The sequence below is a fragment of the Chiloscyllium punctatum genome, chromosome 10, assembly GCF_047496795.1.
Source record: "Chiloscyllium punctatum isolate Juve2018m chromosome 10, sChiPun1.3, whole genome shotgun sequence".
Taxonomy (NCBI): Eukaryota; Metazoa; Chordata; class Chondrichthyes; order Orectolobiformes; family Hemiscylliidae; genus Chiloscyllium; species Chiloscyllium punctatum.
The window spans coordinates 109,114,293-109,258,471 of NC_092748.1; the positions used below are offsets into that span (position 1 = coordinate 109,114,293).

General features: G+C 42.6%; 1 protein-coding gene across 1 annotated transcript; it reads left to right on the forward strand.

The window, feature by feature from the left end:
- The first annotated feature begins 18,255 nt into the window (after positions 1-18,255).
- Positions 18,256-87,160, forward strand: slc49a4 (solute carrier family 49 member 4). Its single transcript, XM_072579915.1, has 9 exons — positions 18,256-18,645; positions 37,831-37,924; positions 47,916-48,184; positions 54,251-54,380; positions 57,532-57,640; positions 58,578-58,645; positions 68,060-68,187; positions 69,955-70,137; positions 84,861-87,160. The coding sequence occupies exons 1-9, from the start codon at positions 18,378-18,380 to the stop codon at positions 84,974-84,976; spliced, it is 1,365 nt and encodes a 454-aa protein (XP_072436016.1). The 5' UTR covers positions 18,256-18,377; the 3' UTR covers positions 84,977-87,160.
- The last annotated feature ends 57,019 nt before the right edge of the window (positions 87,161-144,179 follow it).

Here is a 144,179-nt window from a genome sequence, read left to right on the forward strand (position 1 = left end):
CATGAAGAATTCAGTCCTGAAGAAGGATTGCACCAGAAAAGTTTACTTCTCCATCTCCTGATGCTGCCTGACTTGCTGTGTTCTTCCAGCCTCGTGCTTGCCCACCTTGGATTCCAGCATCTGCAGTTTTTCTTTTGTCTCTAACCATGATTAAATGGTGAAGCAGAGTGGATGGGCTGAATAAGCTAATTTCATCTTATGGTCTTTTGGAACTTCAAAACAGATAATGATAGTCGTGACCAAGACATCTGTCATTGGGAAAATATTAAGAGTCTAACAAAAAGGGTATGATTACAGAGCATACATAATACTCCTAACCAGAGCCAGCATGGCTTCACAAAGGGGAAATCATTCCTGACAAACGTAATAGAATTCAGGGTGTAGGTTTGCTCACTGAGCTGTAGGTTTGATATCCAGATGTTTCATTACCTGGCTAGGTAGCATCATCAGTGGTGACCTCCAAGTGAAGCGAAGCTGTTGTCTTCTGCTTTCTATTTATATCTTTCTCCTGGATGGGGTTCTTGGGGTTTGTGGTGATGTCATTTCCTGTTCATTTTCTGAGGGGTTGATAGATGGTATCTAGATCTATGTGTTTGTTTATGGCGTTGTGGTTGGAGTGCCAGGCCTCTAGGAATTCTCTGGCATGTCTTTGCTTAGCCTGTCCCAGGATAGATGTGTTGTCCCAGTCGAATTGATTTTTTTTTTCATCTGAGTGTAGGGCTATGAGGGAGAGAGGGTCTTGTCTTTTTGTGGCTAGCTGGTGTTCATGTATTCTGGTGGCTAACGTTCTTCCTGTTTTTCCTACATAGTGTTTGTGGCAGTCCTTGCATGGAATTTTGTAGATGACGTTAGTTTTGTCCATGGGTTGTACTGGGTCTTTTGATAAATACCATCTATCAACCTCTCAGAAAACGAACAGGGAATGACATCACCACAAACCCCAAGAACCCCATCCAGAACAAATATATAAATAGAAAGCAGGAGACAACAGCTTCCCTTCACTTGGAGGTCACCACTGATGATGTTACCTCGCCAGGTAATGAAACGTCTGGATATCAAACCTACAGCTCAGCGAGCAAACCTACACCCTAAACCTCAACCTGAGCTACAAACCTTCACAAACCTTGCAATAGAATTCATTGAGGAGATAACATGTAGGATGGATAAAATTAAAAATCACACAACACCAGATTATAGTCCAACAGGATAAAGGGGAACTAGTAAGTGCAATATATTAAGATTTCTAAAAGGCATTGATAAGGCATCACATGTAAAATTACTTGATAAAATAAGAGTCCATGATGTTGGAGTAGTATATTAGCATAGTTAAGGGGCTGGCTAACTAACAGACGCAGACAATTGGGAGAAGTGGTGCCTTTTCAAGATGCCTGTAACTAGTGCAATGCCACAGGAATTGGTGCTGGGCCCACAATTATTTATAACATATGTTAATGATTTGAATGAGGGAAGTCAATTAATTGCTAAGTTTGCAAATGACGGGAAGAGTAAGTGGGAAGGCAAGTGGTGAGGATGATACAAAGTGTCTCCAAAGGGATATCAACAGGTTCAGTAAGTGGGAAATAACATAGCAGATGGACCATAATTTGGGAAAATATGAAGTTATACACTTTGGCAGGAAGAGCAGAGAAATTGATTATTGTGTTGAAATGGAGAACCACAGCACCACAAGTTGCAAGAAATACACAAGTTGTATTTAGGAGTCTCAGTGCAAAAAAGCTAGCATCCAGTTTCAGGAACTAAAGGAGAATGACATCAGAATGCTGGTCTTTGTTTTGAAGGGAATGGAGTATAAAAAGAGGGAAGTTTTGCTAAAACAATATACAGGACCCGAGCTAGGCCACACCTAGAATATAGAGAGCAGCTTGGTCCCCTTATTTAAGGAAACAGTACCTCTAACAATGCAATGTTTGCTCAGTATGACACCGGGAAGTCAGCATAGGCTCAAATCTTAGCAGGAGAACTATCAACTTCTGACTCAGAGACATGAGTAACTATTACCCAAGTCACCGCTGATACTACACAGCAAAATTGTATTGACAAGATCCCACCAACTAAACCACGATCATCTTCAGTCACATGAGTTCATACTCAAACTATGTGGTCTCCTTAACACAGAGATTGTTAAGAGTAGGTTATGATGAGCTGTCCAAACCAAGGAATGTTTTTGAAACTGTCAATAGCACTTCAGTTGACAGTTGAGACAGTAACCAAGTACACAGACTTAAAGTGATGGATGCAAAAGAGGAGGTGAAATGAGGAATAATGTTTTTCATACACAGCAAGTTCCTGTGATCTGGAACTCACTGCCTGAAAGGGTGGTGGAAGAAGGTTCACTGTAATTGTAAGCATTCAAAGGAAATGAGTTAAATGCTTGGAAATGAAATAAAAGTATTGCTTGTGTAGAATTGGGGAGTAGTGCGGTGTTAGTGGAATTGGGTGAATAGCTCAATTACAGAGCCAGCAGAGGTACAATGGCTAGGCCAGTATTAATTACCCAGAGGGCAGTTAAGAGTCAATCAGGTTGCTGCAGGTCTGGAGTCACAAGTAGGCCAGATCAGGTAAGAATGGCAGATTTCCAAACTGTATGGGTGTTTACAACAATGCTGACCATTAGACGAACGCCTTCGAACATAAGAGAACATAAAAACTAGGAGCAGGTGTAGGCCAACGAGCCCTTCGAGCCTGCTCCCCCATTTAATAAGATCATGGCTGATCTTTTTGTGGACTCAGCTCCACTTACACTTCTGCTCACCATAACCCTTCATTCCTTGACTGTTCAAAAATCTATGTTAAAAACATTTAGCGAGATAGCCTCAACTGCTTCACTCAGCAGGGACTTCCACAGATTCACAACCCTCAACTCAGTCCTAAATCAGCTCCCTATTATTTTGGGGCTGTGCCCTTCATTCTAGTTTCAACCGCCAATGGAAATAACCTCCCTGCTTCTAACATAACTATTTATTTCATAATTGGATATGTTTCCATAAGATTTCCCCTCTCATTCTTCTAAGTTCCAATGTGTATAGTTCCAATCTATACAAGCTATGGTGGCATGGTGGCTCAGTGGTTAGCACTGCTGCCTCACAGCACCAGGGTCCCAAGTTCGATTCCAGCCTCGGGTGACGGTCTGTGTGGAGTTTGCACATTCTCCCTGTGTCTGTGTGGATTTCCTATGGGTGCTCCGGTTTCCTCCCAAGATGTGCAGGTCAGGTGAATTGGCCATGCTAAATTGCCAATTTAGGTGCATTTTTCAGAGGAAAAAAGAACTTTTAGATTAGATTACTTACAGTGTGGAAACAGGCCCTTCAGCCCGACAAGTCCACACCGCCCTGCTGAAGCGCAACCCACCCATACCCCTACATCTACCCCTTACCTAATACAATTTAGCATGGCCAATTCACCTGACCTGCACATCTTTGGACTGTGGGAGGAAACCGGAGCACCCGGAGGTAACCCACGCAGACACGGGGAGAATGTGCAAACTCCACACAGTCAGTTGCCTGAGGCGGGAATTGAACCCGGGTCTCTGGTGCTGTGAGGCAGCAGTGCTAACCACTGTGCCACCTGAAGTGGGTGGGTTACTCTTCGAAGGGTCGGTGTGGACTGGTTGGGCCGAAGGGCCTGTTTCCACCCCTTAGGGAATCTAATCTAATCAATCTCTCCGCTAAAGCCAACCTCTGAACTCCAGAATTATTCCTGAGTTTTTTAACCATCTGCCTTGGTTTTGAAACTCTGCTCCCAAAAAAACACCTGTGGCTCTGGATTACCAGTCCATTCTCACTATCTCCTCTGCACAGCCTCTAATTGTGTTGTGATCATTCTCGGACTCCATGAATTATGTATGCTCACGTCTTGTTGTGACTAGCAGAATTCACTGTAAATTTCTGGAAGACAGAGACATCAATGAATTCTGCTTTCGTTTCTGAGAAACAAGTACTTGCTTATTGTGCAAAACTTTGAGCCAATTAATATAAATTGCTATGGAATTGTTTCTAATTGATGTCTGAAAAGTGAAAAAGATTTAATTTTAGCATGAGGTTAATTGATGCATCATGTGTCTTATTTTGTATTGTTATAGACCAAGAAACATTCTTATAAAGTACTTGGAACAAAGAACAAAGAACAATACATAGCAGAGGAACAGGCTCGGGGCCATTCACCACTGTCTCTCCCTCATTTTCAAGATGATGTTCTCTCTGCCATGTGACTGGATGGACCAATTCTTTAACCACGTATCTGGAGGCACATGGGGCAAGACATCCCACGAGACAGTTGTATCCGGTATTCAGCACTTAGTTCCTCTTCTTTCATTCTATGCCTCATCATTCAGATGCTGACACTCAAAACTTGTGGACTTTAAAACATTAGGCAACAAATGATGTAGCAGGAAAGTTACTGGCTTGAGAAAAATTAAGTTGGGAGGGAGGTACTATTGATACCAGAAAAAACACTCTACACTGGAGCAGAGAAGGAAGAAATTTAACTGCGATTTTTTTGTAATTATGCAAAGGTTTTAGTAGACAATGTTTTCAACTTGGGCAGTCAATGACAAGTTATATCAAATTAAATCCTCACTGAAAGCCAAGAGAGGTTAAGAGGTTCCCTGAATACGAGAATGCTGGGTTGTTCCAGAACCAGGGTCCACAAGGAAAAGGGGTTGGTCATTTTGGACTGAGATGAGGAGAAATTTCTTCACCCAGACAGTGTTGATCCTGTGGTATTCTCTGCCACAGAAAACAGTTGAGGCCAAGCCATTGAATGTTTTCAAAAAGCAGGTAGATATAGCTCTTAGAATCTCTAGCATATCGAAGTAAGCCATTTGACCCATTGACTCCACACCAATGCTCTGAATAGATACCCACCCAGACCCATCCCGTACCCTATCCCTGTATAGCAGCATGTCCCATGGCTGGTCTACCAAACTTACACATCCCTGGACATTACAGGCAATTGAGCATGGTCAATCCTCCTACCCTGCACAGCTTTGGACTGTGGGAGGAAACTGGAGCGCGTGGAGGACACCCACGCAGACATGGGGAGAATATGCAAACTCCACACAGTCATCAGAGGGTGGAATCGAACCCGGGTTCCTGGTGCTGTGAGGCAGCAGTAGCTAATCACTGAGCCACTGTGTTGCCCCATGAGGGGCAAAAGGGATTGAAGGTCATGAGGAGAAACAAGAGTTGGATGATCAGCCATGAATATATTGAGTGGAGGAGTAGTTTGAAGGGCCAAATGGCCTAATCCTATTCCTATTTTTTCTGTTTCAAGAATGGAAAGCTCTGCCAAAGAAGCTGAAAGCAGTAGATACCATCACACATGTTCGGGGTCTGTTTGATTCAGAGGCTGCAGGGGCGAAAATTGTTCAGCGCATCTTAATATTTGAATCCCCAGATAATTGCTTTTGTCATTTGGTCACAAGACAGGGCCATCACCAGCAAACATTAACTGGGCTTCCCCAACTGTCCTTGAGAAGTGATGGTCAGCTCTCATCGTCAATACAACTGGTTTGTTTCAATTCTGAAGAAGAGTCATACTGAACCCAAAATGTTAACTTTGTTTCTCTTACCACAATGCTGCCAAACCTGCTGAGTTTCTCGAGCATTTCATGTTTATTTCAGATTTCTAGCATCCACAGGAATTTGGTTTGATTTGTTTGCCAGGCTTTAGCTCTATTCCTGATGAAGGGCTTTTGCCCGAAACGTCGATTTTCCTGCTCCTCGGACGCTGCCTGAACTGCTGTGCTTTTCCAGTACCACTCTAATCTATTTCAGAAGGCAATCAAGAATCAATCACATTGCCCTGCTTCCACGGTCCCATGTCAGACAAATGAGGTTAGAATGGCAGATCTCCGTCTCTACATGGCATTAGTGAAACAAATATGTTGCAGGACTCTGGTAGTTCACTGATGCTAACTTTTTATTCATGATGGATGTGGGCATTGCTGGCTGTGCCCAACATTTATTATCTATCCTTAATTGCTTTTAAGAAGGTGGTGGTGCAGTCTTGAACTATTGTAGTTCATGCAGTTGTAGGGACACCAACAATAGTCAAGATGAGAGTGGTGCTGAAAAAGCACAGCAGGTCAGGCAGTATCCGAGGAGCAGGAAAATCGATGTTTCGGCCAAAAAGCCCTTCATTTGGGCTGATGAAGGGCTTTTGCCCGAAACATCGATGTTCCTGCTCCTCGGATGCTGCCTGACCTGCTGTGCTTTCCAGCACCACTCTAATTTCGACTCTAATCTCAAACATCTGCAATACCCACTTCCACCCAGCTACAATAGTCCACTAGCTCTTCAAATGAGCATCATTACCGACTGCTAATCTCCTGTTTTTTCAGCATACTCTTGCGCTTTATTTCCATTTAGTGTCTCAATTGAAACTGTCTCCACCACACTTCCAGGCTGTGTATTTTATGCCCGAACCACTCAATGAAAGAATAAGTTTTACAAGTATTAGTTTTTAGCATTATTGAGTCATACATGTTTTAAAGCACTGAAAGAGGCCCTTCATCCCATCATACTCACGTCAATCATCAATTTACTTTTATTCCTGATGAAGGGCTTTTGCCCGAAACGTCGATTTCGCTGCTCGTTGGATGCTGCCTGAACTGCTGTGCTCTTCCAGCACCACTAATCCAGAATTTACTCTAGCACTTGACCCAGAGTCTTATATGTCAGTGTTTCAATTGTACACTTAAAATGTTGTCGGTCGCAGTCTCTACCATCTTTCAGGCAGTGAGTCCCAGATACCAACCATTCTCTGGATGAAAATAATCTTTCCTCAAAACCTCTCCTTACTTTCTGTTCCTTGACTTAAAACTCTGTCCCTTGGTTATTGACCCCTCTACTCAAGAGAAAACTTTCTCCCTATCTACCACTTAGAACTTTGTACACATGAATCAGATGCCACCCTCAGCCTTCTCTTTTTTGAAACTTTTTTTCATGTTTTGTGGATGTCGCTAGCACTGATTGGCCAGAAGGCAGTTAAAAGTAAATCACATTGCAGTGGGTCTACAGGCTACAGACTGGAGAAAGAGGGCAGATTTCTTTCTTTCAGGACATGACTGAACCAAATGGGTTTTTCTGAAAATCCAACAATGGTTGTCATTTTGGGTTCAGTATGACTCTTCTTCAGAATTGAAACAAACCAGTTGTATTGACGATGAGAGCTGACCATCACTTCTCAAGGACAGTTGGGGAAGCCCAGTTAATGTTTGCTGGTGATGGCCCTGTCTTGTGACCAAATGACAAAAGCAATTATCTGGGGATTCAAATATTAAGATGCGCTGAACAATTTTCGCCCCTGCAGCCTCTGAATCAAACAGACCCCGAACATGTGTGATGGTGTCGACTGCCTTCAGCTTCTTTGGCAGAGCTTTCCATTCTTGAAACAGAAAAAATAGGAATAGGATTAGGCCATTTGGCCCTTCAAACTACTCCTCCACTCAATATATTCATGGCTGATCATCCAACTCTTGTTTCTCCTCATGACCTTCAATCCCTTTATTTCAGATATTTACTGAATTCCATTTTCACCATCTTCTGTGGTGAAATTCAAAACCAGATCAGCAGAACCTTGGCCTGAGACTCTGGATTGCTGTCTTAATAACATTTCCACTATGCTACCACCTTCCCATTACTCGAATGGAAAATAAAGCCACTCTTTTTCCCTTACGGTAAATCAGGACTTGTAGAACTAAGGAGCATCATTTAAAAATAAGAGGCTGCCCACTTAAGAGATGAGAAATTGATATTTTTGCCTCAGAAGGTCGTGCTTCTTTAGAATTCCCTCGTGAGAGGTATGGATGCAAAGATATTAAGTAATTTAAATTCAAAGGTAGATATATTCTTAATCAAAAACAGGAATTGCTGGAGGAAATCAGCAGATCTTGCGGCATTTGTGCTGAGAAAAACAGAGTTAACTCAAGTCGAGTCCTGTGACCCTTTAACAGAACTGAAAACGGCTTGGAATTAGTGGAATAAAACAAAGAGACCTGAAACAAAGTCAGATATTGTTGAAGATATTTGGGTCAAGCAGCATTTGAGAGGGAAAAAACAAAGTTTACATTTCAGGTCTAGTCACTCGTCTCAGTTCTGATGTAAGATGCAAGGTCCCTCACCAAAGATGAGATGTTGTTCCTCCAGACTGTGATGATCTTCACTGGGGCACTGCAGCAGGTTTGAGACAGGCAGGCTGGCCAGGGAACACAGTGGTGTTGGTGTGGCAGGCAACAGGAAGCTCAGAATCATTTTATGGACAGAGAGGAAGTATTCGGCAAAGCAGTCACCCAGTCTGTGTTTTGTCTCCCCAATGTACATATTGTGAGCAGTGAACACAGCAGACTAGATTGAGAGAAATTCAGGTAGATCGCTACTTCATCGTCTGCCTTGGGTAGCGAGAAGATGGCATCATCAGAACGGATGTGATGGAAATGAAGTAACTGGGTGAATAAAGTGGAGTGCATATGGGAAGCAGGATGTGAGGACGTATAGTCAAGGTAACTGGAGTAGTCATTGGAATTGTGGTAGATATTAGTGGTCAGTCTATCCCTAGAAATGGAAACAGATGTTGTGAATGGAAAGGGATGGTGAGAATGGGGCACATATTGAAGAGAAAGAAGTAGCATCTATGTTGCTGTTGAGGTATGAAGAAAGAGTTGTGGGGTACGACACAAGTAAGATTGGAACAAGAAACGTTCTGCATACCATGTTCCACAAAGTGATAAGCAGAACAGGCATCTGTTACTCTTTGTTGAATAGTCAATAACTAGATAGAAGACAGTGGGTGATGGTGGAGGGTTGCTTTTCAGACTGGAGGCCTGTGACCAGTGGAGTGCCACAAGGATTGGTGCTGGGTCCACTACTTTTCATCATTTATATACATGATTTGGATGTGAACATAGGAGGTATAGTTTGTATGATTGCAGATGACACCAAAATTGGAGGTGTAGTGGACAGCAAAGAAGGTTTCCTCAGAGTACAATGGGATCTTGATCAGATGGGCAAATGGGCTGAGGAGTGGCAGAGGAGTTTAATTTGTATAAATGCAAAGTGTTGTAGTTTGGAAAAGCAAATCTTAGCAGGACTTATACACTTAATGATAAGATTCTAGGGAGTGTTGCTGAACAAAGAGACCTTGGAGTGCAGGTTCATAATTCTTTGAAAGTAGAGTTGCAGGTAGATAGGATAGTGAAGAAGGCATTTGGTATGCTTTCCTTTACTGGTCAGAGCATTGAGTATAGGAGCTATACAGGACATCAGTTAGGTCACGTTTAGAATATTGCATACAATTCTGGTCTGCTTCCTATCAGAAGGATGTTGTGAAACTTGAAAGAGTTCAGTAAAGATTTACAAGGATATTGCCAGTGTTGGTGTAGAGGTCCTGTACCTTTAAGAGAGTTGAAAAGCTAGCAAAACTGCCTGACACAGCACAAATTGTTCTGAGCAAGGTAACTCTGAAACACATGTTCAACACAAATAGAGGAGCTGGGTTGCCATGAGACAAGAACAAATTCAAATTCAACCAATCAATTTAAGTTATGCCCAAGATACCAAAATCCAATCAAATGTGAATTAAATATTTTGATAATATTAAAATGAATGAAATGATCCAATGTGTCAGGGTATAAAACCAGACATTTTGTACAGTTGAGAGAGAACTGCCAAACGACTAACACATGTAGGTTGCTAGCTCAAAAGCTCTCTGAGAGGTACCTGTCTATGAGGTGTCTGTACCACAGAACATTGAAACTGACCTGGAGAGAATCTACAGAGGAAAATCTACAGAAGAAACTGTACGGCAAATCTATAGCAAAGCTGACTGGTTTTGAAAAGTAATTTTCTTTTTGTAAATTTTAATTGGAATTTTTTTAATGGGACTAGTATTGTAGAGTGGGAGGTAAAAGATAGGTTTAAGAGAAAGGAGTTGTAAATAGTTGCTATTTTTAATATTCTCTGTTCGACTTGAAGAATAAAGTTGCTAATTTTTACTTTAAATATTTACCTCTGGGATAGCTCTTTGCATCTGGGATTTTATCAGATTAGGGCACAGGGTGAATCTTTTCTGTGTTGCTGGTTTAGATTAGCAGAAGGGTTTCCTTCATGTTATAACAGATTGGGAGCTCATTCGGGATTTGAACATCTTTTGGCAGATTTGAATAGATTTGGGGTACAAAAAAGCCCAGTAGATTTAAACACTTGCAGGTTGGTGTCCTAGATCTTTAAATAAAATGGAGGTGGACAATTTGTTTAATTTCAGTGTTTCGGTTGGTTAAGTTCAAAGTGAAAGAAATGGCTCTTAAAATTGCTAAAGTAGTTCTTGAACTTGAAGATGATTCTCAAATTTGCCAAGAAAGTTTAAAAGGAAAGAAAAAGGCCATAATTTGAGAATTAGCAAAGAAGTAAGATTTGGGTTTAACCAAGGATAAGACGAAAGCTGATGTTGTAAGGGAATTACTCAAACACTTAAGTGTGTCAGAGAAACAGACGAGTGTAGTCAAGGTAGAAAAACTTAAATTACAACTGAGGAAAATGGAGTTAGAAGATAAACAAAGGGAGACAGAAGAAAGAGAGAGGGAGAGAGAAAGAGAGAAAGAAGAGAGAGAGGAAAAAGAGAGAAGGTTCTTAGCTGAGCAAAGACAGAGAGAAGAAAGGGAGAGACAAAAAGAGAGAGAATTTGAACTTGAGAAGTTGCGACTTAGTCATAAAGTCAAGTTAACAGGATGGAGATTAAAAGAGAAGGTCTTGATATATACAAATATGCCAAAACTCCGCCACATTCTGAAGCCTTCTTTATTTCATTTGAAAAATTGGCTAGGCAGATGGAGTGGTCCAAGGATTTATGGGTAACGCTAGTTCAGATTAAACTAGTAGGCAGAGCTAGTGCGGTATTTGTCGCACTGTCAGATGAGGGGTTAAGAGATTATGGAGAAGTCAAACAGGCTAATTTAAGTGCTTATGAATTGGTACCAGAAGCATATAGACAGCGGTTTAGAAACATAAAGGAGGAACCAGGTCAGACTTATACTCAGTTTGAAAGAATTAAACAGAGTCATTTTGATCAATGGGTACAGGCCTTAAAAATAGATAGGACCTATGAGGTTCAAAAAGAGATTATGCTTCTGGAAGAGTTTAAAAACTCACTTCCAGGGATGGTAAGAATTCATGTAGAGGAACATCAAGTTCAAGAAGTGAGAAGGGCAGCAGAATAGTCAGATAAGGACATGTTGGTGCATAAGACACGCTTCCAGTCAGAAATTTGTCCTGTGAGGGATAAAAGTTGGGAGAAGGGGACATCCTACACTTCGAAACAAAAAAGTAGAGAATACTGCTAAGAGTTTACCATGAGTTAAAAAAGAAGCCCAAGAGAGTGGAAAGGAGGTGAATGACCTCAGATATTTCCACTGTGGTAAAGTGGGACACATAAAGTCACAATGCTGATCATTAAAGAAAAGCACTGTGGGAAAAGATGTGGTTAAAAAAAATTAAGCCAGTGGCATTCCTAAAAGTAGCAAAGGAAACCCCAAGGAGAGCCAAGGAGCTGCAGGAGAGTGCACAGCCTGGGCAGGGGCTAGGTATGGAGTTAGTACCTTACCTCTGTAAATAATTCACATCTGTGGGTAAAGTTTACTCAGGAAGAACAGGGGGAGAAGGGCAAAAAGTTATAATTTTGAGAGATACAGGATCTAACCAGTCACTGATAGTAAGAGATGAGCAAATTTGCACTCTTTCTGATCTGTTACCTGAGACAATGGTATTTGTGGGATAGATGGACAGAACTTTAGCGTTCCCTATGTAAGAACAGGTTGGAGTGCCAACTCAAGACTAAGAAGTAACTGTGGGAGTGATTGACAGAGTGCCAGTACCAGGAATCCAGTTTGTTCTTGGGAATAATTTAGCAGGACCAAGGTGGGAGTGACATCCCTTGTTGTATAGAAACCCAAGGAAAACTAAGAAACTGAGGAATAAAAACAGAAATATCCTGGTATTCTCCCAAATTGTGTAGTAACCCAGATCCCACTATCATAAGTCATAGCACAAAGCAAACACTAAAGAGAAAGATGAAGGTGTTGAGGTTCAGTTAACAGTTACCCTGTTTGACGTAATGGTACAGGAAAAACCTGAACAGGAGTAGGGTCAGACAGACGTGTTTGGTCCTGAAAGGCTAAGGGACTTGCAACAGAAAGACAAGATGACAAAAGATATATATGTGGATGCGTACTCTGAAAAGGAGGCAGAGAATATTCCAGAGGGTTATTATCTAAAAGATAGAATCCTAAGATGGAAATGGAGACAATGGCAGGTTAGTGCAGAGGAGAAATGGCTGTTGCTGGTAGCATACAGACAGGAGATGTTATAGGTAGCACATGAACTACCTGGAGGAGGGCACTTAAGGGTACGAAAGGCTGAGGCTAAGGTACAAAAACATTTTTATTGGCCTGGAATGCATGAGGATGTGGTTAACTTTTGCCAAACATGTCATACATGCTAAATGGTAGGTAAGCCACAGGCGGTAATAAAACCAGCCTCTTGTTGCCAATTCCCACATTTGAAGAACCTTTCACACGGGCTATGATTGATTGTGTAGGTCCCCTCCCGAGAAATAAAAGTGGGAACCAGTACTTTTTAACCACAATGGATGTGTCCAACAGATTTCTGGAGGCAATTCTATTATGGAGTATCAAGGCAAAAAGGGTGGTAGAGGAGTCAGTAGCTTTCTTCACACAGTATGGGCTACCCAGTGATTCAGTCAGACCAGGAGTCAAATTTTACTGCTCAGCTGTTGAAGAAGCTTATGAATGGCTTAGGTATACAGCACTTTAAATCCAATGTGTATTATCCTGAATTCCAGAGAGCTATAGAAAAGTGGCATCAGGCTTTGAAGACCATGTTGAGAGCATACTGTCGGGATTACCCAAATGATTGGGATAAAGGTATCCCATTCATATTGCTTGCCATGAAAGATGCCCCAAACAAATCTACTTAGTTCACTCCGTTTGAGTTAATATTCAGGCATGAAGTGAGAGGCCCTTAAAAATAATTAAAGAAAAACTGACAGACTAAAGTTGGAGATCTCATACTTACATTACTTACCAAAGGTGAGAAAGAGATTAAATCAAGTAGGTGAGTTGGCTAAACAGCACCTAAAGAGGGCACAGCACAGAATGAAGCAAGTGGCAGATAAAAGCTCTGAGACCCGGATGTTTTCTCGAGAGGATGATGTGTTATTACTGTCACCAATGATAGGAGACCCCTTCAAAGCCAGGTTTAATGGTCCCTATCAAATTGAGAAAAAGTTGACTCAGGTGAACTATCTAGTAAAGATGTCAGATAGGGTAAGTCAGATGAACATGTTGAAACCACATTATACTAGAGAGAAAGAATTGGAGAGACAGGTGCTAGTTACTGCCTCAAAGAGTGAGGAATCAAATCCAGATGGTGTGAATTTTGATGTGCCTCAAAGGATGTTAAAAAATGAAGTCCTTGAGGAGTGGGATAGGTTGGTAAACTACCTATCTCAGGAGCATAGAACACAGTTGAAAGGCTTGTTACTGCAGTATACGGACATAGGTAAGAATCAGATGGGAGGACTAATGCTATTGTACATGAAGTAGTCGTAGGGAATATTGCTCCGATAAAACAGCACCCCTATCGGCTTAACCTTATCAAAGCCAGACAGGTCCAGATGGAGGTGGAGGCCATGCTCGATGAGGACATCATCGAACCAAACCAGAGCGAGTGAGTTTGCAAATCATCTTAGTTCCCAAACCAGACAGCACTCAATGATTCTGTGTGGCTTATCGGAAGGTCAATGCCATTACAAAATTGGACTCATATCCAATTCCTAGATTGGAGGAATGTATTGAGAAAGTTGGACAAGCCAGTTACATCACCAAGTTGGACTTACTGCATGGTTACGAGCAGGTACCTTTATCAGACATGGCGAAAAAATATTTCTGTGTTTGTAACCCCAAATGGGCTATGTCAGTTTGAAGTGATGCCCTTTGGAATGAAGGACGCACCTGCCACATTCCAAAGACTCATGAACAGAGTTGTGGCTGGGTTAACAAACTGTGCAGTCTATTTGGACGATGTAGTGATCTTCAGTAAGTCCTGGAAAGATCACATGGTACAGTTGGCAGAGTTCTTTGAACAACTACAAGAAGCAAAATTGGTGATAAACCTAAATAAAACAGAATTCGCGAAAGCAGAGGTGATGTTCTTGGGACATAACATCGGTCATGGAAGGTTGACCCCATGGAACATAAAGACGAAGACCATTGAGGAATTTCCATGACCAAGAAAGAGGTGCTTTGATTTTTGGGACTCAGCAAATTCTATCGGAATTCTGGATTAGTGGTGCTGGAAGAGCACAGCAGTTCAGGCAGCATCCAAGTAGCTTTGAAATCGACGTTTCAGGCAAAAGCCCTTCATCAGGAATAAAGGCAGTGACCCTGAAGCGTGGAGAGATAAGCTAGAGGAGGGTGGGGGTGGGGAGAAAGTAGCATAGAGTACAATGGGTGAGTGGGGGAGGGGATGAAGGTGATAGGTCAAGGAGGAGAGGGTGGAGTGGATAGGTGGAAAAGGAGATAGGTAGGTAGGACAAGTCCGGACAAGTCATGGGGACAGTTACTGAGCTTGAAGTTTAGAACTAGAGTGAGGTGGGGGAAGGGGAAATGAGGAAACTGTTGAAGTCCACATTGATGCCCTGGGGTTGAAGTGTTCCGAGGCAGAAGATGAGGCGTTCTTCCTTCAGGCGTCTGGTGGTGAGGGAGCGGCGGTGAAGGAGGCCCAGGACCTCCATGTCCTCGGCAGAGTGGGAGGGGGAGTTGAAATGTTGGGCCACGGGGCGGTGTGGTTGATTGGTGCGGGTGTCCTGGAGATGTTCCCTAAAGCGCTCTGATGGGATTGAACTGTCAGTTGGTTATTCTTCGAAGAAACTCAACATCCACCTGAAGAAATACTCCCAAGATTGAAGAAGAACTACTGAGTTTGATCCTGGCCTTACAAAATTTTGACATGTATGTCACGAACAACGTGTTGGAGACGGTCGTGTACACAGATCACAATACTCTTACATTCTGAGAACACTTTAAAGACAATAATATGCGACTATTTTGTTGGAGTCTTATGTTACAGACTTTTAATTTACATATCATACATGTTGCTAGCCATAAGAATATAATCTCATATGCATTATTAAAGATTTAACTGATAAAGTATAGATAAGATTGATATCTATTCAATACTATATTTATGTGGGAAGAAGTTAATGTGAACTTAGATTACAGTTATATGTATGTCATGATATTGTAGTTAAGGATTACAGAAAAATAATGAAGCTATCTTTTCATTATGGTGGTTCATTTTTTTCTTAAGGAAGGAGGTGTTATGAAGGTGTAGAGGTACTGTACCTGTAAGAAAATTGAAAAGCCAGCAAAACTGCCTGACACAGCACAAAGTGCTCTGAACAAGGTAACTATGAAACACATGGTCGACACAAATAGTGGAGCCGAGTTGCCATGAGACAAAAACAATTCAAGTTCAGCCAATGCATTTAAATTATGCCCCAAGATACCAAAGTCCAATCAAATGTGAATTTAGTATTTTGATAATATTAAAACCAATTAAACAATCCAATGTCTTGGGGTATAAAACCAGACATTTTGAACAGTAGAGAGAGAACTGCCAAAAGACCAGGCTATTAGCTCAAGAGCTCTCAGAGAGGTACCTGTTTGTGAAACTGACCTGCAAAGAATCTACAAAGGAAAATCTACAGTGGAAACTTGGCAAAGCTGACTGGTTTTGAAACATGTTTATTTTTGTAAATCTTAATCAGGATTGTTTTATTGGACAAGTATTGTCGAGTGGGAGGTAAAAGATGGGTTTAAGAGAAAGGAGTTGTAAGTAGTTGTTAATTTTAATATTCTCTGTTGGACTTGAAGAATAAAGTTGCTAATTTTTACTTTTAAGCATTTACCTCTGGATAGTTCTTTGCCTCTTGAATTTTAACAGATTACAGCACAGTGTGAATCTTTTCTGCGTTGCTGGTTTAAATTAGCAGAGGGTTTTACCTCATGTCATAACTGGTTTGAGCTTTAGGGAGAGGCTGAATAGACTGGGGCTGTTTTCCCTGGAGCGTTAGAAGCTGAGGGGTGACCTCATAGAGATTATAAAATCATGAGGGGCATGGATAGGATAATTCCGAGATGGGGCACTCTAGAACTAGAGGGCATAGGTTTAGGGTGAGAGGGGAAAGATATAAAAGGACCTAAGGGGCAACTTTTTCACACAGAGGATTGTGCGTGTAAAGAATGAGCTGCCAGAAGAAGTGGTGGAGGCTGGTACGTTTGCAGCATTAAATAGGTATATAAATAGGAAGGGTTTAGAGGGATATGGGCGAAGTGCTGACAAATGGGACTAGATTAGGTTAGGATATCTGGTCGGCATGGGCTAATTGGACCAAAGGGTCTGTTTCCGTGCTGTATGCCTCTATGACTTGATAATAACGAGTCATACTTTGCATTTCACTGTGAAATGGGATATAGGGAATTTGAATGATTTTTTTTCACCCAAAGGATGAGCTCAGTTGACTGGACGACACAGAATGACACCAATGGCATGGATTCAATTCCCACACCAGCTGAGGTTATCATGAAGATCCCACCTTCTCAGCCCGACTATTGGAATATTGCGTGCAATCCTGGTCTCCTTCCTATCAGATAGATGTTGTGAAACTTGAAAGGGTTCAGAAAAGGTTTATAAGGATGTTGCCAGGGTTGGAAGATTTCAGCTATAGGGAGAGGCTGAACAGGCTGGGGCTGTTTTCCCTGGAGCGTCGGAGGCTGAGGGGTGACCTTATAGAGGTTTGCAAAATTATGAAGGGCATGGATAGGATAAATAGGCAAAGTCTTTTCCCTGGGGTAGGGGAGTCCAGAACTAGAGGACATAGGTTTAAGGTGAGATGGGAAAGATACAAAAGAGACCTAAGGGGCAACTTTTTCACACAGAGGGTGCTATGTGTATGGAATGAGCTGCCAGAGGAAGTGGTGGAGGCTCGTATAATTGCAAGATTTAAGAGGCATTCAAATGGGTATATGAATAGGAAGGGTTTGGCGGGATATGGGCCAGGTGCTGGCAGGTGGGACTAGATTGGGTTGGGATATCTGGTCGGCGTGGACGGGTTGGACCAATGGGTCTGTTTCCATGCTGTACATCTCTATGACTCTCCTGTCTCCTGAAGCACTTTGACTGTCACTCTCTCTTTCTAATGAGATAGTGTGACTATGGTGACTTTACTGTTAGGATTTGGAATGCACTGCCTTGGAGAATAGTCAAGGTCGGTAACCCTCACTTGGATAAACACTTTGAATGTCATAGCATGCAAGGCTACAATAGTATCCCTATTGCAATAGAGCCTGAATGGGCCAAAGACAATAAGAAATATGGACAGGAGTAGACCTCTCACACCCTTGGGCCTTCACCGCTATTCAGTAGGATCATGGCTGATCTGACATTCCTCATGTCCATTCTACAGCCCTTTCTGCGTAACTCTTAATTCCTTGACTGATCAGGCATCTATCTCAGCGTTATATACACTCAAAGACTCTTTCCCCACAACCCCTAAAAGGCTGCAGATGCTAGAATCCAAGATAGACAAGGAGGAGGTTGGAAGAACACAGCAAGCCAGGCTGCATCAGAAGGTGGAGATGGGTCCTGAAAAAGGATTACAGCTGTAACATTGACTGCTCCACCCCCCTTGATGCAGCCTGGTTTGTTGTGTTCTTCCAGCCTCCTGCATACCCACAACTACCAGTGGTAATGAGTTCTAAAGATTCACAACCCTGTGAGAGAGCAATTAATTCCTCTTCATCTCTCTCTTAATTTGGCCCTCCAGTACTCTGAGACAATGCTCTCTGGTCCCAGACTCTCCCATGATGCTAGGTTTAATGAGTTGAAATTTTAAAACAAACCCCGGGGGTCCATGGTGTGTTTTGAACCCGCGCCTCTGGGTCGTCAATGGGGTCCGACGACAGGTGCACGTGACTCCAGCAAGGGTCTTGGAGGGTGGGAGAGCGGCGCGCACGCGCACTGCTCTGCACTCCCGACCCGAGCAAGTGACGCGATCACGTGAGAGACAGAGCGAGGGTGACGTCGAGGGACCGTAGCACGTGCCTTGATGACGCCATTTGCGTCGCAATCGAGCGCGGATTGAGAGACGACGTCGGGATCAGGGCGCGGGTGACGTCACGACGTCGGAGGGGGAGCAGCGGGAGTCCGGTTTGTTGCCGGCACCTTGTTTTGATTTGGGAGCGGGGGGCCGGGCTGCAAACGGTCGGCTCACCGGGGCGGGGGATGTGGGCCGCCCAGCAGGAGGAAGGCCAGCCGCTGCTGGGCCCGGCTCCTGTTGGAAGCCGCCTGTACCGGCGCCGCTGGCTCATCCTGGCCGCCTTCTCGGCGCTGGGGTTCCTGCAGGGCCTCCTGTGGAACTCGTGGGGCCCCATCCAGAACTCAGCCAAGCAGGCTCTGGGATTCAGCACCCTGGACATCACGCTGCTGGTGCTGTGGGGCCCCATCGGCTTCCTGCCCTGCTTCATCTTTATGTGGCTGATGGACAAGAAAGGTGAGGGGGGGAAAGAGGGAGGGTCTACTCAGAGGGGGGTGGGGTATTCAGAGGTCCTGGGGGAGAGGAGGGGTGATATACGGCGTGTATATGCGGGTGGGAGAAGACGGGGTGTACAGGGGGTAGAAGGGAGGAGGTGGGGGCTATACAGAGGGGTAGGAGAGATGTGGTAAGAGAGGGGGTGGGGGATATAGATAGGGGTAGGGGGATGTACGGAAGGAGGGTACAGAGGGGTAGGGGGATGTACGGAAGGAGGGTACAGAGGGGTAGGGGGATGTACGGAAGGAGGGTACAGAGGGGTAGGGGGATGTACGGAAGGAGGGTACAGAGGGGTAGGGGGATGTACGGAAGGAGGGTACGGAGGGGTAGGGAGATGGAGGGAAGGAGTGTGCGCCGAGGGGTCGGGAGGTGGAGGGAAGGAGTGTGCGCCGAGGGGTCGGGAGGTGGAGGGAAGGAGTGTGCGCCGAGGGGTCGGGAGGTGGAGGGAAGGAGTGTGCGCCGAGGGGTCGGGAGGTGGAGGGAAGGAGTGTGCGCCGAGGGGTCGGGAGGTGGAGGGAAGGAGTGTGCGCCGAGGGGTCGGGAGGTGGAGGGAAGGAGTGTGCGCCGAGGGGTCGGGAGGTGGAGGGAAGGAGTGTGCGCCGAGGGGTCGGGAGGTGGAGGGAAGGAGTGTGCGCCGAGGGGTCGGGAGGTGGAGGGAAGGAGTGTGCGCCGAGGGGTCGGGAGGTGGAGGGAAGGAGTGTGCGCCGAGGGGTCGGGAGGTGGAGGGAAGGAGTGTGCGCCGAGGGGTCGGGAGGTGGAGGGAAGGAGTGTGCGCCGAGGGGTCGGGAGGTGGAGGGAAGGAGTGTGCGCCGAGGGGTCGGGAGGTGGAGGGAAGGAGTGTGCGCCGAGGGGTCGGGAGGTGGAGGGAAGGAGTGTGCGCCGAGGGGTCGGGAGGTGGAGGGAAGGAGTGTGCGCCGAGGGGTCGGGAGGTGGAGGGAAGGAGTGTGCGCCGAGGGGTCGGGAGGTGGAGGGAAGGAGTGTGCGCCGAGGGGTCGGGAGGTGGAGGGAAGGAGTGTGCGCCGAGGGGTCGGGAGGTGGAGGGAAGGAGTGTGCGCCGAGGGGTCGGGAGGTGGAGGGAAGGAGTGTGCGCCGAGGGGTCGGGAGGTGGAGGGAAGGAGTGTGCGCCGAGGGGTCGGGAGGTGGAGGGAAGGAGTGTGCGCCGAGGGGTCGGGAGGTGGAGGGAAGGAGTGTGCGCCGAGGGGTCGGGAGGTGGAGGGAAGGAGTGTGCGCCGAGGGGTCGGGAGGTGGAGGGAAGGAGTGTGCGCCGAGGGGTCGGGAGGTGGAGGGAAGGAGTGTGCGCCGAGGGGTCGGGAGGTGGAGGGAAGGAGTGTGCGCCGAGGGGTCGGGAGGTGGAGGGAAGGAGTGTGCGCCGAGGGGTCGGGAGGTGGAGGGAAGGAGTGTGCGCCGAGGGGTCGGGAGGTGGAGGGAAGGAGTGTGCGCCGAGGGGTCGGGAGGTGGAGGGAAGGAGTGTGCGCCGAGGGGTCGGGAGGTGGAGGGAAGGCGTGTGCGCCGAGGGGTCGGGAGGTGGAGGGAAGGCGTGTGCGCCGAGGGGTCGGGAGGTGGAGGGAAGGCGTGTGCGCCGAGGGGTCGGGAGGTGGAGGGAAGGCGTGTGCGCCGAGGGGTCGGGAGGTGGAGGGAAGGCGTGTGCGCCGAGGGGTCGGGAGGTGGAGGGAAGGCGTGTGCGCCGAGGGGTCGGGAGGTGGAGGGAAGGCGTGTGCGCCGAGGGGTCGGGAGGTGGAGGGAAGGCGTGTGCGCCGAGGGGTCGGGAGGTGGAGGGAAGGCGTGTGCGCCGAGGGGTCGGGAGGTGGAGGGAAGGCGTGTGCGCCGAGGGGTCGGGAGGTGGAGGGAAGGAGTGTGCGCCGAGGGGTCGGGAGGTGGAGGGAAGGAGTGTGCGCCGAGGGGTCGGGAGGTGGAGGGAAGGAGTGTGCGCCGAGGGGTCGGGAGGTGGAGGGAAGGCGTGTGCGCCGAGGGGTCGGGAGGTGGAGGGAAGGCGTGTGCGCCGAGGGGTCGGGAGGTGGAGGGAAGGAGTGTGCGCCGAGGGGTCGGGAGGTGGAGGGAAGGAGTGTGCGCCGAGGGGTCGGGAGGTGGAGGGAAGGAGTGTGCGCCGAGGGGTCGGGAGGTGGAGGGAAGGAGTGTGCGCCGAGGGGTGGGGGGATGTCGGGAAGGATGTGTAGGCATTGGAAAAGGTGCAGAGCAGATTTACCAGGATGTTGCCTGTTCTGGAGCGAAGGTCTTATGAGGAAAGGCTGAGAGACTTGGGTCTGTTCTCATTGGAAAGAAGGCTAAGGGGAGTTTCGATCTTGACATACAAGATGATCAGAGGATTAGATAGGGTGGACAGTGAAATACTTTTTCCTAGGATGATGACATCACCTTGTACGAGAGGGCATAACTACAAATTGAGGGGTGATAGATTTAAGACAGATGTCAGAGACAGGTTCTTTACACAGAGTGTGGTAAGGGCATGGAATGCACTACCTGCTAATGTAGTCAACTCAGCCACATTAGGGAGATTTAAACTATCCTTAGATAAGCACATGGATGATTTTGGAATAGTGTAGGGGGACGAGCTGAGAATAGTTCACAAGTCGGCGCAACATTGAGGGCTGAAAGGCCTGTTCTGCGCTGTATTGTTTTATGTTCTATGGTGTACAGAGGGAATATACAAAGTGGCTGGGGGATATGTAGAGGGAAGTAAGATAGAGGCGAATAATAGAAAGTGAGGGAGGTGGGAAGGGGGACTGATGGGTGATGACAATATTAGAATTTTAGAATCCCTATAGTACGGAAGAAGCCATTTGGCCCATTGTGTCTGCACTGATACACAAAAGAGCATTCCACCCAGATTCATTTCCCTACCATATCCTGTAACCCTGCATTTCCCATGGCTAATCCATCTAGCCTGCACGTCCCTGGACATTATGCGCAATTCAAGCATGGTCATCCACCTGACTTCATATCTTTAGACTGATAGGAACCTGGAGCACCCAGTGAAAACCTATGCAGACGTGGGAGAAAATTGGCAAACTCCACAGACAGTTGGTCGAGGGTGGAATCAAACCCAGGTCCCTGGTGCGGTTTGGCAGCAGACCCACCACTCAGTCACCATGTTGCCTCTCCCCAAGGGTGGGTGGGGAGAGAGAAACTTGGGAAGAGAAGATAGTTTGGAGGAGTGAGGGGAAAGAAGTGAGAAATCTGGCATATGGAGGGAAGGAGGAAATGCATGGTGGAATGAGTGGGGTTTGCACAAGGGGGTTAATTCCTGGGGAAGGGTGAGAAAGGAGTCTTAATTTGAGATAGACATGGGGGGTATTGGCAGAATTAGTATGATCAGTCAAGAGGTAAGGTTGTGTGGGGAATTATAGTTCATGTTTGGTTGGAGGGATGGAGAATGGGAGCTTGAGAGCTTGAGGTGAGACAGCAGTAGATGGATATTGTGTATGGATTTGAAGGACACTTTGCCTTCACAGAATTCCGATCAATATTTCCTCCTCAATCAGCAACACTTATAACAGGTCACCTGGACATTTACCATATTGCGATTTGTGGAAGTTTATTGTATGTACATTGACTGTTGTCTTTGCTATTGCATAACAGGGGCTATGCTTCAAAAGTATTTCACTGCCTATAAAGTTTAAGTGTTTTTGGGCCATGGTAGGTGCTATAGAAATTAATAGTTTTTATAATTGAGTTGTGTAGCAGTTGCTGCATTTGTAATATGTGAATTAATTGTGAAAATGAACTGCAACACCACCCCCCAAAAAAAAAATCTGCCAGCTGCATTCATGGGTTTTGAGCATAATAAGATAGCAAAAGCGAGGTTATCTTTGTCAGTCATTTCTATACAAAAGTCTGGGTTGCTGGGTCCTTACTCTGGCAGCCTTGTCTTGCAGAAAGTTCAGAGAGGGAGCATTATAAACCAAAGCAGCAGGCGTTGCCAGTTCATGTGTAATGTTGTGTGTGAAGACTTGTGTGACTTCTTGGAGTTGTTATGCAGCTGATGCGTGTTGTATATTTGGAATGGGTCTTTAACACGATTGCAAACATTTTCATCCTGGTAAACATCTTCCACCCTTTGTAAACATGAGCTTATTCCAAAACTCTGCTTTCCACATCAGCTTGCACTGGGCCCTCTTTGCTCGTCACTCTGGGCGTTCTGACTTGCATTGGATCCCCTTTCATTGATTTTGTATTTCTTATCCTTGTTCATAGATTCCACAAGCACAATAATGCTTAGGTATGGGCTGCTCCAAATCTGGTCTCTTGCTATTTTGAATTGCTGGCTGGTTACTGTGCTTTTTAGCTGCCTTGGTCTTAATCTCAGGAATACCATATCAAAACCACACTCCTCTCTTTAAGATGAAAATCTCACAACACCAGGTTATTGTCCAACAGGTTTAATTGGAAGCACTAGCTGTCGGAGTGCTGCTCCTTCATCAGGTGGTTGTCATCACCTGACAAAAGAGCAACGCTCCGAAAGCTAATGCTTCCAATTAAACCTGTTGGACTATAACCCGATGTTGTGTGATTTTTAACTTTGTACACCCCTGTGCAACATCGGCGCCTCCAAATCATGGCTCTTTAAGATGCTTCTTCAAGCATATTTGTTTGACCAATCTTTTCATCATTTGTCTCAATTTCCTGTTGTCTGGCTCAGTGTCAGGTTTTGTTAACAGCCCTGTAACATGTCTCTGCATGCTTTCCTGAGTACATTGCACGGAAATGAATACACATTGTTGCTCCTTTTGTAAAGCTTTCTACTAGAGTGGTTCAGGTGTAAATCCTATCTTGCATGTCACCGTGAGTGAAATACTCCACAGTGGCCAGTACCCTATTAGCAAGTCACCCTTTATTTACGTGTGGAATGTCATTGACAGTGACCTAGCTTCCTCAGAGCCAGCTCTGAGTCGACAGAACTTCTGACACTCCTGTTTATATCTGACAGCCCAGGGCTCCCTGTTTGGACAGGTTAACAACCCCAATTCATATTGAGGTTCACCTGTCTGACCTCATTACAGTCACTACAGTGAGTATGAGATGGCGCAGTCTGTACAAACAGAAGGAGTTGCTCTTAAATTGAAAAGGAAAGTATAATATCCGTTTCTAGGAACTGGGATGGTGGGGGAGGGAGGAAATGAATGCTGTGCTGATAGGAATTTCTGCTGTCGAAACTGACATATGGACATTGGGGAACAGGAGCAAGCCACTTGGCTCCTTTAACTTCTTTGCCTTTTGGTAATATCGTGACTGATCTGCTTACTGTTCTCATTTTTTTAAAGCCCTTTACTAAGTATATTTTCCTCTCCACTTTGGTCGCAAAAACTGGAAGGCAGATTATTATCTGAATGATAGATTGGGAAAGTGGGAAGTGCAATATGACCTGAAAGTCACTGAAAGTAAACATGCAATTGCAGCAGTCGTGATGAAGGACTTTTGCCCAAAACGTTGATTTTCCTGCTCCTTGGATGCTGCCTGTCCTGTGCTTTACTAGCACCACTCTAATCTTGACTCTGATCTCCAGCATCTGCAGCACTCACTTCTGCCTATGCAATTGCAGCAGGCAGTGAAGAAGGCAAATAGTATGTTGGCCTTTGTAGCAAGGAAATTCAAGTACAGTAGCAACTTGTTGCAATTGTACATATCTTTGATAAGACCACATCTTGGAGTACTGGTCTCCTTATCTGAGAAAGATTCTGGTGTGGAGGGAGTGCAACAAAGGTTTACCAGGCCAATTCCTGGGATGGCAAGACTGATGTTAAACGAGACTGGATTGGTTAAGACTACATTCATTGGCATTCAGAAGAATGAGAAGGGACCTCATTGAAACTTAGAAAATTTTAACAGGATTACGTATAGTCAACAGAAGATTACATAGGAAGGATGTTCCCATTGATCAGGGAGTCCAGTACCAGTAGGCACAGTCTAATCATACAGGATAGGCTGAATAGGACTGAGATAAAGAGGAATGTCTACTCCCAGAGAATGGTGAGCCTGTGGGATTCTCTGCTGCAGAAGGCTATTGAGGCCAAAACATTGAATGTCTTCAAGAAGGACTCCAATATAGTTCTTCATGCTGAAGGGATCACAGAGTGTGGGCAGAAACCAGGAGCAGGGTTCTGAGCTGAATGATCAGTCATGATCCTATTGAATGTGAAGCAGACTCGAATGGCTTATTCCTTCTGCAGTGAGCAGTGATAGCAGTGAGTTGAGGGGTGTGTAGCTTAAGTTACTATATTTTACATTCAGGTTAAATCGGGGCACAACATCGTGGGCCAAAGGGCCTGTTCTGTGCTGTACTTTTCTATGTTCTAGAATTAAGGGTCACTGTTTTAAAAATAAGGGGTCACCCTTCAGATAGAGCTGAGGAGAATTTTGCCACTCCACGAACAGTTAGAAGTGACTGGAACCCTTGTCCCCAAGGGGCAATAAAAGTGGAATCTCTGATTTTGAGGCAGAGAAACATAGAAAATAGAAGGAGTAAGTCATTCGAGTCACATTTAATAGGATCATGACTGATCATTCAACTCAGAACCCTGCTCCTATCCTGTATGCTGAGACTGTGACTCCTGGTACTGGACTCCCTGGATTTATTTCTCATTGTGATAAATGATAACGTTCTATTAGCTTTGCTAAATTCTTGCTGTACCTTTGATGCAATAAGACAGTGAGCTCCCTCTGGATCTGAGCTCTGCAATCTCTCACTGTTCAGGAAATAGTTGTTTTTATTCTTCCTGCCAAAATAAACAGTTTCTCATTTTCTGCACATCCTCCTTTTGGAAGATCTTTGATTAACCTATTTATAACCCTTTGCAGCCTCCATATGTCCATTTTATAATTACTTTGCTACCTGTCTTTCTGTCATCAAATTTAACTGTATCTTTGGTCTCTTCTTCCGAGTCATTTCTATACATCATGGGGAAAAAGAAAATTAAGACTTCAGCATTGATCCGCAGCAATGACTTACCCATCGCAAGGGGAGTCTTGTTGTAATTCTGGGGAAGAGGATAAAGAATAAGAATGCACATGTGAGGAATTGGAGGACGCATCTCGCAATTGGAGTTGAACCCTGGGTTGAGATTCAAATGGCATTTGATTTATTCTTTGTTTAGCTTTTACAGCTCATCTGCATCCACCTTTTATTAATTAACTTTTGGCCTACTACCATCAACTCCCCCCACCCATCTGCCCAGCCACCACCACCAAGCTCTGTAATTACTTAAAACTTATGTTGTCCCTTAACTTTTATAGCTTTGATGAAAGATCCTTTACCCAAAGCGTTAACTTTGCTCCTTTGCACCAATGTTGAGAACTTTCTATGTAATAAAGCATGTTTGTTTGAAGCATCTCTGTGGAAAGTGCAGTCTTCTGACAACTAGGCTTGTGATTTTACAAATGGCCCTTCTTATACAAATCTGTTTTTAAAAAAAAGAACACAGTGGTAAATGCTCGTTTTATACAAATTTTTCAATAAACATTCCCCATCCCAAAAAAAAACAAATCACTGTATTTTACACATTATTGAGCTGGTGCTTCATTTTGGAGTAGTTTGTTACCTCTGCTTTACTTAACACAAAATATGTTAATGCAAGCAAAATAAAAAATAAATGCTTTGTTTGAATAGGAACTGGAGGACAAAGTTTATATCCATTAAAAATTACTACACAGCAGTTCGTGCATGACTCATTACATTGTGATTAGACATCCCACAGTTGTTTGTTTGTAGTCACACATTATCATTTTAGGAACCTTGGTTTCATTTGACGAGCTCCATCCAGAGACTGGTTATCACGTGCTGTTGAGCTGCAGTGTAGCTCAGTTTTTGAGGCTGGTAAACCCCTGTTACAAAGCTGGCTTTTACTTGTGGATTGTGTTTCCACTGTCATAAACATAACAACTGACAGTTATGTAGCATCTTTAGCTTAGTTAAATGCGCTAAGGCACTTCATGGGAAAGATGATTTGGACTGGGGTAGACAAAGTTAAAAATCACACAACACCAGGTTATAGCCCCACAGGTCTATTTGGAAGCACTAGCTCCAATAGCTAGTGCTTTCAAATAAACGTGTTGAACTATAAACTGGTGTTGTGTGATTTTTAACATCATGGAAGAGATTATTGTAAAAGGTTTTGATGCCAAGCCACAGGGTGAGATTAGCACATGCCAATTTCCTCTTGCTAATGAGAGAGTAAATGGAAGTATTTGAGAGTTTGAACCACTTTTAAAATAAAACAAAACTATGGTGGCTGAATGAAGTTAGCATTTCTGCATCAATGTGTTCATACATTTCAAGTTTGCACTCAATCAAACATGCTTTTATTGCATGAGGTATGTGCTTGAAAAATATAGTACATTAGCTTAAAGACAGTGGCTTTTCTAATGGCAACATGCAGCATTGACAACCATGCAATCAAGGTTGAATATATGCAGTGACTTGAATGATTAGCAAGTAAGACACAAAGGGATCTTGTCTTTTTGTCTCTGTCAATTTCTCCAGTCCTGAAGCTCTCTGACTTTGGTGCTCTTCCAGTTTTGGCCTCCTCTTCATACCCAATTTTCATTTGCTCTCCCAGTTGTGGCTACAATTTAGCTGCTGATGTCTGTCTTGCTGGAATTTTCTCCCCAAGTTTATTCCTCTCTACTGCCCTTGTTCTCTTCGAACAAAATCCTTAAAACTTAATACTTTGACCAAGCCGTCAGACACATTAGCATGTATGGAATAGGAGTACGTCATGCAGCTATTGAAGCTGAATTCATCATTGGCTGATCTTCTGTTTCAGCATCTTTACTTGTACCCTCCCTGAATCCCTTGATGTTTTTAAAATGGAAAAATCTATCAGTTTCAATGCTAAACACTGTTTCTGCAGTCCTTTGGTGTAGAGAGTTCCAAAGTTTCACCATTCCTGGTTGAAGAAATAACTCCTAAATTTAGTCCTAAATGGCGTCCTTAATCTAACACCTTCTCCCCTGGTTTAAGCCACTCCCAGCCAGCAGAAACATCCATTTGCATCTACCTTATTGATTCCTGTAAGAAAATTCTGTTTGAATAAGATTGTTTCTTGTTCTTCTGAACTCCAGAGAATTTAATCTTTGCTCAGGATGCAATCCCTTCATCCCAGGAATTAGTTTGGTGTGCCTTTGTTGTCCCTTAGTGGCAAATAATGTATAAAGAGACTAAAATGGCGCTCAGTAAAGCCATTTTAGTCTCTAGATAATTGCAGTAAAATGTCATTGCTCCTGTACTCTTGAGCTCTTAATGCCCTTATGAAGCCCATTGTGATGCTTTTACACCTGAATGAAACTCTCAGTAATGCAAGTTACTGTTGAACAAGTCAGGTGATTGATTGTATCTGCTGGAAAGCGCAGCAGGCTGCCTGGCCTGCTGCACTTTTCCACCACCACACTTTTCAATTCTGGTCTCCAGCATCTGCAGTCCTCACTTTCTCCTGATTGATTGTATCTGCTTGGAAAGAAGTTAAACCTGGCATTTAATCTGAAACACAATGCGACATTCATCCAGCACAGTCCCAAAATTTTTGCATGGGCTCTGCTCATCTCCTGAAATGGAACTTAAATGCAGAACCTTGTCACTTCAATGTCTAACCAATGGTGCCATGTTGATACTTGAACCAAGCTGAGAGAAAGTTGTCTCATCATCTACTGCAACCAGTTCTCTTCTGCTGGTTTCAACAGAGTTACACAACCAAACACCGCTTCCTGATGCATTGACATTATATCTATCTCCATTCCAAAAGGCGAGGCCTGCAATTAATAGCGAGAATCTTAAAGTTTTGACCTTGGCACTGACCCATGGCATCCCTTAAACTCTTAGCAAATTTCTATCTCCACTATCTTACAATGTTTATTTTATACTGTTTGTCAACAGTGTTAAAATAGCGCAGAAAAATTTAATTTGGTTTTAGGAAATTACATTAAGCATTCTGGAAATAACTTCTCAAATTGATTTCAAGGCTTTTATCTTAATTTTGTTTTCCTTGTAAGTGAGATGAGGGCTGGTACATAGCCTGGCTCCAGATTGCTTTTCAGTGCTTGTGTGAGAGGGTGAGATTTGCCTGCCCTTCTAATTGCATAAATGATGATTGGTTGTTAAACTCTTGCATCCCTTTATTTTTATGTTTGCCTAGTATAACCAAGGTGGGGAAATCACTGCCCGAGGTTTCGGGGAGCTCAATGATATATTTTTCTATTATGAAACAAAGAACTGTGGATACTGGAAATCTGAAACAAAATCAGAAATTGTTGGAGACACTCAGCAGGTCTGGCAATATCTGTGGAGAGAAAGCAGAGTTAACGTTTCATTAACAAGGGTCTGAAGAATGGTCACTGGACTCAAAACTACCAAGATCAAAGTGAACAAAGTCAGAGTTTGGAGGGAAGCAGAAGTGAGAGAATGTAAGAAAAATGGAGAACGGATTTAATGTAGTCAGTTTCTAAAGTTAGGGGCCTTGAGGTTATAAAATTCCTAAACAAAAATGAGGTCTTGTTTCTCGAACTTGCATTGTGCTTTATTGGAATGTTTCAGTGGGCCCAGGACAGAAATATTAAAATGAGCGCTGGCAGGAAAGTGGAATGGGTACAGAGTTGAGATTAGCCATGATCGTATGAAATGATAGAGCAGGCTTGAGTGGCTGAATTTTTTTTACTCCTGCTCCTCATTCTATGGATCACCCTTTAACCTTCCAAGAAATGAATCCATGTTTCTATAATCTCCTCTTGTAATTTAATGTTTGGTGGTTTTGTCATTCTGGTAAATCTACACTTGAATCGGGGGCAAGAGTGTGGTGCTGGAAAAACACAGTAGGTCAGGCAGCATCTGAGGAGCAGGGCAATCGATGTTTTGGGCATAAGCCCTTCATCAAGAATCTTCATCAGGGCTTAGGCCCGAAACATTGATTCTCCTGCTCCTCTGCTGCCTGACCTGCTGTGCTTTTCCAGCAACACACTCTCGACTCTGAGCTCCAGCATCTGCAATCCTCACTTTCTTCTGCACTGGAATTACTCAATTATGTGTTTCCCTTAAGGTGTCATGCTTGGAATCAGGCACAAAATTCCTGTTGTGGTCTAACCATGGATTTGTGGAGCATTGTTCCAACTACTCTAAATGTGAAGCACAGGATCCTGTTATTACCATAACCATTTTCTGTACCTGTTCATGACGTTTGGATGATTTATCTATCTGGAGTTGAAGTCACTTTAGATGTCCATTGTTTTCAGCTTGTGCATAGAAAATAGGTGCAGGGCTAGGCCATTCGGTCCTTCCAGCCTGCATCACCATTCAATATGTTCAATTTCAGTATACCGTTCCTGCTTTCTCTCAATACCCCTTGACACTTTTAGCCGCAAAGGCCACATCCAGCTTCCTCTTCAATATATCTTGGCCCCAATAGCTTTATGTGGGAGAGAATTACACAGGTTCACAAGTCCGTGTGAAGAAATTCTTCCTCATCTCAGTCATAAATGACTTGCCCCTTATTCTTAGACTGTTTGGAAATTACACTTTTCTCTCTTTTCAAATGTTCAAAGTCAACCTCATGCTTCCCTCCATTGAAATCTGTTTTCTAGAACTTTGCCCATTCACATCTTGCGAATACCTGAATATAATGTTGTCACCACCTACACTGTTTACAGTACCATTTGTCATTGGCAACTTTGGATCTGTGGCTTTCCATTGGCATAGTTATTAAATGTGAATATTTGTGGCATAACAACAGATTCTTGTGGGGCACCACTGTTCCCATCCAATTAGTACACTCTCCCTTTCCTAAACAAAGTATACTGATTTATTGCCATCACATGTCCCAAAGTACTTTGCATTCAAACAGGGACTTATGAAGGGTAGTTGTTGTATTGCAGGAAAGGGAGCTGGCAGGTTGCCACAAGCAGCATTGTAGTGATCATATTTTTTTGTGATGACTGCATGGTAAACATTGTCCAGGACATCTTTTGTAAGGCGGCCACAATAGCAGCTATGTTTTTTTTAGACCACTAATGCCACTGTGTGCATTCTGCCTTTGTACCTAATAATCTTTTAGTTTCCTGAGGGGTAGAAAGTTTATGTCCTGTGATATGTGTCACATTGCATTCTCGATTTACAAGGACAGAGGAAAATCATTTACTGGTATTGTATACATCTGTGAGGGACAGTGATGTAATACTTTGCAGTGGCAGCACGACGGCACAGTGGTTAGCACTGCTGCCTCACAGTGCCAGGGTCCCAGATTCGATTCTGGCCTCGGGCAACTGTATGTATGGAGTTTGCACATTCTCCTCGTGTCTGCGTGGGTTTCCTCCCACAATCCATGGATGTGCTGGTTTCCATTGCCAGCATTTGCTCCATTTGAATTAATAGCTGAGATTTTTTTAAACCATTCAGGCTGGGCAACACCATGCAACACATCTAAGATTAGATTCCCTACAGTGTGGAAATAGGCCCTTCGGCCCAACCAGTCCACACCGCCCCTCCGAAGAGTAACCCAATTCAGGTGAATTGGCCATGCTAAATTGCCAACGATGTTAGTTGCATTAGTCAGCGGGAAATGGATCTGGGGGGTTACTGTTCGGAGGGTCAGTGTGGACTGGTTGTGCTGAAGGGCCTGTTTCCGCATTGTAGAGAATCTAATCTTAAATGCGTTGCATGGTGTTGCCCAGTCTGAATGGTTTAAAAAAAATCTCTGATATTGATTCAAATGGAGCAAATGCTGGCAATGTACAATGTGAAGAGCAAGTTTGGTTGGCATTTAGTCTGAGAGCTTTTTTCCTTAAAACCGACTGGCAGAATACTCAACCTAGCTCTTTTTCATTTTGCATGCTGTTTGAATTATCCAGCACTTATGTTGTTCAGTCCATTTTTTTCAATTGCATGATATGTTTGAAGCCCTAAAACTAGATATTCTCTGCCTCTGGTCTGCAATTCCAGCTCGCTGCTCTTTGAACAATATCAGTACTTCAGAGGCTTGTGGTAGCAGGAAAATATCTGACTCTCAGCAAACTCTTAACTGTACTCTTCAGTTTGCTGTTCAAGATTACAAAAGACTTCTGGTGCTTCTTTGCATTAATTCCTGTGTCCAAAACTGGAACTTTTCAGGGTTTTTAAAGCATACTGGCTCGATAAGCTCATTAACAATATTTTCCTGGTGTTCCTTATTGGGTGGAGGAGATGGATTTGAGGGTGGGTTTGACATGTTCATAATCAACCTATTCAGAGATGTTCATACACACCTCGAGAGTAGGTGGACTTGAACACTTGTCCTCTGGCTCAGAGGTAGGAATATTTCATCGAGACATAGAAAATAGGAGCTCGAGTAGACTATTTAGCCTTTCAAGCCTGCTTCACCATTTGTTGTGATCGTAGCTCAACGTCCCAGTCAATAGCCAGCCCCTACTTTTTCCTCGAGCCCAAAATACTGTATACAACCCGAGAGCTTCCTTCTTGAAATTAGTCAATATTCTGGCCTTGCTTGAATTCAGTGAATTCCACAGACTCCCTGCCCTCTGGGTGAAGAAATTTCTCCTTATCTCAGTCCTAAATACTTTACCTTATGTTCTTACTGTGATCTCTCATTATAGAATCAGACAGATCCATGCAAGATTCAGTCTGCTCTTATTCCACTATTTTTTTAAAATCTGGACTCTTCTGCCATGTGGAACATTTTTGTACATCTACCCTATCAAGTTCTGTTTAGAATTTTGTAGGCAATGAGATTTCCCCCTCATTGCTGCAATGAGGGTAGATTGAGCTTCACCATTAGTCTCCAAGTGATACCTTGCTGTGATGAGTATACACTATCTTTTGTTCATTTCCAGGAACTCTTGCTCTTAAAAATGTAAATTGAACTTTCAGAGTTTAACTTTTATTTGGGGTTGGGGCAAGGGCTTGTCGGTATTTCTTGGTTTTGGTTCTTTGAGTTTTCCATTGAAAATTGAGGGTTATGTTTTTATTTTTTTGTAAATTTTGTTTTCGCGAGCAAATTTATTCAACTTCTGCAATTTTGTTTAAAATTGCATACGAGAAATTTTTGTTTGTGACAGCTGAATTTGCATACTAAAAGTCGCGTGTTTCCTTCAAATATCCATACTTGTCATTTTTTTTCCCAAAGGGTCACTTGTGAGACGGCATAACTGTGTTCCCTTTCTTGTTTTAAAACAATTACCCATATAAGCAAACCATGAGAGCACCTAAAGGAAAGCTGACAGATTGCCCAAGGGATAAGGAGTAGCATGCCAATCTCTGCAAGCCTTATGCATAATTTTTTAACAACAAAATATTCATGTGACTTTCATTGGATTTCTGTAAGCTTTATTTTGTAATATTTCACTTCCTCACCAATTTTTTTTTCTGAATCAACCCCTAACTAAGTATGATGTTTTAGTGGTCATTAATTGATATTACAACGCCAATTCACTCAGGCAATGGGATTAAAAGAAATAACTCCATTGTACTAAATAACCTATCACTAACTCGAGGTAGTCAGGGATGTAATGGCAGTGCTAAGATTTCGGGACAGTGGTGAAACTGGTCCACTGATGAGGGACACGTGATTTTTTTTCACTCATGGGATGTGGGCTCAACTGGCTAGGCCTGTATTTATTGCCCATCCCTATTTGTCTAGGGAGCAGTTAAGAGTCAACCATATTGCTGTGGGTGTGGAGTCATATGTAAGCTAGACCAGGTAAGGATGGCAGTTTCTTCCATAAAAGGCATTAGTGAACCAGATGGATGTTTATGGTAATCAACAGTAGCTTTTTTAGTCATTATTAGACTAGGTTTTTTTAAATACAGATTTTTATTGAATTCAAGTTTGCCATCTGACACTGTACATTTCAAAGGCATGTCTCCAGAACATTTACGAAGGGTTATGGATCACTATTCCAGTGACTTACCACTATGCCACTGCCTCCCCTAAAGTGTACAGTGGGATATATTGTTTCAGGCAGTGGAATATTGTCATCCATTGCTACGTTATGTCTTGCATTTATACAGCAGGTTGCATAATGACAGGATGCCTTGAAGTGCTATGTAGCTGGTGAAGCACTCTAGCAATACAGTTGTCAGAGAGTCAGAGTCCTACAGCACGGAGACAGGCCCGTACTGGTCCATGCTGACCAAAATATCCATCCATGCTAACCCCATTTCCGTGCTTGGCCCATATCCTTCTAATTTTCCCTACCCATGTATTTGGCCAAATGCTTTTTAAATGTTCATGTACCTGCATCAACCACTTCTGGCAGCTCGTTCCATACGTGTACTACCCTCTGTATAAAAAAAGTTGTCCCTCAGGTTCCCTTTTACTCTTTCCCCTCTAACCTTCAACTGATGCCCTCTGGTTCTCAATTCCCTTACCCTGGGAAAAAGACTGAGTGCATTCATGCTATCAGTGTCCCTCATGATCTTATACACCTTGATAAGATCCCCCCTCAGTCTCCTATGCTCTAAAAAGTCCCAGCTTGTCTAACTTCTCCCTATAACTCAGACCATTGACTGCAGGCAACATCCTTGTAAATTTCTTTTGAACTCTTTCCAGTCTAATAACATGCTTCCTATAACAAGGTGACCAAAACTGAACAGAATATTGTGGGGGCTCACCAAAGTCTTGTACAACTGTAAAATAACTTCTTCACATCTATACTCAATGCCCTGATTGAAGGCCAGTGTGCCAATAGCCTTCTTGACTGCCCTGTCTACCTGTGACTCCACTTTCAGAGAATTGTGAACCTGAACTCCAAGATCCCTCCGTTCCACTACACTTATTAAGGCCCTACCTTGATTTGATTTTCCAAAATGCAAGACCTTACACTTGTCTGTATTAAACTCTGTTTGCCATTTCTCTACCCACTTTCCCAGCTGATCAAGGTCCTCCTGCAATTCCTGATAACCTTCCTCACTGTCCACTATACCGATTATTTTAGTGTCATCAGCAAACTTACTAAACATGCCTTGTACATTCTGTTCCAAATCATTGATATAGACAACAAATAGTAATGGGCCTAGCACTGGCGTCCAGTCTGACAAGCATCCTTCCACTATTACCCTCTGCTTCCTACCATCAAGCCAATTTTATTTCCAATTTGCCAGCTCACCCTTGCTTCCATGGGATCTGACCTTCTGGAATAACCCAGCACAGTGGCTCAGTGGTTAGCACTGCTGCCTCTCAGAGCCAGGGACCCGGTTTTGATTCCAGCCTCAGGTGACTCTGTGTGGAGTTTGCACGTTCTTGCAGTGTCTGCATGGTTTTCCTCCGGGTGCTCCAATTTCTTCCCACAATCCAAAGATGTGCAGACTAGGTGAATAGGCCGTGCTAAATTGTCCACAGTATTCACGGGTGTGTAGGTTCTGTGCATTAGTCAGGCGTTAAATGAAGGCGAATGGGTCTGGATGGACTACTCTGCCAAGGATCGGTGTGGACTTGTTGGGCCGAAAGGCCTGTTTCCACGCTGTAAGGATTCTATGTGGAATTTAATTAAAGGCCTTAGTGAAATTCATATTGACTACATCTACCGCCTTTGTTAACTTTCCTGATCACTTCTTCAAAGAACTCGAACAAATTTATGAGGCATGATCTCCCACTCACAAAGCCATGCTGACTACTACTAATCAAACCCCGTCTTTCCAAATGCATGTATATCTTTGCACCGTACCTTCTCGGGTAACGTACCTGCCACTGATGTTAAGTCATTTGCAGCCATTCTTGACTCATGGCACAACATTCGCTACCCTCCAGTCTTCCAGGACCTCACCCATGGCCAATGATGCAAAAATATCAGCCAGGGCCCCTGCAATTTCTTCTTTAGCCTCGTGCATTGTTCTTTGATGTATCTGGTCAGGACCAGGAGATTTGTCTACCTTCATACATTCTAATATATCTAACACCACCTCTGCTGTGATATGGACTGTCCCCAAGATATCTCCACTAACTTTGCCAAGTTCCCAAGTCTTCATGTCTTTCTCCATGGTAAACACAGGAGAAATCTTCATTGAGAAGCTCACCCACTTCCTACAATCCTACACATATATGTCCACTTTGGTCCTTGAGGGGCCCGATTTTCTCTCTAGATATTCTATTTCCTTTAATATACTTCAAGAGCCTCTTTGAATTCACCCTAATCTTCTCAGCCAGGGACTATCTCATGCTCCCTTTTTACCCTCCGGATTTCCTCCTTTAATAAACTCCCTGTATTCCCTGTATACCTCCAGGGATTCCCTTGATCCCAGCTGCCTGTACCTGAATCATACCTACTTATTTTTCTGGTCAAAACCTCAATATCTCTTGTCATCCAGGATTGCCTGTTCCTGCCAACCTTGCTCTTCACCCTCACAGGAACATATCGACCTTGAACAAATGCCTCCCAGTTGCTAGAGGTCCCTTTGCCTGCAAACAATCTACTCCATTCTGGATTAGTGGTGCTGGAAGAACTCAGCAGTTCAGGCAGCATCCGAGGAGCAGTAAAATCGACGTTTCGGGCAAAAGCCCTTCATCAGGAATAAAGGTAGAGAGCCTGAAGCGTACCCCTGCAAGCTCCTGTCTAATTCCATCAAAATTTGCTTTGCCCCAATTTAGAATTTGAACCCGTGGGCCAGTTTCATCCCCCTCCACAACTATTTTAAAATTTTAAAACTCTGGTCACTGGTTCCAAAGTGCTCCCCCACTGTCTATCACCTGTCCCGCCCTTTTTTCCAAGAGTAGGTAGAGTTTTTCCCCTTCCTGAATAGGACCCTCTATATACTGCTTGAAGAAACCTTCCTGAATGCACTTCACAAATTCCGCACCATCTAAGCCCTTAATGCTCTGGCCGTCCCAGTCTGTTAGGAAAGTTAAAACCTCCTACTATGGCAACCTTACTCCCTGCAAGTCTCCCCAGTATCCCTGCATATTTGTGCCTCTAATTCCCATTGACTTTTGTTACTGTAATATAGAGAAATTCAGTATTGGTTTGCACATTGCAAGGTCCCACAGACATCACAAATATCCAAATCTGTTCCCAGCGATGTAAGCTAATGGACAAGCATTGGCTAAGCCACCAGAGGGAACACTGCTATCCTTCAAGGTAGGACTATGGGATCCTTTGTCTGCACCGAAGAGGGCAGACAAGCCTTTGGTTTAACATCTCATTCAATAGGTGACATTATTGAGAAGTTTAGCACTCCCTGTATACCGCACCACAGTTTTAATCTAATCTAATATGTAAATTCAAGTCTCAAACTTCTGACCTGAGATGAGATTGTTGCCCATTGAGCCACAGCTGAGACTGTGTTGGGTATTAGTGCTCAAGTGTATTGTTGCCTTTTTTTTCATTTTGGGTTCATACTCTTAGAACACTCTAAAACTAGTATCTCACTATTTTTCTCTCCACCTCAAAAACCGTACTATTCTTCAAATATTTTGCCATTGGATTCAGATGTTCCCTCTTACAGTTCAGTGTTCATTTTCATCTGCTGTGAAGTGTTTTAAATGTTTTCCTATGTTAACAGCCCCTTGTAACTGTGTAATGATTTGAGACAATTGCTGGATTTGAGCAAGAGTTAATTAAAAGAATGAAGACAGAAAATATTCAAATATACAGAACAGGCTGAGAAATTGAGCTCCAATAAATGTGGTACTGTGAGCTATATTGACCAACTGCTGTACAGAAAGTTCCATGATTCTAATCTGTGCTAACTAAAAAAATCATCCAGTGATCTTGTTGACGTCTAAACAAAGATATAGATGGAAAATGTTGAACTATCTCCGCAATATCATTTATGGAGCTTTTTATTTATATCTTGACCTTTGTGAAAAACTCTGAATTGTCACAATAAATGAAAATGCTTCTCACTGCAACATGTGTGGGAAACTGGTCCTCTGCCACTGTATACTGGGTAGGTCACTTGCAAGCTATAGTTCATGAGCTGTACATGGCTGTTGACTTTCTCTGGGATTTGTTTTGTTATCTTCCCAGGCCTTGAATGGAGAAGGTTTGTGCGGTTTTCCCTTCGAAGATGGGGGGAGGGGTGGAGATTTGAAGAGGTATTTATTCTTTAGTTTGGAAGCTCCTTTCTCCCACCCCCACTAATCAAATGCTCTTCATACTGTATTTTGTTTATAAAGTCACATGTCATTGAATTTAGCTTTTCATTAACTGCTGTCTTCACAGGCCTGCGGCTGTCTGTGGTTCTCACTTCCTTTTTCATGATGACCGGTGCGTTGCTGCGATGTATTCCTGTAGATAACCAAACAGTTAAGAAATGGTAGGTATCATTGGATGGAACAGTTGGGTCAGAAGGATGGGGAATTGGCTATTGTATAATTCTGATAATACACCAATAGGGTCTGCATGAGATCCGAAACATTAACTCTGAGTTCTCTGCACAGATGCTACCAAACCTCCTGAGATTTTCCAACCATTTGTTTTTGTTTGGTCTGTCCTGTAACTGTCTTTTTGGAAGATTTGCATAAAGCAGAAGTGCACAGTAATTTGATACAGAAGTGTGTCTCTACGAAGTCTGCGTGGCTCAACACAAGATCTTTTGCGTTGTGTCCTTTGCATCTATTGTGGACAAAGAGCTGAGTGATCCCTTCTAGTCTCGTTGAGATATCTTTTCCTAAATTGCCAACTTGATGCAAAAACACTTGTAAACCTCAAAGGCAGCCTGAGCATTTTGTGTAATTCAGTGTTTGAGTGAAGGTTGTAGTGAATTGATTCAAAATAAAGTAGCATCAAAAGTACCACGTAAATGTTGGAGTGTGGTCTGATATTCAGATACTTGCTTTCGAGGAGTCTGAGCTATAATTGTCGGCATTGCAGGTTGTGCAGAATTAAGCGATTGAATTAAATTTTCTTGACAGAAATCAGAAATTAAGAATTTTTATTTTAAAATGGCAAAATTTTAACTAAGTGCTACACATTCAGATTTAATATGAATGGAATTTAAAGTATATGTATTATATACATATAAACTAGCAGGAATTTATAAAATTTGCATAAGAAAATGCAAAAGGTCCATGTTTGCTTTTGTGAAGAAAACGCTGTTAAGATAGACTGATTTTCATAAAGAAATCAATGACATCCCTTTTAATTGTGCAAACTTGAGTGCAGTCGAAAGTTTCTGTCATTATTTAATCTATGAAATTATTGATACTTAAATATATAATGGAAGCAAATCTGTAGTATAAGATAAAAGTACATTATGTTAGACACATCTTTGATTTGACCAAAATCATTAAAGTTTAAGTACTACATTTTGACCATTTAATGCCTTTTGTAATCTTCAGCCTAGACATGATTGATTTTATGACTTGCCTAATGTGCCTTGCTGTCTTAAGAGGTTTTTTTATTTATAATTGAAGTTAACTACCTTGCATTTTCTCCTGTAAGGATCACGAGGGAGAATTGGAAAAATGCTGACTGTAGTGCATATGAAAATAATGGCAGGAAGATCTGTTAAACATCTAAAAGGCATTAGTACTTTACAGGTTCGGAGGATTACTGCAGTATCAAGAAAAATCGTAATAAGGTTAAGATGTCCCCTTTAGCACACTGGAACTTCAAGTTGGGCTGAGTGATGTTATGAGTTGGGCAGAAAGTAGAAGTTGGATATGTTCCAAGAGACCACAAATATCAGATCATGGTCTGGAAGCATGCTCATAGAGTCATAGAGATGTACAGCATGGAAACAGACTCTTCAGTCCAACTCATCCATGCTGCCCAGAAATCCTGAATTAATTTAGTCCCATTTGGCCCATTATCTTTCCAAACCCTTCCTATTCATGTACTTGTCCAGATGCTTTTTAAATATGGTAATTGTACCAGCCTCCTCCACTTCAGCTGGCAGCTCGTTCCATATATGCACCATCCTCTGAGAGGTCATGTTGCAGTTGTACAGGACATTGGTTAGGCCAGTTTTGGAATACTGCATTCAGTTCTGGACTCCCAGGTGTAGGAAAGATATTGTGAAACTTGAAAATGTTCACGAAAGATTTACAAGGACATTGCCAATGTTGAAGGGTTTGATCTATAAGGAGAGGCTGACTAGGCTGGGGCTACTTTGCCTTGAGCTTTGGAGGCTGAGGAGTGACCTTACACAGGTTTATAAAATCATGAGGGGTAGGGTTAGGGTGAATAGGCAAGGTCTTTTCCCCAGCGGAGTGGAGTTCAGAATTAGAGGGCACAGGTTTAAGGTGAGAGGGGAAAAATTTAAAAGGGACCCAAGGGATAACTTTTTGCTGAAATCTTAATTTACAAGACCTGAAATCTTAATTTACAAGACCCACTAGAACATCAGTTAAATAATCCAGAAGCACTCCTTAAGCACAAAGTGAGTGAATGGCTGAGTAAGCTGTGACTACTTTAGAAGCAGTTAGGGGCAGATGAGAGGGGTGGGTGGCTATGGTCATATCCTCCTAAACTATCAGCACCATCAGATGTCTTCGTGCCGCTGCCTTGTTTATATCATCGCCCCTCTGGAGGTGCTTCTTGTCAGCAGTACTGAATTGGAAAAGGAAGGAAGCTGGCTCATTTCATCGACTTCTGTGCTGCTAATTTAATAAAGCTGGACGATCAAGGGCTGAAATAGAAGAATGGGAAATTTCTGTCACAGGATAGAGGGTCTATGTGCAGAACTAGACTTATTCTGTTTGTTTACCTTGGAGTTCAGTCACTGAACATAGTCACAAAAGACTGCCAATATACTTCTAACAAAATGAAAAGTTTATTGCACAAAAGAAAAATATATGAACTGTGTTACACTACACACTATGCAAGAAACTACTTAAAAACAAAATCATAATGCTTGTCAGCAAAATTCAGCTGTTACCACAAAGTAACCTTATTAATACCCCAATGTCTGAGGGGTCATTACAATCTCTTGATAAGTCATCATGTTCAGTTAATTTCTGTGCATTCTGTGCCATTATCCAGGTTGTTAATGAATATTGAGAATAATTGAGGCCTCAACGCAGATCCCTGCAGGGCACCACTCCTCGACTGCCAATTTGAATACTTACCCATTATTTCAACTCTGCTTCCTACCACTCAACCAATTTCTCAACCACAGATATCAGGCCAACTGATCTTATATTCCCTGGTTTCCCTCTGTTACGTTTCATGAAGAGCAAAGTGACCTCCGCAAATTTCCAATTCAGAGATACAACCCCTGAATCCAGGGAACTCGGAAAATTATAGATAGGGCATTGACAATGTTCTCTTCACGACCCATAGATGGAAATCATCAGATCATGGTGATTTATCACTCTTCACCTCCATTAATTTCCCCATTATTGATGCTTTACTTAAGCTAAGTTTATCTTGATCTTGTCCCTGATCTTCTGTTATTTTCTTTTTGGGCCTTGCAGCACACTATCCTCCTTATCTGCTATGAATACTGAAGCAAAATTCTCATTCAGCATGCCTGTCATTTCCCCTCTCATTGCTAATATCCGTACTCTCAGCCTTCAGTGGACCATGACACTCTTAAACAGCCGCTTTCTCTTTATGTAACTATAAAATCTCCTCTTATTGTCTTTTATGTCCCTTGTAAGTTTCTTTTCATAATCATTTTTAGCACTCTTTTGTGGCCTTTTGTTGGTCTTTGTATTTATCCCATCCTGTGGGACCTGTACTACTGTTTGCATTTTTATAACTCCTTTTAATTTTATCCATAGCTCTTTTTTGTGTGAGGTGGAGCTTTTCCTTCTCTTGGGTACAAACTTTCGGAATACCATGAATATTTTCTTTGAACACCCTCCAGTATTCCTCAGTTTTTTTTAATCTATTAGCAGGAGCTATAAGATGTGGAGCAGAATTAGGCCAATCGGCCCATGAGTCTACGCCACTATTCAATCATGTCTGATAGATTTCTGAACCCCATTTTCCTGCCACCTTCCCATAACCTTTGATCTCTTTAGTAATTGAGAACCTATCTGTCTCTATGTTAAGTACACTCAATGACATGGCCTCCAGAACCATCTGTGACAATGAGTTACACAGATTTACCACCCTCTGGCTGAAGAAATTGCTCATCTCCATACTTCTTCATCTCAAGGCTTTCCAGTTTACTGTGGGCAGTCTTTGCTTCATCCCATCAAAGCCTGCCTTCAATCCAAAATTCCACTATCTGGTAAACGCCAACACCTAATGTGACAGCTGTAGCTCAGTCTCTTACAAGCACAACTCAAAACTTGATCGTGTTGTGACCACGATTCAACAAATGCTCACGAACAACGAGGTCACTAAATTAGGCTCATTGATCATTATTAAATCTAATATTGCTTGTCCCTTTGTTCCATTGAAGACGTATTGCCCTAGGAAGCCATCCCGGACACAACAGAAATTCGCAACCTCTCCAGCTGGTGCTTGGATATCACACCCAGTTTCAGATTAAAATCCCCCTTTAATACTACTGTCTTTGCTACATAGTTGCCTAATTTTAACATTCATACAATCTAGCACATCCGGCTGCTGGCCCTCCATCCTCATCCTTAACATCTACCTTCTCCTCTCAGCAGCACATCCGGCTGCTGCCAAGTGGTCTATATATGATACCTATTATGGTTTTGGTCCTTGAAAGTTTTTCAGTTCCACCCATAAGGTCTCCACTGGGTGCTTTGCTCTCATTGTATCTTCCCTCTCCATAGAAGTGATTTTTTTTTCATCAGTAACGCTACTTTCCCCCCTCTGCTGTTTTCTCTATCCCTCCAATCTTTATAACCTGCAATCTTTAATTCTCAGTCCTGACCATCCTGCAGTCATCTCTTCATAAAGGCTGCTATATGATAGTTTCCAATCTTTGTCTGTGCCTGCAGCTCATTGAATTTATTCCTTTCGTTTGTATAAAGAACTCTAATTTGTCTTGACACTGTACTGTTTTTCAGCAGGTTATTATTTTTCCCTCCCTGTTTACTCACTACACTTCTTATAGTCCAGTCTTGTTCATTAAACTGGCCCTCCATCCTCATCCTCAACATCTACCTTCTCCTCTCATGCTGACCTGCTGCTCTGGTTCCTACTCCCCTGCCAGATTGTTTGAAATCCTCCCGAATAGCACTAGCAAACCTCCCCACAAGGATGTTTGTACCCTTCCAGCTTAGGTGCAGCCTGTCCTTTTTGTACAGGTTCCACATTCTCTGAAAGAGATCCCAATGATCCTGATGTTTGAAGCCCGCTTCCTCCATCTAGTAGCTTGACCACATTTTCTGCTGAACTGTCTTCCTATTTCTGACCTCGCTAACATGGGGAGTAATCCCAAGGGTATAATCTGAGAGGTACTGGTTTTTACTTTCTGCCTAACTTCCTAAATTCCTTTTATGGTCCATTACCTCCTTTCTTGCCTGTATTGTAAGTTCCAATATGAACCATAACCTCTCCCTCCCCTTTCTATATGTCCTGGAGTCCTACCTGCAACCACAGAAACACCAAGCTGACTGCCCTTGATTAATCCTTGCCTCTGCAAGTGGTGATTAATTCTGTTGCTCAGAATATTTTCTATTAGTTTCCCTACCACAGATGTTAGACTCCCTGGCTGGTGGTTTCCCGGTTTATCCTTGGTGTCCTTCTTGAATAATGGTACCACATCAGCTGACCTTCAATCCTCTGACACCCTTCCTGTGGCCAGAGAGGATTTGAAAATCAATATCCAAAGTCCTATAGTTTCTTCCATTGCCTCCTGCCTTGCCTGGGATGTGTATCACTAGGGCCTGCGATTTATCCAGTTTTAAGCCTGCTAATACCATCGCCGCCTCAATTTGTTCAAGTATATCACAGTTCCCTCCCTGATTTCCACACCGACATAGTCCTTCTCTACAGTGAATACAGATACTCATTTTGAAAAACAACCTCAGCTGTCTTCTGGCTCTGACAACATTGTTGCTTTGATTCCTAACAGACCCTATACTTTTCCTGGTTATTCTCTTCCTAATATACTTTGATCTCACCACAGTCTTCTACTTCTGGAGTGTTCTTCTGAACAAGGTTAGATCTCATGGAATACAGGGAGAACTAGCCATTTGGATCCAGAACTGGCTCAAAGGTAGAAGACAGAGGGTGGTGGTGGAGGGTTGTTTTTCAGACTGGAGGCCTGTGACCAGTGGAGTCCCACAAGGATCGATGCTGGGTCATCTACTTTTTGTCATTTACATCAATGATTTGATGCGAGCATAAGAGGTACAATTAGTAAGTTTGCAGATGACACCAAAATTGAAGGTGTAGTGGACAGCCAAGAGGGTTACCTCGGATTACAACAGGATCTGGACCAGATGGGCCTGTGGGCTGAGAAGTGGCAGATGGAGTTTAATTCAGATAAATGCAAGGTGCTGCATTTTGGGAAAGCAAATCTTAGCAGGACTTATATACTTAATGGTCAGGTCCTAAGGAGTGTTGCTGAACAAAGAGACCTTAGAGTGCAGGTTCATAGTTCCTCGAAAGTGGAGTCACAGGTAGATAGGATAGTGAAGAAGGCGTTTGGTATGCTTTCTTTTATTGGTCAGGGTATTGAGTACAGGAGTTGAAAGGTCATGTTGCGGCTGTACAGGACATTGGTTAGGCCACTGTTGGAATATTGCGTGCAATTCTGGTCTCCTTCGTATCGGAAAGATGTTGTGAAACTTAGAAAGGGTTCTGAAAAGATTTACAAGGATGTTGCCAGGGTTGGAGGATTTGAGCTATAGGGAGAGGCTAAACAGACTGGGGCTGTTTTCCCTGGAGCCTAGACGGCTGAAGGATGATCTCATAGAGGTTTATAAAATCATGAAGGGCATGGAGAGGGTAAATAGGCAAAGTCTTTTCCCTAGGGTGGGGGAGTCCAGAACTAGAGGGCATAGGTTCAGGGTGAGAGGGGAAAGATATAATAGAGACCTAAGGGGCAGCCTTTTCACACACAGGGTAGTATGTCTATGGGATGAGCTGTCAGAGGAAGTGGTGGAGACTGGTACAATTGCAACATTTAAAAGGCAGTTGGATGGGTATATGAACAGGAAGGATTTTGGAGGGATATGGGCCGGTGCTGGCAGGTGGGACTAGATTGGGTTGGGATAGCTGGTAGGCATGGACGGGTTGGACCGAAGGGTCTGTTTCCATGCTGCACATCTGACTCTGTGACTCTTATGATTTCCCCCTAGCTCTGTGCACTCACTGTTCAAGATCCTGAAGCTACCAGCTTCCCTCTGAATGAACCTGTTTACGAGTTAAAACTCAACTCCGCAAACTCACAGCAGCACTATCTCCCCAGGTAGTTTGCTAGTCATTTAATTAAAATCACATGATTTCCTGGAAGTACTTTCTGTCTGACTGTTTCCTGTAAACAAATGTTGTATCTTTACAATTGGAAAGTGAAATGCATTCTTTCTGCACTTTAGAACTAAGTTTCCAACTGGGCCTTCATCACAAGGAACGCAGACTGAGATCGATCAAAATTCTTTTGGAGCTACTATTATGCTCATTAGCATGAGACTGAATTTTGAATGAGAAACTACGCTCGTAAACTTGGATTTCCCTTCACTCTGAAACTCACTACATCCCCAATTTTACCAGCGATTAATGTACTCTAGTCTTCAGATTGCACCTGTCAATTTTGTCATTCCTCTAATTCTAGAGATTTGAAAATCCTTGATGTCTCTGTGCCACTAACCCCCACCCACACCGCTTAATTTAATCAGGGAAAGCAACCATCAATGGCAAGTGCCCATTTATTTGAACAAATTTACTTGAACATGTGCATTTTTGCTGCTGGTGGGGGGTGGGGGGGGGTGGAAGAGTGTGGTCAGCAGTTACCCTGCAACTTTTTGCAGGGCACTCGGCAATCACAAAACCCTTCCTTATTCTGTCAACTGCTGTCTGAACCTATGGAGGAACTCTAATCACTCTAATCACCTTGGCAACTGTGAAATGTGAACCAAAAATTTCAGAAATATGAAGGAATTAACACACTTCTACAAATTGTACTGGCAAGATTTGATGGTACCATTTTACATTTGTTCATTTACTATTTTCTTGAGAATTTCCATAGACTTGGCACTTGACATTATGAAATAATTGTTACATGCTGGATCGGCATCTAGGATAAGAAACTTTGTCATGTGAAGGTATGGGGAAAAACTGATGGAAATGTAAGGGAGCGTAATTCAATTTTTTTGTTCAAATTTTGGTAAAAGTGCAGCAACAACATGTTTGTACTTACATGGCATGTTTAATGTAATAAAACACCTCAATAAATGTGTGTTAGGAAGCAAGAAGTTGACTCCTAGCCCAGATATTCGGACAGATGATCACAATCTTGAGATTTTGAGATTCAAAAGGGAGAGGTAGGGAGGGAAATCCAGGCCTTATGGCCTAGGCTGCTGAAGACACAGCCACTCCGGATAAATTGATTAAAATTGAAAGTGCTTAAGAGTCTTGAATGGAATAATTCTGTCTGGGAGCATTGTGAGGCTGCGGAGATTACAGAAGCAAAAAAAAAGTGAGGCTGTGGAGAGATTTAAAACAAAGATTGAAGTTTTAAAATTGAAGTCCTTAGCCACAAACCAGTGTAGGTCAAGCAAAGTGGATAAACAGGACTTAGGCGTGATCTAGGTTCTGAGCAGTAAAGTGCTGGGTAAATTGAAATTTATAGAGGATTGAATATGAAAAATCAGCATCCGAATAGTCAAGTCTGGAGGTGACACCAACATGAGTGTATGGGCGGCACGGTGGCACAGTGGTTAGCACTGCTGCCTCACAGCGCCAGAGACCCGGGTTCAATTCCCGCCTCAGGTGACTGACTGTGTGGAGTTTGCGCGTTCTCCCCGTGTCTGCGTGGGTTTCCTCCGGGTGCTCCGGTTTCCTCCCACAGTCCAAAGATGTGCAGGTCAGGTGGATTGGCCATGTTAAATTGCCCGTAGTGTTAGGTAAGGGGTAGATGTAGGGGTATGGGTGGGTTGCGCTTCGGCGGGGCAGTGTGGACTTGTTGGGCCGAAGGGCCTGTTTCCACATTGTAAGTAATCTAAATCTAAATGAGTGTGGCTTTCAGCAGCAAATGAGTTAAGAATGAAGTTGAACAATGATATAGAGGTGAAAATATGTGATCTACATATTTGATGTGACTATTTGAGTGAATTTAAATCATTTCTAGGTCAGATATGACACCAAGTTTGCAGACTGTATAATTCAGGACAAGATAGTTACCAGGGAGAGGGATGGAGCTGATTGGCATTGGTCATGGAGATAGGTTTCTGCTGGCAAGGAGATTAATGTTCCACACAGAGTTATTATCTGGAATGCACTGTCTGAAAAGATGGTTGAAGTTGAATCAACAACAACTTCCAAAGAAGACTGGGAACAGTACTTAATAGAAGCATTTGCACAGCTGCAGTGAAATAGCAAGGGGGCTGAAACTAATTGGTAGTTCTTTCAGAGTGTAGGTCTGAAGGATTGAATGGTCACCTCCTGGGTTCACTTTTCAATCCTTGTGATGAATCCATTTCGGATTACAAATTGCACTGCAAAAATAAAGCTAAGAATTTTGTCTCTCTTCAGGGGCAATAATATGTCAGTGGTTAATGAATCTATTGAGATGTTCTAATTGCAAGAACAGGGTTCCTTTTCTCTTTGAATAGCTTGAAAAGAAATGTCAGTGGTACCTGGCGTTGAGTGTGTTCTTCAGCAATGCCTTACTGTGGTATACTGTGTTCTGTCAGTTTTTTTTATCACTACTGAAGTAATCTACTGATTTATCAACGTTTTGCCAGTGGATTTAAAGCATTATTGAGTTAGTATTTTGTTAGGGCTGACAAAGCTGCAATTGTCCTGGCAGTCTCGGGACGTCTGTGAAGCCTTTTGACTATGTTCTTGGCGCTGTGCAACATGAAATGTTTCCAGAAAGACTGTGTTAACTATTTGGCTTGGCAAAGGCAGCATCAGCAAATGGGCTTCAACGCTCTATGTCTTCATCGATAATGCTCTTCACTTTTGCAAACATGAACATTTTCCATAAGACACTAAAACTGTCTAACGAATAGCTCAGTCTGACTGGACTACACTGGAACACCTTTGGGCTTTAGTCTGCGAATTGTTCATCACTTCTCCTGATTTCAAGGTTTGCTCCATAGATCAGTTCATTCAATTGGAGCAGTCTTTGGTCAAACTTTGCATGGCTTTCATTTCACTTTATTCAAAATCTGATTCTTAAAAGTTATTCTGAGTCATGTTTCATTGATGTTGAATGAATGTTGGCATCTCTATTCAGTGTTGTAATTTTAATTCTGTCCTTTTAGGTTGATCCATGCTGGACAGCTGCTCAATGGATTTGCTGGTCCTGTCATAATGAACGCTCCTCCTTTTCTGTCAACAACCTGGTTCCCTCCAGACCAGAGGGCCACAGCCACCGCTGTTGCATCGTTGTTCAATTACTTTGGTTCAGCTTGTGCATTTTTGGTAGGCCCTTTGATAGTTCCAGCACCCAATGGTACCACATCACTGTTTACTGCCTCCAACCATCATACTGATTTTATAAAGGATCGTATTCAAGCTCTATTATATGCAGGTGAATAATGTAAACATTTTTTAAAAAATCTCTTTCCTTGTTAATCTTTGTCCTAGAGGTATATGCAATATATTATGATGATGCTATCACTTTGTGACAATTTTGTCTTTATTTTGTTGAAGAGAGGTTGTAAGACAGGTGCAGAGCTCTCTGTAAGAAAGTAAACAATTTGTGAGGCTTCGGGTTTTTAATTATTAACAGCCTGAATGGGTGTGGTTAGCTCTCTCAGATCCACACTAGGGATTCTATTGTGTTCTGTTTTCTAGTCTAGCATTTTGGTTTCTTTGGTAACATCAGAAGCCATTGGGGTCTTGAAAGAGTTGGAAGCTTCAGTGGATGTCTCTTGCTGCTACTTTCTCCAAATTTTCTCAATATTTTTTTCCTCCTGGATAGGAGAACTGCGTGTGAGAATCTGTGTCTGATTTTGCCTTTTACCAGGGGGGTGTTAATGGGATGTTGCTATATTGGAACAGTTAATTAGTAATTGGTACTACATCTGTTATTTGGTTAAGTTTTCCAATAATTGTTCGAAATTACTCTTTCTTTTGTTTGTATTTTAACTGTCTTGAAATTAGGCTGAAGAGCTCCATGAGAGTTAATTCAAGTGTACAGATTTGAACTAAAACTACTGTGTAATTATTCAATTCTATATAAACAGATTTGGGGAAGTTATGGTTGCTCTTCTGAGAGCGAAAGTTCAGAAAGATAGGTACATTTTCTCGCTATCAACCTCTTGAGTAGCAGAGTTGTGCGCAAGAAGGCAATTGGCAAAAGAACCTGTGGTGACGAGTGAAAACTTTTCCACGGGGAGTTATCAGAACCTGGAGCACATTGCCCAAGAATATGGTGAACACTGATTTGTTCAAGGGAAGTGGAGATATTAGATTAGATTACTTACAGTGTAGAAACAGGCCCTTCGGCCCAACAAGTCCACCCCGACCCTCCGAAGAGCAACCCACCCAGACCCATTCCCCTACATTTACCCCTTCACCTAACACTGTGGGCAATTTAACATGGCCAATTCACCTGACCTGCACATTTTTTTTGGACTGTGGGAGGAAACCAGAGCACCTGGAGGGAACCCACGCAGACACGGAGAGAATGTGCAAACTCCACACAGACAGTTGCCTGTGGCGGGAGTTGAACCCGGGTCTCTGGCGCTGTGAGGTAGCAGTGCTAACCACTGTGCCAACATGCTGCCCACTAGGCAAGTGAAATTGATCATGGAATTGTTTAAGTGTAGGAGTAAACCATTCATCCCATCTTTCTGCACTGGGCTTCTAAAGGTCAAAGATAAGTCATGATCTGACTAAATTGTGGAGCAGGTTCACAGAAGCATGGGCTTAACCTATTTCTTAGGTTTTTGATTTTGTGTGCTTGGTATTGCTTTTTGGCCTCTATTTTTCTGCCTCCTTGTACTTTTTTAATTATTGCCTCTTTTTAGCTCATATACGTATCAGTGTAAGTGTGCAATATATACAGGTGCTGACATCTATTGGCCACCAAGGGCACTTTAAACCAATTAATTGCCTGTCTAATAAGCTCATACTGTTTTATTGACAGGTTTCTTGTTCATAGGCCATAGAATCCCTACAGTGTGGAAACAGGCCCTTCGGCCCAACAAGACCACACCGACCCTACGAAGAGTATCACACCCAAACCCATTCCCCTACCATATTACTCTACAGTTACCCCAAACTAACACATCCCTGGAATTCATTGTCACGGAGCGCAGTGGAGGCTGGAACGTTAAGTGTCTTCAAGGCAGAGATTGATAAATTATTGATCTCACAAGGAATTAAGGTCTATGGGGAGAGTGCAGGTTAGTGGAGTTGAAATGTCCATCAGCCATGATTGAATGGCAGAGTGGACTTGATGGGCTGAATGGTCTTCGTTCCACTCCTGTGTCTTATGGTCTAATGGGCAATTTAGCATGGCCAATTTCCCCAACTTACATATCTTTGGATTGTGGGAGGAAACCAGAACACCCAAAGGAAACCCACGCAGACATGGGGAGAATGTATGTGTGGAGTTTGCACAATCTCCCGAGGCTGGGATCAAACCCGGGTCCCCGGCGCTGTGAGGCAGCAGTGCTAACCACTGAGCCACCATGTTGCCCCAATTGACGAGTTTATGCACTCAACAGACTGAATACATTTCTGCATCACAAGACGTATCACTTGCTGGATAAAACTTATTAACTGTAGTTAGATAGTAATACAGATCAGATCTAAGCTGCGCAACCATGATTGGAGGTGAAGAGTAACACAACCCACTGGAGGAGAAGGCTCTACAAATATCCCAATCCCCAGTAATGGGGAGCCCAGCACATCAGTTTGGAAACAAAGCTCAAGCATTTGCAACAGTCACTCAGAAGTGCTGAGTTTGGAGATTAATATTGATCTTCTCGTGATGGCCAACATCACAAATGACAATCTTCTGCCAGTTCACTCCACACAATGTCAAATAGATTTGAAGGGATGAGAAACTACACAAGTATGGGTTTTCATGACATTTTATCAATAATACTGAAGGCACATGCTCAAGACCTAGCTGCACCCCTAGCTAAGCTGATCCAGTACACCTGTAATACTGACATCGATCCAACAGTATGGAAAATTGCCCAGACATGAGCTGTCTGCAAATGGCAGGACAAATCGATGCAAAACATAAGTCTGAAACATTTACAACAGTTGTCAGCCAGAACTGCTGAGTGAATGATCCACATTAGCCTCCTCCAGGAGTCCCCAGCATAGATGGCCAGCTTTCAGCCAAATCGATTCACTCCATGTCGTATCGAGAAACAGTTGGAGTTACTGCATACTGCCGAGGCTATGGGCTTGACAACACTTTGGGGAATAGTGCTGAAGATTTGTGCTTCAGGATCTCCTGCACCCCTAGCCAAGCTATTCGAATGCAGCTCCAAAACCATCTACCTGACAATATAGGAAATTGCCCAGGTATGTGCTGTAAACAAAAAGTAGGACAAGTCTAACCTGGCCAATTACTGCCGCATCAATCGTCAGTGAAGTGATGGAAAACATTTGGTTAACTGTTCATACTCATTTTGGGTTCTGCCAAGGCTGCATGGCTCCTGTTCTTCATGTCAACAGGCAGAATTCCAGAGGTGACGTGAGAGTGGGTGCACTTAATATCAGGACAGAATTGAGTGAGTATGACATCACAGAACCCTAGCAAAAATCTCTTGGGTTGGAGTCATATCTAGTAGAAAGGAAAATGGTTGTGGTTGTTGGAGGTCAGTCGTCTCAGTCCAAGGATATCTCTGCAAGTAGTCCTCAAGGCTAGATTCTTCTGCCAAACTGACCTCATTTGCTTTATCAATACTCTTCCTCTATCATAAAATCAGAAGTGAGCGTGTTCACTGATAGCACCAAGGTCAACACCATTTACCACTTCACAGATACAGAAACATCCATATTCAAAGCAGAGAAACTCGGACAATTTTTAGGCTTGGTTTGACAAGTGGTAAGTAACATTTGTAACATAAAAATTCCAGGAAAAGACCATCTCCATCAAGAGAACCCATCCATCTCCACTTGACATTCAATGGCACTACCATTCCTGAGTACCCCATTAACAACAACCTGGGGACTGTTCACTAGAAACTAAACAACTGAGATAGTTGTACCGGGACTCTTGGGGCTGCAAGAACAAGTCATAGGCTAGGAATTCTGCAGCATAATTCACTTCCTATTTCTTCAATGTCTGTCGACCATCTACAAGACGCAACTAAGTAGTTTGATGGAACACTTTCACTTAGCTGGATGGGTGCGGCTCCAACAACACTCAAGCCTGCCCCAATCTGCTTGATTGGCACCCTATCCACCTACTGGATTAGTGGTGCTGGAAGAGCACAGCAGTTCAGGCAGCATCCAACGAGCAGCGAAATCGACGTTTTGGGCAAAAGCCCTTCATCAGGAAATGGAGTCATTGTTTTTACCCTATCCACCTAGATTCAACATTGACCTCTTCATCAATGGCACACTTTGGCAACAGGATATATCAACTACAAGATTCACTGTAGCTACTTTCAAAGCTTGCTTCGACAGTACTTTCCAATGCTGCAGACTTTACCAGCTGGACAAGGGCAGCAGCCTGGTTGGGATCACCATCACCTGCATGTTCCCCACCAAATCGGTCACACTCATGATTTGTAACTATATCACTGATCCATCTTTGTCAGGATGTCAAAACCTGGAACTCCCTTCCAAACAGCACTGTGTGCATCCCTAGATACCTTGGACTTCAATTCAAGAAGGTAACTCAACACCAGCTTCTCAAAGGCAGTTATGGATGGGCCATGAGTCTAGCCTAACCAGTGAAGCCCATGTTCCAAGAACGAACAAATACAAAACACGTTTGTGCACAAGTAAATGCAAAGTTGCTGCCCACACCTTCAAACAATTGAAATATAAGTCAGAACATGTCATTGACATTCAGTTGCGTGATTACCCCCCAAAACTACAGCTGTTCTTTGTACTTGTGTCAGAACTTTGTATAATTTTAAATACCTCAATTATATCACATTGAGGCAGTTTGAAGCAACTGCTATCATTGGTTGGCAGTAATGCATGCTCCAAATTAATGCCAATATTGGGCTTGCTGCTGCCAGTTACTGACTCACAGGCTACAAAACAGCCTCTTTGATGAAAAATTTGGTTTCTCTGTTATATATTCCAACTGCAATTTACTTCAATCTCCCCTCACTGATATCTTTTATAATCTTGTAATGGATTTTGTTAAGCCATGCCCTGTGATAAAATGTTTCCCTTTCCCTTACCAGGCCCATTTACTTCAATCATCATCAGAGTTGTTACTCGATACAAATTTGTATAATTTAGATATTATATGAATGTGATGCTTTACTGGGCAGAATCTTGAATTCAGCTTAGCAACTGCATCTTTTCCCTTTTGAATCAATTGTGGTATGCACTGATTTCATCATGCTCTCTTAAATGTTAGTGTTCTTTGTGTTGTCTGTTATAATGTCACAGCTTCTATAAAGCTGCCATACTTTTGATCGAGATCCAACAGTTCTTTACTATCCTTTTACATGATGCCAAAAATTGCACTCGTGCTGAAATTCTAAATGGGAAATTAAGCAAGTGATTAATGTGCAGGTTTTAAACGTCCGCTTTTGCAGATTGAGGATCACTTCTGAAATGCCATTCATTTAAACTGAAGTCTTTCTAATCAGCTATTACAAATCTAGAAAGATTGCCTTTCTCCTTTACATTCCTAACTCTAACTCTGATGCTTATGGGGCAAGTCCAGAGGATGACATTTATGGTGAAGACTAATTTCATGGGGTTGCAGCAGCAATGAATTCTGCTGAAAATAGATGATTGTTGTGGCACCCAGCTTGGTTTCTATTTCAGCAGGTTCCTCACTAATACCTGCCCTCGTGTTCGTGTCTGACACTTCAGATAATCAAATTAAGTTGATGGGGAAATGGGGGCAACAATTTTATAACTGGTTCTACCTTTTGTCATCTTGTCTTCAATGAGAAGGACATCCTTTTAAAGCAGTTTTATTTTTAAATTATCCTAAGTTGTAACAACCTTCATCTTCGTCATCACATAATTTCTGACCATTTGTGAAGAGGTCTCTGCTGTGTTCCAAAAAGTTGGAGAACACTTGATTCTCGAGTAACAGCTTTTTGCAAAAGGAGACAGAAGTGATTTATGGAGGGTGTGTCGAAGAGTTGGTATTCTTGAGAAAATAAATCCACAAGGGTATCTTGCCTGCCAATTTAATGCAGTGATTGGATAATTCAGCCTGTTTAAAGTACTTTGGTCATCAATTTTATGATTCTAGTTAATGTAGTTCATGACTAAGCAGTTAAGTAACTTCTACAACTTAAATACCAAGGATCTGTTTTAACAAAAAGAAAGAGAAATTAAGAGAATACTTTCTAAAGCAATATAATGCTAACAGTGCCCAACACGATGTAATGATTTCTGGTCTAATTAAATTCTCTGAGGATGAATTTCTGCAGTTAGTATATGTTTTGCCACATTGACCTTTCTTTTTAACCTCTTCCAGAATTTGGTGCGACTGCTTTGCTATTGATTGTTGTGATAGCCTACTTCCCATCTCACCCTCCTCTTCCGCCCAGTATAGCTGCTGCAAGCCAGAGGCTCAATTACAGAAACAGTATCTGCAGACTCCTTGGGTGAGTTTGTCCTGAATAATTTTGGGGTACTTTATGTTCTGGCAGAGATATCGATCTGCAAAGAAGTTACTAGATCTCATGAACATCTTGTTGCTCAGCAAAGCTTTTATAGTACAGAGTGCTCTTTGCGAGCTTTGTGTCATTATTGAAGTGTAGAGTAACTTTATCCACAAACCATTACCAATGCCTGAAGAAAATTGTTACTTTTCAAACCTGTGAGCATCTCTAAAGTATCCCGTCAGATTCTGAATTTGCTAGTGTGAGTACACTGTTAATTTGTCTTGAAGATTGTTATTAAATAATTAAGCCTTCTGTAATAGTTGCTGAATCCAGGATCACTGGGTTGGAGTTGGATAGGAGTTTGTTTGCAAATTCCCCTTTGTTGTTCAATATATATACATTGTGTTTATCCTGTACAGCACCAGATATTATCAATAATACCAACGTTCCTACTGATTTGACATTTTAAGGACTAAACTGAATTTAACTTGAATGTATTAGATGTGATCCGAGAAGATGGTGAATGTCCCTGTGGCATTCAGAAAAACCATCTTAATGTTCTTGCTGATTTTGCTACCTTTTTTTTCTTTACTGGTGTAATCTCTTGTGACTACTGATAAGAATTCCTTTCTCTTAGGGGATCATAGGTTCAAGCATGACTGCAGGACTAGATTGCATCATTTAATCTAACACTTGAAAACTTAAGAAATAGGACTGGGATTAAGTCATTCATCCTGTCTCGCCTGTCCCCTGAACCTTTAACTTCCTTCAATATCAACCATCTGTGTATTCAATATTCCAGCCTATACCTCAGCTTTCTGTGGCAAAGCATTCCATTTATTAACAACATTTTTAGAGAAGAAAGTCCTCCCGTATCCCCATTGAAAATGGGAGACCCTTGTCATTAAATTGCACCTTGTACTTCTAGATTTACCCCATGGGAATAAGCATTCTCTTGGCATCTAGCCCATAAAGTCCATTTAGAATCTTTCCATCTTCCAGTAAAATTGCCTCTCATCATTGGACTTCATTGAGTCTAGACCCAACCTGCTGAACCTTTCCTCATTGGATCACCCCAAGTATAATTCTTGGTGAATAATGCTCACTTTCAGATGACGTGTGCTTTTCTGCTCTTTCTGGCATTTTAAGTAGAAGGTTAAGATCCTATGGCGCTAAAATACCATGGGAAGAATATTCTGCTGATTGATCGACTCCTGATTGATCATACAAAATTGTTTTAAAATTTGACTATTCACTCTGAGGAATCTGATATCTTAGTGAAAAGTAGTTCTGTGCACCAGCGATTTATAGCATTTCGAGTAATTTGTCGTATGTGAAATGTTGAGCTAAATAAGGCGCAAAATTAAAGCAGATCTCTCTTGGAAATTTTGGGGTCTTTCAGACTACCACTTAGCATCTCCCCTCAGACCAGAGGGCAGAATCTCAGGGTGATAGATCACACTGTAGAATTCTTTATCTCAAAGGGCCATCGGGGCTGGGTTATCAAGTATGTTCAAGGGTATCAAGGCTTATGAGGAAGAGGTAGGAAAGTGGAGTTGAGGATTATCACATAAAGCCATGATCTAATTAATTGGTGGAGCAGACTCAGGAGGCCAAATGTCCTCTTTCTGCTCTTGCATCTTGATATGATTTGATTTATTGTTACGTGTACCTAAATACAGTGAAAGCTATGTTTGTGAGCAGTACAGGCAGATCATAGTAAGCAAGAACATTCAGATCATAGGGTGAAAGAAACTTGGACAGAGTGAGGTATACAGGGTATACTGTACAGGACATGCATGAAGCAAGATCAACAACATTTGGAGTTGGTCTATTCATTAGTCTAATAATGGCAGGGAATAAGCTGTTCTTGAACCTTTTGCTGCACATATTCAAACTTCTGTATCTTCTGCATGACAGATGAGGTTGTAGGAGAGCACTACCGGGATGGGATGGGTCTTTGATTTTGCAGCATTTCTGCAGCAACAAGAGGCATAAATGGAGTCCATGGAAGAAAGGTTGGCTTCCGTGATGGTCTGCGTTGTGCACACAATCTTCTGTAGTTTCTTACAGTCCTAGGTAGAGCACTTGCTGTACCAGGCTGTTACACACCTGGACAGTATGGTGCATCTGTAAAAGTTGTTGAGGGTCCTTATGGACATGCCAAATATCCCAAGTCACCTGAGGAAGAAGAGGTGTTGTTGTGCTGTCTTGACAGTTGCATCTACATGAGGTCCAGGACATGCCCCTTCCTATTTGTGCTCTGAATGTTGCCTCTTGGTGGCATTAGAAAGCATAGCATTTATTTTCTCATGTATGCTGACGACACCCAGTGGTTCCTCACCATCACCCCTGTCACTTCACTTTTGCTAAATTTCTCAGCCTGCTTTTCTGATATTCAGTACTAGATGAGCAGAAGTTTTCTTCAGTTTCTTTGGCCTCTGCCATAAACTCTGCTCACAATTCCATTACTGCTCTGGACTGTCTCCCACATTCTATAATCCTTCAATTTTAGGCCACCCAAAACTCTAGGAGAAAGTGAGGTCTGCAGATGCTGGAGATCAGAGTTTAAAAATGTGTTGCTGGAAAAGCACAGCAGGTCAGGCAGCATCAAAGGAGCAGGAGAATTGATGTTTCGGGCATAAGCCCTTCTTCAGGAATCAAAAAAATGTGCACTCAAAACTCTGCCTGTGTTGTTATGCATACCAAGTCCCAATTCCTTTTCATCCCTGTGCTCACTGACTGGTACTGGCTCTCAAAGCAAAATTTCCAACCTTGGGTCTCTCCCCACCTACTTGTCCCATCTGCTGCCATGGTGGAGGCTAGCTGATGGAACACAGGCTAGCCATTAAACCAAGTGGTGTCTTAGTCTGTGCGGCTCAGTAATGTGCTAGGCAGTATGTTCACACGTTGAACCACAGGGTCTTTAGCTTTCTTTGGAATCATATCTGTACTTTGTAGTCACATAAGATGCTGTGTAAATGTGGTGACCCTCTGATTAGATTTTGTTTACTCAGCTGCTAAAACGTCATAAAGAAGATAAAAGCCCAACCAACCTTGTGCAGTATGAGGCAGTTGTTGTATACAAGTTGATTCAGTGCCTCGATTCTTATTTGAAAGTAATGTTATTAATGTTCTTTTGTCACCACAGCAATTTCAGGTTTTTGATGATTGCATTGGCTTTTGCTGTGCCTTTGGGAATATTAGCAGGATGGTCAGGAGTCTTAGATGTAATTCTAACACCACTTAAGGTGAGCCAGGTAAGAGAGTTTTTTTTTTGTTCTTTGATCCAAAGTTTGTTGTTGAAAATTGTTCCAGAATAACCAATTCCTACATGATATAGGTACCACTCCTTAACACGATGTGCCAAGGTCACCTTGCAGAATGTGCCAGTGTTACTTAAGGATTACCTTCATTGTTCTCACTTCATTTAGACATCCGAATTTAAGGATTTTCTCATTTTTGCATGATTTGGAGATGTCAGTGTTGGACTGACATGTACAAAGTTAAAAATCACACAACACCAGGTTATAATCCAGCAGGTTTAGTTGGAAGCACTAGCTTTCAGAGCGCTGCTCCTTCAGGTGGTTGCCTGATGAAGGAGCAGCGCTCTGAAAGCTAGTGCTTCCAATTAAACCCGTTGGACTATAACCTGGTGTTGTGTGATTTTTAACTCCTTTTTGCAGACCTTCATTAGTAAGTCCCAGGTAGAACAGTAAATAGGTGAATGATTTTTGTCTAAAGAAAAACCTCTAGGGCTGTGGCCTGCAACCTGATGGGTATGTAGAACACCAAATATGCGAGGTTTGGTTTGATTTGATTTGATTTAAGAGCTATATTTCCAGAAACCAAAATGACACGCTGTGTACTTTTCGAATAGTTTATGGGCCATAATTTCACAAAGGTCTAAAGATAGATTTCTATCTAACAAGTGATGGGGAATATTTTCGGAGTAAAGTCTAATTGAATAGATTTTCTAAAGTGGTACATATGAATGAATGATCTCTATACTCTATTATTTTATGATTTTGTACTTGAGCAGCAGCTGCCCTTTCAATGAGACCATAACATTTAACTGTTGAGTCAAAAACAAATACTCCCATAAAACAAGTTTGAGATGCATATATAGCTTTCTTTTTTGAAAAGTTGGTAAAAGCAACCCATTCGTCGTGGATTAATTTTTCAGTTTCTCTTTAGGTTGATGCTGGTTGGATTGGTTTTTGGTCAACAATTGGTGGCTGTACTGTTGGAATATTGATTGCAAGGTCAGTTCAATTTATGTTTATCCCATCCAAGAGTTCAAATTTTTGATGTACGTAGATCAGCCATACATCCAAGCATACATTTTCTGGCAAGTTTCACACTCAAACTATATAATCAATGGTTGGTATGAATTTGTTTCTAAGGATGCTGTACATTTGAAGGACAACATGCTTAATTGTATTTTCCAAATGTTTCGCAGTTCAAAGGAAGACGACAATTAATGCACTCCTGTTAAAGTTTTCAGGAATGGATGCATGTTTTTGAAAGTTTGCTGAGTAGTGCCACCAGATGAAAAGATCCCTTTATAGTTCTGAGGCCAGTAAAACCCTTTAGACATAGGATCTAATGCAAGTCCAACAAGGAACAAAATTTGGTTACAAAAATGATTTGATGAGTCCTTCAGATGAATGGACTGGTTTGGTTATAATGTTTTAGAATCCAGATCCAATCCCTTTTGAGTCTTGACTTTTTGTTTTTTAATTTGTTCATGGGATTTGAATTTCATAGAAATTGGCAATAAATGGTTTTATCTGATTGTCCTTGAGAAGTTGGTGAACTGCTGTCTTCAGCTGCTGCAGTCTGTGGTCTAGTTATACTGTTTGTTTGTCCTGTCAAAGAAATAGTTTCAGGGGCGAGAAATCACAGGTTTAGATGGTGTCAGAATTGTAGTTTCACACAGCACAGGAATAGGCCCGTCAGCCCACCATGTCTATGCTGACCAACAAACAACACCTATGCCCTGACATTTAAGTGCTCATCCAGGTGCTGCTTAAATATTGAGAGTACCTCCCTCCACCACCCCTTCAGGTGGCAAATTCCATACTTCTATCACCTTCCAGATGAAAAATGCTTCCTCAGGTCCACTCTAAACATTTTATGCCCCTTTATACTTGAGCACTGTTGTCTTAGAAACATTAGCTATAGGGAAGAGATCCTGTTTATGTCGTTCATAATGTTCTATACCTCAGTCAGATTCCCCCCCCCTCAGCATCCTTTGTTCCAAGGAAGACAAACCCAGCCTATTCAGTCTGTCTGCACAACTGAGACTTTTCATCCCAGGCAGTATCCTGGTTTATCTCCCCTGCATCCTCTCCAATGCAGTCACATCCTTCCGATAGTGTGGCAACCAGTGCTGCACACTGTATCCATCTGTAACCTAGCCAATGTTTTATAAAGTTACAAACAAGACTTGCAGCTAATGAAGGCAATCATCCCATATGTTTTCTTCACCTTGTCTACCTATGCTGACGCCTTGAGGTATCTCCAGATTTGTACGTCAAGTACACTTTGCTCCTTAGTACTCCCTAAAGACCTCCCATACTTGGTGTATATCCTTGCCTCAATAAACCTTCCAAAATGCATCACTTCGCATTATCAGGATTAAATTCCATTTTCCATTGCTCTGCCCAGTTTAACAGCTGATCAAAATGAGACTGTAGCTTGAGACCCTTCTCCTCACTATCAAAAACAGCCCCAATTTTCATGTCATCTGCAAACTTCTTATGCCTCCAACATTCACATCCAAGTTGTTAGTATCCATAACAAACAGTAAGGGTCCCAGCACAAAACCTTATGGTACACTGGCCACAGGCTTCCAATTATAAAAACAATGCTCCGTTATCGCCATTTACGTCCTGTTTGTAAGCCAACTATTGGATCCAGTTTGCCAACATACCTTATATCCAATGTGTTGTTACCTTTTGGTCCAGCCTTGCATGTGGAAAACTCTGCTATTAACTTTTTTCTTTCTCCTTCCCTAATTCTACTTCATCTGCTAATTGATTCTATTTTTTACTTACTTTTGCACTGTGCCTTTCATGTTCTCAGGCTTCCCAAAGTTATTTTACAGCGAATGAGGTACATTTGAGGTGCAGTCATTGTTCTGATGTGGGAAAGCTATCCCACTTTTTATTACTAGTGACAGTTGAAAATCACTTCTTTCGAGTATTCTTAGCCAAGTGGTCACACACGTACTCAGTTAATCTTCAGGTTTCCAACAGCTGGGGAAATTTGTAGAAAAATTTGATCATCTATAAACATGGGTGAGGTGTTGAATGACTGGAGAGTGGCTAATGTGCCTTTGTTTAATAATGGATGTAAGGAGAAGCCTGGAAACTATAGTCCTGTAAGTCTGACTTCAGTGGTGGGTAAGTTGTTGGAAGTGACCCTGAAAGATAGGGTTTGTATGCATTTGGAGAGGCAAGGAATGATCAGGGATAGTCAGCATGGTTTTGTGCAAGGCAACTTCAGTAAAGCCTTTGACAAGGTTCCACATGGCAGACTAATTAGTAAAGTTAGATCACATGGGATTCAGCGTGAGCTTGTCAATTAGATACAAAATTGGCTTAACAGGAAATAAATTGTTGTTGAGGATTGCTTTTCGGACTGGAGACCTGTGACCTGGGTCCACTTTTGTTTGTCATTCACATGAAAAATGATTTGGGTGCAAGTGTAGAAAGTATGGTTAGTAGGTTTCCAGATGATACCAAGATTACTGGTGCAGAGGACAGTGAAGAAGGTTACCAAACAGATTACAAAGAGATCTTGATCAGTTGAGTCAATGGGCTAAAGAGTGGCAAATGGAATTTAATTTGGATAATTACATTTTGGCAAAACAAACAAAGGCAAGACTTCTACAAATAAAATTAGGGCCTTGGGCAGTGTTTTGGAGCAGAGCGACCTAGTGGTTCAGGTACATAACTTTATTTGAAGTTTGTCTTAGAAATAGAAAAGATGGTAAAGAAGGCATTTAGTAAGCTTGCCTTCATTGCTCAGACCTTTGAACAAAGAAGTCGGGACATTATGTTGAGGTTGTGCAGGTCTTTAGTGAGGCCTCTTTTGGAATACTGTGTCCAGTTCAGGTCTTTCTGTGAGAGGAAGAATATTATAAAGCTGGAGAGGGTTTGGAAGGCATTTACCAGGATGTTGCTGGGAGGAAAGAATTTGAGTAATACGGATAGGCTGGGACAGGCTGGGACTTTTTTTAACTGGAGCATAGGAAGTTAAGAGATGACCTTACAGAGGTTTATAAAACCAAGGGGTTTAAGGTGAATGACAAGTGTTTTTCCCTAGGGTGGGTGATGTCAAGGCTGGTGAGGATATTTGTAAGGTGAGAGGAAAGAAAGATTTTAAAAAAGACATGAGAAGTAATTTTTTTTACCCAAAGGTTCATGAGTGAAGTGAACTTTCAGAGAAAGTGGTAGATGTGGTACAATTACAACATTTAAAAGGCATTCAGATAACAACATGTATTGGCAAGGTTTGGTGGGATATGCGCCAAGTGCATGAAGGTGGGATTAGTTTAATTTGGGATTATGGTTGGCATGGCTTGGTTGGACTGAAGGGTCTGTGTCTGTGCTGTATGACTGTCTCTGGAACCTGATAGATGACCCATTGGCATGTGGATCACTGAAGGCGAAGGGTGAAAACTGAATAGGATTTGTGCACATGATGAGTTGTTCAAAGCAGAATAACTTATTCCAATGGCTTTTGCTTCAGTTGGTATATTTGTATTAAATCATTTCAAATAGAAAAAAAGTAATTGTACTGTCGAGGGTTTGTTAATGTATATTTGAATTGCATTGTACGTTGGGGAGAAACACATGCCTTTTTTATTAAAGGCTGTAATTATTGATGATTTTCACAAAGAATATTCAAGATGATAACTATCACCAAAATATTATTTTTCCTTAACCATTCATAAATTTCCATTTATGTTCTCTGGTCCTAGTTTTCTACCTTTGAACTAATATTGTCTCTATTTTGATGAGGTTTTTTACTCTCCTGATGAAAAACTCAAGTTTCTAATTGTTCTCATAACTAATCCTTGTTACACTTGGGATCAAGCTTGCTGCTTTTCTCTGCAGGCTCTTAAAGTTTGTTTATTTTGTGCTTTGACTAATATTCAACTGCCATAATATCTTTGGCTCAGCTTTCAGTTATGCTGGATGCTTTTAATCTTTAAATCAAGTTATATGTAAGTTACAAGCAACAACTTTCCAGTTACATCCAACTGTAAATCTTGACCCCTTGCTATTTCTAATCTTTCAAAAGCTTCATAACTCTAATTTTAATCTGGCTGAGGTCAACTTTCCTCATTCTGTTACTACATAAGTACTACACTTGTACTGTGTGCCGGAGAGGTAGAAATGTGTTTCATTTCTGTTATTATCATTGAGTGACACAGCGAAGGTCAATTGCCTCATCAATGACTGATCAATGTATTTCTCTACTTGTGCATAATAATATCCCATTTGATGTTTGCTTCACACTCCTATTTAGGGCGCGATTTCCCACAAAAGGTCCACTGACATTTGTGTGTAATATAAATTTGTTATTGATATCCAAACTGAGTCTAAAGCATGACATGTTGATATTTCCTGCTGTAGAGTGTTTCACTGTGCTTCACTCCAGCATTAGGTTAGTCCTTGATACAGACTGAAGTACCCTGACAGCATTAGAAGAATTAGTGATTACACTATATAGCTGTGATGCAAATGCAGAAATATTCTTTCAGCTCTTTATTTCTCTCCAAATAATTACAAATGCTAATCATAAAGTGTTGGAGCACAGAAGACTATCCAAAGGAGCAAACATTGGATATATTCTTGAGGAATTTCTTCGTTCAAGAGCATGAGAAAATGGTCTTATTGGATGTCTCTGTCAAAGAGACAGCACAAGCACAATGGGCTGAGTATCCTCCTGCATTGTATAAGCATCAGCATTTAAACAAAGAGAACATTTCTAGTCTTTGAAAATGCAATTAAATTTGCAATGCATTATAGGTTGCCACAGTCACCTGGAGCTTGCTTGGATGAGATGGAAGAAGGTTGTTTTTTTTAAATTAAAGCATCTTTCTGAAGAGTTCATTGTTAGGCTGAAGAGGTGGGTGGACAGTGTCAAGATTGTATCGCCTACTGGTCAGGAAGTACTTGAGTGCCTAATCTTGTTCATCCCTGTATGAAATTCACAAAATTTAACTCTTAAGTTATTGAATATATATGTGATGGGAATGCACTTGTAGATCAGTTTGGAAAGCAAAGGTGCAATGGGGCTCATTTGAATAGCTCTTTCAAAGTCAGCATGGGACATTTAGCTGATGGGCTTCCATCTGTGCTGTATGGTTCTGAGAAAGGACACGAAGGGAAAGCGTAGAATTAAAGAATGTTAGAAGTAAAGTAAAAGGAAAAAGTATTAAGTAAGATAGCTTTGCTGGGAAAGGCAGGAGGTCCAGCTCTGTACAAGAACAAACTTGGGCAGCTGCGAAATTTAAAAATTAGTCATTAAGGCGGAACAAAAGCGTTTGACACATCTCTTCAAACTGAATGTACCTACGAGAAAAGACAATAGGGGTTTGAATAAAGAGTTTACTGACCAAGCATGTGAGGTGGAAAACAATGAGGAATAGGTTTAAGACACAAAAGACAGTCAGTGATCAGGTTTAAACAAGGACATGAGGTGATGAGTACGCAACCAAACTTTAGAGGATATCAACATTTAATGTCATCACCTGAGTCAGTACAAGCGCACTTTTGTTATTGCTATTCTAGTAATGTGATCAGTTAACAAAAGACTAACAAGTTAATCATAAGCACAGCAAGAATCTGGGGAGGACATCGTGCTCATCAAGAGTTTGAATGACCTGTTCAGTGGGCAAAAGCTGTATAAATATTGAACATTGAGAGTGCCATTTTTGGAGTAATCTGAGAGAGCACGAAGTTGGTAATTGCTGGTACTCTGCTGAGGTTTTAGAACCTCTACTTCAACTAGGGCTTGGTGTCTTATTACTCTGTAACTGTGATACTGTAGTAAGTGTTTAATAAACCTTTAATGGACTGCTTGTAAGAATTTTATTCCAGGCAATTGAACGATCTCAGGCAAAGAACTAGGAAAGGCTGAGTCGACTCTAGTAGGGAGTCCTCCTTTACCCACTGAAGTTCTCAGGAAGCTTCAACAGTTCTCTGAAGTAAAGGAGCAGCCTGCATCACCAGGTGGTGTCCGGCACATGCTAGTCATCCTTTGCTAAAGATCTATTTTCTAACCCAGTTCTTTGATATGTGTCAACTCTTCAAGAAAGTTGAGATTTTTCTACAAAGGGATTAAAGAGACAGGTGAAGAATTTCCTTAGCTAGAGAGTGGTGAGCCTGTGGGAATCTCTGCCACAAAATGCAATTGAAGCCAAAACTCAATGTTTTCAAGGAGTTAGATATAGTTTTTAGGGCTAAAGGCGTCGAAGGGGATGGGGAAAAAGTGGGAACAGAATGCTGAGTAGGATGATCACATTGAATGGCAAAGTAGGCCAAAGGGCTAAATACTCTCTTCCAAAGCATATTTTCCAATTATCTATGAATACCTTTGGATTGCTAAGAGTCCAGCTGGCTTAGAGCTATCAGTACTGATAAAGAGGTTGTGGTTTTTCCGCAAGACACACCTCTATGTAATTTTAATGCAATATTGAGAGTATTTTATATTGTTAACTGGTCTTTCCAAGCAACATTCAGAAATGCAACAGACCATGAATGGATAGACACAGTACAACCATAGACATTAGATAGTGACAAACACAGAAAATGAAAAAACTAGACCTGCAGGAAAAACTAGACAAACTTACACAAAATAACACAGACAACACAGCAGCATGGATAAAAAAAACTTATCTGACCGACCCTGAACAGACACTGAAAAAGCCGTCTTAGTAAGAGGGTTAAATTACAACTTCGAGGATGCGGACAAGAAAGATTTCTCAGCAGTGTTAGAAACAACACTGAAAGACAACTGACTCACAGAAGAAACGCAGCAAAACATCAGACAGTCGCACCAACATTAAGCAGGAAATAGAAAGGAAAACACTAGAAAACCAAAACAAATTGTTATCCTGCCTGCAGACAAAGGACACTTGACAGTCATTTTAAATCAGAGACTACATTGAGAAAGCGAACACTTAACAACACTTACCAACAAGTGGCAATAGACCCATCCTCTCAACTAGAGAATCGAATCACAGCCCTCACCAAAAATCTTCAGAAATCAGGAGAAATAAATAAGACAGACTTTCAAAAAATGAAACCAGACAGATTCAACACACCACGCTTCTACGAGTTACCCAAAATTCACAAACCAGGAGCCCCCCTCAGACCCATAGTCTTGCTATCTGGAACACCAATTTACAGATTGGCCAAGGAGCTAGACCAAAGATTAAAACACTTGGTACAAGACTCACACCACTCCACCCGTGAATTCCTGAAGACCATCAAAGACACCAAGGTAGAAGAGGATGTATAACTTGTCTCCTTTGACGTAATAGCCCTGTTCACATACATCCAACATTAACCTGGCCAAGGAAACACTGACTACACTATTAGGAGACCCAAAGCGACATACACCAAACACCACTAACTTCTTCAGCAAGGACTATATCATCAAGCTAATTGACCTATGCCTTACCACCCACTTCACCTTCAACAACAAAACCGACAGACAAAGCAACGTAACATCCACAGGATCTCAGATAGCGGGGTTCTTAGCAGTGGCAGTAACAAACAGCTCTCCCAACCATCCAGCCCAAACTTTGGGTCAATTATGTGGATGCCACCTTTGTCATCACTAAACAAAACAAATTGGAGGAAACCTTCAAGACCATCAATAATACCCTTACTGGCATAAAATTCACTAAAGAGGAGGAAAACAACAACAAACTGCCATTCCTAGATGTCACAGTAGAGCAAACAGCCAATGGGGAACTTCATTTCCTCTGTCATCTGTTCATTTCATCTATCTGGGATGGCATGGTGACTCAGTGGTTAGCACTGCTGCACTACAATGTCAGGGACCCAGGTTCGATTCCAGTCTCTGGCAATTATCTGTGGAGTTTGCGCATTCTCCCCATGTCTGCATGGGTTTCCTCTGGGTGCTCTAATTTCCTCCCACAGTTCAAAGATGTGCAGATCAAGTGAATTGGCCATGCTAAATTGCACATAGTATTAGGGGCATTAGTCAGAGAGAGGTGGGTCTGGGTGGGTTACTCTTCAGAGGGTTGATGTGGACTTGGGCCAAAGGGCTTGTTTCCACACTGTAGGGAATCTAATCAAACCAGCATCTACAGGAAAACAACACATATGGACCAAATATTGAACTACAGAAGCAATCTTCCCAACATCCACAAACGAAGCTGCATTAGAACATTATTTCAATGAGCAACCCCACACTGCAGCACAGGGGAACTACAAAGAGCAGAAGAAAATCACCTGTACAGTATATTCAAAAAGAATTGGTACCAATGAACATTGTCTGCCGATTTCTCCGCAACAGACCCAAAGAGCAGAAAAAAACACATCCAGAAACCCTAGCCACTCTCCCCTACATCAAAGACATCTCGGAAATAACTGCCAGACTACTCAGACCCTTGGCATCATGGTAGCCCATAAACCCACTAGTGCCCAAAAACAGCAACTAATGAACTTGAAAGACCCCATACAGACAACAAGCAGAACTAATGTCATTTACAAAATACCTTGCAAGAACTGGAACAAACACTACATTGGACAAGCAGACAGAAAACTCACCCACCAGGATACATGAACATCAACTAGGCATAAAAAGACATTAGCCACTCTCACTAGTATCCTTAAATACGAATGAGGAAGGACACCACTTATGGCAACACATCCAACCTAGGACAAGCCAAACAAAGACACACACGAGAATTCCTAGAAGCATGGCATTTCAACCAGAACTTGTATCAACAAACCCATTGACTTGAATCCCATTTACCACACCCTGAGAAAAAGACCAGGAAATAACATCACCAGAGGAAATGACATCACCAACCAAAGGATACCCAAACACAAATAGAAAGCGGGCTATACCACCAGTGCTTCATCCGGAGGCTCACTGAAGATGTTACCTAGTATAGTGATGAAATGTCTGAAACTGAACCTTCCAGCTCACCGAGCAAACCCTACATCTAGAACATTCAGTCAATACCCATCGGTTTCCATGCTTAATCATGCAAGGGGAATGAATCAGATCATGGAAAATCTAGAAAATTTGTCAATGACTCTGCCAAGCCTGGAATATTTTTGAACATTTTCAAAAAGGCCAAATGTCATTGCAAAGTCAAAGAACTTTATAAAGACAGGGATGAGACATTTCTGACTTTGGGCAGATTTCCAAACTTGTACAATGTTTTTCTGATTTTCACTTGCCCCTTTTCCATCATAGTTTGCTTCACTTTGCATATCTGGAACTCTTCCATGTTGTGCCAGCATTCCAAACTCATAATGAATGTATCTGATCATTCATCTGTTTGTCTCTAGCAAGTTCTTCACTAAACGCAAGTATTGTGTTTTAACATTTCCTTTATGCGCAGTTTAATTTGGTTAATCCTAGAGAGGCTCATCTTTTGTTTAATATTACAGATTTGCAGACTTCTTCAGGGGAGTGCTGAAGCTCATACTGCTCTTGCTATTCTCTGGAGCCACGTTGTCATCTGCATGGGTTGCCCTCACCTGCTTCAACAGTGTCACTCACCTGCCTCTAACACCAGGTATTTAATAAATCCCAATTTGCATTTATTAAGAGCGCAAACTTGCTTTTATTAGCTTGTCAGAGCTGTGCCTTGCGTCCAGATCTTAGTATTGCCTATTTTAAATTAGAGGTTTGTTTGTTCTTTTTATCATGTCCAAATCATATAATGTTTTTCAATGTGAACAGTGCATTGATTATGGTTTCACTTTGTTAGTAACTTCCCTTGCTGGGTCATAGAGAAATACACGCATTATTTATCATCATCAGAACATCCATTTTATTCTAAACTACCTGCAGTCGGTGTTTGTTTTCCCCTGCATTCGCAGAAGGTGCAGCACCTGCCTGTTTACTTCCTCCCTCCTCACTATCCAAGCCTCTGACTCACCTTCCAGAAGAAGTAGCGGCTTACCTGCACTTCTCTCCACGCTTCAGCCTCTCTGCCTTTATTCCTGATGAAGGAATTTTGCCCGAAACGTTGATTTTACTGCTTCTCGGATGCTGCCTGAACTGCTGTGCTCTTCCAGCACCACTAATCCAGAATCTGGTTTCCAGCATCTGCAGTCATTGTTTTTACCTTGTTGATTTTAACCCTACTGCGAATCCTCTTGCAAGGATGCCTGCCTTGAAGAAGTTTTCCTCCTCTCTCTACAAGAATCTCAGGGAGTCCCTCTCCCACTGCAACTCCTAGGTACTCTATGCTACTTTCTCCCCACCCCCACCCTCTCTAGCTTATCTCTCCACGCTTCAGGCTCTCTGCCTTTATTCCCGATGAAGGGTTTTTGCCCGAAGCGCCGATTTTACTGCTCCTCGGATACTGCCTGAACTGCTGTGCTCTTCCAGCACCACTAATCCAGAATCTTCTCTCAATCTAGTCAATGGTATTCACTGCTCACAATCCGGTCTCCTCTACACTGTGGAGACGAAATACAAATTGGGCAACATGTCTGCAGAACACCTACGTCCTGTCGACAAAAATGATCAAGCTTTCTGTTGCCTGCTACTTCAACACATCACCATGTTCCCTGGCCAACATCTCTGTCACAGGCTTATCACAGTGCTCCAGCAAAGGTCAGTGCAAGCTGGAAGAACAGCACCTCAGTTTCTGCTTGGGGATCCTGCGGCCTTAGAGACTCAATATCAATTTCAATAATTCTAGGCCTGATCACTTCCTCCCATGTCCTCAACCCAAGCCCCACATTATGTGGGCTATTGTCGTAAACTGCCCATTGTCAGCTGCTAATGGCCCCCATTAGCAGCTATTGATTCTCCCAGGCTGACCTTTACCCATTTCTTTGTTCAACATAGCTCTCTCTCTCTCTCTCTCTTTCTGAGCTCCAACTCCAACCATTGTTTATCTTTTCACCCTTTCTTCACATCTCCAGCTTACATACCAATCTTTTCTTAGCAACAGTCAGTTCTGTTAAGACCTGAGAAGTTAATGTGCTTTCTCTCCACAGGTGGTCCCAGATCCTGCTGAGTTTTTCCAATAATTTATTATTTCTGAATACCAATGTGTGCAGTTTTGTTTTTTCCCTCATTTTCTCTTTCTTCTTCTCTTTATAATTGCCTTTCTTCTAGTATGTTTATGCTGTTTTCCTTTGTTCTCGTCCCTTTCCAAATCGCATTGCCACTCTTCATTGGCGATAATGAAGAGGAAAAGAAATCCTTAATGACACCCCATTACCTTCTCAAAAACCTACTTGTCTTCCTCTGATAGCATGTTGATATCGCTCTACAATACGTGAGGCCTGTTGAATTTTAAAAATGGCTTTATTTGTCATTGCAGCAACATTGTATACATCCTGCATATTAGTCGGGGTATTTATAACCAGCAGCGTTCCATTCTTCTTTGAACTGCTGGTGGAGACTGTGTACCCAGTGCCTGAGGGGATAACCTGTGGATTTGTGACCTTCTTGAGTAATGTCTTCATGGGATTGTTATTAATGTTCCTGGCATTTTATCATGCAGGTAATTTGAAACCTTTTCATTTGATGGATAATTTATTTGCCAACGTATTGATGTTTTTTAGACATGAATCTGAGCTGTGTGATATGAGTAAACGCATATTAATTGTTTTTGTCCCTTAAGATTTTGCCTCTGTTAAGAGTATTGTTGATGCAAGGAATTTAGCTATTAGCAAATAAATTATTTGTTTTTGCATTGTGTCCATGTAATATTTCAGGTTTTTTGTCAACTTGCTGAATCCATTAAAGAATTCGTAAGTGCTTATGCTTACAGGTACTTAAATAGTGTTCCTTCTCATGAAAGTAGTGGAATCTTGACTGAAATCTTTGTGTGTACATAAGAAATTGTAAACAGTCAGCAATGCAGCACACTTGTCCATCAGTGTTTTTCCATTTCAAAGTACAGTAGGTGCTTTGGGAAGCATGCAATCAGTCTGCATCGGTGGCCATTGGAGCCTACTCCCAACTATGCTGTCAATCAGTTATTGGTATGTGCGTACAATTGTATTCCCTACGCTTAGAGTGGTGACAAATCCATTCCCATTGGGCATATGGAACTACTGAAAAGAAGTTATGAAAGGTGGGCATCGCCTCAAAGTAATGTAGGTAAAACCAGTTACATTAATGTCATGGTAGCCCAGGTCAGGCTCACTGAACGAAGGTCAAAAAGTGCACAACACCAGGCTATAGTCCAATTGGTTTATTTGATTACTTACAGCGTGGAAACCGGCCCTTCGGCCCAACAAGTCCACACTGACCCTCCAAAGAGCAACCCACCCAGACCCATTCCCCTATATTTACCCCTTCACCTAACACTACGGGCAATTTTTAGCATGGCCAATTCACCTAACCTGCACATTTCTGGACTGTGGGAGGAAACCAGAGCACCAGGAGGAAACCCACGCAGACACTGGGAGAGTGTGCAAACTCCACACAGTCAGTTGCCTGAGTTGGGAATTGAACTGGGTGCCACTGTGCCACCGTGCCGCCCCAAAGTACCAGCTTTGGAAGTACTAGCTTTCAGAGCGCTGCTCCTTCGTAGGTAGCTTGTGGGGCAGGATCATAGGACACAGTATTTATAGTAAAGGATCAAAGTTTCATACAACTGATGCCATGTATTGAACAAACGTAGATTGCTGTTAAGTCTTTAATCACTTAGAATGGGGATGCAGGTTTTGATTCGTTAATATGTAAATCCCAGAACTCTGTTCAAGTCACATTCCTGAGATAACGTAAGGTTTTATTTTTAAAAAATCTGAGCTGAGATATTACCCTTTTTTATAAAACCTTACGTTATCTCAAGAATGTGACTTGAAAGAGGTTCTGGCATTTGCATCTTAATGAATGAAAACCTGCAACCCCGTTCTGTGATTGAAGACTTAACAGCAATCTAGGTTTGTTCAATACATCACATCAGTTTAGGAAGACTTGATCTTTTACTATAAATTCAGTGTCCTATGATCCTGTCCCACTAGCTAACTGATGAAGGAGCAGCGTTCTAAAAGTTTGTATTTCCAAATAAACCTGTTGGACTGTCACCTGGTGTTGTGTGATTTCTAAATTTGTCCACCCGCGTCCAACACTGGCACCTCCACATGAATGAGCCAAATAAATGTCAGATGAGCAGTTTCCCTACATCAAATTCTTCTAGCTGATGACTTGACAAATGGCCTCAGTGAATCAGTGGAAATGTCTCCAGCATAACCTGAAGAAATGTGATGTGTAGAAACTTGGGTACATTTGCAAAACATCTTACAAACGGGAAATATGCAGTGGAATTTAGAATTCAATGTTCCGAAGGCAGCAGAATGTTCACAAATAAAAATAACCTTGCAGAAAAGTCAACAAGGTTGAGGAATTGGAATTCATAGCCAACTTCATACAATAGGACCCCAAAAGCAGTGAAAAAAAAAATCTCTATAATCTGTTTTATGGTAATGTTGATTGACTGGTAAGTGTTGAAAAGTGGCAAAGTTTTCCTGTTTTTTTTTTCAACAAACAATTGCATGGGACCTTGTACATCCACTGAAATGGGCAGGAAATACTTTGGTTCAATTTCTTACCTAAAGATGACACCTCTTTGCCATGTGATCTGTTACACTGGAGTGACTGTCCATATTGTGCTGCAACTTCTGGCAAGGGGATTTAAATCCAATACAATCAAACTGCACTGAACCAAGGCCTCCATTTCAATTCCTTCCACACTCATCCACAAGTGCTAATTAGATCATCTATCTTGTATGTCACTGATTCCAACTGATTTACAATGCAGTTAGGTTGAGTTTGGAATCAAAATCTTGCGAATGCCATTCAGAAATTCAATTAAAACCTGTCTGTGAAACTTAAAAGTACATGACCATAACCCCTTGCTTTTGATTCCATGTTGGCTGAACTTTCAGTTCTCTAAAGGGACTTTGAACTGAAGACAGTGCTTAGTAGCTGTGTGAAGCTGGGAGCTGTTGCTGAATTCTGTTCTGCATTAAAACAAAGTCCAGGCAGAATGTTCACGATGAGTAAACTTCACAGCGATGTGAACGTGCTGTGCAGATGACAACCTTGCAGTGTGAGAGTAGAGTTGACCATTATTTGTTGAACTCCAGTTATTGATGTGCAAGGTTATTAGAAATTTAATTGCGTATAAATCCATTTCATTCAACTATTTCTATACTTCAAACAACCATTTGAGACCAGCTTTTGTGCTGTTTGCCTGTTATATCTACCTGTTAGTCAGCTTTCCCAAAAGACTTTAACCAATGTTTATTTCGGAAGAAGATAAAATATTTGTATGCAGAGTTCCAATGAAAGGTTTGCTCTGTTTCTCGCTCTGCAAATAGTTCCTGATCAATTGGGTGAGCAAGGTCCAAAGGACTTCGGCTTTCTGTGTCTTTTAACCCTTGGGAAAACTTTCTTATTTTCTGCACTTAAATAGGCTGTGTCATCTGTATTTAATGTTGTTCCTAATTTAAATGTAGTTTTAGGACCCCGTGCTGCATGCCCTAAGAGGGCACTTGGGTTATCTGATTTACATTGAGACAGAAATAAACGTTTCCCTCCTTGTTGAAGTGATAATCTTTCCCTGTTGTCCATCTGTCCCAGAGACAAAATGAGAAGCGTAAAGGTTGCTCTGCATCATCATGGAGCATTAACTAAATGTCTTCATGAATCCCATCCTCCGTACTGGAGTATCATAGCATCCCTATAGTATGGAGACACTGGGAGAACCCGCAAACTCCATAGGTGATTGTCCAAAGTGAAATTGAACCAGTGTCCCTGGCCCATGAGGCAGCAGTGCTAACCACTGTGCTGTCCTAAAAAAAGTAAATATTTCCAAATGAACTGTAACTTGCATAATTTTACTAAAATGTTCTGCATCTAACTCAATTGTGAGCCAAGCATGTTGATAGGATTAATAATTGATCATAAGATCTCAAATGTATTGGGGAAAAATAGTGTCAAAATCCACTTTAATCGGATGATGCAAGGTGAATGTCAATTCTGATTGACTGACTTTGAGGAGCTTAGTGTACTCCAAATGTTGGGTAGGTTTAAAAACTATTCAACTTATTTTCTTCATGAATTGCAGTGTTCCCATGATGTGGTATGTCACAAGGTTTGTGTAATGGTAAGCAGACTTTAAATGCTGTAACTGACTCTGAGGGAGAAACATAGAAGATAGGAGCAGCTGGAGGCCATTCGGCCCTTCATGCCTGTTGAGCCTCTTGAATGCATTCAATGTTTTTGCATCAACTACTTGTGGTACTGAATTCCATGTAATGAACTCTCAGCTGTGAATATTCCTGTGCCCCCTCTCGTCTCTCACTGACAGAACTTTGGAGTTAGGTTATGTTACAGCGCAGATTGTTGCAGGAGTATTTTAATTCCTAGTTTGTGGGATGCAGCTGTCATTGGCAAAACCAGCATTTATTGTATTGTCCTAATATGTCTTTGTGAAAGTAGTGGTAAACCATTTTGGATAGCAGTTAGGAGTATTGATGCCAGCTTTACTTCCCTGAAAGAGTTGAATGAACCGAATGTGTTCTTCTGACAATTCAACTGGTCCATGGTCCCTGTTGCTGTTACTAGTTTGTTTTTATCTTGGGTTAAATTAATTTAATTTGAGTTCCCCATGGAATCTGAACTTCTCTCTGGATCATAATCCCTGGTGTTTGGATTGCTGGTCGAGCAACATAACCACTACACTACTGTTGCTCCCTTGCAAAGACATGAAAGAGATTCTTTCGCGGCAATGAAAATAGATATGCTTTTATGAAGTGCCTTTCACAGAGAATCACTCATAGAACACTGAATAATCTGTATTTTCTAAGCGCTGCTCTCCAGATATTTAACTTTTTGTAGTGACTCATTGGAATATTTTTGTTTTCCCATAATTTTAATAAAATGATCAGTGTTCCTTGCTGTCTGCAAACTTTTGCTTTGTGGACCAAATATGCATATTCTTTGGCATCTCAGGGGCTCAATATAAAGTTTTAATTCCAGGTTGTGCATTTGCTCATCTCCAGTTCCTCACATAAATGGATCTTCATGTTTTGATGTTGAGTTATCCATCAAGTCCTAAGAATGGCCCTTTCCAGCCCCTCAATTCAAGCCCATGACTAAACATGAGGGATTAGGAAGGGAATCAATGGTTATGGATAGAAGGCAGAAGAATGGTGTTGAGAAATATATCAGTCGAATGGCAGAGCAGGCCCAATAGGCTGAATAGCCTCACTCTGCTACTATAGTTTATGGTCTGAGAAGAGAGATTAAAACTGGGCTGTCTGGGTTTGGGAAAGCCCCCCCCCCCCCAAAACCCAACGTTTTCACAGAAAATAAAGGTACTTTATTTGCGTTAGCTGGCTCCCATGAAACAATACCACAGCAAGCGTTAACACATTCAGTTCTTAATATGTGAAATAGTTAGAATGCTACAGTATTGTAATCTTTGTGTATGATTAATTATTCACAATTCCAAGTTCAGAGTGCTGATTGTAGCAATTGGAGAAATCACATTGTGCTTTGATTATCAGTATTTGAAGCAGGTTTAAAATCTAAAATAAGTACGGTCAACTCCTGGAAAATATCAGTGGGTTACATGGCATTTGTGGAGAGAAACAGGCAACATTTTGGGTCCATGATCTTTCATCAGAACTGGAAATTGTATCTCTTTTTGTGATTACATGAACATCCTCTGATTAGATTTTAAGCTGTCGGTTTTCTTTCGAGTTGAATTGTGTTTTGTTTTCCATTTTGTCATAGTGACGAAAGGTCACAATTAGAACTCTTTCAAGGTTGCCAGTCCAGTGTGTTAGGAGAATGGGAGGGAATTCAGAAAGGACAAAAATAAGTCTGGTTATGAGAAGCAGAAAAGTTGAAAATGAAAATTGGAAAACAGTGAAAACTAATGTCAACATAAAATGGAGTCCAACTAAGGAACGATGTTTAAAAGGACAAGAGGAAATGCATTTTATTTGAACACGTAGAATTCGTAGCAAGATAAGTATGTTGATAACACAAATAGATGTAATGTAATTTTCCATCAAGGAGGTGACTTCAGGGTGACCAACGCTGGCAACTTATAATTTATAGATAGAATTTAGTGATAGGGATAAGTCCTCTGCCTCTTGAGCCTGTCCACAATAAGATGATTGATATCCTTGTAACTGCTTCATATTCCTGCTGTGACACATTAATGAGGTAGGTGGGACTTGAACCAAGAATTTCAGTCAAGAGTGTGGTACTGGAAAAGCGCCACATGTCGATTCTCCTGCTCCTCAGATGCTGCCTAACCTGCTTTGCTTTTCCAGCACCCCACACTCGATTCCAATCTCCAGCATTTGCAGTCCTCACTTTCGCCAAGAATTTAAGGCCCACTTGCAGCGGCATTGCCATTATGAGATTCTTTCCTCCCCTACTTCTATTCCATGAAGGTTGGAATTGAAGAATAATGCAAGGGTTATAGAACAATACAGCAGAGAACAGGTCCTTCGGCCCTCGATGTTGCGCCGACCTGTGAACTATTCTCAGCTCGTCCCCATACACTATCCCAAAATCCTCCATGTGCTTATCTAAGGATTGTTTAAATCTCCCTAATGTGGCTAAGTTGACTACATTAGCAGGTAGGGCATTCCACGCCCTTACCACTCTGCATAACGAACCTGGCTCTGACATCTGTCTTAAATCTATCACCCCTCGATTTGTCGTTGTGCCCTCTCATACAAACTGACATCATCATCCTAGGAAAAAGACAGTCTACTCTTTCTAATCTTCTGATCGTCTTGTATGTCTCTATCCCCAATCCCCCCGAGCCGCCTTCTTTCCAGTCAGAACAGACTCAAAGTGTCTCAGCCTTTCCTGGTAAGACCTTCCCTCCAGACCAGGCAACATCCTGGTAAATCTGATTATATGGTAATTTATCACTAAACTTGTATTTTAGTATCTGAAAATTGTGGGAAATACTGAAGAAGTTAAAGAATGTCATAGTTTGAGGTCTCAGGAAAATAATTTGTTTGAGTGGGAGGCAATAAGAATGTTTTAAAAAAAAAAAAATTCCAGCTGAGTAGGCTGAATCCTGTAAAGAATCATGATGCACTGGGTTACATGCACTTATTTTTAAGAGCAAGTTGACATTTACTGATATAGTCAGTATTTTTGCTTCCTCAGACTGACTATCCATACGATGTGATCACTGGCAAGCTTGCTTTTATTGCTTGTCCCTAAATGCCTTCGAAGATGGTGGTGAACCACCCTTTTGACAATTGAGTGGCTTTTGGCCATTTCAGAGGACATTTAAATGCCAACTGTATTGTGCATCTGAAATGGGTGGAACAGTGGCATGGTGGTTAGCACTGCTGCCTCACAGCACTAGGGAACCGAGTTCGATTCCAGCCTTGGATGACTGGATGGAGTTTACACATTCTCCCCGTGCCTGGTTAGGTGGATTGGCCATGTTGAATTTCCCCATAGTTCCAGGGATGTGCAGGCTTGCCGGATTAGTGATGGTAAATGTGGGGTTGCGGGGAAGGAAGGTCAGGATGGATCTAGTGGGATGATCTTTGGAGGGTTGGTGCAGTCTCAATGGACCAGAAGGCCTCTCTACACTGTAGGGATTCTGTTCAAATTCCAATGGAGTTGAGACCAGCTAAGAATGGCTTTCTTTCCTTTTCTGCTAATAGTGAACCTGTTGAAGTTTTGGAATAATCAGTAGTTTTATGGTTACCATGATAGGTATTAGCTTTGCACTTTATTTCAGGTATATTTAACCAACTGAACTTGCATTCCCCAAATGCCATGTTGACATTTAAACTTGTCATTTATCATTGGTGCAGCATAGTCCGGCACCATAATGATTATTACTAATCCACCTACATAACCAATGTTTAAGTTCTTAATGAATCTGTTCTGAATCACTGGATTCCAAATATTAACTGTTTTCTATCTACAGCTGTTGAATTTCTCCAGAAATTTGTTTTTGTTTTGGGTCTTGATTGAAAATATATTAAGAAAATCTTAAATATTTACCTCTCTGGGCAAATAAATGTATTTATACGTTGATTGAAAAATCTCTTCAATCTCAAAGTTTGTGTAAAGATTAGTAGCCTGGGTGCTGGTTGTACTTGTGGGTGTGTTCAATGAGCTGTCTTAAACTGGGTGATTAACGTTGTGGTGTAAATCTGAAACGACCTCTTGTTGTTCAGTGCTCCAGGGTACCGAATTAATCAGATGAGGGGTAAATAGTGGCATAGCAATGTCACAGGGCTAACAGCCAACGGGCCCAGACAAACACTTGAGGGTTCATGCTAATTGTTGGAATTTCAATTCAGTTAAGAAGTCTTGAATTTTCTTTTATTTTCATTTGTGGGACATGGATGTCACTAGTTGAGTCGGCATTTATTGCCCTTGTGTCCCTAGATGCCAGGTGTCCCTAGATGGTGAGAGCTGCCTTCAATAAATGCTGCAATCCACAGATTTCAATACTGGTGACCATGACCAACGTTAAAAACCCATCAAATTCACTAATGCCCTTCAGCAATGGCAATCTGCCATCCTTGCCCAGTCTGACCTACATGTGACCCCAGCAGTTATGGCCCTCTGAAATAGCCGAGCAAGCCCCTCAATTGAAGGGCAATTTCAGATGAATAGTAAAGACTGACCCTTCCAGTGATGCCCACATCCCATTAGAGGGTTAAAAAAAAATTGCAAATGGAGCCGCTTGACAGAAACTGTATCAATTCCTTGTAGACTCAGGGTGCAACCAGAATCTTGCTTCTAGGCAATTTGATGCAAATAAATTTAATGGCACAGCAGATTGAAAATTTTAAAAAGGCATGGATACTTGGGATATCGTTTGCCAGAGAGGAGGCTGAAACCTGAGTATTTTAATGTCACTTTGTATTTCCATATGTGATGCAAAAAAAGGCAAACAACAAGTTTGAATGTACTGCCTTGATCATTCAACAGTTGTGCTGAAGATATAAAGTGCTCTGCTTAGAAAACACCTGAACACTTAGTACAATATGACAGGTTGTTCAATACACAGGCAGTATAACAAAGAGCATTTGTGGAATGATTGAGAGGACATTTTCTTTTTGAAAAGAGGCATCTTCCACGACTCTGGTGTAGTGAATAGTTAACTCAGGACAGAACATGAAGCATGATTTAATAATTTTCATAAATGGTAGCCGTGCAAATCCAGGGCGGTGAAGGTAGTGGCACAAAAGGGACTTATGGCTGGGGTGCATCAGCAGGGAGTGTTTGACACTTGAATGAACTTAATTAAAAACTGCCTGAATCACTGACTGCAGGGTTGATACTCTGATAGGATGAATTAAATGGACTGAATGGCTTTCACCATCTGCTGCGCTGTTGTTGATTCGTGTCTGTGAATGCTTAATCAGACAAGGTCTTTTGTGGATGCTTGGGGTATAACTGTCAGCATCGTGGGCATCTCCAAGATCTTCATGGAGCTAAGTTTGATAGGTTATGTTGGCATTTGCAACCAACATGCAATAAACTTTCACAAATAATAGATGAGTAAATAAGTGGTCAACGTTTTTTTGTTGGTGTAGATGGAGCAGGGAATGCTGCCCAAGATAATTGGAAAGGATGTTTTACATTCCCCTCGACACAGACCTAGTTGACAGTGTCATTTGAAGGAAGAATAAACGAGCACATATCTTGTAGCAGCTGATAAGTTTGAGTTACTTGCCTTGGTATCCAAGGCTGCTGCACAGTGTGAGGAGTGTACAATGATATGTGAATATTCAGTTGACCAAGAATAAACCTGATCTCACTTCCACTAATGCTACAATGCTGTGCTGTAACTCCAGCATCTGGAATTGCATAATCAACTGCTTCAAAGCTCATGGAAAGTGGGAATCTGCTACAATTCCATAAAGTTTTCTTTGCATCGGTTGTTTGTTTGCAAAGTAATGATCACTAGCCCTCTTGTGATTTCAACCTCTCCTGTATTGAAGTTCTTGCAAAATATCCTTAATAGCTTCAGGCACTTCAATTTGAGCATTTCTCTATAAAAAGTGTGCTATTAAAAATTGCCTAGCAAGTCAAACAGCGTTTAGAAGCTAACATGTTTTGTGGATTTGCAGTTTTGAGGTAGATTGTTGCTTCACAGTAGAGGACATTTTCCTCTGGAATTGATTGTGGAAATGGCTGGTGCACACTATTACACTGTCATGTTATAACTACACTCTGGTATTACTGTCCAGTAGAATAGCTGAGCAGTCACAAGGGCAATGTAGCCCACGACTTAGATTTCTTAAGTTCCAATATATTTGATATTCTGTGTGCTGCTTGATGTTTATCTTTGAAAGTGGTTAGCAACGTTAATGGGAATTAAGCCAATATATAACTTTGGAGCTTAAAGGTATTATCACAGGATAGTATGGAGGTTAAAAGTTCCTCAACTCTGCTACACTGCTGAGACACCAGCCATCTTTCGTTTACTAACTGCATCCTCAGTAACATTGACCAGAGGAAGGAGGAAGTTTTCTAAAATGAAAGCAAAGAAGCTGGGTACTGGAAACTTAAGATAAAAGAGGTGCTGGAGATCTGTGGTGAGAGAATTATATTTAATCTTTCAGATATGTGAACTTTAACTGGTGGCACTGCTGAGCCTGAATAGAGAAAGTGTCAGTATAAGCAGTGATTTTGTACACTCTTGTTTTGCTGTTTGTTCACAGCTAGTGATCTGGTATGGCGGCATAGTGATCGTGTCACTGGATTAATAATTTAAAGACTTGGGCTAATGTTCTATGAGGACAGATTGAGCAGTAGCTACTAGAATTTTAATTCCATCAATAAACCTGGCATTAAAAGCTCATCTCCATGACAGCAACTATCATGCCAACTGTTATTGATTGCTGGAAAAAGAAACAATCTGATTCATTAATGTCCTTTTTGGAAGGGAGACTCTCATCTTTACCCATTCTGGCTTCTATATGACTCCAGACCCACAGCAATGTAGCTGACTCATATTTAGTTAGAAATTAATTTACTTTCAGTAAAACTTTATCAGCTGCCTAGATGGGATTTGAACTTGTCTCTCAATATCATGGAACCAGCCTCCAGATCTCCTAGTTCAACATCTAAAATGGCCCAGCAAGTCACTCAGTTCAAGGTCATGATTTAGAGATGCTGGGGTGTACAAAGTTAAAAAATCACTCAACACCAGGTTATAGTCCAACAGGTTTAATTGGAAGCACACTAGCTTTCGGAGCGGCGCTCCTTCATCAGGTGATAGGGGAGGACACGATTCTAAGGCACATAAATTCTGTGCCTTAGAATTGTGTCCTCCACTATCACCTGATGAAGGAGCGGCGCTCCAAAAGCTAGTGTGCATCCTAACCCTACTGCGAATCCAATTAAATCTGTTGGACTATAACCTGGTGTTGTGATTTTTAACTTAGTTCAAGGTCAATTAGTGATGGGCAGCTACCCCTACATTCCATGAAAACTTAAAGAAAAATATTGTGCCCTTGAAAACTGAGGCACATACTTTAAATAAATATGTGCCTTCTCTTGTAGTTCTAACAAGAACACACCCAGTTTAGAAAACTTGCTATGTTTGTCTTCCTCGCTTCCAATCAGTACTGTATAGACTTTGTTTGAAAGAGTCTGTTACTTCAAGTTGACAACACACACAATGTTGCAATACTGGAGATGCCAGAAAGCTGAAAATAAAGCAGGAAATGCTTTAAGTAATCAGAAGATCTTACAGTATATGTAGTACAAAAGAAAATTAGCCTAAGGTTATAGATTTGAAGCATTAATTTTATTTTCTTACCATAGCTGCTGCCAGACATGTTAAGTATGTCGCTGTCAGCTTCTTAAATTCTTTCTTGGAAGTCGATCATCATCTGACCTTGTAGGAATCCATTCGTAAGCGGGTATTTCTCGTGCAATAAACATTGTTGTTCCCTTTGGAATTTGGTATTCTTGTATCCATCTTGAGTGTAAGATTAAAAAAAAAGACACTTCTCCAGTTTGACTCTTTTCAGGAATATTCAAGTTCTATATTAACAAGCAACCCATCCATAAACATTCCCTCTACAGCTCTGTAGGCTCACTGGTAACTATTATAGCAGTTGCTGATGGTATCAACTCGATTTTTATAGTGTTGAGTGGTAGCAATATGCTGTCCTAATGATTTAAAAACCAAAAACCTTTTACTGTCTCACTACTGCATCAGAGTGCTGCGTCTAAAAGGAAACAGCCTAAGCTTAAGATGTGTTTATGCTGAATATAAATCTGCTTATTCTAAATTACGATTGTGTTGAAATAATCACCTGAAGCATTTCAGAGGAACAATCTTGCCAAGAATGCTAGCAGTTCAGTGATTCCCTTGTTTTTGCATATTAACTATTTTTCAACTAAAAGTGTCGTTCTTATGCCCCTCCATAGTGCGATGGCTTTAATTTTGTGCTTTTTCTTGTTTTAATATTGTCACCTAATGCTACTTGCATCACAATTCCATTGGTTTTCCACTGAATCTCATTAGTACTCATCAGCAGGAAAGGGCGTTGAGGCTGGTGGGATCAAATTTTTTGTCCTTACGAATGTGCTGTTAGTTTAGGTTGGTCTTATTGGCATAATAGTCGTGAAACATAATACCTTCAGCAATATAAATGGAGTTGGTGTGCATCTGAAACTCTAGTACCCAGATTTACTGTAATGAAGATTAATGAGATATTGATGAATTAGCTTGCCATATAACATGTGCATCTGTTAATCTGCACACTGCCACTTGCATAATATTCTGGCATGTTGTGGCGTGCAGGCTATCTAAGCTCATAGTTTGTCTCAAATATATCACCTATCCCTATATGCAGAATTTGGACTTTGTTCTAACTCCAGTAAAATCTGTGGTTGGCAGTGCTCCAATGGATGCAGACATAAGATTCTATAAATTCTAAAATTACCCATTAATTTTTGATTTTCCCCCTAAGCTCAGTTTAGAAATCTCTCTTTGTAATTCATTGAAGTAGCTATGGATAATTTGCAAGTTGTCTACCTTAGTTGTGACCTTTTTCCCTCCCTTCCCCAACCCCCCACCCCCACGCACCCTCACCCTGCCAAACTGCAGACTGAAAGTTTGGACTGCAGGTTCATGAATTATGGATTCCCCAAGGCAGCATTGAAACTTTTCTGCCTGATCATTAAGGCATGAAGGAAGTATTTAGCATGCACGAGTAATGCTCGCTTAGGTCACGTCCAAGTTTGAATAAATTGAGATTCCTTCACTGAATGTATGGCAGAGATAAAGCATTAAAGTAGACACAGCTCCAGATTTCAAAAGCTTGAATGAAATAACGTGTTCTTGGACTATATTATTCACGGTAGCTAAATGGAAGGATTGGGCAAGCATTCTTTGTAATTCTTGTACATAAATGGGATTTTGTTTGTCTTTCTAGCATGGTTGTGTAATGTGCAAATTTTAAATGTGTGCATTTTTAAATTTTCGATTTTGGACTTTCTCTTTTCAATTTTTTCTTTTCTCCCTCCCTCTTTCTGTGCTTGTTTCACTGTTTAATTGCCCCACTCCGTCACCCTCTTCAGCTCATCTGTTTATTGCTCCATCCTCAGTCTCTTTGCTTAAGGTGATATATTTGTCCCATTGTTTACCAAGGTTCACAGTTTTCTGGCGGTTCATCTTGCACTCCCAGTTGGTAATAGTTTTAGACCCTACATATGCACAATCTGCATGCTATAGCAGTAGCATGAATATTTGTATAGTTTGTGCACGGCTTAAATAATACAAATGATTCGTGATAAAGCCACCCTCTGATCTTGCTTTGGGTGAGAATATTGAATGTGGTAAAAGCAGGCAGACTCCTGCTCATAAACCTATGTGACTCCAGCTTGGGCAACTGTCATTTGTGTGTATGCCTGAAGGTGGATTTGTAGGTTCTTACGGTTTGGTTGGGGAAGGGCTGTAAAAAGGAATTCACTTTGAGTTCTATCTTGAGGTTCATCACAACCTTTGCAGAAAGCTGTTAGTTTAAATGCTGCAAGGAACAGGTCATCGTGCAAATCACAGTCTTGGTAAATTGAGCAATTTCTCTTGTGTCTGTTTGTCTGAATTATTGCATTTATCATGGCTTGAGCTGAAATGACTATAATTGGAAACCAAGTGTTCCAGGATAAGCTTCATTACGGTTTTAATCAGAGACCAGACAGTTATCAGAGGGTTCTGAGTATTGTTTTGACGTGAGGCCTCCATTTTTAAAATTTGATCCTGATCCTTCTTGCAGCCATCAATAATTTAGACTCCGAACTTCTTAGCATATAATCACCTGGTCTGAATGGTTCAGTGCATTTTTTTTTAGGGTTGCTTTTCTCCTTGTGCACCTTTGCAACATAACTGAATACTCAATTCTGCAAATCCCTGCTGCTGCTCTTATAGAAAAGGTACTCTTTTCTATAAGAGTAGAAATCATATAATTGAACATTTGCGATGAGTTTTGCCACTGTACAGTTAGGATGATATGTAAAATAAAAAGAACATTGAGCAGTATTTATGAAATAGGAGAAGCCACTTTTCTGTCAAGAATATTGAACTGTTATGCCCTAAAACTGGATTGGCTTTGGATGATCTCTTGGTTGTAATGCTGATGTATGCTTAAAGATTTGCAGCAATGATATTATTTTGTTGTTGTGTAATGTTACAAGATTAAAAATTGGACCATATTATTGAATCATTTATATTACTAAAGTATCAAGGACTGCCCAACTCTTAGTGATTGTGCTGTCTGAGTGAGCTATGATTTAGTCACTTGTTTTCCATCACCACCATCTCCTCCCCACTGCCCCCCACTCCCCCCACTTTCTGTTAGCTTTTTGTTTCAGACATTTATCCATTTTTGGTTTAGAGAGCTCTTAAAGAATCTTGCATCCTTCACTGCTTTAAAGTGGGCACTCCAATTCTTGCAGCAGGTCGGACAATATCTTGGGAGGGTAAGAGGTCACGTTGCAAACTAGTGGCCTTTAATCACCTATGCAATGGACTATAGGGGGTTAGCTTTCCTCTGTTTTCTCTGAATCTGTGCTGTTGGCATCACTGTACATCACAAATAAACCGTCCAGCCAACTGAGCTAGCCAAACCCAAAGTAGTGCTTAAAAGCAAAGTTCCAGCCAAATTTAACTTGGTTTATAGGCACATTGGCCAGTGTTTTTTTTCATCACACTAACATTCTGTTGTTCTTATTTTTCAGATGTTAACTGGTTGAATTGGTGCCTGACTGCATCATGTCTTTTCAGCCTTCTCCTTATTCTGCTGTTCAAGGAATCCTACGATAGACTCTACCTCGATGTGTTGGTTTCCGTCTAATATAGCGATGTAGGGAACAGCCAAATTCTGAAGAGATTGGAAGTTTCTCCTGGAATACAAATGCACACTTGGTTGAAATTGCACAATTTTTTTTTATAATGACAAAAGGAGTTTTTGTTAACTTCAAACCCACTGTGTTCAGAAGTTGGAATTGCTAATTTAATATTGTAAAATTGTATGTGTGTGTGAAACAAAATGAGATGACTTGTGTGTTCTCAGAGTAGAAGGGCTGTTTTTGAAGGCATTCCTGTTTAGTAATGAGTACAATCAATGCAGACATCTGAGAGGTTGCGCTGCAGTTTAAGAGCTGTGTACTGGATCCAGGCAGCAGGAAATCTGGAGGCAACCACAACTGAACCATCGCCCTCTTGATCTCATTGCCACAAGTACTTCTGTCCAAGCTGAACAAGCTAATACTGAAGGATTGTGATTTAATAGCATTTGAGCAAGGAAGGTTGGTGGTCAGATATGCATTGGTGATATCAAGTGCAATCTCCCTCCTTGAATGTAACGACAGAACAAGTTCAAGTCTAAAATATTATATTGTCTTGACCTTTCTATTAGATGGGCAGTGCAGACAGGTGGTTACTGCAGATTGCACTGCACTGAAACTGCCAAGAGCAGATGTTAGTAATGGACTGAATACAGATTAACAGTTTGTCTTGGAAATGGGTTAGAATATTCTATGCTTATACTGATAATTATCTCCTGAGAGATTTCGGTATGTAGCCAGTCCTAGCTGTTGTGTCTTGCCAAACCTATTGTTGATCTTTATTTCCTCAGTCAACTGTGTTGTTCATTAGTTCTTTTCCTGGCAGTCTGGTGTAGCTATCACTGACAAATAATCACAAGCTATTGATGTCTTTTAAACAGTTGTGATGGAAAGAATTGCCTAAACACGAGGGTGCCCCAGATGCACTGATACCAAAAGATACATCAATACACAGATTCACCACCTGCTCTAGTTCACTCACATTATCTTATGTCAGAATTCTGGGTTCTCTCCAAAGAACTGAGTGCTTACTGTCGTCAGGAGAACATTTAGTGAAGTGATCCAGAAACATCCTCTAGCTTCGTACATAACATCCTTACTATCAGAGTACAGATACCAAGTCTAGGAGTCTGCAGTTTTTAAAATATCCATATTTGCAGCTAAAGTTTTCCTCTAGCTTTGATAATTGTTCCCTTGCTTGCAGATGGCTCTTCCCTTCTCCATCCATATCCCTTCCTGCCCCCAGCTTCCCAGAAACCATGCTCTTCCATTTATCACAGAAGTTCTCAAGTGTGCCAGGATGGTTGAAGTAAACTTACCTGGAATGTTTTCTTGCACTGAAGCTCAGGGAGTGTCCGGAGAGAATGTGGTTCTCTCTGATCAAAGCTAGTCCAGCATGACACCAGGTTAGACTGGTGACTATTTGCGGACTTCAACATTTTCTGATCACATTTTAAAAGGTGTATTGCAAAAGGGCAAATCCAGAAGAAATAATGTCAAGTAATGTGAATATCTTGAGTTCAAGGTGACAATATTCCCTAATTATTGGTTACCTGTTGCAAAACTGGAAGGTTAGCCCCTACAACTAATATTTGAGCAGAAACTTTGGACAGCAGTCTTTTGCTGTTAAATCCAACCCAGGTATTTAGAGGGAGGCTGGAGGAATCTGTTGGTAACTGCAGTCCTGTGTTCTGCGCAAAATATAGACACCAGGGATAACAACCCCTCCCATGCTAACTGGGAAGTGCATTTGGGGAATCCATTGTAAGGCGTAAAGATTTTTTTCATGTATAAAATTCTAACTTTTCCTGTTAAATGCTCAAGAATTTACAAACAGTGATCAAACACAGACTTTGCCTTTCCTTACCATCTATATGGATGTTCTATTTTGTAATTGTTTACAAAATTACAATTTTAGCAAAGTTTTTAAGCTCTTTGTCTGGAAAATGATGTTGCATTAAAAATTCTAACGTTTGCTGTTTTGAGCAACTGTGGATTAGGTTTATATACATTTAAGTTGTAATATTTGTAAAATGACTTGTAGATCATTGGTTTTAATCCGTTGCACAAGGTTATGTACAGTTCGTTGAGCTTGGTGAATTGCAGTATGCAATTTGTGTATGTGTTTTGCTGGGCAAATCTTAGTTAAGTTCCCAAACTGTAGAAATGTAAATAAAATATCTGGAAAGAAACTTGTGGACATTGTGGAAGCTGTTGTTTGTTACTTTCATCATCATGTCAGTCATGATAACACTACTTCAGATTAAACAACAACTTCCTCACTGTAATGAAGTAAAGTTCATGTAAAATCCCCTTGTCTTTGTCATTCATTTCTTCAGTTGGATAGTTGGTGTACTCCCTAGAGTTCCATTCAGAGAATCCCATTACTGAATAACAGTTTCAAATCTGTTGGTCATCATTCCTTACATTGCTAATAACTGACAGTATCACTGACAAGAAAACTGAGGTAAGTGTTAACTTTGTTCAGCTTTAATGATAGCAGAATTAGGATCAGTGTGTCTGGGTTGTAAAATTAGATCATAAACAAGAATATTATCAATGAGGCTTGTGCCAGTGTGATCAGTATTTCATTGTATGACTTCTTTATTGTTTGTCAACTTTACATTCAAGTAATTTTGTATCTTAAAGTTATGTATGTTGAGTTAAGAAGGTAGCACCTTTAATTCCAAAAAATATACTTCACAATGGACTGAGACCAGGGCAAAAAAACCCCCAAAAAATCATAAAATTGCTAAGTAGAGAAGAGGCCATTTGGCCCATGAAATCTATACTGCCAAAAATATACTACGGTTGAAAAATGTGGTGCTGGAAAAACACACAGCAGGCCAGGCAGCATCCGAGGAGCAAGAGAATCGACAGTTTGGGCATAAGCCCTTCTTCAGGAGTGATTCCTAAGAAGGGCTTATGCCCGAAACGTCGATTCTCCTGCTCCTCGGCTGCTGCCTGGCCTGCTGTGTTTTTCCAGCACCACATTTTTCAACTCTGGTCTCCAGCCTCCGCAGTCCTCCCTTTCTCCTTTTTTTCAAAAATATACTATGAACAATTTCCCAGACTCGACACAGCCTCGAATGTTACAACACTTAGGTACACATCCAAGTGCTTATTAAAGGCTGTGAGGTTTCCTGCCTCAAATACTTGGCAATGCATTCCAGATCCCCACCACCCTCCGTGTGAAAATGTTCTTCCTCCAATCCCTCTTAAACCTCTTGCCTTTCTCTTTAAAATTATGCCCCTTGTTATTGAGGTGTTTGGGCAAGCAGGTAACCAAAGGTTCGTTCAGAGATTGATTTTAAGCAGTGTCTTAAAATGTATTTGGGCTAATGTTGGAGAAAGAGATTTGCAAATAAAAGCCCAATATAGCCTCTAGCAGTGAGGGAGTGAGCAATGTGCAAAGACGTAAAATTGGATAAATGCAATGCTGAGGCAAACTTTAAATAAGGGGATGAAATGTGCCATATTTTGAGAGAAGGCTATTGGGCGGCATGGTGGCACAGTGCTTAGCACTGCTGCCTCACAGCGCCAAAGACCCGGGTTCAATTCCCGCCTTAGGCAACTGTCTGTGTGCAGTTTGTACGTTCTCCCTATGGCTGCGTGGGTTTCCTCTGGTTGCTCCAGTTTCCTCCCAGAGTCCAGAAATGTGCAGGTTAGGTGAATTGGCCATGCTAAATTGCCCGTAGCATTAGATGAAAGGGTAAATGTAGGGGAATGACTCTGGGTAAGTTTCTCTTTAGAGGGTCGGTGTGGACTTGTTGGGCCGTAGGGCCTGTTTCCACACTGTAACTAATCTAATCTAATAAGAAAAGTTAACTTTCGAATTAAGGTTTTGGTGGCCATGGAGGTAAAGATGAGCCGATGCGTGCTACCACTGAAGCAATTATTTAAATGGATTTTGATAAATGGCAAGTTTCCTCATGTCTTCAAAAAGAAGTATTAATCTCTTTGAGATGGGCCAATAAACTTATACTGAGCCTGAAAGTTGTCAGCAATTCTTCTGAATCAAACTGGACCTATGACAGGAAACTTTTTTAAATTCATTCGCAGAATTGATTGAACAATTCTGATAAATGTTGCAAATGTTCCTTCCAAGTGTGACCAAAATTCACCAGGTCATCTATATATGATACAGTTGGGTAATCTGGAAATGAACTTATTGGTTAGTCTTTGAAATGTGGCTGGCACATTTTTCATACAAAATGGCGTGACTTAATATTGATGCAGTCCATTTAACATTACAAAAGCTGAAATTGTCTGCTCTTTCGGCCAAGTATCTGCCAGTAGCTTCTGAGCAGGTCCATCTTAGAAATTTAAGTTGCTTGACCCACATTTTCAACAGTCTTCCAAATATGGAATCGGATATGCATTGTAGCGGCATTGATTTTGCAATATCCACATAACTGTTGGGTACCATCTGGTTTTGACATCATTATTATGGGTGAGCTCCAGTCACTAACTCACTTCGATTATGTTGTCTTGGAGCATGTGCTCAATCTCCTGAACCTGTGCCAACTTTAGAGGATTATGCCTGCAAGGATGTGATTAATCGGAGCAGCATCTCCTATCTCTACATCATGCATAATTAGGTTAGTATTTCCCAGCTTATTTTCACCTATCTCTCCATGCGATAGCAATAACTCTTTCAGGTCATTTTCGATTTTCATCTGGAGGGTAACTGAATAATTTATCCCAATTTTTGACAACTTCATCATTATTCAATTCAAGTTGGGGAATGTCCAATTCAGACTCCTCTGAACTTGATTCTTCACTTTTTTTTACCAATAACAGTCTCCTTTTGCTTTCCTTCCCTGTCAAAATACCTTTTGAGCATAATCACATGACACTGATTTCTCTCTGTCTGGAGTCCTTATCAAATAGATCACCTCACTCAAACTCCTTTCAACTTGATAAGGTCCACAAAACAATGCTTTTAAAGGTTTACCTATCACTGGAAGAACACGAACATCTTATCTCCGATACCTTGTCTGTTTCCTGTTTGATTGTATGCTGTGATGCTTTTTAAGCACTGTCTAGCCAATTTCCCAACTCTACCTAATTGTCCCCTAAACTCTGGCACATTTTTGAACAGAGCGCTGAGGAGAGAGAGGGAAATTAGAAAAGCCCTAGTGGTAGAGGACTCTATAGTTAGACAGATTGACCGGAGATCTTGTGGTCAGGAACGGGACTCTCAGAAAGTATGTTACCTCCCCTGTGCCAGATTCCGGGATGTTGCCGAACGGGTTTACAAGATTCTGAAAGGGGAGGGTAAGCAGCCAGAAATCATAGTACATATTGGCACCAATGATATAGCCAGGAAAGGGATTGAGGATCTGAAAAGTGACTACAGAGAGTTAAGATGGAAGCTGAAGTGCAGGACGAGCAGAGTAGCGATCTCAGATTTGCTACCGGTGCCACAAGACCGTGAGGTGAGGAACAGTCAGTGAGTGCAGCTTAACACATGGCTGCGAGACTGGAGAGCTTGTCTTACAAAGAGAGGTTGACTAAGCTCGTACTTTTCCTGGAGAGAAGGAGGAAGAGAGGTGACCTGATTGAAGTGCACAAGGTAATGAGAGGCATGGATAGAGTCTATAGCTAGAGACTTTTCTCCAGGGCAGGATTGACTGGCACGAGGAGGTCATAGTTTGAAGATATTAGGACGAAGGTATAGAGGGGACGTCAGAGATAGGTTCTTTACCCAGAAAGTTGTGCATGCATGGAATGCATTGCTTGCGGTGGTGGTGGAAACAGAGTCATTAGGGACATTTAAGCGATTGATGGACTTGCACATTGACAGCAGTGAACTGAGGGATGTGTAGGTTAGATTATCTTATTTCAGATTAGGAATAACCCTCATCACAACAACCCTCCTAATTTCCTTGAATAATTTTGATGTGAAATTTGACCATTGATCTGATTGTATTTCTGTGGGTAGTCTGTATCTTGTGAAAACTTTGAGTTACTCCTCCACAAACTAAAGTTAAAAATCCAACAGGTTTATTTGGAAGCACTAGCTTTCGGAGCACCGCTCCTTCATCAGGTGGTTTGCCACAACCACTTGATGAAGGAGCGATGCTCCGAAAGCTAGTGCTTCCAAATAAACCTGTTCGACTATAACCTGGTGTTGTGTGATTTGTAACTTTCTACACCCTAGTCCAACACTGGCATCTCCAAATCATCTCCACAATCCTTTTAGCAGTGATATTATGTAATGAAACAGTCTCTGGAATTCTAGTAGACAAATCCATTATATACAAATCCATTGTTTACAAATACTGATTAAATTTTTTTATTTTAGGTAGGGTTCTATGTGATAAATTAAGACTCTTGTATAAGTTTCCTCAAATGCAGGAATGGGTATTAAAGGTGCAGGTTTTATTACTGCCCATGGTTTCCCAATTAGCTGATAGGTGCAACATGTCTGGCAAAATTCAACTACATCCTTGTGTAGTCCAGACCAATAAAAATGTTTTTGTATTTTAACTTGAGTTTTTCTTACCCCAAAATGACCCCCTTACCTGAATCACTTCTATAACTCACTGGCAGTATGACTTGATGAATTTCTGCCCATTTCTCATCTCCCTGAGTATGTGATGGTTTCCATTTCCTCATTAAGACATCATTCTTAAGATAGTAGCATTCTTTTCCCAAATATGTCTTTTGATACAATTGCTCTAAATGTTCATCTTTCTGCTGTAACTCAGTTAATTTATTTGAGCTAAAGATGTCTGCTTTGTCGTCTTTGCTTCTGGTTTGTGTCAACCATCTGATCAAACAGGGTCTCTGCCAATTCCACTTCAACTTTTGTGTCAATATTCTTGGATCGCTCTTGTGTCAACTTGTGATTTTGTGACCTCATTACCATACAGTCAGGAAAAATCCCAGAATATGTGTCCTGCAATAGATCAGTTGCCTGAATTTCCACAGGCTTTTCAACCACAGTAGACTGCACTCCTACCTGTTAACCAGCTACATCGTTAGCAAGGACAAATTGTATTCCTGGAGCAGAGAATTTCTCCAGTACTCCTACCATGACTTCTCCATTCTTCATTGGACATTCTAACCTCACTCTACATAATTGAAGGTTTCTTGTCTCATCGTGAATTCCTGTTACTAGCACCTTTTCTGGCAATAGTCCTTCAGAGGTACATATCTCCTCATCTAGCAACATCAAAGATAGAGAGGATCCCGTATCACTTAATATTGTAACCACTTTATATGCTGCTCCTGGCTATGAGAGTAAACTTTACCTTCGCAGGTATATGCTTTCAGAAGATCTGGCATTTCCTCCTTAACCAACCTCCGACCAGGTTGTACATCCTGGTGCAGCTTTCTAGCTTCCACTGTATTTTCCATCACCACTTGAATAAAGTTCACTGGCTTATCCTGTTTTCCTACATTTGGCTTCCCAGTGCTTTTCCTAACCCAACAACACTGTGTTTTCATGTGGCCTACTTTATTACAGTTAAAACGCCAGAACTTTTTAATTTCTCTTTCTCCTTCAAGGGTTTCTTTTTTACCCTGTGGTAAGTTGTCCTTATGACCTTCACTGAGATCTATCTTTCCCTTTCCATGTGATGATTTCTCTTTTCTCCAATTTCTATCCCTCACAGATTGGAATTGATTTTGGAAGCCAAACTTTGATTTATGAAACAATTCATAATCATTAACCATTCCAGCTGCTGACCTTTCCATTTTAACTCTCTGCTCTTCCACATGACTTCTTACTACCTCAGCTAGTGAATGCTTGAACTCCTCCAAAATAATCCTCTCTCGAAGAGCGTCATAGGTTTGCTCTATTTTTAATGCCCATATCCACCTATCAAAATTATTTTGGTTGATCCTTTCAAGCTCAAGGTCCCTCCTTAGATTCCTGAAACATTGTCCGTAGGCTTGTGTTCATATGCACTTAAGATGGCTCTCTTCATCTCCCCATACACCCCAGCGTTGCAAATACCTCACTAACTGTACCTACAAGTTTTGTTTGGATCAACAAAACCCACATGGTCACTGGCCACTGCATTTGTTTTTCAAATGAGATGGAAAAGGCTTCCATATCCTTCTCTCAAATTTAGGCAATGCTTGAATATTTTTAAACAGATCCTCACTAGGCCTTTGGCTACCATGGGTTTGCTCATCCTCACTAAGCTTACCTACTGCCTTCATCTCCATCGTTGTAAACTGACTTTCATGTATAAGTTCCAATTTCTGAAGCTCAAACTTCCTCTCGCTTTCCTCACTCTCTCTTTCTCTTCTCTCTCTCCTTTTCTTTTTGTTCTGCTAAAGCAATTCATTCTTTTTCTCTTTCATCTGCTCTTCAAACAGTTTCACTTCTTTTTTCCTTTTCTTTCGTCTCTAACTCAAGCTGCTTCACTTTCAATTGAACTTTAGCCATCTCTAAAGAGTCTGGCATTTCCAGCAAATTTAAATGTTGAATTATTGCTGTAATTACCTCTCGTCTCCTCATGGAAGAGGGCAGCTTCAACTCCAGCTTGTCTGCAAATTCCAACAGATTTTCCTTGTTCAGCTTTTGTAAAACCCCCAAAGTCACTTCTTCCACCCCCAGAAAACTTTGTGACTGAAAGAGACATTACTACGCCAAGCACTGATTGAACCAACCAGATTCAACATTCAGAACAAAAGACATCATCATTTACCACTCATTGCCTTTGAGTCTAGCAACCCTAATACCAAATTGGAACCACTGAACAATTCCAGCAAAGAGCCCCCAGTCTGTTATGGATCAGGCCAGACCCCCTCAAAACATTTCTAGAGAGTAGGCCAGACCCTAACTTTGTTAGTTGTTTTAAGCAGGTCTAAGGTGGATATTCCAGGAGTGCTGCAGCTGGCCCAAACACACAGTTTTGAACAAAACAGAATTTATTTACAAGATTACCGAATGAAACACAAATAAAAGAGAACAGAATATAGAACAACTTAACCTATTTGAAACCCAACAGACTATCCCAACTTAATGATGCATTTCCAAATTCCTGCCACAATCCCCATCAATGCCTCTTAGCAAAAAGGGTAAAATCAAACACAGGGTGTTACAGAAGAGAGATTCAGTATGGAACACCTTCCATGTAGCTGTATTTTTGACAAGCAGCCTCAAAAAACCTGACTGCTTGCTAAAATCAAACCAAACCAGAGAAAAGCTGAGCTGGGAGAATTGACCACTGTCTTTTCATCGTACAAGTATTTTGTTTTTTTCAACTTAAAAGCCTTTTGCCTAAGACAGTATCTGTTAGCTACAATCAAATTGGCCCTAAAAGCCTTCCAAACCAGACATATTTGAATCTATGCATTTATGACCTCTCTGGGAAAGAAAAACAAGGACAAACTAACCATGTTAAAGGAGCAGCATCATCAGAAACTGCTATAGTCCACGTGCTGAAGGAAGGCCCACAGTGCTGTTTGAAAGCAAGTTCTGGGATCATGACCCAATGACACTAAAGGAAAGGTGATATATTTCCAAGGCTGGATGGTGAGTGGCTTGGAGAGGAACTTGCAGATATGGTTTTCCCATTTGCCCATTCCCTGTAACCCTTGATGCCCCAACTGATCAAGAATTTATCTATGTCAGCCTTAAATATACACATGGACACTGCCCCCAAGGCTATCTTTACTAAGCCCACAGACTCCCATAACTCCCTGGACCACACATCCTCCCACCCAGACTCTTGCATGAACTCCATCCTGTTTCCCCAATTCCTCTGCCCCGTCGCATCTGCTCGGACTAGGAGACATTCCATTCCCATGAATCCCAGATGTCCACCAGATGAACAACGTGCATTTCCCCCCCCCCCCCCCCCCCCTGTCATCCAGACAGCCCTCTACCGCACCACCTCCATTCTCCGTTCCACTGGTCTAAATGACTCCCCCTTCCCCCAAATGCAATAAAGACAGGATCCCCCTTATCCTCACCCACAATCCCACCAGTCTCCATGTCCAATGTATCATCCTTAAACACTTCCATCAACTCCAAGTAGACATGACCATCAAAAAGTTCTCTCCCTCCGTACCCCTCGCTGTCTTCCGCAAGGACCGTTCCCTTCTATAGTCTTTGGTTTGCGCCATGACCCCCCCCCACCCCCAAAACCCCGAGGTACCTTCCCCTGCAACCGGAAAAGATGCAAACCCTGCCAGCACACTACCCCCCTCCCCTCCATCCAGGGCCCCAAATAGTCCTTCCAGGTGAGACAGAGGTTCACCTGCCTCTCTTCCAACCTAGTTTACTGCATCAGGTGTTCCCAATGTGTTCTTCTCTGCATCGGGGAGACCGAACATAAACTTAGGGCATGTTTCACTGAGCATCTCAGCTGGGCCTGCAGGGGCTAACCTGAGTTCCCAGTCACCGCCCATTTTATTTCCCCTCTCCACTCCCTTTCCGACATGATCATCCTTGGCTTCCTCCATTACCACAGCGAATCAGACCGCAAATTGGAGGAACAACATCTCACCGTCCACCTGGAAAACTCAACATTGAGTTCTCCAATTTCAAATAACCTCCCCTCCCATCCCCCAACTCCCTTTCCAGCCCTTCCCCCTCCCTTCTGTTCCTTTCATTAACTCTTCCTTCCAGCCACCATTCCTCCCATTGACCAAGCAAACCATACCCTCTCCTTGTCTTCATCTACCCCCACCTCATCACTCCACACCTTTCCCCACCCAAAACCCTCCCCCACCCCACCCTTTATCTGCAACTCCCCTTACACCCCCAGTCCTGAAGAAAAGTTGACTTCTCCGCCTCCTGATGCTGCCTGACTTGCTGTGTTCTTCCAGCCTCCTGCTTGTATACCTTGGATTCCAGCATCTGCAGTTTTTTGTGTCTCCCATGGCTCTCTTTGCCAAGGAGTTCCAAAGACTCTCAACTCTCTGTGAGAAGAAATTCTTTCTCATTTCAGTCTTAAACTGGCCCCCTTTTATTCTGAGACTATGCCCTCTGATCCTAGACTCTCCCAGGAGGGGAAACATCTTCAAACACTGATGGAAATACTAGATTCTTAGAGATCACCTCTTTATTCTAAACTCACATGTACAGTCCCAACCTGTTTGGCCTTTGCTCATTAGACAATCCCATCATGGCACCTTCCCCTGCCACCACAGTAACTGTAAAACCTGCGCCCACACCTCCTCCCTCACCTCTATCCAAGGCCCTAAAGGAGCCTTCCACATCCATCAAAGTTTTACTTGCACATCCACTAATATCATTTATTGTATCCGTTGCTCCCGATGTGGTCTCCTCTACATTGAGGAGACTGGACGCCTCCTAGCAGAGCGCTTTAGGGAACATCTCCGGGACACCCGCACCAATCAACCACACCGCCCCGTGGCCCAACATTTCAACTCCCCCTCCCACTCTGCCGAGGACATGGAGGTCCAGGGCCTCCTTCACCGCCGCTCTCTCACCACCAGACGCCTGGAGGAAGAATGCCTCATCTTCCGCCTCGGAACACTTCAACCCCAGGGCATCAATGTGGACTTCAACAGTTTCCTCATTTCCCCTTTCCCCACCTCACCCTAGTTCCAAACTTCCAGTTCAGCACTGTCCCCATGACTTGTCCGGACTTGTCCTACCTGTCTATCTCCTTTTCCACCAATCCACTCCACCCTCTCCTCCCTGACCTATCACCTTCATCCCCTCCCCCACTCACCCATTGTACTCTATGCTACTTTCTCCTCACCCCCTCCCTCCTCTAGCTTATCTCTCCACGCTTCAGGCTCACTGCTTTCGGGCTTTTGTCCGAAACGTCGATTTTGAAGCTCCTTGGATGCTGCCTGAACTGCTGTGCTCTTCCAGCACCACTAATTCAGAATCTACATAATCCAATTCCAGATCATCTCTCACAACTGTCCTCCTAGATAGAAGCGTCTTGGGTTTGGAAAGCGCCAGCTCAGGAACTTTGATGAGTTTCTTCAATGTATCTTGTTGATGGTACACATTGATATGTGGGTGGTGGAGGGGAATAGCCGTGGTGACAATTGAGCTGGCTGTTCTGTCCTGGGTGATGTCAAGCTCTTTCACTGCGTTTGGAGCTGCATCCATCCAGGCAACTGGGGAGTATTCCATCACACTCCTGACTCGTGCCTTATAAATGGTGGACAGACTTTGAGGAGTCAGGAGCTGAGTTACTTGTTACCGGATTCCAAGCCTTTGACCTGCTCTTGTAGCAGTTCCTGGTCAATGTTAACCCCCAAGATATTAATAGCAGGCAATTCAGTGATGATGTCATTGAATGCCAAGAGACAATAGTTTGATTCTCTCATATCGGAAATAGAACATAGAACATTACAGCACAGTACAGGCCCTTCAGTCCTCTATGTTGTGCCAACCTATGAAATTATTCTGATGCCCATCTAACCTGCACCGTTCCATTATTATCCATATGTCTGTCCAATGCCCATTTAAATGCCCTTAACATCAGCAAGTCTACTAATGTTGCAGGCAGGCCATTCCACACCCCTACTACTCTGAGTAAAGAAACTATCCTGATATCTGTCCTAAATCTATCACCCTGCAAATTTAAAGCTATGTCCCCTCAAGTTAGCCTTCACCAGCCGAGGAAAAAGGCTCTTACTGTCCACCCTATCTAACCCTCCGATTATCTTACGCATCTCGATTAAGTCACCTCTCAACCTTCTTCTCTTTAATGAAAACAACCTCAGTTCCCTCAGACTTTCCTTGTAAGACCTTCCTTCCATACAGGCAACATCCTAGTAAATCTCCTCTGAACCCTTTCCAAAGCTTCCACATTCTTCCGATAATATGGTGACCAGAACTGCACACAATACTCCAGGTGCGGCCTTACCAGTGTCTTGTACAGCTGAAGCATGACCTCGTGGCTCCAAAGTTCAATCCCCATACCAATAAACACCAACACACCATTGCCATCTTAACAACCCTATCAACCTAGGTGGCAACTTTCAGGAATTTATGCACTTGGACACCAAGATCTCCCTGTTCATCTACACTGCCAAGAATTTTATCATTCACCCAGTACTCTGCATTCCCGTTATTTCTTCCAAAGGGAACTACATAGAAAATAGAACATTGAACAATATAGCACAGAACAGGCCCTTCGGCCCTCAATGTTGCACCAACTAAGCTAAGTTAGTTGGTACTATCCCATACTATCCCATAATCATCGATGTGCTTACCAAGGATTGTTTAAATCTCCCTAATGTGGCTGAGTTAACTAGATTGGCAGGCAAGACATTTCACGCCCTAGCCACTCTCTGACATAAGAACTTGCATCTATTACCCCTCAATTTGTAGTTATGCCTCCTCATACAAGCTGATGTCATCATCCTAGGAAAAAGATTTTCACTGTCAACCCTTTCTAATCCTCTGATCAACTTGTATGTCTCTATCAAATCCCCCCTTCTTTCCAATGAGAACAGATCAAAGTCCCTCAGCCTTTCCTCATAAGACCTTCCCTCCAGACCAGGCAACCTCCTAGTAAATCTCCCTGCACCTTTTCCAATGCTTCCACATCCTTCCTGTAATGGGGTGACCAGAACTGTACACAATATTCCAAGTGCAACTGCACTTGCGTTTGTATAGTTGCAGCGTGACGTTATGGGTCCGGAACTCAATCCCTCTACCAATGAAACCTAACACACCGTATGCCTTCTTAACAGCACTATCAACCTGGGTGGCAACTTTCAGGGATTTATGTACATGGACTCCAAGATCCCTCTGCACACCCACACTACCAAGAACCTTTCCATTGACCCAGTATTCTGCCTTCCTGTTATTCTTCCCAAAGCGAATCACCTTTATCTGCGTTGAGCTCCATTTGCCACACCTCAGCCCAATTCTGTAGCTTATCCAAGTTCTCCTGCAACCTGTAACATTCTTCCACACTGTCTACTACTCCACCAAATTCAGTGTCATCTGCAAACTTACTTACCCATCCACCTATGCCTGCATCTAAGTTATTTATAAAAATGACAAATAGCAGTAGTCCCAAAACAGATCCTTGTGGCACATCACTAGTAACTGAACTCCAGGCTGAATATTTTCCATCAACTCGTTACCATCTTACAAAAAGCCAGTTTCTAATCCAAGCTGTTAAATCACCCTCAATCCCATGTCTCTGCATTTTATCCAACAGCCTACCATGTGAAACCTTATCAAAGGCTTTACTGAAGTCCATGTACACCACATCAGCTGCCCTACGCTCATTCACAAGCTTGATCACCTTCTCAAAAAACTCAATGCGATTTGAGAGACACGACCTGCCCTTGATAAAACCATGTTGACTATCTGCAATCCAATTGTTGCTTGCTAGATGATTATAAATCCTATCTCTTATAATCCTTTCCAAAACCTTTCCTACAACAGATGTAAGGCTCACTGGTCTATAATTACCTGGATCATCTCTACTGCCCTTCTTGAACAAGGGCACAACATTTGCAATCCTCCAGTCCTCTGGTACTAAACCTGTAGACAATGACGACTCAAATATCAAAGCCAAAAGCTCTGCTATCTCCTCCCTAGCTTCCTAGAGAATCCTTGGATAAATCCTATCGGCCCAGGAGACTTGTCTACTTTCACTCCTTCTAGGATTGATAACACCTGTTCGTAACTAACCTCAATCCTTTCTAGTCTGACGTCGCTTATTTGATTCTTCTCCTCTACAATTTTCTCCTTTCCCTGATTGAAAACTGATGAGAAATATTTGTTTAGCACCTCTCCTATTTCCATAGGGTCCACACACAACTTCCCACTTCCGTCTTTGACTGGCCCTATTCCTACACAAGTCATCCTTTTATTCCTCACATATCTATAGAGAGCTTTAGGGTTCTCCTTTACTCTACCTGCTAAAGACTGCTCATGTCCTCTCTTTGCTCTTCTTAACTCTCTCTTAAAAACCTTCCTCGCTAATCTGTAACTCTCCATCACCTCATCTGAACCATATCGTCTCATCGTCACATAACCCTCCTTCTTCCGCTTAACAAGAGATGCAAATTCTGTAGTAAATCACAATTCCCTTACTTTATCACTAAATCCCTGTCTGACAGGGACATACCTAACAAGGACACGCAATATCTGTTCCTTTAACCAGCCCCACATTTCCATTGTCTGCATCCCTTGCATTTTGCTACCCCATTCTATCCTTCCTTAGTCTTGCCTAATCGTATTATCATTGCCCTTGTCCCATTGATAACTCTTGACCTGTGGCATGTACCTATCCCTTTCCATCGCTAAACTAAATGTAATTGAATTATGGTCACTCTCTCCAAAGTGCTCACCTACAACTAAATCAAACACCTGGCCTTGTTCATTACCAAGCACCAGATCCAGTGTGGCCTTCCCTCTTGTCAGCCCTTCGATATACTTTGTCAGGAAACCCTCCTGCACACATTGGACAAAAACTGATCCATCCAACATACTACAGTTTTAGCATTTCCATTCAATGTTGGGGAAGTTAAAGTCCCCCATAATGACCACCCTGTTCCTTTCACTCCTACCCAGAATCATTTTGCTGATCATCTACTCCACATCCCTGGAACTCTGTGGATGCCTATAAAAAATTTCCAGCAGTGTGACCTCTCCTCTCTTATTTCTAACCTTAGCCCATACCACCTCAGTGGACAAGTCATCATCAAAAGTTCTTTCAGTCACCGTTATGCTATCCTTGACTAACAAGTCCACACCACCCCCTCTTTTACTGCCTTGCCTGATCTTACTGAAAGATCTAAACCCTGGAACCTGCAACATCCATTCCTGACCCTGCTCTATCCATGTCTCAGTAATGGCCACAACATCGAAGTCCCAGGTACCCATCTATGCTGCAACCTCACCTACCTTATTTCGGATATCTCTGGCATTGAAGTAGACACACTTCAGACCAGTTTTCTGTCTGCAAGCACATTCCTGCGACCATGAAATCCTGTCCATGCCCTCCCTACTCTCAACCTCCTGTGCACTGGAACTACACCTCAGGTTCCCATCCCCCTGCTGAACTAGTTTAAACCCACCCAAATAGCACCAGCAAATTTCTCGCCCAGGACATTAGTACTCCTCTGGTTCAAGTGAAGACTGTCCTGTTTGTACAAGTCCCACCGTCCCCAGAATGAGCCCCAATTATCTAAGCATCTGAAACCCTCCCTCCTGCACCATCCCTGCAGCCACGTGTTCAGCTGATATCTCTCTCTATCCTTTGCCTCACTATTATGTGGCACGGGTAACAATCCAGAGATAACAACTCTGTTTGTTCTAGCTCTCAGCTTCCACCCTAGCTCCCTGAAATCCGCCTTACATCCCTATCCCTCTTTCTACCTATATTGTTGGTACCAACGTGGATCATGACTTGGGTCTGGTCACCTCTCCCTTCAGGACCACAAAGACACGATCCGAGATATCACAGACCCTGGCACCTGGGAGGTAACACACCAACTGTGAGTCTCATTCGTTCCCAACAAATCTTCTATCTGATCCTCTAACTATTGAGTCCCCAATGACTAACACTCCTCACTATCTCACACTTTTCCCCATTTAACTCCATTTGCCACTTCACAGCCCAGCTCTGCATCTTACCTACGTCCCTCTGTAACCCACAACGTCCTTCAGCGCTACCCACAACTCCACCAACCTTAGAGTCATCCGCAAATTTACTAACCCGGCTTTCTATGCTCACATCCTCAGTTCCTGGAGTCAGTTGGAGAGGTCACAAGGTCACCAGGGAGCAGCAGAGCCTGTCGGGACATGTGAGTATACGGTGTAAATATTTATTTTTAGCTCAGGCGTTGATCAGTTCCTGGAGGCAGTCAGAGAGGTCATAAGCTCACGTATTTGGGTGGTTGCTTTACCCGAAATACTACTTGGGTAGCATGTCCCACCATCCTCCTCCTCTAACCAAACATAAAGTTCTGTGTGTCAGACAGTAAGGTGACAAGTGTTTTCTTTCATGTTTTATTTTTCAGCAGTGTATTTGGAAATTTAGAATAGTGGGAATTTAGAGGATAGGGCAGTTGAATGTTCCTCCTGCAGTATGTGGGAGGTAAGGGTCAACTCCAGTGTCCCTGCTGACTTCATCTGTGATAAGTGCACCCAACTCCAGCTCCTCGAGAACCATGTTAGGGAACTGGAGCTGGATGAACTTTGGATCATTCGGGAGGCGGAGGGGGCTATTGAGAGGAATTACAGGGAGTTAGTTACTCCACATTCACGTGAAGAAGGTAGATGGGTTACTGCCAGGGGTAGGAAAGGGCACTGGCAGGCAGTGCAGAGATCGCCTGTGGTGGGCCCCCCAACATCTATGCCGTTTTGGATACTGTTGGGGGGGGCGGAATGACTTACCGGGGTAAGCAATGGGGCCCAGGTCTCTGGCAAACAGTCTGTCCCTTTTGCTCAGAGGGGAATGGGGAAGAACAGCAGAGCTTTAGTCATTGGGGACTCCATTGTTAGGGGGACAGATAGGAGGTTTTATGGGAACGAGAGAGATTCATGATTGGTATGTTGCCTCCCAGGTGCCAGGGTTCGTGATGTCTCTGATCATGATTTTGGGGATCCTTGAGGGGGAGGGGGAGGGGGAGTGGGAGGGGGAGCAGGCCCAAGTCGTGGTCCACATAGGCACCAACAACATAGGGAGGAAGAGAGATGGGATCTAAGGCAGAAATTTAGGGATTTGGAGGTAGGTGACCACTTTGGCGATAGTGACCACAATTCAGTTATATTTACAATAGCAATGGGCAGGGATAGGTATATACCACAGGGAAAGTGGTATAACTGGGGGAAAGGCAATTATACTGCGATTAGGCAATATCTAGGTTGCACAGGATGGGGAAGGAAACTGCAGGGGCTTGACACACTTGAAATGTGGAGCTTATTCAAGGAACAGCTACTGCAGGCCCTTGATAAGTATATACCTATCAGGTAGGGAGATAGTTGTCGAGAGAGGGAGCCAAGGTTTACTAAAGAAGTTGAAGCTCTTGACAAGAGAAAGAAGAAGGCTTATATGAGGATGTGGTGTGAAGGCTCAGTTAGGGGGCTTGAGATTTATGAGTTAGCCAGAAAAGAACTGAAGAGAAGGCTAAGAAGAGCCAGGAGGGGACATGAGAAGTTGTTGGCAGATAGGATCAAGGAAAACCCTAAAGCCATCTATAGGTACATCAGGAATAAAAGAGTGACCACAGTAAGGTTAGAGCCAATCAAAGGCAGTAGTGGGAAGTTGTGTGTGGAACCTCAGGACATTGGGGAAATGCTTAATGAATACTTTTCATCAGTATTTTGGAAAAGGGCAACGTTAGTGGGAATACGGTGATACAGGCTACAAGATTAGATGGGATTGAGGTTGGCAAAGAGGAGGTTTTAGCAATTTTGGAAGATCTGAAAATAGATAAGACCCCTGGGCCGAATGGGATTTATCCTCGGATTCTCTGGGAAGCCAGGGAGGAGACTGCAGAGCCTTTGGTTTCGATCTTTATGTCATCATTGTCAACAGGAATAGTACCAGAAGACTGGAGGATAGCAAATGTTGTTCCCTTGTTTAAGGAGGGGAGTTGGGGCAACCCTGGTAATTATAGGCCAGTGAGCCTTACTTTGGTTGTGGAACACTAAGGTGTTGGAAAAGGTTATAAGAGATAGGATTTATAATCATCTGGAAAGGAATAATTTGATTAGGGATAATCAACACAGTTTTGTGAAGGGCAGGTGATGCCTAACTAACCTTATTGAGTTCTTCGAGAAGGTGACAAAACAGGTGGATGAGGGTAAAGCAGTTGATGTGGTGTATATGGACTTCAGTAAGCCATTTGATAAGGTTCCACACAGTTGGCTATTGCACAAAATACGGTGTTTTGGGATTGAAGGTGATTTAGAGGTTTCAATTAGAAATTGGCTAGCTGAAAGGAAACAGAGGGTGGTGGTTGATGGGAAATGTTCATCCTGGTGCTCAGTTACCAGTGGTGTGCCTCAAGGACCTGTTTTGGGGCCACTGCTGTTTGTCAGTTCCTAGAAATGATCATTACCTGGCATTTTTGTGGCAACAATGTTACTTGCCACTTGTCAACCCAAGCCTGGATATTGCCAAGGTCTTGATGCATTTGAACATTGGCTGCTTCAATATCTGAGTCATGAGCAGTGTTGAGCAGTGTGCAATCATTGGTAAACATTCCCACTTCTGACCTTTTGATGGAAGCAAGGTCATTGATGAAGCAACTGAAGATGGTTGGGCCTAGGATACTCCCCTTAGGAACTCCTGCAGAGATGTCCTGGAGCTGAGGTGAGCGACTTCGAAACATCTACATATGTGCCAGATGTAACCCCAAACAGTGGAGAGAATATATCACCTTTATGATTTCTGAAATATCTCCTCATGTGTCCATTACTGCATCTTTATTTATCTATCCTTTACCCTAATTTGCCAATTGCTTTAACCAGTTCTGCTTTCATAGCGTCATAAGTTGCCTGACTTAAATTTTAAAAACCCTCCTATCTCCCTCAGACTGAATGTAAAATACAATGATATTCTAACTGCTATATTCTAGGAGTTCCTTAGCTATGAACTTATTAATTCCTCCTTACTCATTGCATAATACTAGGTCGAGTTTAGCCTGTTAGTGTTTCAGACAACATCTCTGGGACACCTGCACCAATCAACCCCACCGCCCCGTGGCCGAACATTTCAACTCTCCCTCCCACCTGAGGACATACATGTCCGGTCCCTCCTCCACTGCCACTCCCTCACCTCATGATGCCTGGAGGAAGAACGCCTCATCTTCCATCTCGTGACCCTTCAACCCCATAGCATCAATGTGGACTTTGCCAGTTTCCTTATTTCCCCTCTCCCCAACCTTACCCTAGTTCCAACCTTCCAGCTCAGCACCATCCTCTTGATCCATCCCATCTGTCAATCTTCCTTCCCACCTATCCGCTGCACCCTCCTCTCTGACCTAACCCCTTTACCCCCACCTCCATCCACCTATTGCACTCTCAGCGACCTTCTCCCCAGCCCCACCCCCCTACCCATTTATCTCTCCACCCCTGAGGCTCCCAGCCTCATTCCAGATGAAGGGCTCTGGCCCGAAGCGTCGATTTTCCTGCTTCTTGGATGCTGGCTGACCTGCTGTGCTTTCCCAGCACCACTCTAATCTTGGACTCTGATCTCCAGCATCTGCAGTGCCCACTTCCATCTAGCTTAGCTTGCTGCCTGCTGGCTCCAGATATTCTGTTCTCAGAAACTACCCTGAGAACATTGTAAAAACTCCTCTTCGAGGCTGCCTTCTCCCAATACAAGCATCGCTACTGCACATGTGCATATGGAGTTAGGTGGTAGTATCATCGGATCACAGTGAGGTGGATCTTGCAGATTCCCAGAGAGATGTCCTCTCTTACCAGGCCCTGTTTAATAAAGCCAGCTCACCTGAGCATTGGCCTGACCTTTGAACGTGAACATCAAGTTTTAATTAATCAGGATAAAAATAGCTCCTCTGCCTTTCCCACTGCAATACTTTCAGTTTGAAGCTTCTCACAGGTTCTTCATTTCCTTCCGCGCTGCATTTATTAACTTGAATTTGTTTCAAGACATTCTACTCTTTTAAAGTTACTGAGGCTTTTAAAGTAAGGCTGCAAAGCAAAGCCCAGCAGAATCGCTGGTGACAATGCATCCATCTCTCCACGATGAGCTCAGTGCATTCTATCACGTTTCAAACAGAAGGTCAGTGAAAAGATGTCACCGCCCTGACAGCCTCGGTCTTCTTGAGAGTGAACCCATGGAAAGTGACTGGTCTGGATGGAGTCCCCAGCCGTGCACTCAGATCCTGCCCGGACCAGCTGCTGGGAGTATTTACAGATATCTTTAACCTCTCCCTACAGCAGTGTGAGGTTTCCACCTGGTTCAAGAAGACCATCATTAACTTAGTACCAAAGAAAAAAATCAAGGCAATGAGCATAAATGACTACCACCCGGTGGCTCTGATATCTATCATTATGAAGTATTTTGAGAAGTTGGTATAGTACGTATCAACTTCAGCCTCCTAGATTATCTTGATCCACTATTATTTGCCTAGCATCACAATAGGTCCACAGCAGATGCCATTTCCCTGGCTCTATGCTCATCCCTGGAATATCTGGATAAGAAGGATAACTATGTCAGACTCCTATTTATTGACTTTAGCTCCACCTTCAGCACCACAATTGCAACCAAACACATCTCCAAACTCTGAGACCTAGGACTGTATTCCCACCTCTACAACTTGATTCTCGACTTCCTGACTGCAGACTGCAATCAGTAAGGAAAGACAACAAGACCTCCTCCATGATAGTCCTGAAAACTGGTGCCCTCCAACAGTGTGTGCTCAGGCCCTTACTGTGATCCTTATATACATACAACTGTGTGGCTCCCACTCCATTTATAAATTTGCTGATGACACCACGATAGTGGGTTGGATCGCTAACAATGACAAGTCAGAGTATAGGAAAGAGATAGACAGCTTAGTGCATGGTGTAAAGGCACCAATTTCTCTCTCAATGTCAGCAAAATGAAGGAGCTGGTCATTGACTTCATGAAGTGGAGTGGAGGACATACCCCTAACTGTGTCAATGATGCTGAGGTGGAGGTGGTCGAAAGCTTCAACTTTATAGGAGTAAATATCACCACCAATCTGTCCTGGTCCTGCCACACCAACGCTACAGTTAAGAAAGCACGCCAACACCTCTACGTCCTCAGAATGCTAAGGAATTTCAGCATGTCCACAATGACTCTTACCAATTTTTGTTGATGCACCATAGAAAGCATCCTATCCTATCCGGATGCATCTCAGCTTGGTGTAGAAACTGCTTTCCTCAAGACTACAAGAAATTACAGAGAGTTCTGAACACAGCGCAGTCCATCACGAAAACCAGCCTTCCATCCATTAACTCCGTCTACAGTTCCCACTGCCTCAGTAAAGCAGCCAACATCACCAAAGACCCCTCCCACCCCAGTTATATTCTCTTCCACCCTTTTCTGTTGGATAGAAGATACAAAAGTTTGAAAACATGTACCAACAGATACAAGAACAACCTCTTCCCTATCAGACCTCTCATATATTAGAGTTAATCTTTCTCTGAACCTTCTCTGTAGCTGTAACACTATATCCTGCATTCTGTTCCATTACCCTGATGTACTCAATTATAGTATGATTTGCCTCGGTCGCGTGCAAAAAATACTTTTCACTGTGTCTCGGTACATGTGACAACAATAAATCAAATCAATCAATGAAGTCCAGGACATCTCTGCAGGAGTTCCTCAGGGTAGTGTCCTGGCCAAACCTCCCTCAGCCGCTTCATCAATGACCTTCCCTCCATCATTTGGGATGTTCGCCAATGATTGCACAATATTCAGCAACGTTCAAAACTCATCAGGTACTGAAGCAGTCTGTGATCAAATACAGCTAGACCGAGACAATATCCAGGTAAGTAACCTTCATGCCACACAAATGCCAGGCAATGACCATCTCCAATAATTGGCAATCTACTATTATCCTTTGACATCAGGGAGCCACAGGATCTCCTACTATCAACATCCTGGGGGGTTATCATTGATCAGAAACTGAGCTGGACACACTATATAAACACAGTGGCTACAAGAGCAGATTAGAGGCTTGGAATTCCACAGTTAGTGACACTTGACTCCCCAAAGTCCATCCACCATCGGCAGGGCACAAGTCAGGAGTGTGATGGAATACTCCCCACCTGTCTGGACGAGTGCAGCTCTAACAACACTCTAGAAGCTTGACACAGTCAGGACAAAGCAACATGCTTGATTGGCACTCTGCTCACAAATATTCATTCTCTTCAACATCATCACAAAGCAGCAACAGTGTGTACAAGGTACAAGATGCTCTGTAGAATTTTGTAAGGCTCCTTAGAGAGCATCTTTCAAACTCATGACCACTTCTATTCAGAAGGACAAGGGCAGCAGTTATATGGGAACAACCAATCACCTGCAAGTTCCCCTCTAAACCACTCACCATCCGGACTTGGAAATATATCGTTGTTCCTTCACTGTCGCTGGGTCAAACTCCTGGAATTTCATCCCGACAGGCATTATGAAAGTCCTAACACCAAATAACTGCAGGGATACCAGCAGGGGGCTCCCCAACACCTTCTCAAGGGCAACTAGGGACTGCTAATAATGAGTCAGAAATGTCCATATCTAATGAATGAATGAAACAATAGGATTTATGTAGAATTACTTTAGTTGTACAATATAGGGAATGGAAATACAACCCAACATATCAGTGCTTATCCTCTACATGAGTTTCCTCCTATTGCTCTTTATCTTCACCCCATTAATATCACTTCCTGTTCCTTCATCTAGTTTCCCTTTAATCTCCCCATGCTATTTCTCTCGGTTAGTCTAGGTGAAGCAGCCTTCGTGTTGCTCTCTGGTTGGAGAAGCCTTTGGCCCTGCCATTGCAGGAAGGAAGTATGTGAGTGAAGTAGCTGCACCTTTCTACAATTGAAATGAAGAGCTACAATCATTTTTAGCATCTGTGGTGAAGTCACTGATGTAAAATATCAGCCAGTTTCTGCACAGCAAGACCCCACAAGAAGCAGTTCTATCGTGACCAGGTTATCGAGTCATAGAGTCAAATAGGACAGAAACAAACCCTTCAGTCCAATCCATCCATGCTGACCAAGTTTCCCAAACTAAATTAATTCCACTTGCCTGTGTTTGGCCCATATCCCTCTGAACCTCTCCTATTCATGTACCTGGAGAATATGAGGACTGCAAATAGAGTCATAGAGTCATTGAGATGTACAGCACGGAAACAGACCCTTTGGTCCAACCCGTCCATGCCGACCAGATATCCCAACCCAATTTCGTCCCACCTGCCAGCACCTGGCCCATATCCTTCCAAACCCTTCCTATTCATATACCCATCCAAATGCCTCTTAAATGTTGCAATTGTACCAGCCTCCACCACTTCCTCTGGCAGCTCATTCCATACACGTACCACCCTCTGTGTGAAAAAGTTGCCCCTTAAGTCTCTTTCATATCTTTCCCCTCTCACCCTAAACCTATGCCCTCTAGTTCTGGACTCCCCCACCCTAGGGAAAAGACTGTCTATTTATCCTATCCATGCCCCTCATAATTTTGTAAACCTCTATAAGTTCACCCCTCAGCCTCTGACACTCCAGGGAAAACAGCCCCAGCCTGTTCAGCCTCTCCCTATAGCTCAAATCACCCACCTTGGCAACATCCTTGTAAATCTTTTCTGAACTCTTTCAAGTTTCACAACATCTTTCCAATAGGAAGGAGACCAGAATTGCACGCAATATTCCAACAGTGGCCTAACCAATATCCTGTACAGCCGCAACATGACTATCCTATCTACCTGCAACTCCACTTTCAAGGGGATATGAACCTGCACTCCAAGGTCTCTTTGTTCAGCAACACTCCTGAGGACATTCCCATTAAGTGAATAAGTCCTGATAAGATTTGCTTTCCCAAAATGCAGCACCTCGCATTTATCTGAATTAAACTCCATTAGTTTAAACGCCACTTCTCAGCCCGTTGGCCCATCTAATCAAGATCCTGTTGTAATCTGAGGTAACCTTCTTCGCTGTATAGAAGCAAAGAGGTTCTTCTGCAGCTGTACAGGGCCCTGGTGAGACTACACCTGGAGTACTGTGTGCAGTTCTGGTCTCCAAATTTGAGGAAAGACATTCTGGCTATTGAGGGCATGCAGCAAAGGTTCACGAGGTCAATTCCTGGAATGGCGGGACTACCTTACACTGAAAGACTGGAGTGACTGGGCTTGTATACCCTTGGATTTAGAAGACTGAGAGGGGATCTGTTTGAGACGTCTAAGATTATTAAAGGATTGGACACTCTGGAGGCAGGAAACATGTTACTGCTGATGAGTGAGTCCCGAACCAGAGGACACAGCTTAAAAATAAGAGGTAGGCCATTTAGGACAGAGATGAGGAGAAACTTCTTCACCCAGAGAGTGGTGGGTGTATGGAATGCTCTGCCCCAGAAGGCAGTGGAGGCCCAGTCTCTGGATTCGTTGAAGAAAGAGTTGGATAGAGCTCTCAAGGATAGTGGAATCAAGGGTTATGGAAATAAGGCAGGGACAGGATACTGATTAAGGATGATCAGCCATGATCATAATGAATGGTGGTGCAGGCTTGAAGGGCAGAATGGCCTACTCCTGCACCTATTGTCTATTGTCTGTCCTCTACATCTCCAATTTTGCTATCATCTGCAAACTTACTAACTATGCCATGCTGGAGATCAGAGTCGAAAAGTGTAGTCCTGGAAAAGCACAGCAGGTCAGGCAGCATTCGACGAGCAGGAGAGTCGATGTTTCAGGCATAAGCTCTTTATCAGGAATTCAGTGGGGGATGGGGGCTGCCAGGTAAATGGGAGGTGGGGTGGGGCTAGGGGGAAGATAGCTGGGAAGGGTATAGGTAGACTCCAGCGCATCTCCTCCACTTCTTGCACCTCTGCCCTTGAACCCCACCCCTCCAACCACAACAAAGACAGAACCCCCTTGGTCCTCATCTTCCACCCTAACAACTTCCGTATACAACGCATCATCCACCACCATTTCCACCACCTACAGTCAAACCCCACCACAAGAGATATATTTCCCTCCCCACCCCTTTCAGCATTCCACAGAGACCATTCCCTCTGCGACTCCCTTGTTCGGTCCACCCGCCCCCCCCCCCCCCCCCCCCCACCAACTCACCCTCCACTCCCGGCACCTTCCCCTATCAATGCAAGAGGTGTAAAGCCTGCACCCACACCTCCTCCTTCAAGCCTGCACCCACACCTGCCCCTCACCTCCATCCAAGGCCCCGGAGAATCCTTCCAGATCCAGCAGAGATTTTCTTGCACATTCACCCACCTCATCGACTGTGTCTGTTGCTCTTGATGTGGTCTCCTCTACATTGAGGAGATAGGATGCCAACTCTCAAAACGTTTCCAAGAACGTCTCTGGGATACACGCACTAAACAACCCCACCGCCCTGTGACTGAGCACTTCAACTTCCCCTCACACTCCACCAAGGACATACATATCCTGGGCCTCCTCCACCACCAAATCCTAGCCACCCAATGCCTGGAGGAAGAACACCTCACCTTCTGCCTTGGAACATTGCAACCACAAGGGATTAATGTGTATTTCACCAGTTTCCTCATTTTCCATCCCTCCACCCTATCTCAGATGCAACCTTCCAACTTGGCACTGCCCTCTTGCACTGTCCTGTCTGTCCATCTTCCTTCCCACCTATCCACTCCACCCTTTCCTCCAACCTATCACCGTCACCCCCTACCTACATCGACCTATCACCTTTTCAGCTACCTCTCCCCAGCTCTATCCTCCTCCTATTTCTCTCTCAGCTCCCTGCACACCACCCCCCCCCCTTCCCAACCCTCCCCCCCCAAATTCCTGACCTGCTGTGCTTCCTCCAGTGTCACACTTTGCGATTATTCATGTACCTGGCCAACCTCACCCTAACATCTATAACTCAACCCCTCCAGTCCTGACATTATCCTGGTAAATAATTTCTGAATGCACTCCAATTTAATAATATCCTTCTTAAAGCAGCGTGACCAGGACGGTACACAGTACTCCAAAAGTGGCCTCACCAATGTCCTGCAGCATGATGTCCTGACTCAATATTCTGAGCAATGAAGGCGAGCGTGCTGAACATCTTCTGACACCTTTCAGTTTCATAGGTCAAAGACTGTCCAGCCTGTCAATGTTATCCTATTTCAGAGTCTTTGTACTGCCTCATTCTTTTCTCAATTAGCACCAACTGATCTACTATATTTATATTGTATGTAATAGTCCACCTTGGAGGGCAACATTTCGTTGGACATCTGAAGGTCAGTACATCAACAGTGCAGCACTCCTTTAGTGTGCTTCATTCGAGGGTTGGCTCAGACATTTACACCGAAATCTCTAACGATCCGAACTAAAACGCTCTGATTCAGAGCCAAGGTCACGACCAACCTCACCACGTCACACCTCAAACAAAGACAGGGCTTTCATTGAATATTCTAGTCAGCTATGTCAGTTCAAGAAGTCTAATATGGAGAATGACGCATTAGTCTCAATTAAACTCAGGCAGACTGCAAACAAATAATCATCAATTCTTTTCATCGTCGTGCTTTAAAACGCAGCCTGGTACCAAAGGTGATTGCTTTGTATATAAATGTAAGTGGGTTAACATTCATTTGCACATAGTCACTGAAACATGGACAGGTTTCAAATGGACTGGGAGAGAGCTTTCCAGAGGTTCCCTCTCCTTGGCAGTTTGTTTTTGACCTTGTTATATTTCTGCCTCTGGACTGTACCTTTGCAAAGGAAGTCTGGAGAGAGACACAGTGGGTTATGTCGAGGTTCATCCCGAGCAACTTTGTGACGCGGGACTCTGTGCTCTACGGGCTGTTCCCCGGAACGTACAATAGGACAAACATCGACTACGCCTGGAGGACCATCAGCTTGGTAAAAGACACTCTTTGGTCATTCCAAAACCTGTTGGTCTTCCAGAGCAAAACTCCGAGACCTAGGTCTAGGCTCCGCCCTCTGGAATGGATCCTCAGCTGCCTGACCCACAGGCTGCAATCGGTGAAGATAAACAAATGCACCTCCTCCACAATAACCCAGAACACTGGAGCCCCTCGAGGATGTGTTACCAGCCCCCTACTGTATTGTCCATACACCAAGAACTGTGTGGCCAAATTCCAAATGAACCCCATCTACAAGTTTTCTGATGGTACCACTGTGGTGGACAGATAACAAACAATTCTGGATTAGTGGTGCTGGAAGAGCACAGCAGTTCAGGCAGCATCTGAGGAGCAGCGAAATCGACGTTTCAGGCAAAAGGCCTTCATCAAACAATGAAGAGTCAGAATACAGAAAGGAGGTCGATGGCTTGGTGTCATTGTGCAGTGAGAATAACATCTCAGAGCCGGCAAAACAAAAGAACTGATTCAGGAGGAAAGGAGGATGACATGCCCCCATCTACATCAATGGAGCTGATGGAAAGAGTCGAGGGCATTAAGTTCCTCAAAGTGATAACTGACAACCTGCCCTGGACTTCCTACGTAGATGCAACGGTCAAGAAGGCACAACAATGCCTCTTCTTCCTCAGGAAATTCAGCATGTCCATAAGAGCCCTCACCAACTTTTACCAATGCACCAGTGAAAGCGTTCTATCTGGGTGCATAATGACCTGGTATGGCAACTGCTCTGCCCAGGAGCATAAGAAGCTGCAGAAGATGGTGTGCACAGCCCAGGTCATCCTGCAAGCCAACTTTCCATCCACGGATTCCATTTAAACGACTCGCTGCCACAGAAAGGCTGCCAACATCTTCAAAGACCCCTCCCACCCCCAGTAATGATCTCCTACAACTTCCTCCGTCAGGCAGCAGATACAGAAGCCCGAACATGCGCGCCAACAGGTTCGAGAGCAAGGTTCTCTGCTGTTATTAGACTGATGGATGGATCTCACTAACTTCAAATAATGTCAATCTTGCTTTGCACACCTCCCGTGCAGCTGTTACTGGGTGTGCCTCACTCTGTCTAAGTGCCCTATGATCTGTATGTCCTTGTTTGCTATGATATGGGTGGCCTGTACTGCTCACAAAACAAAGCTTTTCACCGTAGTTAGGTAACAATAAATGAAATCAAATCAAACCAAACAATGAGTTAACCCGGCCGGATTTTGTAGACTGGCACAATCCAAGGTCGAGGACTGTGTGCTGAGGGACGCACCAAAGTGTGAGGCAGCAGCTGCCAAGGTGCAGTAGGGAACACCACCATCTGAGGTCTTCCTGCTGAAGGTAAATGGGGAGCTGTTCAGTTATTGGACCCTCCCAGTGCCTCAAATGCATTTAAATATAGTCTGGTTCAAGTAAGAGATGCCTTTGGTTTGTTTGGATAGTCAAACTCCAGTGATTGTTTGTTTCCATGTCAGGCTACTGTACAGAATCAAACTGCATTTGTGGCTATGTGTATATATATATATATATATATATATATATATAAAATATATATAGAAAGATTTTCTATAAAGTATATTTTTGAAATTTGAAAAAGTGGTGCTGCCAGTGTGGGAAGGAGCCACAAAATGTCTGGTCACTTTAAGTTGGGGCTGTTAAGCAGGATGGGTCAGCTGACAGTTTTCTGTCTTTGTGTCATTGTAAATGTTTAAGTAGTTCGTTGCTACAAATGGTCATTAATATTCTGCTGGCAGAGCATCAAGAGATGCAGCCTCCAAGTTACTCTTTGTGGTCTTTACTTAACACATCAAGGGTAATGTTCCACTGGCATTTTAACAGCAGGTGTTAATGGATTAATGCATCTGTGACAACACACTCTGCTCAAATTGGACACTGAGGAATATTGCAGCAGTGTATCATGTGCTAATATCACAGACACTTGATTCTAGGTTCCTATGGTGGCTATGGAGAACAGGGAATAGCTCCTACCATTTTGGCCTGAACACGTGAAGCACCAGAAATAAAAAAAGAAAATGCTGGAGGAATTCAGTGGATATGGAAGAAAAAAGAGAGTTAATGTTTAAGAGTCTGGATGTGAAGATGCATGAGCACTTACTAACTCTCTCCCGTCTCCCATGTCATAGATGGTTATACTGTAATAGAGTCATGGAGTCATACAGCATGGAAACAGACCCTTCGATCCAACCATATGATGACCATAATCCCAAGCTAAACTAGTCCCACCTGCCTGCTCCTGGCCCATATCCCCCCCCAAATGTTTCCTATTCATCTTTATCTAAATGCCTTTTATATGTCATGATTGTGCCCACATCCAGCACTTCCTCAGGCAGTTCATTTACAATTGAACCATCCTCCGTGTAAAAGATTTGCCCCCGTGTGTTTTTTAAATCTCTCTCCTCTCACAGTAAAGATGTGCCCCTAGTCTTGAAATCTCCCATCATAGGGGAAAAAAAAACCATTAACCCTATCTATAACCCTCATGATTTTATAAACTTCGATAAGGTCAGCTCTCAACCTCCTATGCTCCAGTGAAAAAAGTCTCAGCCCGTCCAGCCTTTCTTTGTAACTCAAACCTTCCACACTTGGCAACATCCTGGTACATCTCTTCTAAACCCTCTCCAGCTTAATAGTACCCTTCCTATAATAGGGCGACGGGAACTGGACACAGTTTTCCAGAAGAAACCTCACCAATATCCAGTACAACCTCAACATAAATGGTTAGTTTTTGAAGAGAGTGAGTGATATCTCTCACAAATCACAATAAACTTCAATTAAGTTCCTTGCTGGAATATATTGTGGAGGGAGGCTGAAAGGAAAAAACAAATTGTACAGTTCCCATTAGAAAGGAAGAAGAAATGGGTGTTTATAGAGCAACCTTTACCACCTCAGAAAATCCCAAATTGGCTTTGAAGCTTCCTGAAGAAGGGCTGATGCCTGAAACGTCGATTCTCCTGCTCCTTGGATGCTGCCTGACCTGCTGCGCTTTTCCAGCAACACATTTTCAGCTCTGATCTCCAGCATCTGCAGACCTCACTTTCCCCTTTGAAGCTAGTGACATACTTTGAAAGTATATGCAGTTTTGAAATGTAGGAAGAACAGCAAGCATCTTGTGTGTAGTAAACACTCACAAACAGCAAGCTGGCAATGACCAAGGGCAATGGTAGTGAGATGGTAATGCCCTGGGTTAGTTATCCAGAGATTCATGCCCCAGCAAAAATGGTTCAAGCCCCACTACACCCCAGATGCTGGAAATGAAATTTAATCAATAAAATCTGTAATTGGAAGCTTGCTTCTGTGTTTGTGACCATCCCAACTGTTGTTGTTTATGATAAAACTCCATCTGATTCATTAATGGTCTTGAGGGAAATAAATCTGCCATCCTCACTTGGTCTGGCCTCTGTGTAAATTCCAAACTTCCCTCTGAAACAACTGAACACTTAGTTCAAGGGCAAATAAGATGGGCAACAAATGCTGACCCTGCCAGTGACACCCATATCCTTTGAAAGAAAGAAACAAATTATTTTTGTGATGTTGATTGAACCGATAGGAAGAGGGTGGTGCACAAGGCAGGAAGCAGAAGAGGTTAGTCAGAATGTTGCCTGAGCTGGGGTGATTCAGCGATGAACTGACTGGACAGGCTGGGATTGCTCTCCTTATAGAAGACAAGGCTGCTGGGGAATCTGATTGAGGTGATTAAGGGGCACAGACAGGGAGCAACCTTTCACCTCAATAGAAGGGTGAATATGAGGGGCACAGTTTCAACGTAAGGAGCAGAAGGTTGAGAAGGGATTTGAGGAAAGTATTTTTCATCCAGCAGCTTGCGAACATCTGGAACTGAAACAGCAGTAAAGGCTTCAAGACATTTAAGAACCATTTAGATGACCACCTTAAGTGCCATAGCACACATAGGCTACAGGAAAAGTGCTGGAAATGGCTTATTGTGATCTTCCAGCCTCCTGTTTGTCCACTTTGGATTCCAGCATCTGCAGTTTATTTGTCTCTAACCACCGGTAACAGGCCTCCAATCCAAAAAGCAACTCTCTACCATCGCTCTCTGTCTCTCGCTGTCAAGCCAATTGATCTTTTCATATTTTTATTTTTTCATACCAAGTCTCATTCGACTGGATCTGTGTTGGCTCTTCCCTACAGCACCAATAAATTGCTCCAGAATGGAATCCAATATAGTATGGGAACCGGATGTTTTATTTAGGTTTTATATCGGTTCATCGTCATCACTTGTCTTTGATAGCCTGCACTTACTGTTACAAAATTTAAAATTCCATTAACTTTTGTTTTAATAGCCTCATCAACCTGAGGCACTGGCTTTAATGTCCTGTGAACTTGGAACCCTGAATCCTTCTGCTCTTTTACACACACACACAGCATGCCTACTTTAATTCATAGCATAATTAATACGTCTAATTTTTTTTAGCAAAAAATGCAACACCTTGCACTCGCTGACATTGAATTTCATTTGCAGCTTTGTAGCCTATTCCCCCATCTTATTAATATTTCTTTGCAGCTTACTTTGATCTTCCAGCAGAATTAACTTTCCATCTTATTTCAGAACCTGCGAATGTTCCTTTCATTCCCTTTAGACTTCTATCCACGTCATTGATATACACAGTGACCAGAAGAAGCCTTGGAACCGAGCCATGTGAGACACTAATATCCACTCTATGATACACATTTCACTAATTTGCATTGCATTTATTATTGTCAGTAGTGACAGTGGCAGAAGGGTCGAGATATCAGAATAAACAGATCTAAAGTAATTGATAAAAGAACCAGATTGCGACGGGAAACTTTTTTTTTAATGCAGCAAGTAGTTGTGATCTGGAATGCGCTGTCTGAAAGAAACGGTGGGAGCAGTTTGACTAGGATCATTCAAAAGAAAATGGAATAAGTACTTGATGAAACAAAAATAAAATACAGGACCACAAGGAGAGAGCAGGGCTGCAGAATTTCGTTGGATTGCTCTACTAAAGAGGCAGCATTAACACAAATGGGTCAAATGTGTTGCACTGTTACATGATCTTATGCACAATATAACCTTGGGAGCTCTTATTGTAAAACCCTGGAGGTCCATCCTTCAGTCTCCCCATCTCCACAGTCACGCAACTATCACTCAACTAAAAACTAAGTATTTTCCACTGAGAAGAACAAAGGCATCAGTACATGGGAACACCACCACCTGCAAGTTCTCCTCCAAGCCACTCACCAACCTGATTTGGAAATGTATCACCATTTCTTCATGTTGCTGGGTCAAAATTGTAGAGTTTCCTCCTTAAGGGCATTGAAGGTCCACCTACACCCCTAGAACGTTAGTGGTTCAAGAAGCTAGCTCACCATCACCTTCTGATTTGGTTTGATTTATTACTGTCACGTGTACCGAGAAAAGTACTGTCTTACCTGCTTTACAGGCAGGTCATACGAGTGCATCAGGGTAACAGAACAGAGTACAGGATAAAATGTTATAGCTGTCAAGAAGGCGCAGAGAGAGAGATCGACATTAAACATCAACATTCTCAAGGACACCTAGGGACATGCATGTCCTACCAGCAAATAGCGAAAATCTTTCCACCAATTTGTCATTCTCGATTTTGTTCCGATGAGTAACAAATGAAAAGATTGGAATTGTCTCTCTCTTTTCAGAGAAGTTTAGCTTCTACCAATTTCTTGTCCACATCTACCTCAAGTTCTCATTTTTTTGCAGCAGTTGAATAGTCATATAGTCCACAAAGATGAAACCTATCAAGCTGCCTCTGTTTTGGTATAATTCTACACAAATTCAGTCCGTGCTCTTTAGTATATCTTTGAAGATATTATGCTCATTGTTTCATTCATCATTGAGCCATTTATCAAAGGAAAATTATACTGACATTGGAGGCAGTCCCAAGAAAGTCTGATATTAGGTATGGAGGGGTTTTTTTATGAGGAGAAGTTGAGTAGATTCGGATTGTACTCACTGAATTTTGAAGAATGAGAGGTGACCTTATTGAAAGATTCAAGACTCTTAAGGGATCTTGACAGCGTAGATGCGGAGTGAATATTTCACCTTGTCGGAGAATCTAAGACCAGAGGGTGTAATCTCAGAATAAGGTGTCACACGTTTAACACAGGGATGAGGAGGGAGTTCTTCTCCCAGGTGTAGTGAATCTACAAAATCTCTGATAGCAAAGGGCGATCAAGGCCAGGTAATTAAATATTCAAAGCCTAATAGATCCTTAGTCAGGAAGGGAATCCTGTCTTATGGGGTAAGACAGGAAAGTGGAGTTAACGCTTATCAGATTAGCCATGATCTCCATTGGATAACAGAGCAGACTCAATGGGCTGAATGGCTAACTTCTCTCTTTATTCTAATGGTTGTTCACTGAGATCTTAAAAACAATTTTCACCAGTCTACCAAATGTAGCTCTTCCATCATGTCCCTATAGCTGATTCTTTTAAAATGATATAACAGGATGTTGGAAGTGTTGAATCCCAAATCACATCAAATTTAATCAGCTCGTGGTCACTGTCATCAGAGGTGACTTGCCTTCCATTTACTGCGTGCTGTCAAGGACACTTAACATTCCTATATCGAGCTGAGGCCTGCCACTTGTGATTTCAGTGAGCTACAGTGCCTGAAAGCAATCTTGCCTTCCATTTACCACCTCCGACTCCAGGCCAGTACCAAATTAATATTTATTTGCTTGGAATCCTATTTTAATACATTTTTATTTTTGCAAGTCCTCCTCGTCTTCTCCTTCTACCCTGCTGCTTACTTCTAAGCTGCCAGTCTATGAAGAAATGGGAAATAAAATAATATGTTTTGTAGCTGCAGCTGGATGTTTTCCTTTTAAATAATCGCCTTTCCCAAGCACCCAAAGTTTGCCTCACAGTATTATTTTACACTGCCTATCAAGTTTTGGGTTTGTCCTCACAGAGACCCAAATAGGAGCTTTGTATCATTTCCACTTCAATCTGTTAACCCTTATACATGGAACACCACTAGCTCCTGTTTCAGTCAGTAATATCACCGGTCTGGATGTGTGCAGCTCCCATTGGAGACAAGGAACTTACCATCAGAGAATCATTACGACACAGAAGGGGACCACTCAGCCCTATTGTTCCTGGACCAGCTCTTCAAATGAGCATCGTCATCTAGGGCCGGTCTCCTGCCTTATCTCCATACCGATGCACACCATTTCAATCCAAATTACCCTTTTGAAAGCCTCAATTAAGCCTGTGTTCACCTCATTTCCAGGCAGTACCCTCTACGCCCTAACTACCCACCGAGTTAATCCCTTTTCTCACCCTTGCTTGTTACACTCTCTCATTCTTGTTCCTTTTATAAGTGGGACTAGCTTCTCCCTATTTGCTCTGTTCAGCTCCCCCAAGCATTCACATCTTTCCTATAATGTGGTGCTCAGAATGTTCCAGTTAATGTTCACAAATTCAACAGCACCACCTTGCTCTTGCACTCTATGACCCTATTAATAAAGCCAACAACATTGTTTGCTCTCTCCACTTGTCCTACCACCTTTAATGATCTATGAACACATATACCCAGGTCTGTCTGCTTCTGCATCCCCTTTTAGAATTGTACCCCTCTATTCTTTATTATCTTTCAATATTCTTCCTACAAAAGTGCATAACTTCACACTTCTCTGCATTAAATTTTATCTGCCACCTTTAGCACTGCTGTCTCACAGCGTGAGGGATCCAGGTTCAATTCCACCCTTGGGCAACTGTCTCTGTGCAGTGTATATATTTTCCTTGTATCTGCGTGGGTTTCCTCCAAGTGCTCCGGTTTCCTCCCACAGTCCAAAGATATGCAGGTTAGGTAAATTGGCCATACTAAATTACCCTTAGCATCCAGGCATGTATAGGTTAGGTGCGTTAGCCATGGAAAACGTTGGGTTACAAGGAAAGATAGGGAGATGTTTCTGACTGTGATGGTCTTCAGACAGTCAGTATGGACTTGTTGGGGTGAATCGCCTGTTTCTACACTCTGGGGATTCTGTGAATCTGTGATTCCACCAACTTGCCGATGTCATTTTGGAATTCTACTCTGTTCTCCTCACAGTTTACAATTGAAGTAACTCCACAGAGACAGGTATCCTCTCACCAAGTCACCCTTTATTTACCCTTTATAACTCAATAAAGGCTGGTATCTCCTCACCAAGTCACCCTTTATTTACAAGTACATGACACTGACCCAGCTAGCATCGCGCCAGTTCTCAAAGTGAACAGAACCCCTAACCCTTCTGTTTATACCTGTCAGCTCGGGCTCCAGCTTGGACCAGATTAACAGCCTCAATAAGATCCACCTGGCTGACCTCATTCCAATTAGTACAACAATTCTTTCAAGTTTCCTGTCATTTGGAAAGTCTGAAATTGCCCCATGTACACCAAGATTCTAAAGCAAGTGTCCCAATACTGACCCATGGGGAACTCCTCTGTAAATCTTCTTGTCACCTATAAAATATCCATTGACCCTTACTTTCTGTTTCCTATCAGTCAACCAATCTTGTAGCCAATTTTTATCAAGTAGTTTTTAATCTGCCAATTTCCTCAGCAATGGATATCCTGCAGCAACTATGGAGTTAATTTTAGCCGTGGGGTGGGTCAGGGTCAGGTTGGATTTTAAAATTTTATATGTCTCAAATCTGACCCCAATCCAACCACGTCTGGATTTGATCTGTGTCAGGTGTCCTATCCATTCCAAGGGGGTGGGTGGGTAGTTAATCAGTATAAGTAAGCTGGAAACTTCATGCTTATTTTTTTTTCGAACCCAGGCCCCACTGAGTTTCCCATGAGAAATCAAGACATCTCAATGTCAGGGAAGTACATAATGTTGTCTGGACATTTTGTCCAGTTAATGCATTTAAAATATTTTGCCCAAACACCCAGCAACACACGCTCGACTCCTGTCACTGAGGCTGATGAAGGGACACAGAATTCAGTTTGATTTTCTTAACAAAATGTCAGAAACATTATGTGAGTATTTCCCAAGTTCCCACCATATTTAATCTCTGTCTGTCTGAGAAAGGATCTTTCCACAATGGTTCTTTATTTTCATTCAGGTCATGAAGGTATCATTGGCTAGACCAGCATTTAATTGCCCACCCCAGGGGCAGTTAACAGTCAACAACATTGCCATGGGTCTGGAGTCACATATAGGCCAAACCGAGTGAGAATGGCAGTTTTCTTCCCCACAGGGCATTTGTGACCCAGATCGGTTTTTCCAATAGTCTATTTTTTCATGATCTTTATCATCGAACTCTTAATTCTAGATTTTTTTTATTAATTCCAATTTCCACAATCTGCCATGTAAGGAGTTGAACTCAGGTCCCCAGAACATTATCTGGGTGTCTAGATTAACCGTCCAACAATAATACCACTACGCCAGCATTGTGGATCTACCTTCAGCACGTGGACTGCAGCAGTTCAAGTAGGCAGCTCACTATCACCTTCTCAAGGGCAACGGGAGACAGGCAATAAATGGTAGCCCTGCCTCTGATGCCCATGAAATAACTGCACTGACGCTGCTATCCCATCACCAAGTAACCCATTATTCACAAGAGCACAGTACATGGACTCTGACCAGCTAGGTCAGAGCCAGTCCCTAGAGTGAGAAGACTCTGAGACTCCTATTTATATCTGTCAACCAGGACGCTGTGAGTGACCCAAGTTAACAGCACCAATAAGGGATCTCATACTCAATGAGATCCACTTGGCCAACCTCATTACAGTTACTACAGTTCACATCCTATAGTTAAAGAGGTATGAACTGTGGCTCAGTTAGCAGCATGAGGATGAAGATTCTGAGTTGAAGTCCCACTTAAAGAAAGGAAGTTTAGTCATAGAGTCATAGAAATGTACAGCATGGAAACAGACCCTTTGGTCCAACCCGTCCATGTCGACCAGATATCCCAACCCAATCTAGTCCCACCTGCCAGCACCCGGCCCATATCCCCCCAAACCCTCCTATTTGTATACTTATCCAAATGCCTCTTAAATGTTGCAATTTTACCAGCCTCCACCACTTCCTCTGGCAGCTCATTCCATACACACACCACCCTCTGCGTGAAAAAGTTGCCCCTTAAGTCTCTTTCATATCTTTCCCCTCTCACCCTAAACCTATGCCCTCTAGTTCTGGACTCCCTGACCCCAGGGACGACTTTGTCTATTTATCCTATCCATGCCCCTCATAATTTTGTAAACCTCTATAAGGTCACCCCTCAGCCTCTGACGCTCCAGGGAAAACAGCCCCAGCCTGTTCAGCCTCTCCCTATAGCTCAAATCCTCCAACCCTGGCAACATCCTTGTAAATCTTTTCTGAACCCTTTCAAGTTTCACAACATCTTTCCGATAGTAAGGAGACCAGAATTGCGCGCAATATTCCAACAATGGCCTAACCAATGGCCTGTACAGCCGCAACATGACCTCCCAACTCCTGTACTCAATATTCTGACCAATAAAGGAAAGCATACCAAACACCTTCTTTACTATCTTATGTACCTCCGACTCCACTTTCAAGGAGCTATAAACCTGCACTCCAAGGTCTCTTTGTTCGGCAACACTCCCTAGGACCTTACCATTAAGTGTATAAGTCCTGCTAAGATTTGCTTTCCCAAAATGCAGCAAAATTTGAAAGATTTCAGAAAAAAATTACAAGAATGTTGCTGGGGTTGGGGAATTTGAGCTACAGAGAGAGGCTGAATAGGCAGGGGCAGTTTTCCCTGGAGTTGCAAAGGCTGAGGGGTGACCTTATAGAGATACAAAATCATGAGGGGCATGGATGGGATAAATAGACAAAGTCTTTTCCTTGGGGTAAGGGAGTCCAGAACTAGAGGGCGTAGGTGTAGGGTGAGAGGGGAAAGATATAAAAGGGACCTAAGGGGCAACATTATCATGCAGAGGGTGGTACGTGTGTGGAGTGAACTGCCAGAGGATGTGGTGGAGGCTGGTACAATTGCAACATTTAAAATGCATTTGGATGGGTATGTGAATAGGAAGGGTTTGGGGGGATATGGACCGGGTGCTGACAAGTGGGACTAGATTGGGTTGGGCTATCTGGTCGGCACGGACGAGTTGGACTGAAGGGTCTGTTTCCATGCTGTACATCTCTGTGACTCTAAATCGTTGCTGACACTCCAGTGCGGTGGGGAGTCTGATGCACTTGAATGGTGTTGTCTTTTGGGCAACATGTTCAGCGTAGGTACCAAGTGCTGCCCCAAGTCGATGCAAAAGATCCCATGCCACTTTGCCACAGACAAGCAGAGTTGTTGTCCCTATTCAGTATTACCAACACAAAAATATCAATATCACATTGGTTTTTCGCATTGAAAAAAGGGACACATTGCTGAAGCTTTTAACCTTGAACTCATCAGGACAAATGCATGAATGCCAAGTTTCAAACATGATGTGGAGGTGCCAGTGTTGGACTAGGGTGGACCAAGTTAATAATCACACAACAGGTTTATATGGAAGCACTAGCTTGCAGAGCCCTGTTCCTTCGTCAGGTAGCTAGATTCATTCTATTTTGTTCAAAAAGCACACAATCTGTCGGCAGTCAGTCCATGTGACATGTTATCAATTCCGACTCTGGAGATAGAACCAGTTTCACTCTAGGTTGGGATACAGATAGACTCTAACCTCACACCTTTAATGCATTGTCTGAGTTGAGATGTCACCTTTTTTTATATAAAACCTTAAGTTATCTCGGGAATGTGACATGAAAAATGGTCTGGGATTTACATATTAATGAATCAAAATGTGAAACCCCATTCTAAGTAATTAAAGATTTAACAGCAATCTAGGTTTGTTCAAAACACTGTATCAATTGTATGACACTTTGATCTTTTACTATAAATTCTGTGTTCTCTGATCCCGCCCAACTAGCTACCTGATGAAGGAGCAGCGCTCTGAAAGTTAGTGCTTCCAAATAAACCTGTTGGACTATAACCTGGTGTTGTGTGATTTTTAAGTTTCAAACAATTGCAGTAATTTATCCAAAGGAGAAAAGGGCGTTGATTGATTGGGAAGATGATGTTGATTGGCTGAGGAGTTGCCATGGAGAAAGCAATGGAGAATGATAAGCTCCCCAGGATCCGAAATAATTGAAAACCCCAGCCTCTAAGCTATAACCTAGCCATTTTGTTTGTAGAGAACAGATGCAAAGATGTACATCATGCCCAGCAAGCATAACTGAACTGTAAGCCTGACTGATTGCCTTACATTGGTTCTTAGTGTAGTTATTGACACACTGCAGATTGTTCAGAAAGTTCTGTCCAACCACAGAAACATGTTAGTCAGAGCTTACTGTCTGCAAGATGGCTAACTGTCTGCATTTTCTACAGTAATCACGATGTCAATCCATTGGATATAAAGTGCGTTAGGAAAACCTGTGGTTGTGGAAGGTGCTGTATAAATGCAAGTCCTTCGTTTTATCTTTTATTGCCTTTTTTTTGAAAAGGGGAATACTTTGAGCAAAGCCAGTCTCCCTTTTGGCTTGCTTTCCAAGTTAATTCCACGCCTGTCTTTGTTTCAGACTTAAAGTTATATCTGATTGGAACCCAGTTACTCTCCTCTAATTACACCAACCCCATTCTTTGGGGAGTTCGGGACCGAAGCTACTACAGAAAACATCTGCAGTTATGAAAAGGAATATCAAACCATCATTAATCAAACATAAAATGAATTTCTGTGAACTGCTGTTGGATTAGATCAGATCTCATATCCCTCGGTTTATGAGCTGTTTCTTCAACAGAGCACACGTTTGGACTGGGTTCTTAGACAGTAATCTATTCATTGGAGTTTCAAAAATAAGTGATTCCACTCAATCACTCCTGTTCTATGATGTGGCTCTTGAGAGACAATAAAAAGTCTCCTCCAACAGCACACACGAAATCCATGGGCTCTAACCTCATGAAGGACAGGGTAGCAGATACATTAGGGGGTGAGTTAAGGGTATGGGTAGGGAACAGAAGTTCTCCATGAAACCACATACTATTTTGACATTATTTATTAATTCACGTGTTATGAACCAGGCTAGACCCTCTCAAAATATTTTAAGAAGGTAACCTAGACCCAAACTTTTTTTTATTTTAAAGGCAGGTGTGGAGTGGATATTCCAGGAGTGATGCAGCTGGTCAAACCACTCAACTTTAAGCAAAACAGATTTTATTTAAGTGCTACAGTCAAAACACAAACAAAAGGAAACAGAAGTTAGAATAGCTTAACTATTTGAAAACTCAACCGACTCGATACAGCAACTTAACTAAGGAGCTGTTCCAATTTCTGTAATGCCCCATAAACACACCCCTTGGCAAAAGGTAAATTCAATCTCAGGTTCTTACAGGCAGGAAAGACTTCAAAGTGAGAAGTCAGTCAAGAATCATCTGTTGAAGCATGGAAACTTTATCTGGCCTACAGCAGCTTCTCACGGCCTGCTAAAACAAATTAGAAAAATCCTGAACTGGCAGAACTGGCCACTCCCCTGCCATTGTTAAACTAAGGTCTTTTCAGACATTTCAGCACCTCTACCTTTACAACCTCTTTTGAAAAAAAATTAAGGACAAAATAACCTTGTTGAAGTGACAGCATCATCGCACATGGGACGGGGACACTGTCGGTTAATCCAACATTTATCCATTCCTAATTGCCTTTGACTTGCAATCAGAGTACTGTTCCTTCAGTGTCACTGGGTCAAAATCCTGAATCCCCTTTCTAACTGCATTGTGGATACAGCTGTACCAAATAGACTGCAGCAGTTCGAGAAGGCATCTCAATACCACCTTCTCATTTAGCAATGGGCAACAAATGTTGGCCCAGCCAGTGACATTTGGATGAAAAAGAGGTTTGCTTTGAAGAGTTTGAGTTCTTTTTTAAGCAATGGTGCTAAGATTCCCACGATGTTATTACTAAACAAGTCAGTTTCCAGAGTGAAATCTGGCTTGATAGATCACATTTTAACTTATTTTGGTATTAAGAAAGTGGATTCTTGCTGACCTATAAGCAGGCAGTGCTGCAGATTTTGTTTTAACAATAAAACAGAAGAAATAATGATAAAAATGAAGAAGCTAAACTATCTTCTTATAACTCAAAATCAACGGTTTTAAGTCCACAATAAAAGTTTAAATCCATTAATGCCAAAACAATCCTTTATAATTTGGAGATGCTGGTGTTAGAATGGGGTATACAAAGTTAAAAATCACACAACACCAGATTATAGTCCAACAGGTTTATTTGGAAGCACTTGCTTTGGAGCACTGCTCCTTCATAGGGTGGTTCATCAGGACAACCACTCGATGAAGGAGCGGTGCTCCAAAAGCTAGTGCTTCCAAATAAACCTGTTGGACTATAACCTGGTGTTGTGTGATTTTTAACTTTGTACAATCTTTTATACGTTGAAAACAAAACACCACATGTACAGTATCCACATCAGAACACATGCCCCTTACTGGCTGTTTACTCAGAACCCCACTGCTCTCACCATGTGACAATGGTCTGGCCTGTGGTTTTATTGAAAATTGGTTGCAAGTTCGATATCTCACATCACCGATTCACAGTAGAGTTTACTCCACTATGGAAAGCCATCTGGTACATTGGTACAGTATTGCTTTTCCGCTCGAAATAGTTAGGGTTTGAGCAGCCATGACTGCTTTCTAGGCTGAACTCAACTGGTGGGTAGGAATTTTCCAGTTCACATCGTTGGCCTTAATCATTGCTCCTTTCCCTCCTGGCTGGGCCAGTTGCTTAATTCTCTCACTTCTCTTTCACTTAACTCAAGGGCGAATTATTTCGAGGCTCAGTTGCTGTCAGGTTCGGCACTTCCGACATGGAAGTAAAGGCAGACAGAGAATCAAACAACCTTGATCACTCCTACGTCACCAAGATTTGCCCGGGTGGGAATGTTGCTCCCAGTGATCACAATCATCCATTGTTGTCCAGTTAAATGGACTCTCTGGGTGCTGGGAGTTAATTAATGGAACCTTATCATTTTGCAATGTCTTGCACTGCTTTCAATAGCTTTCGGGAGACAGAAGGAGGATCCAGTAATCTTCCGATCATTCAGGTAGGATTGACAACTGTACAAAGCCCACATATAGGATGATACCATAGAAATGTCTGTTTGAAGTCTTCTGGATGAGACATCAAAGCCATTCTTAGATGAATGTAATGCTCTTTCAGCGACTTTGGGGGAGTTAACCAACATTTATTTCCCAACTAACATCTGTCATGTAAACTGTGTGATTTATATAAATTTTAAAGTAATTTCTTGTAAATTTGGGTTTTGATTTAGTATCATTTGGGTTTTCTGTGTGTCTGGGTTTAATAATTAACTTGTAAATAATTTGCAGCCATGTGATTTCTTTTGAGACAGCTTTTGAGTCCTGCTTTAGAATTGATGCGTTTTTGTGCACAAATAATGCATTTCATTGTTTTGCAACACAATAAGGTAAATAATGGGGTCTTAAAGTTTGTTAGAGATTTCTGGAACTTTTTTTTTAATCTTAAGGGAAATATCCATAGCTTAGCACAAAATTGTTATTTTGTCTTACTTTGAGGTTTGAGCAGTCTACTGCTGAAGATACCAGTATAGACCAGTGCACCCAAGGAGGAAGGATAGAGTGAAACTAAATTAGTTTAAAGAGTTCTGGATTAGTGGTGCTGGAAGAGCACAGCAGTTCAGGCAGCATCCAAGTAGCTTCGAAATCGACGTTTCGGGCAAAAGCCCTTCATCAGGAATAAAGGGGCTACTTGGATGCTGCCTGAACTGCTGTGCTCTTCCAGCACCACTAATCTAGAATCTGGTTTCCAGCATCTGCACTCATTGTTTTTACCTAGTTTAAAGAGTTGGTGTTAGTCCCAGACCAGAGTGTTGGGATTAAAGCTTGAAGAGATTAGTTAAAGTTGAGCATGTTTAAACTCAGGCGTATAATAGTTCCAGGAAGAAACAATCTGCATCTCCACACCATAAATTAAAGTCTCAAGAACTTGAATGCTGAAGTATTCAAGGCAAGGATTCTGATGTGGATACTGTACATGTGGTGTTTTGTTTTCAATGTATAAAAGATTGTACAAAGTTAAAAATCACACAACACCAGGTTATAGTCCAACAGGTTTATTTGGAAGCACTAGCTTTTGGAGAACACATCTTTGCCTGCATCTCTTAAAATACTTTAATACAACAGAGATAAGAATTGAGTGAATCTGAGGATGTCTGAAGCAACTTGCTATTTTTGTACTGAAGTGAGAAAAGGCTTTCATGTTTAATAAAACACTTTCTCCAACTGGAGCTCAACAGCCAATGCAGACTGAAGGCTGTGTAGTCAGGCAGTTGAAGCTGGTCAGCCAATGATTTGCTGAAGTCTGAGATGTGCTAAGTAGACCAATAGCAGGAGCAGCACAGCTATAGTGCAGCAAGGCTTGGTGACTGAAGCTCTGTATGTTTGGATCATAGGGATAATTCACAGATTAAATTGTACGTGAGTGGAATGGAATCATGTGTGTTTCCCCTTTCATTTAAGATTCCTTCAATTCTGTGTGAAAACATTCTTTTTGGAATAAAGGCATTCTTTACACCCGACGCCTACACTAAAATAAGGAATGATTGCCTTCCTGTGCAAGGAAATGACAAATCAATTTCTGACAATTTGCTGGGTGCAAATTTGATTTTTTTGATTTATTGTTCTCACATGTACCAAGATACAGTGAAAGGTGTTGTTTTGCATGCTCTACAAAGTGCATCAGTGTAGCACAACAGAGTGCAGAATAGTGTTACAGCCACAAAGAAGAGAGCTCAACACTAACGTTTGAGAAATCCATTCAAACATCCAATGACAGCAGGGAAGAAACTGTTCTTGAACCTGTTCACATGTGAATACAAACCTTTGTATCTTCTGCCCAATGGAAGAGGGTGGAAGAGAGTATAACTGGGGCGGGAGGGGACTTCGATTATGTTATGATTTGGAGATGCTGGTGTTGGACTGGGGTGTACAAAGTTAAAAATCACACAACACCAGCGTATAGCCCAACAGGTTTAATTGGAAGCACACTAGCTGTCAGAACATTGCCCCTTCATCAAGTGGTTGTGTACGTGATGAAGGAGCGGTGCTCTGAAAGCTAGTGTGCTTCCAATTAAACCTGCTGGACTATAACCTGGTGTTGTGTGATTTTTAACTTCAATTATGTTGGCTGCTTTCCTGAGGGAGTGCGTAGTATAGATGGAGTCAATGAATGGAAGGTTGATTTGCCTGATGGACTGGGCTGTGTTCATGACTCTCTGTAGTTTCTTGTGGCTTTGGGAAGAGCATTTGCTGTACCAGGCTGTGATATATCCAGATAGGATGCTTTCAATGGTGCATTTATAAAAATTGATAACAGTCTTTGTGATCATCCAGTCAGAGAGATGTGCAGCATGGAAACTTGTGTCCACCCTGTCCATGCTGACCCAGATATCCCAAATTGATCTAGCCCCATTTGTCATCATTTGGCCAATTTCCCTCTCAATCCTTCATATAATATGTCTCACGTCTGTCGTCTGCAAGGTGTTAGAAAGGATTCTGAGGGTTAGGATTTATGACCATCTGGAAGAGCATGGCTTGATTAAATGCAGTCAACACAGCTTTGTGAGGGGCAGGTCATGCCTCACAAACCTTATCGAGTTCTTTGAGGATGTGACTAGAAAAGTTGATGAGGATCGAGCTGTGGATATGGTGTATGTGGACTTCAGCAAGGCATTTGATAAGGTTCCCCGTGGTAGGCTCATTCAGAAGGTCAGGAGGAATGGGATACAGGTGAACTTAGCTGTCTGGATACAGAATTGGCTGGCCAACAGAAGACAGCGTGTGGTAGTAGAAGGAAAATATTCTGCCTGGAAGTCTGTGGTGAGTGGTGTTCCACAGGGATCTGTCCTTGGGCCTCTACTGTTTGTAATTTTTATTAATGATTTGGATGAGGGGATTGAAGGATGGGTCAGCAAGTTTGCAGACGACACAAACGTTGGAGGTGTCGTTGACAGTATAGAGGGCTGTTGTAGGCTGCAGCGGGACATTGACAGGATGCAGAGATGGGCTGAGAGGTGGCAGATGGAGTTCAACCTGGATAAATGTGAGGTGATGCATTTTGGAAGGTCGAATTTGAAAGCTGAGTACAAGATTAAGGATAGGATTCTTGGCAGTGTGGAGGAACAGAGGGATCTTGGTGTGCAGGTACATAGATCCCTTAAAATGGCCACCCAAGTGGACAGGGTTGTTAAGAAAGCATATGGTGTTTTGGCTTTCATTAACAGGGGAATTGAGTTTAAGAGTCGTGAGATTTTGTTGCAGCTCTATAAAACTTTGGTTAGACTGCACATGGAATACTGCGTCCAGTTCTGGTCGCCCTATTATAGGAAAGATGTGGATGCTTTGGAGAGGGTTCAGAGGAGGTTTATCAGGATGCTGCCTGGACTGGAGGGCTTATCTTATGAAGAGAGGTTGACTGAGCTCGGACTTTTTTCATTGGAGAAAAGAAGGAGAGGGGACCTAATTGAGGTATACAAGATAATGAGAGTCATAGATAGAGTCAATAGCCAGAGACTATTTCCCAGGGCAGAAATAACTAACATGAGGGGTCATAGTTTTTAAGCTGGTTGGAGGAAAGTATAGAGGGGATGTCAGGGGCGGGTTCTTTACACAGAGAGTTGTGAGAGCATGGAATGCATTGCCAGCAACAGTTGTGGAAGCAAGGTCACTGGGGACATTTAAGAGACTACTGGACATGCATATGGTCACAGAAATTTGAGGGTGCATACATGGGGATCAGTGGTCGGCACAATATCGTGGGCTGAAGGGCCTGTTCTGTGCTGTACTGTTCTATGTTCTATATACCCATCCAGATGCCTTTTAAATGCTGCAATTGTACCAGCCTCCACCACTTCCTCTAGCAGCTCATTCCATACCTCTGTGTGAAAAAATTACCTCTTATGTCCCTTTTAAATCTTTCCCTTCTCACCCAAAATCTATGTCCTCTAGCTTTGGACACCCCTGCCCTGGGGAAATGACCATGGCTATTCACCCTATCCATGCTCCTCATGATTTTAAAAACCTCTATAAGTTCACCCAATTCAGCTTCTCCCTGTAGCTCAAACTCTCCAACTCCAGCAACATCCTTGTAAATGTTTTTCTGAACTCTTTCAAGTTTCACAACATTGTTCCTGTAGTAGGGAGACCAGAATTGCACACAGTATTCCAGATGCCATATTTCCTTATCCTCCTGAGGAAGTAGAGGCATTATTGTGCTTTCTTGACCATTGCGTCAAAGTGGATGGACCAGGACAGATTCTTGGTGATATTTACTCCTAGGAACTTGAAGTTCTCGACCACTTCCACCCCAGCACTATTGACACAGACAGGTCATGTCCTCCACTCCACTTCCTGAAGTCAGTGATGCTCCTTAATTTTGCTGACATGGAGGGGGAAATTGTTGCGTTTACACCGTGCTACTAAGCACTCTATCTCTTTCCTGTATTCTGTCTTGTCATTATTGATTTGATTTGATTTGATTTATTGTCACGTACCTAAGTACCATGAAAAGCTTTGTTTTGTGAGCAGTACGGGCAGATCATTGCAAACAAGGACATACAGATCAGAGGGCGCTTAGGCAGAGTGAGGCATGTAGGTTACACTGCACAGGAGGTACACAAAAACAAGATCAACATTAAAGTTAGAGAGATCCATCCATCAGTCTAATAACGGCAGAGAAGAAGCTGTTCTTGAATCTGTTGGTGCATGTGTTCAAGCTTCTGTATCTTCTGCCTGACGGAAGTGGTTGTAGGGGTGAGAAGGGTCTTTGATAATGTTGACAGCCTTTCCGTGGCAATGGGAAGTGTAAATGGAGTCCATGGTTGGAAGGTTGGTTTCTGTGATGGTCTGGGCTGTGCACACCACCTCCCTACCTACTCTTCACATCTGAGCTGGGACCACGGGTGTGATTTTAGGGAGGCATGATAGAAAGCAGGCAACCTTTGTACATCTTTTCCAATTTTCAAATTCATCAATGTTCCTGGATATGGGAATTGGGAACAATGTAAACCATTTAAAGTAACATCCTGCTGAAGTTTGGTTGGCTTCTTGCATTTGGAGAATAGCTCAGGGAAGTCTAATTTTGATCAATGTACCTTCAAGGGAAATCTCATGATATCATCATTACATCATAGTATGGCACCTGAGGATATAAAGATCTCACATTCCATCTTACGCCAGGGATTACTTGCAGCATGCCACACTGCTGGAAGCATCCATTTCTGTTGTAAACAAATAGCTTAATATTAGCCTAGACCCTTATGTGTCTGAAGAATGTAATGCTGGTTTGTTGGATTCTTCAATATTATGATATCTATGACCTATTTCTTACGCTATAGGAGATAATATGAGTATTGCTGCGTTAGGTAAAACAAGCTGCTGGAGCCAAAACTCACATTAGCTGTCGCTGAGTTAGCACTGCATGTGCCACCGAGCCAGGCAGTTATGGGTACGAGTCAGCTTCATAGCACATACTTACAGTCTATGCTGACTATGCCAGGGTCGTACTGTTGGAGTGCCACATTGTTACAGGTGCTGTCTTCTGGGTAAGAGGTTAACCTCTATTTGCCTTTCCAATTGGATTTTAAAAATGAAAGGGCCTAATGTAAGAAGAAAAGCTGGGCAGGTTGGTCCATGGAGTTTAGAAGAATAAGAGGTGATCTTATTGAAATATATAAAGTCCTGAGGGAACTTTTCAAAGTGAATTCTGAGAAATTGTTTCTTTGCAAGGTAGAAGGTATGGGGAGATGGAGATTAGAATTAAGGGGAAATGGTTTAAAACTAAAAAGACTCCCTTTCAAACCTGAGATGAGGAGAAGTTTAGATTAGGTTAGATTAGATTTTTTACAGTGTGGAAACAGACCCTTTGGCCCAACAAGTCCACATCACCCTCCGAAGAACAACCCACCCAGACCCATTCCCCTACATTTACCCCTTCACCTAACACTACGGGAAATTTAGCTTGGCCAATTCACCTAACCTGCACATCTTTTGTTTTGTCTCCAAGCCCCAATGGAGTGTGGAATTTTTTATTTACTCATGGGTTATGGGTGTCGTCTAGGCCATCCTTAATTCCCCATGACAACTTGCTGGTGGGCTGCCTTACTGAACTGCTTTTACCCAAGAAAACATGAAGGCTGGGCCACTGGATTTATTCAAGGCTGTATTGGATGAGGTTTTGATAGACAAGGGTGTCAAGGGTCCTGTGGGGTGGTGGGGGAGACTATGTGGAGCTGAAACCACAGTCAAAGCAGCATCCTCTAATCGAATGGCACAGCAGTCCCAAGGGGCTGAATGGCCTACTCTTTCTTTAAAGTCCCATACTCCAATTTAGCCCAATATTTGCCACAGCAAGCCTCCAATGCTTCAATTTTGAAGAATTGTATTGGACTCACACAACACAACTAGGAAACTCATGCCAGTGTTTGTGTGTCAATGGAGCCTCCTCCAATATCTTCGAACTTTAAATTTTCACAGGACATGGACACACACAAAATATCTTGCCCTTGTGCTGCCCAAAATGCCCACTGGCTTGTTTGGCCATTTCGGGGGGCAGTTAAGAGTCAACCACATTGTTGTGGGTCTGGAGTCACATGTTGGCCAGATCAGGTAAGAAGGGCAGATTTTTCTTCCTTAAACAATATAAACCAGATGGGTTTCTACAACAATGGATTGCAGTTTTACCGTCACCATCTAGAATTATTAACTCAGGTCATGTTCCACCATGATGGGGATTGAATGTCTGTCTGGTGGGCCTCTGTGCTAATAGTTTAGTGACATTATCCAGTACCGTGCCATCTCTGACAATCACCCACCCTACCAAACCTGTCCAAGATTTTAACATTCATTTCTCAAGCTTCTCTTTTCTAGAGAATAGCAGGGGCTTTCCCTTTCTGCCCCTGGGCAATATTCGTTCTGTAATCAATGTTGGTTAAAAAAACAAATCTGATTTTAAAATCATTGGTTAAAGAAAATTGGAACTCATGCAACACAAGGTTATAGTTCTTTGCTCAAAACTGCGTGAATCCATGTAAGGTTCTGTTAATTCATTTTTTAGATTAGACTCAATCTAAACGTTATGGCACAGTTAGCAGCACAGAAGGGGCTAACACCTTCAACATATTATCTCGCTGACACCAATTGTTAAAGTTCACCTGAGAATGTAACTTTTAAAAAAAGTTTCGTGATTTACACATGAAAAAAGTGAAACTAATATGGTACTCGAACAGATGAGAGACTTGACAAACAATCAAGGTATTTTTCAATGTATAATTTCAGTTACATCACATTGTAAACTTTTGCTATAAATTCTGTGTCTTACAATTGTGTCCTCCACAACCACCTGATGAAGGAGCGTCGCTCCGAAAGCTAGTGCTTCCAATTAAACCTGTTGGACTATAACCTGGTGTCGTGTAATTTTTAGATTTATTTAAAATCACAAGCTTTCAGAGGGCTGCTCCTTTGTCCAGTGACCCCAAGTGAAGTCACCTGATGAAGGAGCAGCACTCCAAAAGCTTGTGATTTTAAATAAGCCCGCTGAACTATAACCTTGTGTCGTGTGATTTCCGATTTTGTGCACCCCAGTCTAGCAATGGGACCCCCCACATCATTGGTAAAAGTAGCAATGGCGGCATGAGGTAATGCCTTTTCCACACAGTGAGCTGTTAGGGTCTGGGATGTACTGCCCATGAGCGTGTGGTGGAGGCACTGAAAACTTTCAAGAGGGAATTGTTTTGCATTCCAAAATTGAGGAATGTGTCAGGTGAGGGGAAAAGGCTAGGGGAGTGGTAAGGGGTGAATTACCCCTTTTGAGAATCAGGTGAATGGCGTTCTGCCATGCTAGAATGATTCAGTGATTTGGACATGGTTGTGGAAGCTTACTGTGCGCATGTTCACAGCAACATTCACTAGGACCTCCTCTCTCTCTCTGTCTCTCTCTCTCTCTGTACTGGTAACTCCTCAAAGTAAGGAATACAGTCAGTGCCACCAGATGGATTTTCAACCTGTTAATAAATCTGTTTGATTGTATTATGAACGCCTTCCACAGCCAATAAGAGGGACTCAGACTCTAAGATTAAAATACAAATTGCAGGAGAAACTCAGCAGCTCTGGCAGCTGAGAGAAAGCACAGTCAATGTTTTCAATTCGGAACTCATACTGTGAGCTGTCTGGTTCTGAGGTAGGGTCACTACCCTCTGTCTCGCAAGACCTTCCCAGGATCTCCTGAGGTAAGAAAAGTGGGAGGAAGTTCCTGTTATCTTGAGGGAAATGGCCCTGAGCTCCTTACACAGCAATAATTACTGTATGTTAGCCTTTGGCTCTATTTCCTGCTCTCTCACTAGTGCCATTGAAACGTCTGTGATTTAAGGGGTTTTATTTCTCTTTCAATGCAACTTCCTAATGCAGCTCCCACACACGGAATCTGATTAAATTGGTAATGGGTCTGATTTAAAAGAAGATAATTATGCATCAGCATCTGTTCTGCTTAAGAGAACTTAATCACATCCCTGTAATTTTAAGGAATACTTGAGGGTTGGTTTCATGAAACGTGTCTATTTGAATTAAGAAAACAGCCTGTTTGTAAATGTATTCTCCTCTAAGTGTGTACAGTTGTTAGTTACAGATTTCCTCTTGTACAATAATTATGAGAAATTTACATAGTTTTCCCACAGAAAAATATTAAGAATTTGCATTTTGAAATTAATAATGGATCCAGCTACCTTTAGCTACAAACGCATCGTAATTTTCGTCAAAGAAATGCTTCACGTGATTTTGGATTTTATATTCAGCCTCGTTGTTAATGCCAGCCCTTTACTGGCCAAAGGCTAATCTGTTTTTTTGTAAAAAGTTGTTTTTAATATACCTCTGGCTACACAGTCACTGATTGTAACCATGTCTCTCCACATTTATCACTTCACATTCTGCAGTTCGAAATTAAAAGAAGCTTCCCTCAAAAAAAACCAATTCAATTTCTTACTTGCAGTCTTTAAAGTGAAATTTTATAATGCATTTGTTCATAGGATGTGGGCGTCGTAGGTTAGGTCAGTATTTATTACCCAGAGGGCAGTTAAGAGCCAGCCACGTAGCTGTGGGTCTGCAATCACACATAAGCCAGAGCAGGTAAGGACAGCATTTCCTTCCCTAAGAGACATTAGTGAATCCGATATGGATCGTTCCCAACAATTTCATGGCCATCATTAGGCACTTAATTCAAGATTTTTATTAAATACTCCACCATCTGCCATGGTCTGATCCAAAACTGCACAACATTGCCCAGGCCTCTGGATGAATAGATGAGTGATAATACATTCCTGATGAAGTGCTCATGCACAAAACATTGACTCTCCTCCTCCTCCTCCTCAGATGTTGCCTGACCTGCTGTGCTTTTCCAGTACCACACTCCCAGCTCTGATCTCCAAGATCTGCACTCCTCACTTTCTCCTCATGATTATACCACTAAGCCATTGCCTCCCCCTAAACGAGATGACTTCAAACACATTGCGGTCAAAGTAACCCTCTTTGAAGCAAAGAGTTGCAGATTAATTTGTCTCAGATTATTGCAGCAAGCAAGACCTCCTGCATTTCTAGAGAGGAGGTGCATAGCGAGGCATATAAAATAGACTTGAGATCAACCAAGAGCAAATATACTTGTTATATTTCACAGGGCTCCGGCCCGAAACATTGATTTTCCTGCTTCTCGGATGCTGTCTGACCTGCTGTGCATTTCCAGCCACACACTCTCAACTTGTCATGTTTCACAGCCCTTTCCTGAGTTTAGTACTTATTGTAAGAACACTGAAGAATTTGCAACTTAGCTTAATTTTCAGGAATATTGTGTCTTTTCCAGGTGCCGGCCATACTTTAGCAGGGTACGCCCTCACATCTGAGTCAGCAGAATGGGATCCAAGTCCCAATCGTGAAACTTGGGCATGTAACCCAAAACCTCAATGTAGGAGACAAGGAGTACTGCATTGTCATAGGCACTTCCTGTTACACCGAGGCCTGTTGCCTGCTCTGAGGAAGAACTTCTTATCAGAAGGTTGTGAGTCTTTGAACTTGCCACCAAGAACACTGGGCGCAAAGCATGGTGCCTCAGTGGTTAGCATTGCTGTCTCACAGCGCCAGAGACCCGAGTTCAATTCCAGCCTTGGGTGAAAGTCTTGGTGAAGTTTGCACGTTCTGCCCGTGTCGGCATTGGTTTTCTCCCACAGTCCAAAAATGTGCAGGTTAGTTGGATTGGCCATGCTAAATTGCCCATAGTGTTCAGGGATGTGTAGGTTAAGGTATGAGCGAGTTTTGAAAAGATTTGTAGTTGAGATTCTGGATGTAGGTTTGCTCGCTGAGCTGGAAGGTTCATTTCGTCACCATACTAGGTAACATCTGCAGTGAGTCTCCAGATGAGGCACTGGATTTGGAGCCCGCTTTCTATTTATATGTTTGTGTTGGTGATGTCATTTCATGTGGTAACATAATTTCCTACGGCGATGTCATTTCCTGTTCTTTTTCTCAGAGGGTGGTAAATGGGACCCAAATGGATGTGTTTGTTGATAGACTTCCATTTGGAATGCCATGCTACTAGGAATTCTCGTGCATGTCTCTGTTTGGCTTGTCCAAGGATGGATGTGTTGTCCCAGTCAAAATGGTGTCCTTCCTCATCTGTATATAAGGATGCAAGGTTAAGGTGTGTGTCAGGAGTAAATGTAGGGGAAAGGGTTTGGGTGGAATACTCTTTGGAGGGTTGATGTGGACTTGGTGGGCTGAAGGGCCTGTATCTACACTGCAGGGATTCTATGAGAGTCCTTGTGTATATTTAAGGCTGAGATTGAGCGATTTTCGATCAATAGGGAATCAAGGATCAGCCACAATCCTATTGAATGTGGAGCAGGCTGCCTGCTCCATTCCTATTTTTTATGGTTTAATGATCAGATGGATGTAAGATCCCATTATGGGAAGAAAGAAGGATTAACATATGGATATGAATTAAAAGCAAAAGTCAGCCATTTAATCTCTTGAGGCTGCTTTGCTATTCAGTAAGATCAATGCTGGGTTTTTTTCAAATTTCACATTCCCATCTATCCCCAATAACATCTGGTTCCCTTGTCTAATTGTCCCTCGCTGCCTCCACCTTAAAAATAGTCACCAACCTTGCTTCCAGCGCCTGCTGAGGCAGAGGGTTCCAAAGTCACACAACCCGCTGAGAGAAAACCATTCTCCCAATCTTGGTGATGCCTAAACACAGGGACCCTTAACTCTGCACTGATCCGGAAGAGGAAACATTCTTTCCACGTCCATATTGTCGAAAGCAATCAGGATCTCATAAATTTCAATCAAAAACCTCTCACTCCAGCGAAAATAGGCCACAGTCTGTACAAAAGTTCCCCATAAGTCAACCTGCTCATTCCAGCTATCAATCTTGTAAGCCTCCTGTGAATCACCTCAGGTATATTTCCCTCCTCCTTAAATAGCGAAATCAAAACTGTACACAGTGTTCACAATGTGCTCTCCCCGACTGCCAGTATAACTGAAGCATAACATCTTAATTTTTACAAACAAAACATGAATTGCTAGAAAATCTGAGCAGGTCTGGCAGCATCTGTGGTGAAAGAAACAGAATTAACATTTCGGGTCCTTTTTCATCTCTGGAACTCACTTTACATTTTTATATTTATAGCTATCTCTGATGTCTCTTTCCTGCTGAACTTTATACTAGTTATCAGCCATTCTTTATACTCTGGTCAATCAACTAACCTGCCACATGTCTTGACATAGTTGTATGATTTCTCTTTACCTTTGATGCTTTCCCGAAATTGCAAGGTGAACCCCAGATGGTAACTCGTCCTTTTAGAATTGCGATTTATAGTTGGAATATACTTATTCACTTCAGCTAATTCACTTCCACGCCTTTATTTAAATTTAAAATACAAGTCTTAGACCCACCCTGCTCCCTTTCAAACTGGATGTAAAAGATAAACTTCCTCAGAAGCATTCTATGATCGCCTTATCCAGGCCATTACCGCCAAACTGATTTTCCATTGTATGTATAGTTTAAAGCCACCCAGAATTTTAGTCATCCTTTTACCACACGCCCACACATTTCTTCTTGTGTACTTTACCCAACATTGTGTCTACTGTTGAGGACCTGTAGACCGCTCCCACTGGTGTCGTATTTCCACTGCATTCAATTCTGGCGTCCCTGCTATAGGAAAGATGTTGCAAAACGTGAAAGGGTTCAGATATGATTTGCACGGATGTTGCCAGGACGGAGAGGCTGAATAAGGCTGGGAATATTTTCCCTGGAGTATCAGAGGCTGTTGGGTGGCCTTTTGGAAGTTTATAAAAACATAAGGGGCGGGGATAGGATGAATAGTCAGGGTCTTTTCCTCAGGGTAGGGGAGAGTCCGTAACTAGAGGGCATAGGTTTAAGATCAGAGGGGGAATGATTTAAAAGGGAGCTCATGGGCAACTTTTTCATGCAGAGGTTGGTGCACGTAATGAATTAAATGCTGGACAAAGTAATAGAGACTAGTACAATTACAACATTGAAAAGGCATCTGGATGTGTTGATGAATAGGAAGGATTTAGGGGGATATGGGCCAAATGTTGGCAAATGGGCCTAGATTAATTTAGGATATCTGGTTGAAATGGACAAGTTGAACCGAAGGGTCTGTTTCAACGCTGAATATCTCCACCACACTACAACTCTGTTATTCCTCATCTCCATGTAGATTGATTCCACTTCCTGATTCCTTGAACCAAGCTCATCTCAAACTATTGTGCCAATACCATCTTCAATAAAGAGCTTTACCAGGTTGCTTGCCCCTTTTGAATGTCACAGAAGGGGTTGGTTAGCCTAGTTAGTTGGTTTGCTACTTGCAAAGCAGAGTAATGTCAACAAAACAGATTCAATTCCTGTACTGACCGAGGTTACCATGAAGGTCCCACCTTCTCAACTTTGCTGCTGACCTGAGCTTTGGTGACCCCCATGTTAAACCCGTCAGTAGTCAGTTTTACTCGAATGAGAGAACTGGACTGTGGTGAGTTTACTTTATTCCTCAATATGCAGGACGCAATCATTGTCATTCCACAGCCACCTCTCTGTAATGGCTGTCAGATCATACTAATTTACCTCAACATGCACAAGCAATTCGCTTACTTTGTTAAGAATGCTGCACATTTAGGTTTGACTGTCCCAGTAGTACAAATCCCAATTTTCCCTGTGCAACTCATAAATCACCATGATCCTCATCCACCATACCAGACTTTGAACCATAGTTCCAATCTTATTCAATCACCTCCTTTTATCACCTGCCTCAGGTAGTAATCCAAAGATGTTTGAGTATTTTTTGAGTACCTTTGAATACCTTTGAGTATTTTTTAAAAAATTAACACCTAACTTTTCTTACTCATTCCTTCCCATTTCCACCCATATCATTGGAACCAATGAAGTGGAGGAGCTGGTGTTGGACTGGAGTGGACAATGTTAAAAAAATCACACAACACTAGGTTATAGTCCCAACAGGTTTATTTGGAAGCACTAACTTTCAGAGCGTTGCTCCTTAGTGCTTACAAATAAACCTTTTGGACTATAACCTGGTGTTGTGTGATTTGTAACATTGGAACCAATGTGGACCATGACCACTGGATTCTCCCCTTCCTACTGCAGGTTCTTCTCCAGCCCAGACCTGAGATCTTGATCACAACCACCAGGCAAACAAAATGCTGGAACACATGTGTGCCTTGCTGCAGAAATCAGTACCAATCTCCCTTGTAGTCCTGTTCCCCACATTCCTTGTTGTTCCCCACCCCGGCTTCCTGTGCCTTGGTCAGTTAGCTCATCCACCCTGTAGCCTTCCCTCCCATCCACACCAGCCCTGGATAGTCCTGGCATCCATGAGCTCCCACAGCCTGAAACCACGGCTCCTGCCCTAAGACCACTATTATGTCTTAATTAATAATAACTTTTAATGATCTAGTTTATAATTAATAAGCCTTATATTATAATTAATAATACTCCCGATAAGTTGCAGCTCTGCTTGTAAAATTTGCCATATTCAAAATGACTTACAATTTCTAATAACTTTTTATTTATTCACAGGATGAGGGCATTGCAGCATGTGCCAGCATTTATTGCCATCCCTAGTTGCCCAGAGGACAGTTCAGAGTCACCCACATTGCTGTTGATCTGGAGTCACATGTAAGCCAGATTGGGTAAGGATGGCAGTTTCCTTCCCTAAGGGACATTAGTGAAGTCGATGGGGTTTTCTGACAATCACGAGATAGTGAGGAGAGTCAGCTGACTCCCCTCTGGTCCCAGCTCCACACTTTATTGGCTTTTCCAACAATCAACAGTGGATTCATTAGACTCTTAATTCCAGATTTTTATTGAATTCAAATTCCATAATCTGCCTTGGTGGGATTTGAACCTGGGTCCCCAGAAAACTACCTGGGTCTCTGGATTAACAGTCCAGCAAAAATGCCACTAGGCTCTTGCCTCCTCTGTCGCATGCAGCTTAATGTTTGAAAATGTTCTTTTTGCCTGCAATTTCAGTGACTTCTCCATTCCCTTCTGCTAGAGTCCTTTAAATCAGATGAATGAGCAAAATACACACTAGCTAATTATTTACCCGTTTCCTTACAATGTCACCTTTCATTTGTCTCCAACTGTATTTGAGTGAGTTTCAGAGAGAGCTGACTCCCCCCTTGTTTTCTGTCCCATCTCGCTCAGCGTTCCATCTCCCAGGCTGCTGGGAAGTGACAAGATGGTGGTGCAGTATCAGAGCTGGGTGAGTGCTCTTGCCTGGAGCTCATCCTCTCCCACATGCTTTCTTCCTTGTTTTTTGATGCCTTTTTACTTCTGATCTCCATCTTATACTTTTTCTTTGGCGAGGGGTTACTCTGCGAAATCTGTGTGGCAGGATGGAATGGTGGCTCATAGAGCCATAGAGTCATAGAGTCACAGAGATGTACAGCATGGAAACAGATCTTTCGGTCCATCTCATCCATGCTGACCAGATATCCCAACCCAATCTTGTCCCACCTGCCAGCATTTGCCCCATATCCCTCTAAACCCTTCCTATTCATGCATCCATCCAGATATCTTTTAAATGTTGTAATTGTACCAGCCTCCACCACTTCCTCTGGCAACTCGTTCCATACACACACCACCCTCTGCGTGAATGTGTTGCCCCTTAGGTCTCTTTTATATCTTTCCCCTCTCACCCTAAACCTATGCCCTCTAGTTCTGGGTTCCCCCCACCTCCTGGCAATCGCAGGGACGGCAACAGGAGCAGGGACCTCCTCCCAGCTTTCAGGGGCCGGCGGCAGTGGTGGCAAAGCGCCTCCAGTGGCCAGAAGTGGCAGTAGATGTTTCAAGATGGCAGCACCAACAAGGTGACATCTTGGAGGAGGTTGGATGGTAGTGAGACTCTTAGCGAGACGGTCTGGTCTGGCAGTGGGGTCAGGGCCTCCTAGTTGGAGTAGGCTCAGAGCAGGCATTCCTAGCATCATCGAGGCGGCAGTGGCACTGGGGATTCCTGTCTGTGGGGCAAGTGTGGGGCAAGTGTGGGTTCAGCATAGGACCTGGTGGCATTGTCAGCGGCATTGGCGAGGTGTGCCCAGTGCCAAGGGGATGGCACCTAAAATGTGACAACTCCTACCTTGGTGCATCAGGCACAGGTGTGGCGAGGTGGTGGAGGAGGGGGGGTGGAGACACTAGTGTCATTGGGGAGCCGGCTCAGGGCAGAGGACTCTCTTTCAGTCATATCTTTCATCCTTTTCATTCTTAAACTATTCAAAATGGCAGCAGATTGTAGTGACTGTTGAAGCTTTCCACTATTTTACTGCATTATTCACTGTAAAATACAGTGACAATAAATAAGCCATTCAGATAATTCAGATACAAACATGAAGTTGTCCTCTGTGAACCAGATGGATTTTGTTTTCAATTAGAGATCACTGCTATGGTCACCATCACTGAGACCAACGTCCAATCCCGTATATTTTAACAAAATGCCAACTCAAACATCTGTGACTGTGGGAGTTGAAGCCACTATCCCAAAGTGAAAACTGCACGATTTGGATTAGTTATCTACCAACACATCCACCACCTCACCTCGACATAGAACCATCCTAATGTACAAAAGAGGATAGCTCATTTTCACACAGCAAGATCCAACAAACAGCAAGGCAACAATGACCAGATCATTGGCAATGCAGACTGATGTATATATTCTGGCCAGGACACTTGAGAATAACTGCATTCTCCTTTGAAATAAAGGCTGGCAGGTCATGTACATTCATCCAAAGGGTCAACCACTCACCTGAGCGGCAGTACCTTCAACATTCAAGTGTCAGCTTCATTTACTTCATGCAAGACGGTGGCTCAGTGGTTAGCGCTGCTGCCTTATAGCACCAGGGTCCCAGGTTCAAGTCCAGCATCAGGCGATTGTCTGTGTGGAGTCTGCACATTCTCTGCATGGGTATCCTCCCACAGTCCAAAGATGCGTAGGTCAGCTGATTTGGCTGTGCTAAATTGCCAATAACGTTAGGTGCATTAGTCAGAGGGAAATGGGTCTGGGTGGGTTACTCTTCAGAGGGTAGGTGTGGACTTGTTGGGCCAAAGGGCCTGTTTCTACTCTGTAGGGAATCTAATCAAAGCCACA

Bases quoted from the DNA above. Each gene is read 5' to 3' on its own strand.
- slc49a4 (XM_072579915.1), top strand. From the start codon at position 18,378: ATGTGGGCCGCCCAGCAGGAGGAAGGCCAGCCGCTGCTGGGCCCGGCT. The intron at 18,646-37,830 runs GTGAGGGGGGGA...CTGTCTTCACAG, and splicing joins GTGGCTGATGGACAAGAAAG to GCCTGCGGCTGTCTGTGGTT. The intron at 57,641-58,577 runs GTAAGAGAGTTT...GTTTCTCTTTAG, and splicing joins CACCACTTAAGGTGAGCCAG to GTTGATGCTGGTTGGATTGG.